This window comes from Pseudopodoces humilis, chromosome 2 (genome assembly GCF_049639895.1).
Source record: "Pseudopodoces humilis isolate 2021_Gansu_Grassland_sample_001 chromosome 2, ASM4963989v1, whole genome shotgun sequence".
NCBI lineage: Eukaryota > Metazoa > Chordata > Aves > Passeriformes > Paridae > Pseudopodoces > Pseudopodoces humilis.
In genome coordinates this window covers 56,413,068-56,557,246 of record NC_142201.1, presented here as the reverse complement: position 1 = coordinate 56,557,246, position 144,179 = coordinate 56,413,068, and the positions used below count along the sequence as shown (strand labels likewise).

Below are 144,179 nucleotides of genomic sequence, written 5' to 3'. Positions count from 1 at the left end.
TCTAATTACACTGTTGGCTCCTGAAACATCTTGCAGCAATGAGTTCCACAATTTAATTACAGGCATGATATGACAAAGTACTTCCTTTGTTTATTCCAAAACTGCTGTATGAAACTTGCATTGAAGGCTCTCTAGATTTTGCATTGTGAGAAATAATGAACAGATGAACAGTTTACCATACATCAGAGATAAAGACTAAATTATCATTCTTCAAACAACTTATCTGGTCTCTCATCAGGATCTCTAAGAGAATACTCTCAAAAATGTACTTAAACATATAGAAAATGTATTTGTGTGAAAATCACAGGATCTTGAAAGGAGAGAGGGAGAGAAATTATAGCAGCTATTTGTTCATGGGTTCATAGTTTGGGAGGTTTTTTTTGTTTTATATTGACTAAGGAAGCCTTGCTTCTAACCATTTGCACAGGCAAACTTTAAATTATTTAGTTGTGGGAATTTTCCAAGATGTACACATTTTTAAAGAGTATTCTGTTAATGTAAGAGTAAAATAATTCCTGAAAGTACAAAGTTCATAACATATATGATTACAAATCCCTTTTGCAATTTGCATAATGCCTTATTCACTCCTTGATATTTAAGGGCACTTATGGAGGGAATGTAAGTGTTATTACAGTGAGTGACATACCATATGGCAAGTAGGATCAGCTGCAGCTTTGTACACTGTTGTCATTTTTCCCCTTGTACTACAGTTTTGCATGGTGTAATGTTTTCCTGTTGTTGTTCAACAGTCTACCATTTAAGCTTGCCATATTATAAAATGCCATTTTAAGGAGTTGCAGCTGAACCTGCTCACCACAAGTCTGCATTTATTTCACAGCTGTCTATCACACTGTCATCCCACAGGTGTACTCCAACTTTACAATTTTCCTGAGCCTCATCTTGTGATGTAAGAAAAATGTATTATGCAAGATGAAGAAACGGCAGCCAAGAAAGTAAATGCTGTTAAATGTCATTTTACAATACAACTTGGGCATGCAAATGCAAGTAACCTTAGAGGATGATAATATTTGCACTCTCAGCTAAATATGATGCACAAATGATAGTGGAAAGGCCAGATCCTGAAAAGTAAAAGTCCTCCCCTGGGTACAAGTAAGAAATATAAATTAGGCCTTGGAGGAGGGAAGGGTAGGGGGGAGACTAAAGGCAGTGTCCATTAAAATAGGAGAAATTTGGGGGTTTTCTATGCTTATGATCAACTGTCATCAATGAAAATTTTGGAAAATGGAATTCATCTGGAGTTTATTTTCTGACTTAAGTGGAATTACAGCTCTTTAGGACTACAGGTGTAGTCCTGTTGCCCCATTCTCCAACAGTATCAGAAAAAGCAATGTAGAATATATAGTCGAAAAAAGGAAGAAAATATATTAAATTTTAATTTAAAATTTAAGTATAATGACACATTTAAAACACTTGAGTGTTTCTTCAAAGTTCAGGCAACTATGAAGAACATTCTCTCTTCATTTCACTATACTTCGTCTCACACTTCCTCTTTCCTCCTCAATATGCTATGCCTGTTTTTCTATCTGCAAGTCATCAGCAGTGTTGTGATCTAAGATTCCATTTCAAGGTCAAACACTGCTGTATGTCTACATGAAACATTCCTTTGATTCATTTAGGCTGATGACATATGCAGGTACACTGGGAGGAAGAAAATGAAAAAATAACTAAGGATTTTTTTTTTTTTTCCAGTGGGATGTGCCACTGGTGAAAAGAAAATATTTTCAAATCTCAGTATAAATTTTAGGTCTCCATTAGAAAATTAGTTTTATTTATGAACCAATCAGGGAAACTATAAATGTCAACAACTAACAAATGCTTCAAATAGAAAATGTTTAAAAAACACTCTTCTGAATTTGAACATTAGTGTAAATAGAAATATTTTCAGTGTGCAATCATATAGAATTACAACCCAGTTGCTTCTAAGTCAAGTAAGACTTCTTGGGTTTGACATTTTGAAAATGAAAGACTGGGTAAATGTGAAGATAACAGAAGTTGAACTCAAATTTAGAGGAAATGGTAAAATTAATATACAAATATGTTTTCAATTAAATAAATCACCATAACTTGTTAATCATTTTGGAATACATGTCATTATAGTTGAATACATTAAATCCCATATTCTCATTTCATATTACTTTTGGTGCCAGCACTTAATTACAATAAAATGAATGTCTTGTTTATTCTTAAGCTAATTGAGAGTAGATATGGCCAGTAATTTTGGTAAATTCTTTCCTGATTATTTATGAAACTGTAAGAGGAAAACATGGCTTTATAGAAAAAAATACTAGAAAATATTGAAATTTGTTTATAACTGCAATTGAAGTTACTCTTTCATATCAAGGCCCTTACTCCTTGCTTTACCTTACTTGTTTTTATCAACTGGAAGACAAAGTAGGTTAGTAACAAAAATGCCTGCAACAAGGAAAGATAAAAATCCTACTCCCTCATTAATATGTGTATTTCATGTCTTATTAAACCTACTTTAAGTACCGATTTACCAGATATTTTCTTTTGGTTAATAACTAGAAAAGACAACCAAAATAACTTAGAACATATCTTTATTTTTCTGTGTGAACAACAAATATGATTATTAGAATCTTTCTTGATAATATTGTGGTTTCTCTAATTAATTGCCCATAGTAAACTTCACTGATGTGAAACAAACACCTAAGGCTTATTCTTTTTTTTGACTTGGAAATCTGAAAGTCTCTTAAAGAAAAAGCTTCTTAAGGAAAACAGTGTTCAGTTAGAATTCTGTTAATTTTGTGCAGTTATGGCCACTTGCTTCTTTTATATGCTTTCATATTAATTTTCTATTGAAGGATTTGCATTTGAATAACAACAGCTGCAAGATTTGTGGCTTAAAATACTGGGAAAAATATAATAGGTACTGAAAAGTCTATTGCAATTGCACGATGCTGGCTTAAAACTGTACTTTCCTCTTAAAATTTTAACTCCACTGGTGAGCTTACTTGCTATTTATACAGGGAACAAAACCAGTTCCGCTTTACAAGCTTCACTTTCACATTTATAATACCAGCTGCAGATGCTGTCTAAGCTGAGAAAGAAGAGGGTAATTCTTTTGTTCACTCTGATTTTGTGATTTTGTTAAGTTTAGGTAAGTTGGCAAACAAGGAAAAAGATAGCTATAGAATAAAAAGTAAATGAGATTCTAAAGAAAACAGAGACTTAAAAAGAAAATTATGACAGAAGCTACTGAAAAAAAAATATAGTGTGATATCCCAGAAGCCTTTCTATTTTTCATTTTGTTTCAATTCTTTCAAAGCTAGTTTCTTCTTTTCCTAAATGATCATTAAAAAACAGGTCTCATAATGCTACCATTTCTATTGAAAATAAATTGTATCAAGAACATAACTTTTCTAGTAATTTTCTACCAGAGAGCAGTTTCTTAAAATTATTCTTGCTTTTCAACCTGCTTTTGAGAAATTTACTTTTATATAACATCCATATTTTCTTAGTATTCACTGAATTGCTGGAAATCCATGTATGGTCACTTAACAACAGTTATACATGTAAAATTACATTCCCCAATGTATAAGAAAGTTTAGCAAGTTTGGAATGAAAACTTTAATGGATATTATCTTCCAACAGTAACTACGGCAAACACAATAAATAGGAACACTTAAATGTAGACAAACGCTGCTGTTACTGGAAATGTAGTGTTGGATATTTTGATGAGCAGTGGAAAGAGTAAAATCAGGAGATAAATCAGTAAATATGAAGAGCTGATACAAAATAGAATGGGAGATGAACAAGTTAATTCAAACACTATCATGATGGATGTAGGAAAGACTTCATTACATAAAAAGTACTCCTAATTATTGCTAATACTAACTAGATTAAGTAGTTGAATACTCAAGGACATATATGACAGTCATATAGAATCATCTATGGAGTCACAGAAAATCATCCAGGGATAAGCTTCTATACAGCGGGTTGGTGTGCCTGGACAAAGGAAAGGAGAGGCTTCTAGTCATAGTTTTTAGCTACAGAAAATCTTCAATAACTTTTGGGGCTTGTAAAGAGATAAAATAATAAAAGGTACAAGAAAAAAAGTCAAATATTTATCACTGATATGACACAACTTTACAAAGAAGGCATCATATTCCAGACAATTTTTAAAGACTTGTATTAATTTAACATTAGTTAGAATTAAATGCTGTTCTAAATTAAGAATTCCTTATAAAAACAGAACAAAAGTTTTTATCATCTAGAATTCTTTTTCATAGCAGATCTAATAATAAATGGGAAAGACATTTAAGCAGGCTGATGAAATATTAAATTAATGGTAATTTTTTTGTTCTGTATCACAGAAGAAAAAAATTAAGCCCTCTTCTTTAAAGAATACTTTGTGTCATGTGTGTATTTTCTGTTTAGCAATAGTATTTGTCAGTGCACAATGCTTATGTGTAGAACTTCAAACATATTGCATAAATTCTCATGTTCAACTATCACGACTGATTTTAACATTACCTCCAGTTGTAGAAATGCCAATAATTTAAACTCAAGTTTTTGCTGCTAGTTTGCCTTTGAAAATATCAAGCTATTAAAATTCTTTCAAAAAAGAACTACTTTGCAGTGAAAAGATTAAGGAACCTGTTACTCCATCTGTAACAGTATTTAGATTCTACAGCAAAGAAATCTAACAAATCTGGGCAAACTGCTCAAACAGCTGATGGAGTGAACCATTGAAATGGCTCAGACTCCAGGGTTTGAAATTCTCCTTTGGCTGTACATTGTCTCAACATGTTATAGAGAAATGCAGAGCTCCTCTCTCTCAGGGCCTGAGTTGGGATAAGGAGTAAATAAATGTTCTTTAGAGCACTCTTCATCTCAGGAATTTTGTGCAACTCATAAGCAATTCAAAACAGATGTGCCAAAAAAACTGAATATTAGATTGAATATTTTATGACTTCATAAGACAGAAGTGAGAAAAATAGAGCATCATTCTCTAATAAGATTCTTTAATACACTTTGTGAAAAGATGTGTTCATTTTTCCAAATAATGCAGAGTAGAAAGTAATTTGGACCAGAGTATGTTTCTGTATCCAAATGTCTAGAATGTTCTGCTGTGGGGTAAGAAGTCCCAGATAATTCCAGACATGGTGTCTGCATGTAATATTCAGCACTAATTGTACACACCTGTATAAAGTGTCAATTTAGCCAGGTACTAGGGTATACTGTCTCTTCTTGACTATCTAAAAGATTTTGCATGAAAAATTTCTTACTTCTGATTGAAAACAACAATCACAAGGAAACTCAGCCCTGACCTCAGTGTCAATGTGCTCAGTGCTAGGTAGCCAGACTATGCACACCTTCACCTACTCAAAGAACCTGTGTAGCAGATTTGCTTTTGAATTTAAAGAATTGTGAATATGGACTAAGGCGCTTAGTGCCTTGCATCACTGGGTATATTTAAATTCTTCCCCCTTTTTGATATCTAATTTCTTCTTGCTTTCTCCAAGCAGATGCTTGTTTCAGACTGGTAATGTGTGAAAAAAAGATCTGGGCCAGAACTCTGTGAGGAAAACTAATAGAAAAATGCACAGCAAAAACAACAGACCATCAGCTTTAATTAGTTATCTTCTTATTGTAATGTAGTCTGATGACCAAAAAGTAACTGTAGAAGTATTACTTCTTTATGTATCTAAATAATAACATAAAAAATCATTAAAAAATCTATTAGTCTCATTCTATTATGTCTTATAATTGAAGTAGTTACTACTCTACAACACATCTACTGTGATAGTAGACATTAAGCAAACATTAGCAAAAACTTCATTGGACTGAAACTGCATTACACGCTATTTTTTTTTTGTTGTTTTTTTTTTTTTAATCTGCAGTGAATCTTTTAGCCTAATAACAGCAGTAACTAACTTTAAAATTCTTGCTGGCCCTAAAAACTGTCACAAGAACTTTCCAATGAAAATCTGCTACCACTTTATCCCCCAGCAGCAGAACCCAGCAGCCTTGTTCTCTATTTTGGTGACCTACTGCTGCATGAGAAAAACTCCAACAACCTTTCAAAAAAAAATCCCATGGCTGACCTTAGCTACAACTTTTCAGTACACCAGTTTCTGCTTAGGCATTTCATCCACCACAAGCAACTTTTCTCTGATGGAGCTTCTTTCCCAGCTTTCTTTTCTTACCCTCACAGGAACTTCTCTCTCTACTGGAATCTCCAGGTAGCCAGGGAATACACCAATATTGATAAAATGTTTTGGATGCACTGGTTGGTTCCATACGTGGCATTAGCTTCATCCCATCCCTGCTGGCATTCTTTACATATTATTTGAAGTTAAAAATGTAATGATAATTTTTTTCACTTCTTCCTCCCCAGTTTTCTACCGTATGATATTATTAAGTGTCCATTAGTGGTGCTGAAGTTACCTTTAGATAAAAAAGTGTCTTTTCTATTAAATAAGTTTCAGCTGCAGCACAGACCAAAGCATGTGTTCATCCATTGAAATGGACTCATTAGCTTCACAGGATTGTTTAAATGTGAAAATTTTATTAATTACTGCATAAAAACTTTTGGTCAGGTTGTACCTAAAAAGCATCAATCATAGAAATGTCAGTTGTGATTGTAAAATAATATATTCAGTTCAGGGGACTGTTTTAGTTCTACATTGTCTTTCTCGCTAACAAATACTGCTGTACTATTTTTAGATGTTTTGCTTACAGAAATATTTCAGAAATTTAGCATTAGCAGTTTCTTTAATTCTCTTGTCTCCCCTGAGAAAAAGTTCACAGAGAAGAGCAACTGGTAAAGAAGCACTTTCCATCATCTTTTCAGTGTGTTTTACACTAAGAAGAGAAAGGTTGGTGAAAACACTAACTGTTCTTTTGTCACTGAAAGCAAAGGGAAAAGATTTATTTTTTCTTCATTCTTTCAATGGTGTATGGAAGACCATTGAAATTTGAAGATTGGAGATGTGATGCTCTGCCCTCTAATATGAAGAAGGCAACAGAGGTCTGAAACCAGACTGAAATTCCCAAGTGCAGGCACATGAATAATTGAATAACAAGCTGTTTAGAGAATACTGAAGAAGAGACATTCAGGAAAAAGAAAAAAAAAAAAGAAATGAAGAAGAATAATTACAAAAAATAAAAAAGGAAAACTTAGATTTTATTTTTTATGACAACATTTAAAGGAAAATTTTCATACAATCACAGAAATCAGTTTAAATCCCCAAATGTGTTTTAAGACAAAAATATTGAATTTTATTGTGGGTTTACCTTGGTTGGATGACAGGTGCCCACACAACCACTTTCTGACTTCCTCTCCTCAGCAGGATGGGAGAGAAAATAAAATGAAAAATTCCATAGGTTGAGATGAAGACAAGATTATTCACCTATTACCTTCACAGCCAACACAGATTTTACTTGAGGAAGTTTAATTTATTGCCAATTAAAAATAGACTCAGTTACACAGAAACAAAAGGAAACCAATCCCCCTCCCTTCCACACCCCTTTATTCCCAGGTACAAACCTCCTCCTCATGCTGAGCAGTGCATGAGGGTGGTGAATGGAGGGATGAGGCCAGCCCATAGCACCTCCTGGGTGTCACTTCTTTCTCTTCCTGCTTTCCTCCTGCTCTAGTGTGGCCCTCCAGCAGTTTCAGCTTTCTCCACAACACATCCACCTGCTCGGGCATGGAGTCCTCCACTGGTTGTAATACAGATCTTCTTTCCCCTCTGGTCCTCCACAGGCCACACCATGGTCTTCACCAGGGGCTGCAGGGGAGTGAGTATCAGCTCCTTCTCCTCCTTATGCACTGAACTGGCTGTCTGCAGGTTTGTTCTTCTCATGTTCTCACTCCTCTCTCACACAGCTGCTGTGCAACAGTTTTTACCCTTTCTTAAACATGTCTTCCCCAAGGTGCCACAGACCCTTTGGCTGCCGGCCCAGCTGTTCCCTGTGTGGGTGGGTTGGAGCCACCTGGATCCAGCTGTGTCCTGCCTGGGGCAGCCCTGGGCACTCCTCACAGAGGTCCCTGAAGCCCCCACTGCCTGTGCCTGGACACCAAACACATTGATTCATATAGAAAGCAATTTGGCTTTAATTTGGTTTAGTTATAAAACAAAGCAAATAAATCTTAATACTTTTGCCTCCTGTATGTTGTGATCATGAAACTTAATCAATTTAACTAAAAGAGACATTTTCTCAGAAATTCTATTGATTTGGATGAACTCCCATTTCTCCATGAAACAATATTCTTATAAAAAGCAGCCAATTATTAGTAATGTATTATGCCACCCTCTGCAGGCTAATGAAGCTTCTTTAATGACAGAAGGGTTATAAAACAATCTGTTGCAAGAATTTTAAAACTGAAATCAATACCAGAATTTTCATGCTAATTTTCATATTTAAATGCAATTGAGAAAGACACTATGCTGGTTTTAGGTGGAGTAGTTAACTTCCTTACAGTGGCTGGTATGGGATTATGTTTGGATTTGTGCTGAGCATGGGGTTGATAAAACAGAGATATTTTTGTTATTGCTGAGCAGGGCTTGCACAGAGCCAGGACTTTTCTGCAGCTCGTACTGCCACCCTGGCAAGGGGGCTGGGTGTGTTTGGGAGGTTGGGAAGGGACACAGCCAGGACAGGTGACCCTAAATGACGAAGGGGACATTCCAGACCGTGTGACAGCATGCTCAGTATAGTGGTCCATAGTATAGTCAGTGATTATATCCTATCTAACACATAAAATTACTCATTAAACTAGACAAGAATCCTTTTTCCACTGTTCAGAGAGCTAGGTTGTCCATTTTGATGATATTGCTAAAGGAAGGCAAAAATGAGAAATGCCTTGGATTTGGAGTTCTGAATATAACTGGGTTTTGGGTGCAACAGTATTACCCACACTGCTCCCTGTCTCAGTAAATGACATCCTCATGTCATTTAGGCACAGGGAGAACAGGGTCCTGTGGCTCTCTCTAAGTGCATGACTTTAAGGAAGAGAGGATAAATGGCTCTTTGACTTTTAAAAAATAAGGATAAAATAACAACAGTGCATATTATAATTAATAATGATCACTTTCAGAATAGCTTACAGCTTCAAAGCACTATGAAACCATCAAGTAATTAATGTTTACTTAGTGCAATCAACATAATTCAATATGCAAAGATGCTGAAACAGAGGAGTTTTAAAACACACAAGCTAAATCCCTGAGGCCACCTGAGAAGCTCCTCAACTTTGTACTATCCTTGATGTGCTATATAAGCTGACTGTCCAACAGCAGTAGACTAGTGGAATAAATCATTTGGAAAAAAATACAGTCTCAAATGCAATCCAGGCTTTTAGATGGGTTGGTCTCCTCTCGAGAGGGTCAAAATTACACACCTTGATGTTCAAACTACTCATGCTACTAATAGATTAGAAAGAATTGACCAAATGGACATTGAGACTTTGTCTTTTTTTTCCTTCTAAGCAGCATTTTATTGCTAATTGATTCTTAACAGCTTATTCACAGTATGATTCTGCATTTTTATACACTTAGAAGTTCCACTGACTTAAACAGGAGTACTGAGTGCACAAGAAATGGAGAATAGGGCCTTTGAAGTTCAGTATCATTATTTAGATTTTAGGCATGCCTGGAGACAGCACTCTAGATTAATAAAATGCTTTGCTTCAATTAGATCTGTGTCTCCTGCATCCCTCCCCAATTCCCTCTGCCCTTGTTTAACATACTCCCTTATCCCTTCACATTATCCAGGCAGGTGCTCTCTGCTACCAAAGTGTTCCAAGTTTCACGGGAAAATTCAGCATGGGGAGGCATGGTATATATATTGATTTATTGGCTGTGATGTATGAAAGGAGAATGTACGAGTCTGTATATGTCTGTTTTGTTCTCCCTGAATATATTGTTTCAGAGATTCTTTAAAAATATTTCTGAAAACAAATAATCTTAAAAGATCTTTTAAACAGACATATTTACTTCTCTGTACTGCAAGCACATTTTCACAATCTAGCACAGAAAATGTAAATCAAAAGAGTTTTTCTTCTAGCTGATTAATTCTGGGGGAGAGGGAAGACAATATAAAGAAAAAATATATATTCTTTAGTGTCTATGAATTCAGATTTATGGCATGATTTTTTTCTCATTTTGCACTGTACTAAGTCCCCTCATTTCAGATTTCCTTGAAAGAGACTTAGGAGCACAATGGCCACTGAAAACTGACACATTCTGCAAAGTGGGGCCAGGAAATTATAAGTTTCACATTGAGTTCAATGGGGAAGTCATAAGGCCCTGATCATTCTCCCTTGGGGTATTTTCCTGTTTTATTGTCAGGACTATAATGGGCAATCAGTTCCTGAAATGGTGCCCTGCTGTCTAGATGAAGCATTTATAGGGTTTTTAAGCAGTCCATTTGAACACTGCAGAATAAAAAAAAGGCAGCCCTTGTAAGTTCAGATTTTAGGGCCCTGATCCTGCACTGAACCATCAGCAAACCTCCTGCCCACTTGGAATTCAGAGCAGGATAAGGGTCTTGATTTCCACATTTTCTGCTGCAATTCAGATCTTTATTTATCATAGCTGGAAACAACACTACAAATAAAAATGGTTCTAAAATCCAAGTGTCTGTGCCTTTTAAAAGTAAACTTCCTTAGATTTATGCAAACATATTTACATAGTAATCCTCTGAATGGAGAAACAGCTCCTAGTGAATTAGGGCATTGCTACAAATATATATATCACAGATGTTTTCCATGCAGAAACATTAAAAAAAAAAAAAAAATTCCAAACTCAAAGGAAAAAAGTCTTTTTAAGTACCTAACATCACAAGCCAGAACCAAGAAAGAGCTAGAACTTATGGGCCAGACACAATATAAGATTTTGGCCTAAAATGAGTGAATACAGGGATCACTTAAGGTTAGTCTAAATTAGGATTTAGAAGCCCAAACTTGACTACAGCCCAGATCATTATCTAGGTCATCTCTTTTCAGCACTTGTTAATCCTTACAATACCTAAATCTATAAAATGCCTTCCTGCGAGGCTTAAAGTTTACTACTGCTAAAAGTGGCTTGTTGAGGTCTGGCTACTGAAGATATATGCCCATTGCCCAGATAAAGTCCAGGCTTGATCAGTGGATAGTAAATGAATGAGCTATCTACTTCACCCGAAAAGTCTGAAAATACTGTTATGTTGTATTTTTTTTTGTTACGTCTGCTCAATGCTCAGAACTGTTCTTCACAGAAGCTGAAGGCCTGCTACCAGCCCTGAGCCACCATTAGCCATAAATTTTAGAGCAGCCACAGGAAAAAGGATGTTCCATCTGCCTGCAGATGTAGGACCTCCATGAAGCAAGAGGCAGGGTATTAGATAGAAACAGAACAGATAAAAAGTTTATGAGTAACTTCTAGTTTTTAGCTGGAAGTATTAAATATGATTTTTTTTCAGATCTTTATTCCTAGAATTATTGTCTTCACAACCAAATGGCACAGGAAATACATTTATATTCTGACACAGAGAAATAATATAATTTCTGTCTTACTCAAAGGACAGTCAGAGAACACTTTCTATGGTCTTTTCTAATTACAATGGCTTAATTTCAAGAGCCAAAGCAAACATTTTTCAGCAACTGTCCTCACCAAATTGTTGATGGTGTCTCAGGTTTAGCTCACTGTTGTAGGAGGAAGCATTAATTGCTTAAAGATTTAAAAATCTCCTTAATAGACCAATGGTCTGCCAGCCTACAGTTCAAAAGTCTTCCTGTGCAATTTATCACTTTTCAAAACCATTCCCTTTGGCGTCTATTCCCCCACGGTGTGCAGGCTCTCAAAATCAACATCTCACTTGTTACATCTGAATTCTTTAACACCTGAACAAGAATTTATTCATGGGAACTAGCTACTTACTCTCAGCTGAGCGACATGTATCTGAGTTCCCCATACCTTTTTCATTCTCAGCTCAATTAACCTTGTTTCATGTAAAATAAAGAAGGATGACAGCATGAGCAGAACAGAATTTTCTGTGAAGACTGGTTGAGTTTTTTTGTTTGTTTTTTTAAGATACATTGAAAGACTGAGGACATACCTCCATAGATAGATGTAAAGATGCACATGGCAACCTATCCCAATTTTTACCTGTCTGGCTACAAGCTGTCTCCAATTTCAAGGCTGTGTGGTAGTACTAACATGGCACCAAGACACAGTTAACCAGGAATCAGGAGACTCCTGAGAAAAAGAGTGTTGGCAACTTTGCAATTTTGAAAGGTTTGAGACTGTTTCAGTCACTCCCTCAGCCTCAATGAATAGTTCTATTCAGTAGCAGGTGATTATCCTTAAGAGCAGGACCTATATACACAGAGAGAGCTAGTAGAGACACCCTACTGTGAGTGGTTTTTTGGCAAGCCTCACCAGAGACTTTGGCAGCCTCTCTTCCTCTAAAGTGCTACTGTGCTTTTGCATGGTTGCATTCTTCATGCAAACAAATACCAATGCCAACTCTAAGAACATGAAGAACTGATAATAATTATTGTTTTCACTGCTGGATAGCAGAGAACAAATGCAACATTGAGAAATATCATGCTTTCTGAGCTTTTTTTTTAGAAAATATATATCTATTTCCTTAAGCTTAAGTAATAAAATCCAATTATCAAACAACGAATTTGAATTGTGTTTTCATTATATGCATGTACATTTTGAAATGGATTACGATTTTTAATTAAGGCCCCATGTGGTTATCCAAAAAGAGTAATTAGTAGCTTCCAATGAAAGTTTTATGTTAATGCTTTTGAAATAATATATTAGACAATTTTAGAACAAAATAAAATAAACTAAAATGTGGAATGTCTTAAGTATCACAACACTTGCATCCAAACAAAGTATTTCTTTTCTTCAACATTTTCTACTCTGTGCCATGTTTGACAAAGTATTGTCAGTACATCTACGTTCATATAATTTCAAAGCTGGAAAATATTTACTTACTTGGGTTGAAAATATTTCTTTACAGTATTTCTAGTACTCACTTATCCTGGCCTCCTCTAGACTTAGTGAAGTTTTAATTCTGGAAGGAGAAAATAAGTACCACAAACAATTGTAATAAAAAAAATACATGAAAAAGAAATGTAGACAGAGACATAAAAGGGCAACAGGTTTTACAAATTAATTAAGAGCAATACACCAGGTTGGATGGAGCTTTGAGCATCTGGTCTAGGGGAAGGTGTCCCTGCCCACGGCAGGGGAGTTGGAAGCAGATTAACTTTAGGGTCCCCTCTAATCCAAATGATTTTATGACTCCATGATCATCTATTCACAAGTTAGCAGTGAAAACTATTTCCAAGTTTTGTATCAATGCTCTATCATTTGCATGCAACATAATATGCAGTCTAAAAAATCACTTAGGGTGTCTTCCTGACTTCAACTAGTGTTAACAGTTGTTGAGGTGGGAATAAGCAGGGTTTTATTGTTTGTCCACTTGCCTACAGGCTGCAGCTCTTTGAATCATATTCGCTTTTTGAACCTTGTTGTTCCAAATCAGGGAACAATAAGATTTGTTCACAAGAGGAAAAGTCCCCTACCTCTAAAAAAGATAAAATGTTCATGGCAAGATGACTCCAAAGAATTTCTCTGAGACACTGACAGTTTGGGCTGGCCTGAAGGCTTTGCTCTGTTGAACAAACACAATTCATTCTGTCTTGCGAGGGATGCCACAGTGAGTACGTAGGGAGCAGTGAAGTTTCTGCTGGATAAGCCGAGAGATTTATCTCCTGGAGTTCTGGGTTGTGATACAGGAACAGTTAAGGCTGCCAAAAATATATGTGTTAATGACTAGTCTTACTTTCAAGATTTCAGCAGCAAATGACTCACCTCATGCATGACAGTAGTTCTTAACCTCTTGATACTGGCTTGATGTTAGACAGACTAGAGACCTATTGGAGAGAAATGTTATTGCAGAGCTCTGAATAATGCATATTCTAGATGCACCAAGGCTGACAAGGCTGTGTAGGTGGAAGATGTCACTCCCACTGGCTGTGTCTTCATTACTGAAATTCAAACATTAGCTCTTTTTGACTCCAAGTTTTTTTGTTTACAAATGAATAATGAGAGCTCTAATTCGATAATTAATTCTTACTCCAGGTATTTTTGACTGTCTTTTATTTACTTGTCGTTGGCATAGAGGGGTTTTCTGGTCCAAGGGAGAATACACAAACAACAACAGAAGACCTAACCACTACTTATTTTCATTTTTGGTGGTTTTCTCCTACATGGAGTCAGCACATATGTGTTTACTTTTTATTACAGTTTTAAATTATTTGGGCCAGCAGATGGAAAGCAAAGGAGGATAGTAATAATTTCTATCAGTGGTTCTCTTATCCCTTTGCCTCCAGCACATGTTCTGTGGTTTTTATTTGTCTTCAACAATCTACACATCAAATATTTATATTCCTAGTTCTTTTACCCTAATAGAGGAATCCAGTTGGTATTTCCATGGGAAATGCTCCTTCAGGAAAAGAAGAATCTCAAGACTCCAAGTCATCTGCTTCTCAGAAAAAAGAATCCTGCAAAATTTCTTAGAATGTAAGAATATTTTCAGCAGTTTGTAGGATTTTAAAAAAATAAAAAATAAAATTTCAAACCTAGGGGTCCTTGCATGGAGATGTTACTATTTCTTTAACTGAATTACTGAAGTAATTTTACCTGATACATAGTAGGGTTGTAATTGCTTCATGAGGGAGTGTTGTTCCCTGATAGACTATTACAGCTAGTTCTTGCTTCTTTTTTTTTCCTCTCGCATTTGAATTATCTGCCACTGTATTGCCCTCTAAGATAATGACGCTGCACTTGATACAACTATTTTTCATTCTCCTTCAACACTGTAGTTATCCATGATACTCTGTTTTTCTCAGATCACAATCTTCCATTGAACTGGTGATCCCTCACAATGCTGTTTATGATGTTTATATCAAGGTCCTCAGTGGAATACCAATAAATTTCCCATCAATTATGTTTCTAGATATTAATACTTTTCCTTCTAACATAAACTCTTTTTTCTAAAGCATGAATCCCCGTTGTTTTGATTCACAGAAGTATTTTCAGACAATTATCCAAACTGCAGAAGAGATTGTGTTGAGGAAAAAGCCCTCTTCAGGTGTGCAAACAAGTGACTCCTCTGATATACCACTGCCTGGATATCACTGAGATACTCTGTTTAGTTGTCCCAGACACAAATTTAGCAGCTTAGGAAAGGAAGAAAATATAACCTTTTTTATTTCTTATTTTTAAATTATTTACATTTTTTAATCTTATTTTAATTTTTTAAATAAAATTTAATTTTTAATAAAATATTATAAAATAATATTTTAAAATAAAATTTACAAACTGAGTAGCAGCTCATTAGCAATATTGGTAAATTTAATGACTTTATAATAGTTTGATGGAAGAATTAGGGATTAAAAGGAATGTCTACATTAGGAAGCAGTATAGTGCAATAGGGATCAATCTGTGGAGAGAAACCATCAACTCAAGCAATCTACAGTACAAACATTTTAGATGGGGTACTTTAGAAAAGCTGCAGACATGTCTTACTTGCATCCCCTGAAGTGCAAGGATGTGCTACTGTGGCACAATTCTTCACCTGTCTTCTATGTACCCCAGATAAGAGATTAAAATGCATTCTTAATCCATCCCTTTAATAGTTACAAAGACTGGCAAAAATATAGGGTGAAACATCTCTCTAGAGATAAAGTGATGTACTATGTAATGACTTTGACATGTAATGAGAGATTTCTAAGTAAATCTATGTCTAAGAGCTCTTTATTTTTACCAAAGATGTACCAGCATCTTTGTTACCAAATTTATTTTTTACCAAAGATGTAGCCACAACTCTTATGACATCCTGAAGAAGAACTGTCTTTGGATTTGTGTTACCTACTTATACAAGTTAGAAGCTCTAACATATCTCACAGAGTTTTATATAAATTTGAATTTCAAATGTTTTTTATTTGACATCTTTCATATAATTACTAACTTGTTTAAATATCACTGTGCTATTACCTGAGGTAAATGCAATAGAAAACCATTACGTTCAATGTTATTGTCTTACAGTTTCAATCCCTCTGTCAAACTGAAAACTTCTGTTAAATCTGCAGGGGAATTTTTATTTCATTTTCTTGTTCATTCCTAATGTGGGTGAATAAATTGCTGGCTATCTACTTACAGAGTATTTCCTGTGTCAGTTAGCCAAGCTTAAAATGGATCTGTGCACTTTTGTCATTGTCACAGAAAGGTTTTTTTCCCCACTGCACAATAATGGAATGTAGAAAAAATACACATTAACATTTTTCAAAAATTTATTTAAATGATTGATAGTCAAATCAACTGCTGTTCATTCTAAGGCAGGTATTCAAACTTAATACAAACTAACTTTAGGAATGAACAGAGCCCATACTTAAATCAGAAGTTTTCTTCAGGAGAGCTTGGAGTGAACTCAAAAGGTAGGTGCCAACCAAGAATTCTATACTTACATACAACAGCTGTGGAAGAATACAGCACAGTGCTTGAAGTGCTCAATAGCAGAGGGAACTAGGCACTGACTTCCCCACCCAATTTACATTAAGGTGCCATAAGATAAAAAAAATTATGGATGGCAAGAGTATACACCAGAATGCAAATCTGGCTCTTCTCTACTTGGTGCAATGCCTTACAGAATAGAAGAATTAGGTTTTATTCCAAACCTCCAGAGGTTGTGGCATTGCTCTAAACACTGCATTACTCATGTGAAAGGCAGACTGCTACGTGAGGTCCAGCCTCATGCAGGCAGGTAAGTGTGTCTCAGAGCTACCTTCTCAAATTGGAAGGGAAAGGGTGTTCAGAAATCTATTTTTATAATTTCAGACTTTAAAATTTCAAAATTTATGATTTTCAAACTGATCTTGAAATCTCTCTTTTTGATACTCCAATATCTATATAGTCAGTTCTGAGGTGTCTAATTCAGCAAAATTCAGTTCCTGGGTTACAGCAAATAACATATACTAGCACACATACAAGCTTTACTTTGGAGCTTATTCTTAGGGCACAACTACTGCTTTAGGTATCTATGTGGGAAGGTTTTGTACCAGTGACATTTGCAAATCTCTAATATCACTTAGGAGGTGACTAACATTTCCACTGGTAATATTCCCCTTATAACTAAGCTCTTGCTGGAGGCCATGTTATTAACACCAAACTTCTCACAGCATTAAACTGGTAGGTGTCTTGATAATTAGATTAAAATTTCATAAAACAGAGACTACTCAGTATGCTCCACAGCAAAGCCTGAAACACATTCTGAGTATTTCAGATATACTGGAATCTACAAGAACTTTGGTAGGACCCCAAATCAGACAAATCTTTAAGGAGAACCAGTCTAGATCTATCTGCTAGAGTGACCTCTCTGAAAGAAACTGAAAATACAGGCTTCATCAGTTCTTTCAACTAGGATAGCTACATTTTTGGGCAGAAAAACTCAAAATTACTAGGATGATAAAAAAATGTTAATGTAATAATTAACTTATGAACTAAACCATTTTTCCTCACTTTAGTTCCTCCATGATCTTAAAGGTAGGTCCTTGCTGCGACACTTTATTTTGGTCCTTCTGGAAGCTTCCCAGCTGGAGCAAATCCACAATCCTCTGCAGTTAGCAGGGACACTGCTTCTGTCATCCCTGAGTCCTCTAACAATGCTTTCAGTATTTTGACCTGCAGGATACCAATTCATTGCTGTACCTCTCACTGCCTCTTATTTCTCTCTCACCCTTGACAAACCCCTGCACTTCCTATCACTGTGCTTGCTCAGAATTCTCTCCAGAAAAAATTAAAAATCCCCTGCAGAGATCCACATGGCCCACTTATTTTGAAGGAACAGGAATGTAATTTTGAAAAGTAGATTAGTAGAAAACAAGGAGAAAAAAAGTAAAAGAAAATTCTTCTCTGAAGAATTTACAACTGTTAACCTTATTCTACAAAATTGATCTAAACTGAAGGCAAGTAAACATCTAGGTCATCCCATTTCTTCATGACCCTCTCACACAGCATCCCCTAGTTCAGTGTGATGGCAGTTTTGCATCTCAGGCCTATCACTCAATACACCCTTAGACTGCACAGCAAGAATAGCATTGAATGCTGCATCACTGCAAGGGCTGCAATATTCATTTGTAAAACTACTGTTCTCTTAAAAAGGGTGCCCAGAGTCCTAAAGTGGTGGAAAAAAAAATTGACTCCATGGCTACAGAAATTGTTTGACACAAATTCAACAAAGCTCAATATTTAACCTATATTCAAGCCAGGTGCTTTTTGTTTCTTTGTTTGCTAGCTTGTTTGTTTTTTCAAGTTTAGTTCTGCCAAAAGCAGTTACAGGATTGGTTTCATAAAGGGAGTTTGAAACCATTGATTTCATATAGGCATTATGTGATCCCATAGGAGCAATGAGGAAAAAAGATTCTATGCAGAAATGTTTATTCATTGGTATTCATCTCTTAAAGCTTTCTGTGCTCTGTGATAATATGACCTTTGTATTTTCTATTGACCACCAGACTTGTATTCAATATAATACTTTATTTAAATATTCATGTATTAAGGCATGTAAGTATACTGTATGTTAACTTTTGGTCCATTTGTTTCTTAAGTCATACTAAAGGGTTTAGATTTGGGGAAAAAAAAAATTAAATATGTCCTTGAAAACTTGTAACTAGATCTTTATAAATATTACAAAAACAATAATTTTGCATCAGTATGGTGAACAAGTAGCAAAGTGCCTGAAGAATATAAATTGAATGTTCTCTAGAAGAATTGGTAAAGGTTAAAATTCATCATTTTAACTGATAGGGCTTTCTTTGGGAAATAACTGATGCAATGAATACAAAATGTTATGATAATTTTGTGTTTTCCTCAGTGTTTTTTTTTCCCCTTGAAAAACAATATCTCTTCAATAATAAAGCACACATTTTTTTCATTCATTCTAGACCTAAAGTTTCCTACAGTGCTTGTCTTCATACACAACTGAGAGTTTTTTCACTTTAAATGGAATTTTTCATCTGAATGGGGTCAACATTTCTGTCCAGGAAAGGAGAGGTTTCACTCCTATAGGAAATATACAGTGATTCAGATCATTTCAGGAAAAGATTTAACCTAGACATGGTATGAGGAGTGGTTGCTAAATACCACATTTACTACCACAGTTTCCATAGTAATTTTCATACTGTAGCAGGCTGGAGGCTAAACTAGAAAAATAGGCATAAATACAGTTTATGCTACAAATAATGACAGTATTTAGGAGCATCTGTTTGTCCCAGACACTGCACCAATGCCAGTAACAGATAACTTTTGCTTTCAGAGTCCTACCATCTACTAAGTGAAGCAGAAAGGTACTGCCATCTTTATATAGCTAGAAAATTGAGTTAGAAAGAAATTGAAAGATGTTTCTTTGATAGCCATATAAGAAGACTGCCATAGAAATTAACTCTGGTATGTTGAGTTTCAGACCAGTTTATAAACTAGACTTCAATTTTCCATTGAGTATATTTTACCCCATTTAACTATTACTCAAAATGCAGATTAACCTCCTGCGCTGATGGCACAGGAGCAGACTTGCATGTAAATCTGGTATCAATTTGTTAGGATCAACTAGTTTAAGTAATATTATTTCTTTCTACCATGTCAACACTTCTGCCCACAAAAGAGTCTCAGTGCTTTTTAAATTTGGGGTCCGAAACATGCTTTTAATTGCTTTGCCAATTTAAAACTTGTAAGTATGATTAGACTGTGGCAAAATAGGGACACACAAGTCCAGATTTGTATTTGGCATTGCTGGCAATCACTGGTTCAAACATTTCCAGACTTTCTCCGTGAGATATTAATTTCCCACTCTGAGTTTCAGGCAAGCTGTCATCTCCAAGAACAAGTTCTGTGGCAGACAGACACTGTAGCTCAGCACTGAGTACCAATTGGTAGGCTAAGAACTACAGATACATGCACTCAAGCCCCATGTTCAGAAATTGCACTGTGCCAGTGCAGGTAAGGGGCTTTCTTAATTCACCTTCAGACATACAAATCTCTCTAAAAAAGTTCACCACAAAAGGCACAGTGACTCTGAGTATGTGTTTGTGTGAAGTTCACCCCTAATCTTTATATGAGCTAAGAATTATTCCTACTCCTTTTATATCTTTCTCTTTTCCCCCTTCTCTTTCTGCAGGCTGTTCAGATAAGGATTTTCATTGTCATTGTTCCCACTCTACTCTGAATAAGTGGAGTGTATGAAAAAGCCAAAATCACAAAAGGACTCACAAATACTGATGCCACCACTGGACTTGAATTTAAAGTTTTCTCACAAGGACACTGTTAACATTTATCCTCCTCTCTGCAGGCCAACAAATTAAAATATTACTTGAAGTCTCAGATCAGTTTCTGCAACAGCATTTCATTTTGATTGATATTCTCTATTAATATCAGTGATGCTAGTTAGCTTTAAGACACCCCAAAGGGTAGTCAGCTAGTTAAAACTCCACATGAACCTCATGCCAGCTGTTTAGCCCCTTGAAAGTTTTGCTGAGCATTGACAGAAGACCTTATCAATCATTACAATTAAGTGCCTTCACTGTCCCTTCTAAGGGAAGTCAGCTGAAGTACCATCTGTTATTTTGCTTTCAAAACTCATTGGTCTCCTCTAAGCCAGCCGTTTCACTTTTGAAATTACATTTCTTTTTCATGAGAGTGATGGGCTGATGCAGAAAACTTTTTGTTTTAATAATCAGCAGTTTCTATGATGTGACATAATTTTTGCAGTGCTCAGGGCCTTTTACAAATCAAAAGGAATCCAACTAAAACAGTAATTAATGTCAAACGACTAGTCACATACGTTTGTATTTAATTAAAAAAGTTCTAATCTTTGATTAAAACTCCTCACACGTTCTTGTGACTGCAAACTGTTGTCTAAAAAGAGAAAGTAATTGGGTACATAATCTATTGTGTCTTCTAACTGACACCTGCTAATTGTCTCAGCAGCAAATGGCAACGATTTAATTTAGGAAGTCAAAAAGTTTATCTTACATGTTCAACAGATGGTTTTTTTCTGTATTATATTCCTTTATCACACTAGAAAGATCTCTTCCTGAGTGATCTTTATCCCTCTAAGAATTTTATGCTCTCTAACAACATGATTTCGTATAGTAAATTCAAAAGATATTATTTACTGGACCATTCTTCTAATGTGCAGTTAATGTTTCATTAATGCTATTAATCTCTTGGAGTTTTTTTTCTAAACATTAACTTATCTGAACAATGGATGCTGCAAACAGGTTTCTATACTCATAGCTTACAGGGAGAAAATCAGGAGGAGTAAGCCACAGAAATTATCTCCACAGGAATTCTGGCATTCAGAATTTCAGCTGGTGAAAAGCTGGCAGCTATAGCCACATTCAGCACTATAGTGAAGACCTTGCCCCTTTTCCTCATCCTCTTGGGGTCTTAGCTTTTGTACCAGCAGTACAAAGAATATTGTTAAGGAAGAAGTGCCTCAGAGGAAAGAATATTCTTTACCAGCTTCTACCCTTTTTTGCTTTTACTCATCAGTGCAGAGTCTAACTGTGATTTAACAAAAATTATAGTCACTGTTATGTCTGTGTTTACTGCTGAGGTGCTCTTTCTTTCTAGGCTTATGGTTAATCTGCTAGCTATATTTTTTTCTTTCTGTCTTCTATGGCACGATCATTTGTTGTCTGTAGTTTTTCTGAACTAGAATTGTGACACTCCAAATATATTGGAGTGAAATTCTCAACAAGTATTTTGTCTGCTTTATGCCTTATTTTACCAATATATTAAAAAGCCCTTTGGCATATTGAATGAAGCGTTCTCAGGGAAGAATACCATCACTATATTTTGACAGTACATGTTTCAAAGCCACATGTAATCCACAGAGCCAACTGGTGAAGTTTGTCTTCAAATATATTTTGGTTCTGATGGCTTCAGACACCGGTGAGCTGTGACACCTCCAGTCAAAACTACCTACTTGGGCACAGTCATTTTCAACTTTCTTGTAACCCCAAACACATCTGGACCCACCCCAGTATCAGGCACTGGGATGCTGCCACTACAAAAGGACCACTGCTACCCAAGTGGTGCTTGTGAGGGTGCCCATGCGTAGCAGCCTTATGGCATCTTTTGAGTTGAGTTCTACAGAGAAGTCTATATCTGAACAGTATCTACCCTTTTTCATCTAGCAATTTACAGAGAAAGGAAAGAACTGCTTTCACTGCTGTGCAGAGAAACTGTAGCACAGCACCTATCCAAGATCACAGGTCTAATCAGTAGTAGAGTCAACAAAATAAACTTGTGTCACCTGATTTCCATATTCCTTCTATACAGTCAAAATATAAAAATAGCTGTCTATCAATACACATGAATGTATAGAGACAGATAACAATATGGATGATCTAGAAAGCTTTGTGACTTTTTCTACAGTTAGTTGGCTGCAGCATGTCAATAGAATAATAAATAAATACAGCAGAAACCTTGACTACTTCTTTTTTACATAATCAACTTTTAAGTATCTAAATTTGGGCTCCTTGTCCAGATAGTCTCTTCTGTTTTATCTCCAGTACCTACAGTTATTCATCTTCTGTTCCTGCCTGTTTCATGCCTTCATTATCTCTTACCTGCTGTGACCTCTTAGCCACTGTAACCTTCTTCCCTCTAATCTCCCTCCTCCAGTCCACTCCAAACACTGTGGCCAAGGTTATCTTTCTTGTTCACAACTCTGATCATGTCAAGTCCTCTCTCAGTGGACCTCGGGTGGTTTTCTGTCTCATTACTCGACAAGGTCAAATTTCTCCTCTGAAATTTTGAGGTTTTGCAAGAGTCTGCCTTAGTCTACCAGTGGACTGAGTCCTTACTCTTTCCTGGCTCTGATACAGTCCTACTTACTGTATCACTCACATATCTCATGAATGACATCCTTTTTCTATTCCCAAAACTACTCACTGTCTAAAATATCCTCTCTGTTCTAACCTGCCAACCAACTTAACACACCTCTTTTGTGTTTCTTTGTGCATTCTGTGTAAATTTGTTTATGAGTGCTTTGGAGCAAGAGGCTTGTTTTTGAAAATATGAGGTGTTTGTGAAGTTGCAGGTAAAACAATGGAGTTGATGAAATAATTATCAAATTTACTTCATCATCTTGCATCGCACTGTAAATAAATATAAAAAGTATAATTTAAATACATTCATACTAAGTAAACAAAAGAAATGCCTCCAATTCTCTTCTCCAAATTTATAGTGCAGCAAAGGAAAGGAATAGCAGTTACTATGTGTGAGTCAGATATAATTGACAAATTTCATTCCTTCACCAGATTGCCTCTCCTTTGAAGGCTGACCACAAACAGCTGATACGTATTTAAACCACAGCCTGGACTTTACGGGGGAGTAAAGTTTACTTTTGATTCTCACTAACATGTGACCCCTGAAAAAATTATATGAGCTCTGTGAGTTTCTCACAAGAGCCTTGAGCCACAGTTAATTTTGAAATAAATATGCTGCCTTTCAAAAAAACAGCTCCTACTGAAAAAAGACAGGTACACCTAAATCTGTAAAGCAGAAAAGAAAAAAAAGAAAAAAAAAAGAATAAAGTGGATCATGGAAAGAAATCATAGGCAAGGTATATAACAATTAAAAATGTTGGGCAACAGTTAATGGCAGCAATTTGATTTCTCTCATCCTTACAAAAAAAAACCAACAAAAAAAACAGACACAACAGAACCTTTTATTTCTAGGAGTTTCCTCAGGCAAGGGGCATTTCAGCTTGTTTATCATACAATATCCCCCATAATTCAGCTATTAAACAACAAGATTCTATAATCTATTGTCAGTTAAATTAATGTTTGTAAATATTTACTGCTGATGGTGGTATAATACCAGAAGCATCTAAGGGCAACTGCTATGAGTTTTATTGATAGAAGCAGTGGGAAATGGAAAGAAAAACTTGCAGCAGCAAATCAGTAACTCTTTCTGAAGCAAATGCAGTGTATGTAATATATTTCTTTTAGTTTAGCTATGAAATGAACTAACAAAAGAAATAACAAAACAAACTCTGGCCACACAAGATTTGCATCTTGATATGCCATTAACTTGATTAATTAGAAGTATCTTCTTGAACTGTAATATATAGACAAATTAAAAAAATAAAATCTGTATCTGATGCTACTGTAGGAAAACAATCCCCCTCTCCAATTCATCAAAGTAATTTGAACAGCAAAAGAGATAAAAATGTGTCATTATAAAGTGATAAAATGATTAATCTGATTTAGAGCTCAACATACAACCCTGATCACTAGCTGCTTTAACTCAGACATGCTTTCACATTTGTGACACTTCACACATCTGGAGACACATGCCAACTATTTATCTATCTGTTCTAAAAGTGTTAGTAGAAGTTTTTTTATTATTCTTTCTTTGAAATACACCAACAATGCTAGAAATATTGATGCCTATAATGAAAACATGTTGTTAAATTCAACCACACCTGTTAATGTCAGGTGTAATTGCACTGGTTTTAGTAAAAATGTACCAGAGACTCTACTCCCGCTTTGTGGTGCTACTGAGTTAGTGTTGATAATGACCAAATCTAAATATTTTGGTTGTAAGCACTGTATTTGAAAAATGAAATTAAAAATTCAAATTTCACTGAAACAAACTATCCTTTCTTTTTCAGTATATCTCTGAACCAAATTAAAGCAGAATTTCAGTGTGGCAGCCAAGTATATTTATATACTTCATTTTAAATAATTTTCATTACCTTTTAATAGGATAATTTTTTATTAGCTGGTATGGTAGAAATCTTCCAAATTATTAACCCCAAACAAAAATCATTATATATTTTATACATACATATATATACATATATATATATATACACACACATTATATATATACTATACTACAATTAAAAAATCACCCCTATTTTGAGTACCACAGTGTGTACTTTTGCTGCCTCCATAGTGAATGGCAAAATTCTATAGGAAGGCAGGAAGGAAGGAAGGAAGTTAGGAGTTTTGTTTATGATATGACAAGAGTCAAGCACTGTTGTTTAGCCCACAGGTCTCAGTTTCTCTGTTGCTGTGGAACACAGCAACTTTCCATTTAACATTCCAATTTTCTCTCTGTGTGATTTTCAGTGCTGTGACATTTAGAAGGGATGACAAAATCTCAATACTTGTTTATTCCATAGGTCAATATTCCAAATAGTTGTCTTGATACATTAGAAATGTTGGCTGCATTACTGTTAATATTGACACCTGATATTTACTCCACAGAAGGAAAAAAGGTCATGCTTTTATCATCTCTTTCTTCCTAATTAATTGCATAAATATGCTTAATACTGGAAAGGACCTGTTAAACCCAATGAGAATTTGTTCTGTTCAGAAGGGTAAGTGCTAGGCCTTGGTTATACTATAGCCAACTATTAAGTGAACTAATAATTTTAAATTCATGCCAGTTATGCACAACAGCAAATCCCCCAACATACTGGTATTTGCATAACTCTGTATATTAACCATCTTTGCTCCCTTTATGTGATAAGGTGTGAACACTAATTATTGTAATTTTTCTTTTTTGTTCCAGTGACTGGAAGGAAAACATGTATTAGAATCTACCAGAGAGCATCCACAGCTTCAACTCTAAATGAACATACTGAAAAAGAATAATGTCTCCAAACAGAATAAAGAGATTTAGTATTAATATTCCAATTTATTTTAGTTTCTTAGTAAAGGCCCTACACTTTGTGTATGCGGGGATTTAGTGATGTATTGTTTAGGTCTGCCAGGTGTAATTTTGTTTTGTATCTTATTTTGAAGTCTTTGAACTAGACAGCATAGACAATAATTTGATGTCTATGAGGACTTTCAAAATCCTCCTGTGAGTTTTTTACACATTTTTTTTTCATGCATTTACTCTATGATAAGTGGCTTTTCAGATGTTTGGGTCCAATTCCCAGGGTACTGTAGCCTGTTGTTTGAGAGAATGGCTGTTTACTACAAGACAATGAACAATGGCCCCTGTTTGTGAATGCTTTCTCATAAAGTCTGTAAACCAAAGAGTTTCCTACATGAAATGCTTTAGAAAAGTCACAAGCAAACTTTAGAATTCTCCTCACTCATTTGCTAAAAAAAAACCCAACCAAAAAAAAACCTAAAAGAAGTTGAGATTAAAAGTTCATGAATTAATTGTTTTTCTTTATAAATTCAATTGCACGGGGACTTCTGAGATTTTTGTGTCACATGGGCCAAACGATATCAGGATGATCATGTAGATGAAGGCTGAAATCTGGTTATGCTTTCATGAGCCTTTAGTAGGAAAATGCAACAAGCAACTATTTGGTCTGCAAGAGAGCAGGATCAGGACTACAGTCATAATACCATAGAGACAATTTATGTCTGCTGAAAAGATGAATGCTTATACTTACGTGACTACAGCCTTTAAAAATCAGAGACAATGATCAGGAAGAAAACAGCAAAGCAATTGAAAGTGCATTTCTTCAGCAGTTTTCTATACAATTATGTGCAGTAATAAGAGCTCAGTAAGTCTTAATTCAGACACTTTTGTGACCAAATATATTTCATACAGCTTGACACCTCATATTAGCAATTATTTTTTTCTTTCTTGTGGTTGTATGTGGTCTTCTCCAAAATGCAGGTTTTTTGATAGACATTCATCACTGTAGGATGAGAACATCTAATACTAGTGCACCAAGCGCTACAAATTAATCTACTTCAATTTTGTTCTGGCACCCTTGCTTGAAAGAGAAGTGTGTGACCTGCTTCATGTTCATAAATTAAAATTACCTACATACAAATTTTGCATATATTTTCATTAAAGCCAGCTAAGTAAAGAGAAAATCCTTGCAACTGAAGCAGAAACTTGCTGAGGTGTAAAATGGTCATTATTTCTTGTGGGATTTCATTCCACTGTATCAAGTCTATCCATCAAAGACGTCAGTCCTTCTCCAGATAAACTATATTTATGTCAGACTATTCTGAGACAAAACCCCAAAACCAGTCAACCAATTGTCACAAAGGACTCTGTCTTTTTGATATCCTGAGTCATTAAGCACCTTCAAATAAGGCTGAGATGTTGAACTTGACTGGTGAGCTCTGAGACAAGCTTTGTGCCCTCAGACGTCAGGTGGCAGCGAGCATTACGGAGGGTGTGCACTGCAGCACCCTGGCAGACAGTTTCCCAGGAAGGGAGGGTGTGTTTAGGGCATTACACAAACGATGTAAGTGATCCTGGATCATCATTCGCCATAACCAAATGGTGTGTTCTTGTACCTCAGAGATGCTTATATACCCTTAGTTTGTCTTTTCAAATAAGTTTTTAATTAAGAATGCAAATTTTACTTCTTTGGTAAAGATTTAAAGAACAATCTTCCAAAAAGCATTTCATTTAGGTTTGATACGAGTTATTGCATGCCAAACAGGAACCAGCTATTAAAAAATACAGAGTAAAAAAAGGATAAAAAAACTAATTATATAGTCCCTACATCTAAATAAATGTATTTAAAATAACTATGCTATTTTAGTAACATAACTGACTCATTAGCTCTAATTTAAATACCTGTAGTGTAAAACAAATTTCACCTTAAAATATTACCCCTCCCAATATAATAGACCCTCCTTTATGCACCACAGTGGACATACTTAGTGGAACAGGCACATGGTAGAAGTTAGCCCTTTAAATATTTAATACCTCTGCACATTAAATAAAACTGTCTGCAACATATATTTTGTAGTGATTTATTTGCAATTCAGATGTTATCTCTAGATGTATGTAAAACCGTTAAGTCTGCTAACAATTTTAGAAATTATAATAAAACAGAAAATTGTAGCAATTCATTTATGTTAATCTACTGACACTAAATTCCTCAGGGCAGCAACCATGAATACACTTTCTTATATAAAACTAAACCTGTTTTGGTACCTAACACATCAACATTATGGACAGAAATGCTGCCCAAGATTTATATCTGCATAGATTTCTTTGTTTGTTTATCTTACTTTATTTTTTTAATTTATTTTTTGCATAGTTTATCCAAAATATGCATTTAATTAAAGAGTAAATTTTTTTTTTATGTACTCATCGTTAAGATGGCTTAAAGGACCTAATTTCCAGGACACAGACACTTAACAATTTTAAAAAATCAAGCCTGTTTAATATGTCTTCCATAAAGATAGAAAAAGTCACTGTTTTTAGTGGTCTCAAGGAAACAGTATTTCATATTTTAATTTTAGGATCTGTTTTTGTTTTTGCAGCAGGTTATAGGATTTTTTAAATGTTAATTTTGCACCTTGGTTATTACATTCTGTTCTGCCTTTTTTATAGCACTGGCTTCTGACTAATCACTTATGACAAGACTGTAAGACAACAGTTTGCCTGCAGAAAGGGGGATGTATAGCAGCACCATCCCAGGAGCAAACAGAGAAGGGAATTATGACTTTTAGAAACATTATTTCCTCTCTTGCTTACCCCTGGCTCTAAGGGGGGCACAAACCCCTACTGCTCTGCGCTGGCAGCCAACTGTCAGTTCAGCTTATCTCAGATGGCCAATGTGTTGAGGGGATGAAGCCAAAGTCCTGCATGGCCTTGAGCACCAGCTGCCAATGCCCCATCAGGACAGGGACCAGCAGCCCCTCACAGGCTGCTGTCATCACTCTCCAGCTTTTGCTGTGACCTCAAGTCACACTAGCCCACGCCAGGAAACAAGCCCTCAAGTATCCCTTATTTTCCTGCATAGTGGGGATAAGAGTATTTGACAATCCTATTTGGTGATTATGCCACTGAAACCAGTATAGAGACCTCAATTTGGTAGTCAAACAAGGCAAAATAATCATCTCCAAACCCATTACCTGGTTGTTGATATACTGGACACATTGGGCAAGAACCTCATTTTGTAGTACCTGAGAGCAAATTCCTCATAGGCGGGTCCTTCTTCTGGATTCTCTCCTGCCATCAGGAGATGAAAGGGAGCTTCGTACAAATAAATGGCTTGTGTTGCACCTACAGTCGTGTCAAACTTTGAAAACCTCATGCTTTAGACAGCCTTGCCTTGCTGCTAATTGGTATGTTTTTCTTTAAAAAGTGAAGATTCTAACCTTTTACTTTGACAGATATGTGGGCAAAATGCCACACAACATTTTGAAAGCTTATCTATAGTCTGCTGTTTACAAGTCTTGTTTATGTTGGAGCTCACATAGGAGTATACAAATGAAAATGGTTAGCAGGAACAAGACTGGAGGGTTGGTTTCAAATAGATGCGTAAGCTGGCAAAGAAAGGTTATCAGCTACAAAATATCTAAAGATGTTGCTTCCTTGCAAAAGGCATACAAACATAACACTTGACTCAACAGATTTTTTTATTACCATAATTTATTCCTAGTTGTGTCCCTGAACTTTTGGGATGGAGAGCAAAGACAGTTTCATTACCTGTTTTGGGTTGGTTATTTTTGCTTTAGGTTTTGGTTTTTTCCTTCTAATCTTCTGAAATTGCAGCTAGGAGAGAGTAAATGGGATTCCATCTCTCTGAGAAATTTAACAACAGAATTGTTTACAGAGTTGCAATCAGTCGTGTTTAAAGTAGAGCTACTAACTGCATAACTAAATAAGGGAATACTTTAGAAACAAAAGGGTTGAATAACATGTAAACTTAGCTTGTAAAATCTTTAGTGTCCAATGTATAAGAAATTTCGCACACCGTTAGGAGAGTTTGAAATTTTCTCCGGGTGTGCAAAATGCTAGCTAAGAAAAACTAAAATGAAAAAAAAAAAATATGGAAATAATTATAATACATGATATCAATATTATATAGACACATACAATATTATACCATTATATCATTTTTATGATGTTATATTATTATATTATATTATTATATATAATATATTGATAACAGAAATCTGGCTTAATTCCTTTGCTGTTGTTGTTACTGGTTTTGTTTCCAGTATGAACTTTATCTCCTGCAAATTTATACACACAGATCACATGGCACTTACAGTTCAGGCTTACTCTCTTCAGGAAAGGGGAACTTGATTTCCAGCTGCACTTGGAATTCAAAAGTTTCAAAGATGATATCTTCATCCCACCTGGAGAGTAATTGTAAGAATAGTGGCAGAGGTGAATTTCTGTGGATCAGGATTACCTAGTACTTTACAGGTGAATTATTCTGGAGTCTTCCTCAATCTTTTGCTTTCTACCAATACTGGCAGGTGGCAGCTTCAGCTCTGGATACACTAGTCTTCCTTCACATGAAAATTCTGACACGTCTGACTGATGTAACAGTTTTCAATCTCTAAGTAGTGCTTTGTGAGGAGAAAGTGAGGCATTGAACTTTACCATATTTCCTTGTCTACAGACAGTAAACATTAGCTCCAAAGCAATTGTAACACTGAAATACTAGAAGAGAGAAGAGATTCACTGACATGCTGTACTGACATTTCAGTGAATTCCAATGTATTAATTACTATTAATAATAAAATTATATTCTTAGGGATCTTCCTACATACGAAGCATGAGAAATATCCAGTAACTTGCCTAGATGCTGTTGGGTCAGTAATTTTGTTTGATATATTGTTTGTTTTAATGAAGAAAATGAAAATATTTTTTCCATACCAAACCTCACTGAGAATAATCTTAAAGACTACTAGGTAGGGTCTTTTTCTTAGAGTTCTTCCAGCACATGATTTTGCCCTTAAACAGCTCTCATGAAATACATTTATCAAGACTTTTGTAAGGGCCTCCATTTTTATTTTATTTTCTTGATCTTTCGTATCATCAGATATGTCTAGAAATATTATTTTAACTACAAAAGCCTATAGTGACAGAACAAGGGGGAATGGCTTTAAAATGAAAGAGGGTAAATTTAGATTAGGTATTAGGGAAAAAATCTTTACTGCGAGGGTTACAGGACACTGGTACAGGTGGTCCGGAGAACTTGCTGATCTCCATTCCTGGAGGCAATCAAGGCCAGGCTGGATAGGATTTTGATCAACCTGATCTAGTGAAAGGTATCTGTGACCATGGCAGGGGTATTGGAACTACATAATTTTTAGGTCCGTTCCAGCCCAAATCACTCTGTGATTCTATGATTTTGGCTTCTCCAACTTTGTCCTGTATCAGTACTTCTATCTGCAAAATATAAATCATTTAGCCAGATCTTTGAGTTTGATCTGCCTTTACCTTTTCCTTATAGCTAGCACTATCTGCACTCCCAGAAAAATTTTAAATCTCAAAGATAAGATTCTACCCAAAACAAAGCTTGATAAAATATCCAAAGTTAGAATAGAAAATGTGCAGATGAACATCCATTGGCTGGATGTAAGACACCAGGTCTTCTTGTCTGTGCATGGTCCCAGTCTGGCTGCTCTGCCAGACCCAAACCCAAGAGAGTATCGTCTTTCCTTCCCCTCTGAGATTTACATAGTAGCTCTGTTCCCTGCTTTTCTCAGCATTTATTGGAGTTTCTGTTCACTCTTGATTTTTTCTTTCCCTTCTTCCTTCTTTCTCCTTTTTTATCCTGCATTTCCATAAATTTATTTATTTGACCATTCCCAAGGAAGTCATAATATTTCCAGAGTGCAAATGAAGCCAAAGGGGAACAGAACAACGAAAAACTGTCCTGTCCTGCCACATAATCTTTAAAAGACATAGGAGGCATTAACCATTAACAATAACTGCAATCAAATTAATTCTGTCTACAAAACCAAGCATTTAATAGAATTTAATTTTTTTTATAATTTCTAAACAAGTATTTAAATTATTATATTAGTGACAGGTCTATGTGCTCTAATCTCTAACAAATTGTCACAAACAATTCACAAAAGAGATTTTCATCAGTAAAGTACTTCATTATTCAGTGAAGCAAACCATATTGTTGATCTCTATATGGTTTGATCTAATTTACTGTGCAAACAAAAATTGTCAGGTTTAAGAAAAATCCATACAATATTTGCTTCAGAAAAGTTTTAAAATGCTTCAGAGAATATCCTTTAATTGAAAATGCAGGTATTTTCTTTTCTTTTTTTACAAGATCTAGTGTCTATATTTACAGTATATTCCTATCTCACTGATACTTGCAGTGGGTGCATTATGTTAACATGCCAAGTCATATGATCATATTACTATGCCATATCCTAAGTCCAGCACTGGCATCATGTTACAACCAAATGGATAAAGTGTTTTATTTTAAAATGGTTTATTTTTTTAAAGGAGGCTATGCAAGTAAACACACCAGCCCCTTGAGCATTATCTGAGTGTCTCTGTGTCGTCATCATTCTGCCCAGCAACTCTATGAGCACTGGACAATTTCAGTTAAATTTGCAAGTGGTTTAAAGGTGGTTTTAGTTTAAATTTCATTTCAGTGAGTGGTTATGTATGCAACATAAATTGATACCCTGAGAGATATAAAGGTAGCTGTTGTACTTTTCCAGGCAACTACTGCCTGGCCCAGCAGCAAGTGCCTCTCAGCCAGCCACTCGTAGCTGCAGGGCAACCATCAGACACAGGAGGAATCTGGTAGTAGTGGCAGAGGGAAAATTAAAATACACACCTGTAGGAAACCAGTTTTCAGCATTTCAATTGCTCTTAAAGAAATTATTTTTTAAAAAAAACTCATTAAGAAAACTTCTCAGTCTGTTTGAAACACGCTGGGTTTTATCTCAGTATGCCCTGTTTTCACTGCAATAAAAAAGTAAAAAATGTTTCTGTATATTGTACTAAATAATCCTTAAATAACGTGCCTGAAAAGAGGCATAAGAATGCAGATCCTAAGAACCTTACATCTGGCCTGAAACTCACCCTTTCTGTAAGCCCAATGAATGTTTGTGAGTGTTTGTGTTTCCAAAATGACACAGGTAAGACTATAACCATAATATTCCTAAATAGAAGCCACGGGTATCAACTCTTTCGGTGAGAATTTCAGACTTCCTTCCTACTCACTAATTCCATTTGCCTGAAGCCTTTTAAACAGTCCTGTGCCCTGCTTCAGCACCCTTTTCCTACTCCTCTCTCTTCTTGGGCCCTATCCTCCCATTAGCCCACTAACATCATTTGCAGACACCCTGTCTTGCCTTTACCTACTGCCCTGTTATTTTGTATTTTCTTTCTCAGCATTTCTCTCTTCTACATGTCCTGCTGGTGTGACCTCACAATTAAATTGACATAAAACTGCTTACATACAGAGCAACAAAAGGGGTTTCATCTGTTGCTCTGTTACAATTTCAAAACAATATTAACAAACAGAAAGAATGTCCTTTTGGTCTATGCAAGTTACACTACTTTGCTAATATGGGATGAATCAAATCTGTGGAATGGTTTCTATAGATTTCATTGAGCTTCTGGACAATACTTCTCTTACATTTCTCTAGATGCCATACAATTTCTAGTTTTAATTGTTATTTTAACCCATTTTATACTACTGCTATGAAAAATAAATCATGCCACACCAATTTGTTGATCACCCTTTTAGTCTTTTTAAAAGAGAAATGGATTTTGTACGTTTTAATCCTCAGACATAGTAACTGATCTTAATGACTGCATATTTTTAACAGTTCATTTACCTCATTTTTGTATTCTGTAAGAATGCTTAATGACTACCATTTAGTTAGGTGCTTTCAGCTCTTTAAGAATATCACCACTGACACCTTATACACACCCACATCTCTTCTTTGTTACTAAAAAACAGTTGACCATAGGAAATGTCTTCATTTTCTGTGAGTATTAGAGTGCAGAAATATAATTTCTCTCCAGTACTTTCTGGTTTATAGGTATGGCTAAATAATAGGCTGGACAGTTTTGTCATGGCTTCCTCACACAGGTAAAGCACAAGTTTGTTTATTAGTGGGTAATTAATTGTCTTATATATGGATTCTTTGTTCCTCAAATTTCCTCCTTGGCCTTTCTAATTTTACTTCTTTCTATTGTTCTCAAGCTAATTGGATTTGGGCTTTCCCAATGATACATTTTAGGCTCAAATAACTTAAATACTGAACCTTGACATTTAACTATATTGATCTTTTCCTTGCCTCCTTATTTTCTTTTAGTTGTTTAGGGATATTTGTTCTGAGACTTCTGTGCTATGCTTAAGCACCCTCCACACCAAGACAATAGATTTTCATCTCAACACTTCTGATTGAGGTTACTTCTTATTTATTTTCTTTTTTATTTTTTGAAAGAATAAAGGTTTATCTGTCTTTGCTAAAGATAGAGTAATAAAGTACTAGATTTCATCATGCACACAAAAAAAAATACTGAATACTGTTATGTTTTTAAAAAATCAATTTTAAAAATGTTTGGAGATGTGTCCTCTTACTACTTATTATTTTGGTTACCATCAAACTATGTCTCCCAATAAGCAAACACTTGAAGTATTGAAAAGTAGCATTCCAAAGCATAATTTAACTCCATACACAGTTAATTGTTAGGGCTGTTCTACTGGACTTTGCTCCTCTGTTAAGCTTCTCTTATACAGAGTATTTAATGTGCTTTTTTTGATTTGGCAGACAGTGCAAATCTTCTATATGTGTATTTCTATTATTAAGGATTTATGTTTTTCTATGTATTAGCCTCTCCACAGTCCAGCTTTCTCTCCAAGCTGTTAATAAGCACTTTTTTATTTTGTTTCTTTTTTGTTTGTTTTTTCAGCAATAAATACAAACTACATATTCAACATATAGTGACATGGTACAACATATAGGTATTATTTGCATTCCTTTGCATTACCATCATACATTTAATTTCCAACTCTTTTTTGTGAAAAATACAACAATTTCTGGTGAATAAATATGAAATCACGATGCCAGTCTAAGCTATCAAATATGTAATGTGTGCTAAAAAATTGACAAAAAAGTATTATAGATATATTGTAAAATCATCACACTAATAAAATATTCATTACTTGCACAGGTGGATTAAAATCAATAAATGCCATTTTGTTGTTATAAACTGTCTGATGCAACAAACATCAGCCTGACAGAGGCATATATTCATATGTGGGCACAATTTTTTAATGTGTATTTTTCCAGTTAGGCATCTAAGTCTCTACTGGGTTTAAGAGACACAATCTGTAAAGATGCCAAGATGGCATGATTTCCAAGAAATCATTAAAAATAATTTAAAATCAGCCATACCTGAGAATGAGTATTAAAATGCAGCCCTGCTGAACTTGACACCACAAAACCAAAGTGACTTGTAGAGCAAGGAGTTTCATTTATCATTATCTCCTGGCAGTCAGTCAGAGGTTTGAAGATCCAGTGCTAGTGTTTCAGATTTTATTTCTCTAAGTATTCCATGCATGTCGTTGGTATCAATGGATTGTTGTAAGCTGCAAGATGTTTGATAAAAAAAGAGATTTTACAAGCAAAGACTCCAGTTACTTGTATAAAGGGTTATATAGTTTTTCCCTTAATTCAGAGTCTTGAGTACCTGTTTTACAAACTGCAGAGTGCCCTCAAATGTATTGAATTCATTGTGGAGTCAGAGTATTTATTGTGTAATGCTGAGTCATATTAAAAAAAAAGAAGAAAAGTACTCACTAGGATGGAGAAATAAGTGATGAAGACACTAGCCTCCTCTTCCTCAAAAAAAAAAAAAAAAAAAAAGAAAAAAAGATTCATCCCGGGTTTTGAGGCTGTTTTTTAAAGTAAACATGAGAAACACTGTCAGAAATATATTGCATATTATATGCCACCGTAATACAAACCTTTTTTTTAATTTTTTTTTTTTATTTTTTTTACTCCTGCTGGTGTGCTTTTATGCCCTGAAAGGAAACTAGTGTTACCACATGTATACACACTTAGGCACCGTGTATAACCCGCAGTATGTGTGTATATACACACGTATACACACATGTCCCACAGGCTGCACACACACGAGTTATACCCCAAATGCAGCAGTATCTCTGGCACGCTAGAGGGAGCCATTACATAATTGCAATGACCCTTTTTTTCCCCCCCTCAATTAGCAGAACTGGCGTGGAAAAATCTCTGGATATTCTGAGACATCCTGGAGGTTTGGCATAAACTGCAGAAAAAGAAGAAAGCAGAGGACTCAAGTTGCAGTCAAACGAGGTCTCCTGATAGCTCAGGGGCTTACGCTGGTGTTTGTTCCACTTTTAATACTGTGCTGCTTTTATAGGGAACTTCTCCAAATACGTGACTTAGCCGAATACGCTAAATTCCCTCAGCCAATCTGAAGCCCTCATGCAGAAAGCAAAGCCCGTTTTGTAAACACATCCTTTATTTCATCTGTTCGTCGCTCTCACACAGAAAGTTGGCTCGGCTGAGAGTAGTGGTTTTCTGCTGCCACTAATGTATGTATAGTTTATTTATACACTGCATTTTAACACGGCATTAGTTCTATAACGGTTACCAGCAGACTCGCTCTGGATGGCAAACTATCCGTTTCACAGCTACAAAGAGGTCCTCAGGACGGGAAGATGGGTCTGGAAAGAACACTTATTTGAATTTATAAACCTGCAAGACTTTTTCCAAGTCAAATTATATTTATGGACATAATAACTCAGGGCTGAAGGTTATCCTATTGAGCAAGGCAAACGAACAGCTGCCTTAACTGACTCTTTTAAGAGACGCTCCTCAAATAATTCAGGAGCGCCTTATAAGTGCTCTAGACTTTATTTTCTTCTTTTTTTTTTTTTTCTTTCTCCTTTCCCCCTAAATGATTCTTGCTACTTACACGCTCGTCACAAATGGCAGCTTCATTTCCGTACGCACGGGTCGAGACCAGCCCTCCGGCAATCCGAGCACGCACCTTTCCAGCCTCAGTCCTCCCCCCGCCACCGCCGCCCCCGGCCGGGGGCCTCCCTTGCGCGCCGGGGGTGGGGGCGGCCGCTGCTGCGGCCCCCGGCCCCTCACGGCGCGGCCGCCACCGCCCCGCTCCCCGCGGGCAGGGCATGGGCTCCCGCCCTCGGGAACTGCCCCTCGAGGAGAGCGAGACCCGCTCGGGCGGCTCCCGCAGGGCCAGGGCGGAGGTGGCGGGGGGTGTCCCCCCCATCCACACCCCGCTTCTCTCGCCGCGCATCCCCGGGCCGGCCGTCACTAGGGGACCGTGCGACGGAGTCGAGTCCTCGCCCTCGCCGTGCTTCGGGCGAGTTCGGGGGCGTCGCGTCCGCCCCCCCGCTTCCCCACCCGTCAAGGCGGAGGACTTGTTAACACGTTTTACAAATAATAAATAATGGGGGCGGGGAGGCAGGGGGGAGGACGCGGCTGGGGCCGGGGGCGCGGCGCTGCGGCGCGCGGGCGGCCAGACACCGCAGCCCGCGCGAGCCGCCCGCGCGCCCCGCGTCCCCCTCCGGCCCGATCTAATCAATGACACCCAGCGCCCGCCGCGGCCCCGCCCCCCGCCCGCCCGTCCGCCCGCCTCCTCCCATTGGCCGGGCCGCGCCGGGGCCGGCCGGCGCCGCCGCCGCCGATTGGCTGGCGGGGAATCCGTATCAATGTTTAAGCCGCGGCGTGAGGTGAATAGAGGCAGTCGGCGAGCGGCGCTGGGCGAGCGCGGCGCGGCGCGGCGGCCCCGCGAGTGCTGCAGTGAGGGAGGCGAGGAGGGAGGGGGAGAGAGAGAGAGAGCGCGAGCGCGAGGCAGAGCGCGGCTCCAACTGTTGAATTTTCACTGAATTCTCCACTTACCTGCGGGCTGGCGAAATGGATCTGGTTTATCGGGGATCGGCGTTCGCTCCGCGTGCTGCCTGGCTAAGACTGGCGACCGTCTCTTTGCAAGGGGCCACCCATCAATGAGGCAGAGAAGAATATTTGTTTTTTCTTCTTTTGCATTTGAAAGCCTCCCTGCCACACGTTGCAGAATTAACTGTGTACTTTGGGTACGGACTCAAATAAAGGAGAAAAAAACAGTGCAGAACTGAGACTCGGAACTAGATCTGTGAGCTATGTGTTGGAAACCTATGTTTTTATTGCTTTTTTTTTTTCTTTTAATGTGAAAGATCTCTGCTTTATTTCACACATAACACTGAGGAAAGGTGGTTAAAAACACTCAGCAAAGCAGGAGACAGACGCGCCTCTGTGCCAGTGAGTGGATAACAGCCTTGTTTTCCTGATCCTCAGTCTCCCGGAGAAAGAGGTATAGTAAAAGTGTAGATGGATCCGACACCCCCACCTTCTCCTTTTTTTTTTTTTTTTTTTTTTTTTTCTCCTCTCTTTCCTCCTCCCTCTTCAAAATATAAATCTGATTAATTTTTTTTCCTGTCTATAGAGTGAGTCAGAGTAGCGTTAGGAAGAAGCTGCAACTAATGTCTGTGAAGGGAGGAACATGAGGCGATAGTGAATATGATTTGTTCCGCTGGATCTGACTCATCCAAGCAGATTGAAACACCTGCATTTCTGGACTTGCCATTCATTTATTTCAGGTTGTTAAAAGAACCTGAAATAAAATTTTGCTACCCTTTCCCAATATTTACCTATACACCGTATCACTAGGAAAGGTGTATATCAGAGAGGGGGAACGCATCTGGCATTGCTGCCGCTCTTCTCCCCTGTACCAAGATGCTCAGAGAGACTGAAAAGCTTTGAAAGGACTGCAAAAAAATGCATCACACTGATCGCGGAACTGCATAGGTTTTGATATAAGTGATTAATTAATCGATTAAAAAATCTCCCACTTTATTCATCGCCAGGATTGTTTTTCCTCTTCTTCTCCCCTCCCCTAAATGAAGAGGACTAGGCGGCAGTGTCATTGGAAGGAGACGCTGAATAGAAAGAAAAGAGAGGCACTTGATAGCGCAGCCCTGTGAATACAGAGACTGTTTCCCTTTTAGCGAGAGACTAAGAAAGAGAGAGTGTGTGTGTGTGGTGGCTTTTCTTTCTCCCCCCGCCCTCCCACCCCCTCTCTTGCTCTTTTTTTTTTTTTTTTTTTTTTTTTTTTTTAATCTATGCGTCCAGCCATGGGTTGCCTGTTGCTTTCCTCTCGGCTGGGGAGAAAAGCAAACTGGAATTAAACTGCATCGAGAAAAGTGCAGCTCCTCAGACACGCATACACACACATACGCATAGATACACGGAGAGAAAGGATGTGGTGGTGGCGGCGGCTACTGGCCTGTCTTAAAGAAACCCAAGGGTGCTGCTGATTGAGCACGGGCTGAGCTTTCTCTCAAAATATATATTTACTGCTAGTGATGAAGGTCAACTGGTGGGTTTCTTAATTTTTTCACCCCCAAAGGACTGGTGGGAGGCTGGTAGTAGAGGGAGAGAAAGGAAGCTATAAATCAGAACACTAGTTTTTGCTGGGGGGATGGTTTGGCTTTTGGGTTTTTTTTTTTAATGTGTTTTGTTTTCCCCTCTTGCCCTGCAATCCTCATTCCCTCTCCCTCTGGTTCGGGAAGGAAACAGTGATCCAGGGTGTACGAGACAGAGAGGGGGGAAATACCGACGGCAGCGAGATGCAGCTCTCCGCCGCAAGCAATGCAAGATTAGATCTCTAAATGCAGCAAAACACTCCCTGAAAACCAACAACCCCGCGGTGCAATCAGACATTTCACTGCCGCTCACTGCACACGAAGAGGGCTTCAACAACAAGCTGAGACTTTTTTTCCCTTCTCACTCCTACCCCTTCACTCCATCAGTCGCATCACAAGCGAGTAGCAAATAAGCTTTTTTTACCTCTGCTACTGACCTGTGACCACCCCCTTTTCCTATGTATATATAAATACACATATTTAAAAAGTATTTCTGATCGTTTTTAGAAAAACAACCACTGCCGCCGATTTTTTTATTATTGTTATTATTTTTATTGTTCTTTGTACATCTGCGGGGATTCAAGGATCGGGAGCACATCGCCTGCTTGGAGGAGAAGATCTTTTGCAAATTTTCTGATTTTTGAAACCCTCCCACTGCCGAAGTTGGACAGACGAAGTAACTGCGAGGCGACTGCAAGCAAGGCAAGCTCTTGCTGAAACGCTGCCGAAGCTGCTCCCTCCCTCCCCCCGACCATCCCCCCCCCGATTGCTCCCTCCCTCTGAGCTACATGGTCTATTTGCTGCCTCTCATCCTGTGTCTCTGCAGATGTTTTAGAGCAACAGGTTCGGGAACTTGAAATATAGGGGTGGGGAAAGAGAAGGAAAAAAAAAAAAATCGAAACCGAAAAGGAAGGAAAAAAAGAGCCGTCAGAGGAGGAAGAGCAACCCCGGCGCAGGAGGCAAAGAAGACGGGGACAGCCCTGGTCGTTGCTGCTGCTTCTGCCGCCCCCACCCCTGCTCGGGGATGTACCTTTCCATTTGTTGCTTCTTCTTCTGCTGGGCTCCCGCCCTCTCGCTAAAGAATCTGAATTACTCGGTGCCGGAGGAGCAGGGAGCGGGCACGGTCATCGGAAACATCGGGCGCGATGCGCGGCTGGCGGCAGGCACGGCGGGAGGCGGGATGCTGCCCGCGGAGCGTGGCGTTCCCGGTGGCGGCCCCGGCCGCGGCCCCAAGTCCACCTTCCGGGTGCTGGAGAATTCAGCCCCGCACCTCCTGGACGTGGACGGGGAGAGCGGGCTGCTGTACACCAAGCAGCGCATTGACCGTGAGGCGCTGTGCCGACGCAGCGCCAAGTGCCAGCTGTCCCTCGAGGTGTTTGCCAATGACCAGGAGATCTGCATGATCAAAGTGGAGATTCAGGACCTGAACGACAACGCACCATCATTCCCCTCTGACCAAGTGGACATGGACATCTCGGAAAATGCTGCACCAGGCACCCGCTTCCCCCTCACGAGCGCCCACGACCCAGACGCTGGGGACAATGGACTGCGGACCTATCTGCTCACTCGTGACGACTACGGCCTCTTCTCTCTTGATGTGAAGTCCCGTGGTGATGGCACAAAGTTTCCAGAGCTGGTCATCCAGAAGCCATTAGACCGTGAGGAGCAGAGTCACCACACCCTGGTGCTGACGGCATTGGATGGCGGTGACCCACCACGCTCGGGCACGGTGCAGATCAACGTGCGCCTCATTGACTCCAATGACAACAGCCCCATCTTTGAGGCAGCCTCCTACGTGGTAGAGCTGCCAGAGAACGCACCACTAGGCACGGCAGTCATCGACCTCAATGCCACTGATGCCGATGAGGGTACCAATGGAGAGGTGCTCTACTCCTTTAGTGGCTATGCACCTGAGCGTGTCCGCGACCTGTTTAGCATCGACCCGCAGAGTGGCCTCATCCGTGTCAAGGGCAACCTGGACTATGAGGAGAGTGGCCTCATTGAGATTGATGTCCAAGCTCGGGACCTGGGGCCCAATCCCATCCCTGCTCACTGCAAGGTCACTGTCCGCCTCATCGACCGCAATGACAATGCTCCCACCATTGGCTTTGTCTCCGTTCGCCAGGGAGCTCTGAGTGAGGCTGCCCCACCAGGAACTGTCATTGCCCTGGTGCGGGTCACCGACCGTGATTCAGGCAAGAATGGGCAGCTCCAGTGTCGGGTGCTGGGCGGTGGCGGCGGGCCCGGTGCCGTTCCTTTCACCCTGGAGGAGAACTATGACAACTTCTACACTGTGGTCACTGACCGACCCCTGGACCGTGAGGCACAGGACGAGTACAATGTGACCATCGTGGCACGTGATGGGGGCAATCCCCCACTTAACTCCACCAAGTCGTTTTCTGTCCGGATCCTTGATGAGAATGACAACCCACCCCGTTTCAGCAAGAATCTTTATGTGTTACAGGTGCCTGAGAACAACATCCCTGGAGAGTACCTGGGCTCAGTCTTGGCCCAGGATCCTGACTTGGGCCAAAATGGGACAGTGTCTTATTCCATTCTGCCTGGGCATGTGGGAGATGTCTCCATCTACACCTATGTCTCTGTCAACCCCACAAATGGTGCTATTTATGCCCTGAGGAGCTTCAATTATGAGCAGACAAAGCACTTTGAGTTCCGCGTGCTGGCCAAAGACTCGGGTTCACCCCACCGTGAAAGCAATGCCACAGTGCGTGTCACCGTGCTCGACGTCAACGATAATGCACCCCTCATCGTCCTGCCTGCCCTCATCAATGACACCGCTGAGCTGCAGGTGCCACGCAATGCTGGGGTGGGCTACCCTGTGGGCACCGTCCGTGCCCTGGACAGTGACTTTGGGGAGAGTGGGCGCCTCACATACGAGATTGTGGAAGGCAATGAGGAGCACCTCTTTGAGATGGACCCCACTAGCGGTGAGATACGCACCTTGCACCCTTACTGGGAGGAGCTCAGCCCTGTGGCTGAACTGGTGGTAAAAGTCAGTGACCATGGCAAGCCCAGCCTCTCCGCTGTGGCCAAGCTCATAGTCAGGGCCTTGGCAGGGCCCCTGCCCGAGGCTGGCGAGCCGCAGGTGAATGGCGAGCAGCATCGGCGGCCACACTGGGACTTGTCGCTGCCGCTGATTGTGACGCTGAGCACTGTCTCCATCATCTTGCTGGCTGCCATGATCACTATTGCTGTGAAGTGCAAGCGAGAGAACAAGGAGATCCGCACCTATAATTGTCGCATTGCCGAGTATAGCCACCCTCAGCTGGGAGGAGGGGGAGGCAGTGGCGGGGGAGGAGGAGGCAGTGGCAGTGGAGGGGGCAAGGGCAAGAAGAAGAAGATCAGCAAGAATGACATTATGCTGGTGCCCAGTGAGGGCGAGGACAGCCGGGGTCCCCTCAATGTCATGAACGTGGTGAGCAGCCCATCCCTGGCCACCTCACCCATGTACTTTGACTACCAGACCCGCCTGCCCCTCAGCTCTCCCAGGTCTGAGGTGATGTACCTGAAGCCCGCCTCCAACAACCTGACCGTACCCCAGGGACATGTGGGCTGCCACACCAGCTTCACAGGGCAAGGGACTAACGCCAGCGAGGCTCCCCCGAGCCGGATGTCCATAATTCAGGTAGGAGACTTTTAGAATACCCTGGACCTCACTTTAGACACTGGTTTAACTTTCCCTTTTGTCTGCAGTGCAATCTGCTGTAAGGCACCACTGGAGGGACCAACACAAGTCACTAAAGAGAGGTGGAGTTAATGAAAGTGGAACCAGACCACATCTGGTGGGTCTGGTTCTGCTGTCAAATTGATGTTTCCCATGTGATTCAAAAGAAAATGCCCACTATAACACAGAGTTATGGCAGTGGCAAAGAGGTGCATGTGAGAGCGTGGGTAGGCATTTAATTCATTAGAGGCATGCTGGGGTATTTTCCCAGGAGACAATCAGACAGAGGTGGGCACTTCCACAGGTTTCACTTCTCTTTGGTTTGGGGTGGAGAAGAGGGAGGGCATTTCTAAAGTTGCAATATCACCTGCAGTAACTAACAGGACAGGGAAGAAACTGCACACTGAGGACATCTATTGCAACAGTGCATTATAGCCCTCCAATCTTCTATGTAAATATGAGCCATTGTTACAAGATGTATGGTTTAAATTTTTTTAATTTCCTTCTTTAGAATATATATCCATAAATATATTTTTGACAGTATCATTGGGGCCCCATTGCCTCCTCCTCTCCCCATAAACAACTAAATTTTCAGTGCTGAAAATTCTGCTTAGTCAAATAGAAAGAAAATGTACGTGGTGACTCCCTCCTACCTCCAAATGTTAACAAAACTCACATCCTGTCATAAACCAGCAAAAGAACTAGTCAGATTTCCAGTAGCCTGAGTCAACATTGGTGATTGCTTTATAGGGAAATACTTACATGCTCTGTCTTCTACCAAAGCTCATTTAGAAATTATAGCTGGGCTGCATTCTGCTGCCAATTATATCCCCACTGTCCTCTACTGACTTTTGAGAATGTGAGAAATGGCAAAATTTGGACCATTGGATATAGGGTACTAATCAAAGAATGACTTAATTTTTAGCAGGTAGTTTAAAGTCCAAACTCAGAAGATTTATTTCAGAGCAGTGAACTTGCAGAGTGAAGGTGAGGGCAGAAATTGGCTCCAGTTGATTTAATTTAAAGTATTACTTCATGATTAATGCAGCTTAATGTTCAAACACTACAGGTATGTTCCAAAGTGATTTTTAACGTTCGGATTGAAAGCAGGCTCTGGATAATGACTATTAAATATATTTGAAATGTCATATCTGTTTTATCCTGTGGTTCTCCTGATATGCTGTTCTGAGTCATAGGGGAATGAGCTGAGTGTATCAGAAGTGACACAGACTCATTTTGTGTATGCAGCTAGTGGGAAAGAAGCTGCACTGTAGTCACCTGATGTACCTAAAGAAGATTCATAATACCTTGGAGTTACCATGCCCTGTGATCTGTGAACACCAAATGTTCTACTTGCCAGCTGTATCTAATATTTTAAACTGAATAGAAATGGCCAAAGGTAATTGGCAGTTTAAAGAACCAAAATTCAAGTAACCGATGACCTGGAAATGGAACATTTATAACTGGGGGAAAAAAAAAAAAATAAAAGAAAAAGAAGGCTGCCTGTACAAGGTCACTGTAAACTAATCCTCAAACGACTATTGAGTTGTGTCACAGAAACAATTTCATTTTATGCCTATCATGAATTTGTGTTGCTATCAATTAGGTGAGTGGAGCAATACTTAAAATCTGAAATTGATTTTAACAAAAAGTGACACTTTAGGAAAGAGTTTAGGTTAGGGCACATCCAGAGATAATTTGATTTATTATTCATGCTTTAAAAACAAATAACTTTCCATGACACTTGTTTAAGTAATGTCAACTTTTTTTTTACTGTAAAATGGAGTTGTCAGAAAGCTAAAAAGAAAAACACTCCACATTTTTTTCCTACTGACAAGTGTAATAGTTACTAAAAGACAGATAATTATACTTTCCTACAACCATGTAATGTCTATATAAAGCAATTAATTAATGTATTGATGCTACTGAATAGTAAAGTTTCAATTGTAGTGTAAAATCCCTATGGAAAATATGATTCCTTCTTTTTTACAGTGTTCACTGTATAAGATCAATCATGATTTTTTTTTCCCTGAAATCTATATAAAGCTAAAAGAGGAATTTCCTCCCTTAAAAAGTGTGTTGTGGTTTCTATAAGAGTTTTCATTATGACGACTATGGAAAATGTTAACTGGAACTGCTCACAACATATACTGGTATATCTAATGCTGGTCTTGTTTTTCCTCATTATCTACACAGAGTGTTTTGGAGGTTTGCGTGGTCCAGTCAGTAGATTAGGAAACATTCCGTTTTACCTAGTGTACAACCTGTTCAAACATACTTATTGATACTATATTTTGTAGCTGTATTGGCAAAACAGACACAGTAGGAAACAGTGTAGTCAGTTTCTCTTTAGAAAAAGCTCAGATTTAAAGTAGCTGGAGGGGAAAATTGATCCTCTTCCCTGTACTTTTGCATTACTAAAATACATTTTGTATTCTCCATCTCCACATCCCTGGAGTAAATTTTATATAAAATTTGCATTTAGAATGTAGGCACTGCTTTATGTCTGGTCCTGTACTTCTGCCTCATGTAAAATTTAAACTGCAGACTTAAGGAGAAATAGTAAAGAATCAGCCCTCTCGTTGGATCTGCTATATCTTTAATCACTCCAAGAAACCTGTGTCTGCATATGTAAATTACACAGTTAGGAATCAAGGGTGTAGGCAGTGGAAAAAAAAAAAAAAAGATGAAACAAAATCCAGCTGCTTTATCCTCTCATTTAGTTAATCAATCCAGTAAAGTAATTTTCTTCAGTACCTCAGTAAGGGGAAGGTAAACAATTGTGTAAGGGGTCTGTAACAAATGTTCCCATTAGTTTTTACAGATATATTTTTGAAACATGATAGTCCCATACTATGTAATTCATACAATGGAACTGCATTTCTTCATTCTCATTTTCCCGGCAACTCTTTAATTCTCTTTAAAACTTTATATATGTACTATGTATCTATGGAGATGTATATACATGCTAAATATTATATTATTACTTAGCACATCCAATTGATTCTATAAATATTTAATAGCAAATAAATAATTTCTTTCTCAGTAAGATCCAAATTTTCTCACTCTTATTAGGAGTGCATAATATTTTTTTTCCTTTTGCTTACTAGTAAGACCTAGAGAAGTCAGCGGGCCTTATGGTTCCCTTGTTTCTCATGGATAGTATTTTACTCTACTGATAGCCCAATTTATATCAACAAATACCTGTGGAGTAAAGTGTTACTTAGTGACTAGGGGTTTCAGACTGACCCAAAAGGACCAGCTATTGAATGAAATACTTCCTGATATGGGTAAGAGTGGTGCAAACTTGCTTCTCTTTAAGTGACTTCTGTTACACACAAATCACACAATTTGACAGCTTTTGTGTTTGCTCACTACTTTGTAGCATCCACCTATGTACCATGGTTGCATGTGTTACTTATATATGAATCAATGAGCTTCTTCAGTACCATAAAAATGAAATAATTTTAACATGCTTATGTACATATACGTATAAAATGTTGGATGTACAGATGAGGATGCTGTATATATTCAGCTTTTACTGGTGCAAGAGATTTGCAAGTTCTTAGGCACTCTGAAAATTGACCATTTGTGAATTGATGTGCACCCAAGGTTGATGTCTAAATTAAGAACAATGTTTATTAACATACTGGGAAGTTACACATCTACACTTTAGCATGTTTCATTGTTCTTAACTTCAGCAATCATTTTCTAAAGATACTTTAAAAACAGTGCTTTCAAACAAAAGTCTGTTAAAAATATTTAAATATGGAGCAGCACTGTATAATTCTTGTTGCCAGGGTCAAAATTCCATGTGACCTTTGAAGCACTAAAGATCCAAACTATTAATTTTTATTGGGGAGAAGGAAAGCAGGAGAAAATGGAAATTCAGCATGGCTGAAGGAAGATTTCTGTTCACTGTAGCCCTTAAAGGCTATTGGGAAAATTTGGTTAATCTCATTCTGATGACCTACTCACCTGACTAAAAGAAACAGAATTTTGCTTTATTTTTTAAAAGTGCAGATATCAGGGAAAAAAAAGTACAAGCATACACATATGTGTGTCTCTCCTACCAAAATTCTGAGTTAGTCAGTTTGCCTGTCCCTGTCACACCTACTTCTTGCAGATTTCCAGTAGGTAAGAGTGGATGGATAAAGGAAAACTAATAGTTTCTTTACACAAGTGGATTCCAGAAATAGGTTTCTCAAAGTGATATATCTGTAGTGTAGAAAACTATCTGCAATATGCAAGTAGTGTTGATCATCCTAGAGATTATTTCTTGCTATACTTATGGTGCAACTGGGGAGTTTTGCAAATGTATCAGGAATAAGGTGGGTGTGAATAAAAAAAGAGGTGGTCACAGCTTTTGTTAAAAAACAGCTGAAAATGAATGACTGCTGAAAGAAGCTTTTGAGCTGGGAATCGCTGTATCTGCTGTACCAGGCACTCCCACAGCATTTCAAGATAAGGTACAGATCATTCTTAATACTTCAGGCACCTGCTGTTTATGATGTGTCAATAGATTAATGTCAAGTCCCAGTGCAGCTTCATCACCAGGTGTCTAGTAGTACCTTAGAGAGAGTCTTCAGGGAATTAAAAAAAAATGTGAACCATATTAGTGCTGTTGTTCTGTCTTTAAATATACTATTTCATACTTTGAGAAACTTCTTCTCAGAAATTTCAAGATTACAAAAAGAAATCTGCAGCTGCTGCATATAAGGAGAAGCAGCTTTCATCACAGAAGTTGCACTCATCCTCATTGATTTAAATTCCTATCTGAAAACAGGCATATATTTTTTTTATTTTTCATATCTCCTACTTCAACTGAGGAGTATTATTCTCTGTTCTCACTAGAACTTGTACAAGGTAACATTTTGCTTGAAGAGGATACTAGAGCAGTTCTAAACATTTGCAAGTTCTATATATTCCAAAGATTCACAGTTGCATATTCTAGGGCTGTATCTAAAGACACTAAGCTGTGAGATGCAACTCTTAAGCTACCTGCCTAGGTATCATTATTGTAGCTTTAACAGTGCTTTGCAAGGCTAGATGTCTTGCAAAATAACTTCTCTGAATGCTTGCATTGTATAAATACAGTCTGCAATTTTGTGTACAGTCAGGTTTTGTGTTACATTGTTCTGCAGCTTTAGTTTCATTCACTGGATGAAATCCATCCTAGAATTGACTATGTAAGAATTTCAGGATGAAAACCTTTCCCATGCTTCCATGAAGCTTATTTTTTTTTTTTTTTTTTTTTGGTCAAGATGCACTGCATAGTATAGTGACACAAAAAGTATACATTTTAGGACAAGATCTGGCAGCACACCATTCACTGTGGCATCTGCACTGGCTGCTGAGATAGACAGAGGAAGCAGAATTGAACTCCTTTTTTTCTGTTACATCTATTCTGGTCTTGATCTTGAGTTCCCTGATGGTGATATTTATAGCACTATTATTTTAAAAGGATCATTCTTGATATACAGGTCTATTTGAAATTTAAAGAACTTTCCAAGATGAAGAGCTGTAGTAAAGAACAATAAAAATAATAGAGAAAAACAATTTAAGAGTCTAAAGTAGAAATATATATTATGAAAAAGAAAAGTCTTTCCAGAACAGAAGTTCTTGTTAACAAAAAATTAAGAATAATAGTGTCTCTGTAGAGCTTGATGTTTTATAAAAGACGCAAAACAAGTTATGCAAGATTGATTGTCACAGCTCTCAACTGCTCTTAAAGTTGTCTGAGCTTTCTACATCTTTGTGTTCACTGTCACTATCTAAACTTAGATGGAAAGATACCTACAAATCTGTGGTTAACAGTGCAATTTCAATGACTGATCAATCCTTTGAAGAGTTATCTTTACCAACATATTTTCTCAAGTTCCTATTATCCTTCCCCATGTTGATAAGAAGGCCTGTTCTTATTCATAACTCAGTCAATAGCATAATTTTGACTTCATACATGATTTTAGGGGTTCAAGAGTGAATTGTGACTAAGACCTCTATGGAATGCAGCCAAGAATAGTACGATTGGGCCCTTCATTTTGAGCTTTGAGGTTTTTTTCTTACAGCATCTTTAGAAACAATAAAGGGGACTGGAATTGAGATGTTTTTGTAGCTATAATGTGAATCATAACATAAAATCATAGAATGGTTTAGGTTGGGCAATACTATTAGGATGATCAAGTCCGATGGTTAAACCCAGCATAACAGGTATAGTGGAAAAGAAATTAAATATTCTGTTGAACATACTGCTGAGCTTATGTTACCACACATTTTCATATCTTTTTGAAACTGTGAATAATACAGAATTATTGTTAAAACTCAGCAAATATTTTTACATGGAAAATTAGCAATAGGTAGTTGTGAAATATTCACAAATGTTACTCAGTATTTAGAAAGCACAGATACAGTGTAGTTTCTCTAATAAGACAAAAGTGTAATTAAAAAAATTCCTCCCAAGTCACAACATCTGGATGTAAACCAGCTGGGATTTTATTAAAAAAAAGAAAAAAAAAGTATTTCTTTTGTCTTTTTTCCCTGCATTTTTTCTTTCTGTTCATTACCTTCCTCCCCAGGAAGCATTAACATACCAGCTCATATTTGCATATATATTTCTAAATATCATGCCAAATTTTTCTTTCCTTTGTTGTTTCTACAAAAGTGAAAAATGTCAGGTTAAATTAGTTTTAGGTTTTGCCATGCAAGGCATTCCTTCTACATACAAAGAGTGGATGTATGTGGGTCTTTTTTTGGATTTGGTTTGGGGTTTTTTTTTCTGAAGAAAACTTATATGTTGCATGGCAGAATTCTTCAGATACTTCTTCAAGCCTGGGGAGTGCATGTATGAAGAAAAGACATTTTGACACTAGTATTAATGTTTTCCAATAGGTAAAAAAATTCAGTGATGAGAACTTAAACAAGGATTTGTTGACCAGAGCAGAAACACAGCTCTGTTTTTATCTTTAAAATATAGAAGCAATCCTCTGATGCCAAAAGGTCAGCGTAGAGCAGTTGGGAAAAATTTTTTTGAGAAGATAGCCTGAAAGCTTTATGCTTTCAATTGTATGGCTACTTCAGCTGTAAGAGAAGTGGTGAAATTAATGCTAAAGGGTTCAAAAATACAGGAAACAAGTAAAACTCTCAGGGGACTTCAGACTCTTGCCTTAATAGAAAAAAGAGGAAAAAGAAAAGACATAGAAAAAAGGTACTAGGAAGACAGTGGCAAAATGACTGGGGAAAAAGTTCCTTGAGTCTAAGTGTTTTATTTGTAAAGTTTTTAAGGGGACATCAAGGATATTAACTAGTCACTGCTTTTGTTGATTAGATGAAACAGTAATATGCAGCTGCCATAATTCTTAGCCAGGGTGCATTCTAAGCCCCACTAATCTATTTGTCATAGTGCAACCTTTGTTTTCAGTCTACTGTAGAGTTTTTTTGTTTTTAACAGAAGATGATTCTGGATTAATTACTGTAAATCCTATGAGAAAGAAAAAAAGTAAATTATTAAGCATTTTAGATAAAATACTCAGTATTAAGTACTACATTCAAGAACAAGTAAATTCTTATGAATGTCCCTGTTAATTAGGATATTAGACAGTGCTTTAAATAACCTTCTTGAGCAGTCATATATTTTCTAGCTAAATCCCAAAGGCTGCTGATACATTTCCTTCTTAATAAGGTCACACAAGAACCATCTCTTTATCCTACTCGTTTACTTCCACTAGGTAGTTGTATTACCTGTACAGAAAGGATAACAGATCAATTCATCCACTTCTTGACATGAGATCTCTTTTTTTTTTTGTCCTCAAAACTGAGGAGTCCCTCTACATATGAAGAAAAATTTGTATGGTTTCAGCCAATTATTAATGTTATTTTTACAGAGGAACAGCATAAAGATAAATTTTTATCTCATTTTGATTCACTGAGGGTATGTCTCATTTTCCAAGCCTTAAGACAATCAGTCCCACAGTGGTCTTTTTTCAATATAATAAGGTATAAGCAATCTAGGCATGCTAAGTCCTTCAAATTAAGATATTTGATTTTAGTCATGGACTTTTGTACTGGCTTTGTAGCATATGTATCAGATCAGAATTTCTCACATTCATAAAATACTTTAACCCATAACAGAAAAGTTCCTAATCTCATCCTGTTCCCTGCTGGGTGGCTTTGTGTTGCAGTCTCTGTGGCCTGCCAAAGGAGAGCTCCAAAGGGGAAAGAAAAAGTCTTGTCATGAGATGCAAATGCATCATTTCAGCCGTGTGGGCGAGACCTCTAATCGATGCACTGTAGGTTCCTGCAGTGATAGTCATGCAGAGTTATTTTCAGAGAGCGCTTCAGACCATCTACTGATCTGTGTACGACATATGTGTATTGCCTGTACTAGTTCTAGTGACACTGTGATTACTCGTATTTCCAGTCCTTGCCCTGGAACACATCCAGGCAGTTTTATTGTATCGAAATGGCTCTTAGAGTTCATTGAGCATCCAGCAGAATACTGTTGAATATCATTTGTACATGTGCATATATTTATTAAAAAAATAAAAAAAATAAAAAAACCAGGCAGTTAAACCGCATAATTGTGGGAAAACGAATCATAACAATAAAAGACCATTTAAGTTAACAAGCCTTGTGATCAAAGAATAAATACAGGTTAGATAAATGAGACTCTAGATGTAACTAATCTACATAAATAAGCTTTGGTCTGATTAGAGGATAGGAATATATTAAAATAATCTTAAAATATTTTAAAAGTATTTTACTTTAGTACTTTTATCATTTCTAGTTTAATTTCATCATATTTTTAACATTTCACTCTATAAAAAGAGTTAAGTGATAAACTACTATTACGTGCTTTTATTTTTTGATCAAAAATGTTTACAGTGCAAGAAAAAGTCTAAACTAATACAAGTAAACAAAAGTAACATCATAAGTTTTCATTCTGGTTTGACTGTGTTGTGTGTCAAAAACATAAAGCATTTTTTAATGTCTTAATTTTATTTTTTTTATGTGGCAATGTTTTTTGATTGATTTTTAATTAAAGAAAAACATTAAAGGGAACATTTAAAGGACAATTTCTTGTTTACTGTCTTTATCAGCAGAGAGCAGCCTTTGTAGTGTTTGAAAGCTGGTGCATTAAAAATCAATTTCAAGTCTTCAAAGCTGTAAACTCTTGCTTCCTTTGTAGATATATACTGTTTTTAAAATCATTGGAAGCACAGTTGACAATTGAATTAAAACAAAAGGTAAATAATGGTTTCATGAACATTTGAAGGATTTTAATGTATTTTTAATAATAGCTACAGGATTTTTTTTTTATACTGACAGACGTGTGAATAACAATTTGTAGCTTTTAAATGCATAATTTGTTCCTAAAGACAGTTTTTGTTTTCTTTTATTAAGAGAATTTTGTTTTAAACTTCTCTTGGTGTTATTCTGTTGTATTTACTGAGTACCATGATTCAAACACAGAACATGTCAGTCAGTTTCTTTACTTACTATATTTCTGTCTCGCTCTTTGCTGATTGCTAAGCAACCACTTATGATTGTTTAGCTACGAGTCAGTTTAAAAAAAAAGGTAAGCTGAAGTGGGCTAAACAAATGTTCATTAATTCTTAATGAAAATATTTAAATTTTATAAAATTTTAAAAGTAACAAAGAAAAGAACATTGTTTTAACAATGTACCTCAGATTCAGCACTTGAGTGACTACAAGCAAAGTCAAAAAAGCTCTTTTTGTGCAAACCTAGAAAAAAGCATGTCCTTAATCAGTTTTTAAGTAATTTTGAGGCCTGTGGAAATGTACATATATATGTATAATTAAATTAATATTATTTCTTTCAGGATCCTTAAAACACTTAATTGGTGATCACTTTAATTAAGGTCAATAGAACCATAAAATTAAATAGATAATTTACAGGTGTGGGGTTGCTGATGTGCATAAGCATGTGCAGAATTCAGCCCAGAATCTGTTAGTCTGTGTTACCTGAACTGCTTCCTGTTGCTTCTCTCCTCTGCTTTAAGAACACTGCAAAGCTCCAAAAGCTGTTAGTTTCACTTAGCCTCCAACTACATTTTCTCATATTCTGTTGAGATAGTCCTGATGTCTTGCTTTCTTGCAGAGACTTGAGTAATTTGATATGCAGATTTGAAGATCATAAAAACAATCCAGCTTTGATGATCATGAGCCAGATTATCCAGCCCCAGCTGTAAAGTACCAAGTGTGTTCTTTTGTGATCTCTTCATCATTTCAGTGGATCAAATGACAAAAAGAATATAGTGGAATTTAGAGTGCTTGGGAAATAATGAAATTAAAAGCCTTTTTAAAATGACAACCACGAAGCCTTAGAAACTATTCTATTTCTAGGCTATGGGCCAGATAATGTAACTGTGTGTACACATGCATATGTGCATATACACAGAAAAGAGAGCAGAATGGAATCAAAAGAAAAATCTAGATGGATAAAAGGCATTATTAATGAGCAATGTGCATCTAATTTTTAATTTTCTTTTTATATTGTGTATGATCTGTACAGAGCTGTGCAGCAGTGTTTTGGAAGATGCTGTCAACCTGCACCTTTTGCTGCAAACTAGAAAGCATCAAGTTTAGAGACAAATGATGCTGTCATTTTTTTCCTGAGGCAAGAGTATTAGTAAGGAAGGACCTCATTTTCCACTTCATGATAGAACCTTGCTATCAAACTTCAGGATTGACAGTGATGATTAAAACAAAGTAAAATTCATGCAACATGTGAAAAGAAAGAACACTTAACTGATTCCATGGACTGCGTTAGTTATTAAAAAGCATATGATACTTTGCATCTCATAGCTCCGAGGCAAGAAAAATATCAGTCATCTTTGTAGTTGTTGGGTGAAAAGGAGGTGAAAACAAGATGTTGTCTGTTATTTCTTTCAATATACATGCTTCATTTTGTCTAAATCTGTGCATGTATTTTGTCTATTTAAACCACATGTAGCTTCTTTTCAGATGTAACAGGTGATAGTATTGCAAGGGGCAGAAGCAACAGGATGAATTCATTTTATTATTTATTCCTCGGCCACCTCATACATCTTTCCCAAAAGTATACCTCTCACACATCACAATGATGTGATGTAACAAAATAATAATTCCTTCAAGCATGAAATAACTCATTTTAAGTACTTTCTTGAGCTCATTTATTTCAAACAGCCTTCCAGAATTTTGAAGAGAATTTTATTTTCAGTTCATTTAATATATGCATAGACAACAAATAGTCTTTCCATCATCCCCTGATATTGGCAGAAGAAACCTAAGAATAAGTATCTGGATTTCCAGATTTTGACCTACTTGTAAAGCAAGAAGAAACTGTTTCTATTATACAAATGTAAGCTTAAGGAATTTTAGTTAGCAATGGCAAAAATATTTATATAAATTACTTTCAGTCATACTGGTCTTGCTGATACCTGTGAATGAAGAGATAGGCACGCATGCTGAATAGCCATGGGAGGAGAAGACATTTTAAGGGAAAGATTTTATTCCGATTTAAGTTTTGGGTTTTCTATAGTGTTCTGTAATAAAGACAATTACATAGTAATTTGGGTTAGAATGCATGCCCAGTTCCCATCTCCAAACCCAATTTGTTACTACCTGTGGCTATTTCTATTAAAAAAGAAGCATAATTACTATGAGTCTCAGCAGTCTAAGAGTAAATTTTTGCAATTACAATACTTCCCTTGGGCAGATATGTGAAAATGGCAGATTAATTCCTGCCAGTCTATTCTTCGCACATTCTTAAGGTTACTGGTAGCTTGGACTGTCATTATATTGGTGCTGTTTATTATCCTGTGGCTAAGGTTAAAGAAGGAATGATGGTATAAACCTTTAGGACTAGGATGCTATACCACTGCCTTTCAAAGTCTCTGTGCTTGAAGTGTGATCCACAGCATCCTAGGAGCACAATACTAATTCTGTTTTCATGGAAAGTGAATTATTTTGCTGTTGATTTTAGCATAGTTTAGAAGGATCTTTTGTATTTTATTGCTTTATGCCTCAAAAGATTTAAATAAAAACACCAAACAAACTCGAGTTTAATAATTCTTAGAAATTTATCAAGACATTAACAAAGCTGCATGTGAACTGAAAAATATGGTAGTTCCTTAATATTTTATAACTCTTGTTTTATTCCAAATAGCACAATGTGATGAAACACCACTAAACTAAGATGGCCCTGAAATTATGTAAATGAACAAAATCCCATGTAAATAATTAATCTTCTAGTGGGATTTTCCTCCTGAAAACAAATTTTGAGGGCATATAAGTAAATTAATTGCATTCAAAGGCTGTGCTCCTGGAGATCACTCTCTGTAGCTAAGAACCTAACTCCATGTTGAATTCCAGTGAAGTTGGAAGTTGGCGTGGCGTCATGTGGGCTCATGATCCACCTGCAGGGAGCAGCATTAGCCTGTGTTACATATGATCTGGTTTGACTATCCAGGAAGAGCAGTATTAACAATCCCAAGTTGGTTTTTTTTTCTCATTCTGCACGAACTTTTGTTCAAAATTTCTTGCGCTGCACCTGTAGTCTTTTCTTTTCCCACTTTGAAAGAGGTCTCCACATACACACAGTTCTGAATGTCATCTTGGGGACTTCTGGACATTATTTAGAGAAGGTTTCATTAACTATTTTCTTTGAGAGGTGATAAATAAAATTTTAAAAAGTAAAATATATGTAAATCCTTGGTGTTCAATGCATTCCACTTTGGAAAAAAAACTGCTCATCTACTGAGTGAGCATCCTGATAATTAGATAGAGAGGAAGTCCATAATTAAATCCCTGTGTTCTAACAAACCCCTCAGTCAAATATTAGCATTCATGTTCAGTCACTCTATCCCTGGTGAAACCTGCAGCAGTGTCCTAGATATTGGCAAACCAACAGTGCTTTGGAACAGAAAGATGACTTTATCTAATCCTGGAATCTTTGCAGAGACCATATCTTATGTGGATCTTCTTAATTTTACAGAAAGATCTGATTTCACAGTCTTGATGTGTCAAGCCATAATGAGAAGGGCAATCCAGAACATTTTTTCCCAGTCTTTTAAGAATTTACAGGTCAAAGTCAGCTTTTAAATACCTGTGCAGTTAGAGATTACCCATGGCAGTCTTTAGTTGAGTGCATGTTGTGTCCTATACGAGGTGATCCTATAAAGATGGGCAGTTATTTTTTTTTTTTTGCTTGTTTTGAATCAATTTAATATAGAGTCCTATCAGAAGATGTAGCAGTAGGTTAACATTGAAGTGACTGAGTTGTGGATGCATGCACACAGCCCTATATCAGAATAGCCTTATTTTTTTTTTTCTGTCCAAGTCTACTTGACCACTACTACTATACTCATAGTGTAATGGTGTATTCAATCACACTTCCCATTTTATGAGGTACCGTATGATAGACACATGACTGTTATGACTTTAAAATATATTTAGGGACAGAACCTCTTGCTAAATTTGTGCAAGCCTAAATTATTTATCTTATGTCACAAATAATAAATCAACTCATTACCATTTTACAGTTGAAATTCTTGCATGGCCGTGTGAGTCTGTAAAGCTTGATAATCTACTATTCTGTCATAAATTCAGCCATTATTTTGGTAGCATATTTAGTGCTTTCCTAGTGCTTAGAGAAAATAATTATTCAAACAGTATTTGTCTGAAAGTAGGACTTTGTACCTTGTCGCAAAATATTTAGAGAATACCTTGCTGAGTATTTTTAACAAAAAAGTTGAAATAAAGAGTTGCATGACCTAAATAAGAAATTAGATGGAAACTTATAATGTAAGTTTTAACGTCTGTAATTTTCTTCTGAATTCCTAGGGAATTTAAGGTAATCATTGATTTTCTGGTGCAGGATTTTAGAAAGAGGAACGGGATAAGGCGGCAGCTTTAAAGAAAAGGAGGTGGTCTAGATTTACCCCTTTTTTCTGACCACCACCTAGGAAGAAAGCTTCAGTGTTCCTCTTTGTGTGTGTTTTCTGTGCAGGCAGTGTGGCTTCAGAACCATATCCTGCTCCATCTTTGTTGCTAATTTCTTTCACTCTGTAGGGAAGAAACACAGAGCTGGAATTTCGTGCCATGTACAGCATTTGCTGCCTACCTAATCACCTTTCCCCATCATTGCTGTTGCAGATCTGTTCAAATACAACTTTTTTCAGCATACAACATATGTATCTGTGGGAATGGAGCACGCTATGTAGAGGCTCGCTTAGCCAGTAATTAAAGTAAGCAGACTGATCCAAGGGCTATTGAAACCAGTTTGAAAACACCCATTGATTTCACTGGACCTCAGGTCATGGCTTGTGGGAGTTTTATTGTTGCCTTTAGTGAGAGTATGGGTTGGATAGAAAAAGGTAAACATACTGGATAGATGTTAACACAAAGTTAACAGATTTTAAATATCCAGTGTCTCTGTTTTCTCCTTACTAAATATGATAAGTACAAAACAGATTAACAGTGTTAAAAGGCTATAATTTGATTTCCTTCCCTACCATTCAGTACTGCAGTGTTTACAAGCTTTTATCTGTTCAGAAAAAATTTGGGTTGTGTTGCTCTTAGAAACAGGAAATAAGCAGTGGTAAGAATAGGACAAATTTCACCCTACTTACTGGCTTCACTGGGAATTCCTGCTAAGTAACAGCTTTCAGATATGTCTAAAAATTAAAAAAAATAAAAGTTCCAGGAGATCAAATTGCACTGTAGAATGACAGAAAGAGAAGAAAGAGAAGAAAGAGAAGAAAGAAAGAAAGAAAGAAAGAAAGAAAGAAAGAGAAGAAAGAAAGAAAGAAAGAAAGAAAGAAAGAAAGAAAGAAAGAAAGAAAGAAAGAAAGAAAGAAAGAAAGAAAGAAAGAAAGAAAGAAAGAAAGAAAGAAAGAAAGAAAGAAAGAAAGAAAGAAAGAAAGAAAGAAAGAAAGAAAAGAAAGAAAGAAAGAAGGGAAGAAAGAAGGAAAGGAAGGAAGGAAGGAAGAAGGAAGGAAGGAAGGAAGGAAGGAAGGAAGGAAGGAAGGAAGGAAGGAAGGAAGGAAGGAAGGAAGGAAGGAAGGAAGGAAGGAAGGAAGGAAGGAAGGAAGGAAGGAAGGAAGGAAGGAAGGAAGGAAGGAAGGAAGGAAGGAAGAAAGGAAGAAAGAAAGGAAGGAAGAAAGGAAGGAAGAAAGGAAGGAAGGAAGAAAGGAAGGAAGAAAGGAAGGAAGAAAGGAAGGAAGAAAGAAAGGAAGAAAGAAAGAAAGAAAGAAAGAAAGAAAGAAAGAAAGAAAGAAAGAAAGAAAGAAAGAAAGAAAGAAAGAAAGAAAGAAAGAAAGAAAGAAAGAAAGAAAGAAAGAAAGAAAGAAAGAAAGAAAGAAAGAAAGAAAGAAAGAAAGGAAGAAAGAAAGAAAGGAAGAAAGGAAGAAAGGAAGAAAGAAAGAAAGAAAGAAAGAAAGAAAGAAAGAAAGGAAAGAAAAGAAAAGAAACTGTTGTTCCTATGCAGACAAAAAGGGTTCTAAACATTTTTAAATTCTAAGCAAATACTTTGATCATATCCTTACATTTCAAGGAATTATTTTCAAATTTTTTCCTTTAATTTTAAGTTTTTCCCTAATTTCTAAACTTCATCTTTAACATGAAAAATCAAAAAAAAACCTCAACCTACAAGTGCTATCAAAGACACACTCCTACATGTATTGTCATTTGAGTTCATGGTATGATATTCTTAGAATAAGCTGGATATTGCGATAAGTGCAGATTTCATTCTAGTTAGCTAATTGTAATTGAGTCTGTTATGCAGTAAACATAGTATCTGTTATGAATACTAAGGTAGACTCAACATGGTTGGAGCCATAGATAAAAGGAGCATTAAAGCGTTTCAAATTCAATCATTAGGTTTCATTGCACCCATCTGCTACCAGAAAATATAATGGGCAGCTTGATTCATTGACCCTTAGCTGTCATTTTTGAACCATGTTTTTTTAAATCCATATTTTCAAGTCAGACCTAGAGAGGTAATTTGATAAGAGAATACCCAGTATATTTTAATGCAATTACTTTTTTTCATTTTATTTTTTTTAAATATAATCAGTTTTAACGGTCTGTTGTATATTCTGCTAATCCAGCAAAAGTAGTTATTTCATATTGAATGTGGTTAAAAGGAACTAATGTTCAACTTCATTAAGACTTCTATTAAATAGAAGGTTTGCTGAATTTCTGCTATTTTTTAATACATGAACTAATACCTCTTATTAATTATTTCCAGGGGTTTCTGTTACACTAGAATTATACTTACATGTTTCATTTCCACAAAGATTGTACAGCACAGCACAAGGGCTAAAACCAGACTGAAACTGTGGAGCACTTTTTATTTTGTTTTCAAAATGTTTTATCTCTTCCCTTTTATGTTCTGAAGCAGATATTTTGGTGGAGGGGAGTGGGTAAAGGGCGTACATCTCTTAGCAGTTCTATATGTGTGGCACACAAGTAGACTGTCTCATAAAATAGCAGTTTTACTTAGTGAAAGCAGGAAACAATGTGATAAATGAGGATAATTTAATGTTTTCTCAGCAATGGCAAACTATTACACTATTCTGTCATCTGAAGTTTTTATAATGGAAAAAAGTGGTTACATATATTTCTTTACACAACGGAATACAATTCCTGAAATATTTATGTAATATAGAGACAGATGTATGTAACCGAACCTTATAATCCCATTTCACAGCTTTCCCAAATACTGGGAAGCTCAATAAATGGGAAGCCGATTATATTGGTACTGTAACTCTATTAATAGGATTCGGATTTGCCTTATTGACAAGCCAGTACTGTTAATATGACCCAGTATATTAAATTGACAGGAAAACTGGAGCGATAGAATGTATCTACATCCTAATTGACAGGGAAGCTCTTTCAAAAGGTTCTTAATGTGGTTTTTATTGACAGAGTAGCTTCAGTAAGTACATATCATTGGTGAGCAGTGTAAATATATTGGATGCAACTGTACTAGCAGATTCAGGTGTAGTTATTGTGTTGTCTTCCCATACTTCCATCTTTACTTTGCTCTATGTTGTATGAAGCTCTCTTGTAAGACCTTTACAAATGCCTCCTACAGCACCAGTCTAACTGCACCACTCACAGGCATTTGACAAGTTGTGAATTATTTTAAATGTGTTCATCATTTTTAAATGAATAGTGGCAGTACAGAGCAATGCAATAATGTGTCATGAATTTCATTATGTTTATTTATTGACGCTGTGATAGCGTTATTGTACTTTCAGCTTGAGCTCTTTATGTCGTGTGATGTTTGGCTCATCTTTCTGCATTCTTATCTCGCATCCTTTCCAAAAAGTAGTTCAACTTCAGAGCTCATATTACAATTCCTTTCTCCTAGTCACATCTGACAACTTTCCGCTTTCTCTTCTGAGATCATGCTAATTTTATTACATTTCATGTTTCTCTGGTGCAAAATAAAATAAGGCTCAGAAACCTGAAATCATTGTAAAAAAAACAGTAATTTGAGTTTGGTCTGGAAAATCTTGATTCCCTTTTCAGTAGGAGAAAGTTTTGGGTTCAACTTCTACAGTTTTTCTTTGTCAGACTTTTCTTATAGAGAGGAATCTGACCTTAAACACACATCCTGCACTGGTAGAGGAGCTGAAGGCTTCTGTCGAGCTGACTTCTCTGCCGATGAAGAGACAAGCTTGTTCCTGAAATGCTTAAATCTTTTATTTCCTATCTAAAAATCTGATCAGAGTCTGGTCTCAGCTCACCTTTTGAATGTCACTCAGATCTACTATTTTTACAAGGATCACTTAAAATTATGTCATTCTGTAGTGACCTTTTTAGCTTCTTCACAAAGGTCTTGCTCCTTCAAGTCCTCCTACTTGGTGCAGTCATCAGTGAGATGAGAAGAACTTTCAGGGCCTTGTGATTCCTAATTCTTGCACTGTGTTATATTCCCACAGTCCAGGCTTTTGCCATCTTTAGTGTCTTGTACATTGCAGAATAAACTCTTGCAAAAATTTAACAAATAGTTGGTTTCATTAAAGCAGTAGTACAAACAACTGAAATAATCTACAATGCCTTAGTATGACACCTTAACCAATAAATCAACAATAAGTTGGTTTTTTTTGGTGACAAATATGGTATTTGCTAAGAGAAAACAGTGTATGGATTAGGCATTCATAAAGGAGATCTGCATTCCTTTGCTTATGGGAAAGGATGGTAGTGTCTGTCCTCAGAGCTTCACTTCTCAGAAGTCACTGTGCTGAGCTCAGGACCTGTTCCTCTCACAGTTTTACTTTTCTCATTCAGTAGGAAGAGAAAACACGAGCCACCAACCAACACTTTAATAAAGAGTGCAGAAGCCTCATGAATGGTATTGCCTTGTGCATTTGACTGTTTTTACTGCCCTGTGTTTTCAATGTGCTTTTGAAGAATGCTATGTATGTCAGAAATTCACATAAACACACTGTAGGACTTTTAACACCAGAATACACATCTTGCAGCAAGTGTGAAATTTCCTAAATATGTCCATGTCATATAAATTATATCTCAGAAGCATTTTCAAAGGGATGAGAATGGAGAGCACATAGTAGGATATTATTTTTAAAAATAGCCTATTTAATTTTGACCCTGAAAAAGGTAGAATAACTTATGAGAGGTTTATGGGCAGTTTTTGGATTAGTTGTTTTTTTGTTTTTGCTGTTGGGACAATGGATTTTCTTAATGAAGTAAATCTTGTGGAACCAAAAACTACTATTTCTGGCTAAGTATACACATTCACTGGCAGTCTTATACTGAGAAGTCTTTGTGAAAAATTGTACTATGTTGAACCCACACTGCTCCTAACAAAATGAAGACAATTGTCTGCTCTTTCAAAACTCAATTTGGCAGAATACAATTCTTTTGCCTCCAGAAGAGATTGCCATTATATAAGATCTTTGTTTCATGGGGGAAGGATGAATACTTGGAATTCAGCTTTTCAAGAAAAGGCACAGAAGATGCTTGAATTAGATATTAAGTGGCAGTCTAATAAAGGTGAGAGATGTTTCATTTCATTTTTGCATTTAATGTTTAATTAAAAAGAAGTTAGAGTCAGCAAAGACATTTTGCTTTATTATAGTTCCAGGTATGAACATCTACATAAAATGGAGCTGCATTAAATCATTTCAGAAAATGTGATATTTCTTCTTGTAATTCTGAGAAAAAATTATGAATATTCTAGTTGTCTAATATTCATAAATCTGATTAATTCCTAAGTTCTTTTTTTCATATTTTAGAGTACATCTTTCCCTTATATGACAATTATTTCTAGGCATAATTTGTCAAGAATACTTAAATATTGAATTTCTCTCTCTGTCCCTGTCTCTTTCTTTCTCACTTCCTTTTTCTTTGTAGGCGCTGATTTTTTTTATTATTATTTTTTTTTTATTAGACAAACCTGTTGAATTGCACACTCTTTTTTTAAAAAAAAAATCAATAATTTTATTCAAACGGTATGGAATACACCAAGTATTGCTAGAAATCTTCAAAATTGTGACACAAAAAATGTTTTTATTAAAAAGTAAAGAGACAAAAATAGTGAGTAGCTTCTAATTTTAAAGACACAGTCTCCTTTTTGCAGGAATTCTTGAATGTTCTCCTACTGAGCAATAGCAGAATTTTTGAAATTTGATTGATTACTATGGTGCTGTAATTCTAATCCTCAATTTTTTTAAAAAAATGGTGTGTGCAGAGCCACTGTAGAATTCCTTTGTGTTTATAAAACAGCTTAATATTTCAACAGAAGTAAACACATATACCTTGTGAACATGAACTTATTAAAAGAAAAAAAGGGATCAGAGATGAATATAGCCCATTGCTAAAAATATTCCCCATAATTCATTGTGTAATGCTTGGCCCAGGCTGGTTCAAACTGTTTCCAGTGATGAGGTTTTTCACTTTTTTTTTTTTTTCTTATAAGTTTATTTAAGGTTAATGGATTCTATGAAGAATTTGTTTCTCATACTCTGTTCTTGGCTATAATTTTTCATTTTCCTTTCTCTAAATTAAACTTTTGGAAGCCATAGCCATTCCAGAATTAATTAGTAGAAACTTGACAGTTGACTTTCAAACTTTTGAATGGTTTTATTTCTGAGTCTATAAAATTTAATATTCCAAATACACCATGTGAGAGCTATACTTGGCAACAATTTTAGTTTATCTAGGTCCTTTTTGTAGTCATAACATACAAGTCTTGACAGGTGCAATAAACGGAATAGTTCTGTAGACAGTTGATAGCTCTTGGAAAGATATTCTATGTGTTCTTCATGCAAACACTGGCCGTTTAATGATTTTCAAAGTCCCGTTATTGGACTTTAGCAATTATATTGTCTCATTTGAAATTCCATACCAGTAAATCCAACCAGCTCAGTTTGTCCAGAGAAGTTGTGGGTGCCCCACCCCTGGAGATGCTCAACACCAAGCTGGATGGGTCTTGGAGCATTTGGAAGGTATCCTTACCCATGACTGGGAGAGAATGTCTGGAACTAGATGATATTTAAGGTCTCATCCAACCCAAACCGTTCTATGATTCTATGAAAAGTATATTTTGCACAGGTTTAATTTGCCTCATCTTTTATTTTCCTTCTTCTCAATTCATTGAAGTAAAAGAAAACAAAATCAAACTGTACGATATTTTCTGAAAGTAAGCAAACCCTTGTTTTATAAATTTTTACAGCTTTTGAAAGGCTCCTATGCATTCTGACTTCTTTTTAAATGGCTTTTTTAAATGCACTTCAGTTTCTGAGAAAGCTGTATCAAATGTGCATGCAGAAATCCTCAGACATTTTTTCTGCAACATTACACTAATGACAGTGTTCCTAAAATTTCATATTTGATCTAGAGTCACATATTATGACATATAGGTAGAAGAGAGTGTTTGTAAGGGTCTGTTGTAGCAACTGTCAAAAAAAGAGTATATGTTGAATGGTTTAACAACATACTCTCTTTGGAAATGAGCTGGTTCCACTAATCTGTGAAAATGGGCCATAATAGCAGGACCACTTCTCTAAGGTGGCTTTGGACAGCTAGGTTCACACCACAGACTTTAATTTTCTGGTGGCAGTGTATGTTTCTGCTTTTGTTTTAATTTTAGGTAACATTTGTCCTGCTACTGGAGAACCTGTGCTCCGGTAGCTGTTGGTGACCTAATTGATACTTCAGCCCTCAGTCTTGAATCACAGAGATAGAAAACTTTTCTTTACTGTTTAACTTTGGTGACTTTTAGAGACAGATTGTTCCTGGAGATTTTTTTGGAGGGAGGGTGAGAACAAGGGTGAAGTTTGTTTTCTTTTGTTCTTCAGGAGGTTAATGATGCTGGCATTTGAATAATTTTTGGTTATTTATCAGGAGACTGCAATTCCAGGCAATTCGCTTCTGACATGATGCATTTTACTTAGCTGTAACTATTGCACTGGACATCTTGCTGGTTGTCAAGATTCCCCTATGCCAATAATACTCCACAGAGTGTTAGGTACCTAATGCTAGATGACCAAATGGGATATTTTGTATTTCTCAAAGGCACTTTGAGGGATCTTGGCTGATTAGCTAGTGTAGCTGACTAGATTTTAGGTGGTTTTCTGCAGGTAAGCTGCAACCTAAACTGGAAGTCCAGCATTTTGGTGATTTTGTTGTCCTAGAAAGGGCTGTATATCCAGAGAAGGACAAGAGGTTTTTTTAGATTTTTAAAGCAGTGTTCATTTCTTAGAGTTACAGCTATGCAATGTAAAGGGGTATGATTAATGCATGAGTTGGAATGTATAATATCACTTCCATAAATGTTAAAGTGTAAAAATTTTAAGTATATGACCTCTCACTTCAACTGGGATTTAAAAAAAAAAAATTTTAAGGGAGTTAGACATGTTAGACATTGGTCTTTCTCTCATCCACTGTGAAGCAGATGTTTACATTTATAAGATTCTTCCAAACTGCCAAGGCTAAAATTAAATACTTTTTTAGTTATCACAATCTCTAATAGATATTTACATACATGAAACAATTCTCCCTCTGCTGCCTGTATCTCAGAGTGCTGTCACAGCTCAACACAAGCATCATATCTTCATAATTCATAGAAGAAGGACTAATGCTTTTAGAGCAGAAAGAACAGTATTCAACTCTGAGCTCTGTGTCTGTATATGGTCATCAAGTACTTACATTTGTTCTTTTGTAGTAATAACTTTTTTGTAATAATGAACTTGCTGTAACATGGCACACAATTCATCGTATTGCGGCAAAATGCAGTATGACAGTAATTAGTCAAATTCGAATCCAGTTAAAGGTCTTTAATGATTACCATAAATGCAGAATTTCTCAGCAGTTAAGATGGGGTCATTCTATTTTAAAATATGTGTATTGTCTCATCCAGGATGTGTGAAATGCTTTTTTGCTATGAAAAAGCAGAGACAAAAAATATGAGCGGTTCTTACTGGTCCAGTTTACATTTAAGTTTTTAGCACCATCAAAAAGGAGGAGTTATAATTAATTCCAGGGCAAAAGTCTGAGTTTTAATAGCAGAGAATTGATGAAAAGACAGTTTATATCAGGCATTTTGACTGCCAATGTCATGAAAAATGGAAATGTTGATTCTGGTAGCAGCTGTGTTTAGGAGGAGACAGATGTCTTACGTAAGTAAAAGCATAAGGTCGGTTTTCCTGGATATCTCTATTTGAGATATTAGGCATAGAAAAGAGACATAAGTCCTAAAGTTTTGAAGATTTATTCAGGTTGATAAGTACTGGGTTCTGTAAGTGCCATAATGATTGTATGTGAGTGTATATATATCAGGTAGGTTTGCTGCACAAAAACTTGTGAGAAGAAAAAAACCAAGCAGAATTGCTGAATTACAGCTGCTCCCAAAATGTGATGTGCTGCATTTGAGAGATACACATAAGAATGCTGAAATACACCTCCTTTTTTTGTTGTTTTCAATGTTTGTTTTTCTAACTTAATACATACTAAATGTGAGGATGAACTTTAATTCTAATTGCATATACTAAACCTATGATGGATGTGAACATAATATGTGTTACAAGCTTTTTTTTTTTTTTTGAACTAAAGGATTTAGAAACTAGAAGAAAATGCATTGACATACATGCTGAATGGAAGATGGTTCTGTATTTTCCATCACTTCTCTAAAACATAAAAGACACCCATGGTATACAAGCTCATCTATTTCACAAGTCCCTTGAAAGTAACGGATGTCTGCCCAATTTCTGTTACAAACAGCAGTGACTTAAATTTAGGATAAAATTTTTGCCTCTTTTCCAAGCTCAAATATTCTAATCATACAAGAAGGAGCAAATATTTCTAATTACCTCCTACTGATAAAACAAAAAGATAGAAAAGTGGTGTGGGGACTGGCAGAGAAACTCAAATCTCTAAGATCCCAGTCACTTCTGTAAGCACTTGCTGCATGACATTAAACCTTGAGCCCTCAGCTTCATTATTTGAGTTTTGCCCGTGTTACGGATGCTGATCCGCTGGATGCTGCTGCGAAAGCCGGAGCTGCTGCGAAGCAGAGTGGTGTGATGTGAAGTGATGCAGAAAACAGTAGAAGCTCTGTCGCTAGGTCAGCTGCAAGAAGAAGTGACGTGCGTGAATGTACAGTATGCGGAGTTTTCTGAATGATGCAGTCTCTCTTTCTCCCAAAGAACTTCAGCTAATGATACAAGGGGAATTCAGTTCCCTTTGGCAGGACTCCATGTTGGTCTGAATCCTTTTAATACTTCTGCTTCTACAGTTACTTGGCTCGTGCTGCTAAAAATATACACGACAGATTTAATGAAAGTATCTTCTTTTAAAAACTACTTGTCAACAGTGATCATTTAAAGTTCTTGTTTGCATGTGTGGTTCTCATTATTCTGACATAGCTATTAATACTGATGAAAATTAAAGAGAGAAAATCCAAATATTTTCATACTTGCATTTTTCCAGTAGCATCTGAGAAACCCCACAGCTAATCAACCATAAATTTTCTTGATTTTTTGTTTATTCTTTCAATTCAAGTGTAATGTAGCAGTATACAAAACTGTATTACAGCAGTAAGAACCTCAGAGTCCCAATAGATGATGTAATTATGATTAAAAATTAGTATTGTTGAATAATTCACTTTTTTTAATATGCAAGAGTAATTTTTTCTCTCATTTTCAATAACCATCAGTCTTAATATCTATCTAATGAAAAAACATAAACAGTGTCATCTGTCAGGTTACTAACAGAGAATGCCACTTATTGGAGCCTCATTGTTTACTTTAGCAGGTAATTTGTGGACCGGAATCATTTAATTGTTCTGAGCACATAATTACATGCCAGCATTTTCCAATTTAATTAAAATGTACAAATCTGAAGATTAAGGGAATTTTTGAATTATTAATCATTTCTCCTCTAGGAAATCTTGTTGCTCTGCAGGAGATTTGTCCAGTGTACAACTATACGTATTTTTTTCCTTCTCTTTCACAGACAGACAATTTTCCCGCAGAGCCCAATTACATGGGCAGCAGGCAGCAGTTTGTTCAAAGGTAAGGCCTATTAAATAACTTTCTTGGCTTCCCCATTTGCATTCTTGTCAAAATTGCTTTGCCAGAGAGTACAATTCAACTTAGAACAAGTAAATACAACACTCTCTCTCTCTCTCCTTTTTTTTTTTTTTTTTTTTTTTTTTTTTTTTTTTTTTTTCATATGTATTTCAGTAGCTCCACGTTCAAGGATCCAGAAAGAGCCAGCTTGAGGGACAGCGGGCATGGGGACAGTGATCAGGCTGACAGTGACCAAGACACTAACAAAGGCTCCTGCTGTGACATGTCTGTTAGGGAGGCACTCAAGATGAAAACTACTTCAACTAAAAGCCAGCCACTTGAACAAGGTGAGTGAAGCCAACAATGCCTACAAAAGTGTAAAGTAAAAACGTCATTATTAACCTATTAGTATTGCAGTTGTGGGTTATCAGGGAGGAATAGCCTATAATAATATTATCAGAGAAAACAGTAAATCTTCTCACTAGCCCAGAGCAAAGGAACCAGTTTCTTTCAGATTGAACATGAAATGAAACCACAAGTGTCCAAAGCAGATTTAAAAAAAAAAATAAAAAAAATAATACTTTTGAAAATGATTAGAATATACTCTATTTCCACTGACATTGTCTGTGATATATTATATACAATCCTTCTGTCAAAGCGTGATTTGAAAATTCAAATTAGACATGACTGCAACAGATAAAAGAGCACCAGTCATTTACATTCGTCGTGTAGTTTGGAGAAGAGGAAAAGAAAATACTCTGTATAAAAGACAAGAGTAAAAATGAATCAGAAGACGTTTTCATTTCATGGATGCATTTTCCTGTTTGTAATGTTGATTTCACAATTAAAAGTAGTGTGAGAAATATCAAATACTGATACACTCTTATTTTCAGTATACTTTCGTTCACATACCGTAACGGTAGCAAAGATTAAGAGTGTCTGTGAAACAGCTAAAATGACGTAGATCAGGACAATGACAATGTTCTCTACCAACATTCATTCTGACAAACAAGCATATTTATTTCCCCAAACTGTGTCCAATTCATATTTATTCTAGATATGCTTTATCTAATTTGGAGGTCTTTTATTTCAAAAGGTACACCTCTGTTTTTTTTAGAGAATCAGACAGACAAAGCACTCCAGCATTCTCTGCCTTTCTGTTTTGCTTCTATACTGTAAGCAATAAAGTGCATCACTGAATGATTTTTAAATTTTTGTATGTTTCCCATTATTTTACTTTGTTGTAGGGAGGGTGGTTCAGTGTTAAAGACAGGAAATTATTAAATCAGCCAGGCCTTAATAAGTAGCTGTATTTCTAATTAAGCAGAAATATAAGCTTTTTGTAGTTGTTGATTAATTGGACCTGGGTTTTTCACCTTTTACCTTAGTCTCATCTGTAGTACAGACATCAGGAAGTACATGTTCAACTTCATTTTTCTGATTATGTTGAGATTACAGTATAATTTTTGCAGTGCAGAATATTTAGAATGCTGCAGTATAATTTTTTCTGTATACATTTGGAGGTTGACCTCATATCTGACCTTATTTTCCAAGTAATAAATGCCGGAAAGATTATTTTTTCCTGACCTTTTGCCACAGCAACTCTCTGCTTATAATTGGACATTGATCTGTATAAAGATGCCATGCAGGATTTTTTTTTTTAAAGAAGCTATTTGAGTGTGTGTCTTATTCTCTCAGTTTTGTATGACACAAAGACAAAAATTCTGGATTTCCATCTATCAAGTACAGTCGTGAAAAAGCCTTAAAATTTTTAAAGTTTCACTAGGAAACTATCTAGTACTCAGATTAAAAATGTGTGTTTTCTTAGAAAAAGACTATATGGCCAGTGTTCATAATACTGCAGTTTGTCGAGCAGCATCAAACCCAAATCTGGCCAAAATATATGCAATCTAGTAAGCACATTAGCCAACCATTCCCATGCTTATTTTCGTTGTAATGCGAAGAGTTATATGCAGGTTTACCTTTGTCATTATAGCTATGTGAGCTGCCCTAGTCAACAAGAAAATTTATTCTAATCACTCAGATGAATTCCTTATGTTCTTATTAAACATATATTGAATTGTGGGCATTAAGTATTGTCAGCTTGTCAGCCACTGAACTACAGCAGTGGCTGTTTATGTGAATTTCTTTACTGAAGAAAATAAAATAATGGGGGTAGAGAGACAAAGTAATTTTTCCCCCCTTTTTTTAAATTTTTTTTTTATTCTTCCCAAATATAATTAAAAATAGTAATGGTACAAATTTGTTTGCTTGAATGAACTCTTCCTTCTCTAGTGTGCTATAATAAAATCATTGTCATATTATGAAAACAGAACCTCCATCCAGCACCTTATGGGATTTCAGGTCACTGCAGTAACAAATGTGGTGCTATGTGGTGTTCCCAATGAAATCGATGATTACTTGTCATTGAGCTTAGTATGATTAGGGTTCTCAGCCAAATGTAATATTTCTCTTTTGAAAGAAGATAAATAAAATTGTGTTCTCTAGTCATAAGCCAATTGAAGGAGGGTAAGAAATATGATATATGTGATTAGGATAGGAAAATAATTTCATTTTATTTCAGAGAAAAATTGTTTTCTGGGAAAAGGAGATGGAAAGCTTGCTAGAAACAATTGTCTCCAGCAATGCCTGAATCAATATTAGAAGTTGTGGTTCTGTCATCATTCTGGGTTATATACAAGGATGGGAATTCACTATTTTGTAACCAAGTTCTATGCTTGATTATTGTTTTTTAAAGATATTTAAAATACTTTAGCTTCTGCTATTAGAACAACACCAATAATTAAATCCTATGAAATTATTGAAAAATTGTTTGGTTTAACAGTGAAGTCAGGATCTTGACATGAGAATCCTAATTTAAAAATGATTTAAGTTTGGCATATTCATGTAATTCCAAACATTACTGTCATGTGTCCAATTCTGCCCATGGCAGTAATAAGAATTCTAGTTGTACCAGTATTTAGACTACAGTTTTGATCAACTCTAGCCCAGATAGTTGAAAATTAAAAGGCCAAACTGAGATAAAAAGGGTCTTGGTAGCACTACAGTAGTTGTGCTTCTCTCAGTAACAGGGAAGTAGGAAATTTTACAAAAAAAATTTTTGTAGACAAGATGTCTTCTAATTTCAGCATGAGATGGGAAGCAGTCAAGCTTACCTTATGACTTCCATTAAATTAATGAAACAGTGAATGATAGAGCCTGTCAGTTTACTATTGAAATAGTTGATTTCAAGGAAAAGATATCCAGATACAAACTTTTGTCTGGTAGTGATTTTAAACATTTTCCACAAATGAGAAAGACAATGCAAATTAGATGTAATTAATTTCATAATTAATGAAATGCTTATGGAATGGCCTGAATGGAAGGAAAGCAGAAAAAAAACCCCAAACTGTAAAAATTATCATGATAGTAAGTCTTGTGTTACAGTAAGCACGTCCCACTTTAGTTATCTCAGCCTTATCCTCTCTTGCTGTGGTATACAAGCCACTTTCTGCATAAGAATATCTAGCTGTCTCTTAAGCTTACTTATGCTATCTTAATCAGCTGTCTTACTAAACAGCTTGTTCCACATGCCTGCTACTCTTTTTGTAGAATGGTTTTGGATAAGTTTGTTTTGTTTACCTGTCTTTTTTTCCACCTCTGTTGCTGACACTTTAAACCCTATCACTAGTTTGGACAGTTTGACATCACCCTACTTAGAAGTCTTACAAGAATTAATAATTTTGAACATATCTGTTAAATTGCCTGTTTATTTCACTCAAAGTTGTGGCATGTAATATTCACTTTTTGCATTTAAATAACAGAGTAATTGTTTCGTTTGACATGGTTTAAGAATAACAGCAACAATCTGTATTTCTTTAAAAGGTATCCAAAGCTGAAAATTATATTATAACCCATAAAACATAAACAATAATATCTACAAGGGAGCAATAAAACAGCAAGATGTTAATTTTATATTTTTCTTAGTAAATCCTGCATAAGCTTACATTATAATCAGGAAGAAATACCAAGTTATGGACTTTTCTGTAGTTACTCATAAATTATTATCTTAGATTTTCCCAGGAATCTTTAGTTTCTTTTTCTTTTGTTCTGCTTTTGTTTTGCTTTTCTGTCTGTGTTTTCTTGTTTTAGTGCAAATGTCTTTGTCAAAAAAACTTCAAGGGATTAAATATCTCCCAATTCAGTCGCTTTGTTGAGGTTTTGCTTTATCACTGTGCATTGCCTCTTTCTTTCAATATAGTTTCTTGCCATTCACACCTGCATCCCATAGAAGAGCCACTCCTGCATATGCTGTTGCCTCATTGGCAATAGTGTGGATTCTGAGAATAAAGAAAAAGATGGAGGCAACTGCTTGGAGGAAGGGTAAAATGGAACTCTTCAGCGTAGTTGTCAGAGTCTCCTCTAGGACCAAGGCTGCTCATCAGGCTTCTCTGTAAAACAGCACCGTTTTTAGTCTAGGGTATTGTTAGTAGTATAAAAGGAATTTAATGTATCTGCATGAAAAAAGTGATACTAAGTATAATTTGAAAATATAATAGCTCTTTCTTCATCACAACAAAAATACATTTGCATCACAGCTGATGCAGTTTTGCATGTAAATCTTAGGAATAAAAATATCATTTCTAGAGACTCTATAAACACTGTTTGTTACCAGTTGTGTTTACCCACTGAATGTGTTCACATAACAAGTCTGTAGCATCTTGTTAATTTATAATCTCAATTTCTAAACATGACATCCTAGAACCCGAGTATCCTGCATTATCCATCCGCAGCAGAGCAGAAATTACAAAAAATTTTTACCAAGATTTTTCTGGACTATCTATTAATTTTCTTGGCATAATCTTGCTAGAGTCTGTTAGATAATTAAAATCCATTCTGTTTTACTGAGTTAGAATCAGTCTAGACTGATAAGTGCAGAAAGTTCATCAAGCACATTTCTTCTGTCTGACATCATCACCAATGCTTTCCATGCCATTGAGGATGATGAGCTCTTTTATGAATACAACAGCTTAATGAGATAATAGATAAAGAAGACTGTGAAGAAATATTTCATTTCAAAGTTTCTGAAACTGGCAATGGCCTCTTCTGAGAAACTGATGGAGGCTAGGAATCTCCAGAAACTGGCACAACCTGTGAAATCTTTTGTTCAACAATGCTTCCTCCCATAGGTATTTTCCCCTGGACAGAACATCTATCACATTCTTTCTATGCTCAGAATAGATTTCAGACTGCCCTTCTTGCTCTGACACCACTTAAGAGTCTTTATGTCCAGCACTATCATCCTTTCTAACTTGCTTACTTCCAACATGGTCAGGTAAGATGCTAACTTGCTGTTTACTTGCACATAGTATCCGGTTTTCAATTTCATCTGATGACTTGTTTTCCAGGGAAGCTATAAGAATAACTTGATTGTATTGAGGGTCTCTTTCCTTTTCTGGATATGTCTCAATAGTAGAATCTATTTCTGGAACTGGAAATTCTGGAAATTGTGAGGTGAAGCCCACACAAAATGAAGTTTTGAGCCTCGAGTTTTCTGCTTCTGTTTGTTCTTTTCTATATATTTTTATCTCTTTTTTTTTGTGTTTTTTTGTTTGTTTGTTTTGGTTTTGTGTTTTATGCAAGCACATGTATGATTCTAGATGAGGACTAGCATAGGTCAAAGAAAACTTATCTATTCTCTAACTGTTTCTGGTTGACTGAATTTCTAATCAACAAGCTGGAAATATTTGATTTTGGCCTTATTCTAATCATGAGATTTTAAGATTAAAAATGTAGGTAGAGTGCAGAGTTTTATGAAGAATAATACCATTATTTTATATCTACTCCAGTGTGTGTATAGCAAGTTCAATATGACATTGGAGCCACTGACATTACTTCTTTCCTTTTTTTCTGCTGTGAGTACTTTATTCAGTGAAACAGTACTTCTAAATGAATGAGAATTATCAGCATTATTATTGGTCTCATACTCCTTATAAGTGCTTGTGAATGATGATATTGAAACTTCAATTTGGAGTATATTTCCCTTTTAGTCAGAGGAAACAAATAAAAGTTTCAAGTGTTCTGTCTTGCCTTAAGCATTTAAAGATGATCTAGGTAACACTTTTGCAAGATTTTGTTACCTGGGCTGAGCTAGACTGTGCAAAGGTTCAATAGTTCCCTTTTTTTGAGAAATCAGAATTATGTTCTGCCTTCTAACCAAAGATAATGAACTAGAGAGAAAAATACAGGTCAGTTTCCTTTGCTCTACCGATAATTGTCAGCTCTTCTCATATTAATACCTAGTAATCTATGACATATCTTTTGCTGTATAATGTCTATAGCAAATTATATGATGGATTTAGACAAAATAAATAGAAAACTCTCATATCTGCCAATTTTTGTTCACTCAGAGTATTATCGTGAATATCTCTCGTGGTTTAGATTCTACTTTCAGACAATCTCCTAGTCTACCAGTCAATTTAAGTTCATCTTTTAGATTTCAGCTATTTTTATACCAAATCCAGATTTGTGATTAAAGCTGTGTGACTGCTTCAAAGCAGAGTCCAGTTTGTTCGGTGCTCCCTCATTATAGATGGGAGGGCTCCCAGGCACAGCATCACCACAGTGTGCTCTTCTCAGAAATACACAAGCATCTTTGGTTTTCAAGCAGCACAGGTAAGGAAGGAGAAGTCTGAGGAAGCAGATGCTTGTCCTAAACAAACAGAAAAGTCAGAAAAGGAAGTAAAGTGGCATTTTAATGGAGAAGGGATAGAATCACTTTATGCCTCATGACTTCTCTGCCTCTGTTGATACAAAATAGAAAAGTGGTGCAAACATTCTGGCAACTGAAGTGACAGTGAATACAGTTTGCATCAGATTGTCTTAGCCTATTATTGCTGTCTGTTATTGCCCATTATCCTGCATTTCAACTGGCGCTGTGTTCTGCCAAACTGGGTTTTTAATCAGGTGCACATTTCAGCACCTGGCAGATTATTGCCATCATATATATCTGGTAGCTGTGAAGTTTTGTGAACAGCATATCCCACAATTAGTGTATTTAGCCAATATTTAGAGGAGAAAATTTCTATAACTGACTTTAAAAACATACAGAAGGAGCTTTCTCCATCGGTACACACAAACATATCACTGTGACTCAAAGGGATTACAGCCATTCAGCACAACTTCATCTATGCACCATTTGGTGTGCCATGCTGCATTTTAGGTAATTTCATTTCCCCTCCACATAATTCCTACTTATTTTATAATTAAAAATTACTTCAGTGGCTGATAGTTATATGTATTTTTGACATGTTTTATTTTCATTGGACATTTCGCTATTGAATCAATTTAGATAGGCCCTTACTAACATCTGAAAAGTTCATGACTGCAACAATAAAAGTATTCATAAATTTCAGAAGAGTTTTCTTTGCTGATCTTATTTGCAAATTAATTCATACCATGCACTTCAAGATCACAAGTCTATTACCATAAGTCTCGTATCTGAGATTCTAATATTTGGGCGCTGTAGCTGTTGGTGCTCATCTCTTTCTGCTTTACTTCAGAGGCAACAAAACAGAATATCCCTCCCCTGTCACTAGTGTAAATCTCATTACATCCTATCTATACTTTCTGTTTTGACACTGCCTTTCCTGGGTCTAGGCGCAGTTATTGTACTGCAGTTTGTTCTTGGAAGGCTTAGAATCCATAAGTTATCTTTTCACTTTATTCCCACCAGAAGAGCAAGAGAAGGATTTGCCATTCTCAGTAAGATGAGGTCCTTCTATGTCAAAATCATTATCTTCAGCTAACATTCCTTCTTTTCAGATTATTTTTTATAAATTGAAAGAAAAGTGGGGGCACAGAAAGATCAACAACTTTTGAAACAAGGAAATCAGAAAATAGAGAGTTTTTATAGTATCAGGCTTTATGCATTTCCCTGGGTGATAAATGGATCTTCTCTACTTGTGCTTACTTTTGTTAATGAATATTTTAGGGCATATATTCATATATTGGATGAATACTTAATATCAAGGAAAGTATTGTAACAGGACTAGAGAGTCTATTCCTGACTCTTGCTCTGTGTCTGAAAATGTCCTTGAATGGTGTATTTACAGGTTTCTTTTTATTAAGCTTACACAGAATTAGAGTTTAAAATAAACATATATATGAGGGTATGTGTGTTTATTTAGTTATATAGGGAAGACAATTAAAATAAATACATCTTCTCTCTTCCTCATTTTAAATCATTTTATGATTTATTTATCTTCGCTTATTAAGTCAGCAGAAAATACTGATATGACAAACAGCAATAGTGAACAAGATTTAACAAAATCCCATTGCATATTGCAGCCACAATCTTTTTATCAAAAAGAAGCAGTGTTCTGCAGATGGAGTTACCGTAAAGCTGATACATATTAGTTGGAAATCTGAATTATTGTATTTATCAATAGTTCTATGTCCAGCTGGGAAAGACAAAAGAGAAGTGTCTTAAATAAGAGGCAGGACTTAACTATTCCATTCAGCAATGCTTTAGCTGGAATACTACTGATTGTATTTTGTTCTTCTGGAACAAAGAGTATCTCCTAACGTCTGTGAACTCTAATAGAGACTGTCCTTTTCATGGCCCTTTTTCTGTTTACATACTACTTTTCTCCTATGCCGTGGTTTCCAGGGGGAGAAACGTGGTTTAATTTAATTTGGGCCAACATTGCAGCATGCACTAATTAGTGATACATCCACTGTACACAGTTTGTGGGCATATTTTGGAGATAGATCTGGAAGAATTCAAAATCAAAAATGAGGCATATTAACAGCAGAAAATAGAAGTTTGTGAAACATCGCCTGTAGGTGAAGTTTGAAAGAAATGTTTGTTTAGAATCTGTGCGTGTTTAACTGAACAAGGACTGGGCTAAAGCATAATAAAGGTCTTTGTGTATATAGAGTTGTTATAAATAGGATGGTCCTTGCTTTTTCTTTTCTTTTTGTTTAATTTTCTGGGAGAAGTATTTAAGTTATATTTGAGAGAGAACTTTACTATAAAGGTGCGTAGGCACTGAAGCAGGCTTCTGTAAGTTACAGAATAGCCTTTCCTGGAAATTTTCAAAACAGGTTAAATACACATTTGTCACTGATAATCTAGATTTATTTTAAACCATCCAGGGCCAGAGGATTCACTCTCATCCTGCTTTTTATGGTGCCAAAATTAAATATGGGGATGTATTGCACTGCCTAATCCTGAGTAAAACATACTGAAAGAGAATATTTGCTCTGATCCTTTACTTAGCCTCTTCTCTGTGAGCATTTTCTTCATCTTGAAGAACTCACCATGGTAGAGGATTTCAGGGAATATGGATTATGTTGTGCTTCCCAACAATAATACCCAGCATTTAACATGGCCGTGGCTCAGAGACAGAGCTGCAGAACAAGTAACGTAATTTAGTGAAACTTTCTCTAGCCTCTGTACTTCAGTGATGCACAATGCCATGTATCAGCCTCTGTGCACCTACTGTCCAATCTGATCTCCAGAATGGCAGAACAGCTGGTTTCCATTTCCCGCTGATGCTTTCTCCTATTCCAGCTGCTGCACTCAAATAACCTCCTTTCCCCAAGTGGGCTTCATGTGGTTTGAAAGGGACTTAATGTACCTCAGTGCATAGGGAACTTTTGATGCATATTTCATCACGTTTCAGTTCTTTCTACAGGGAACACTGCATATATAACAGATGTTCCCTGACTACTACCCTTTCCTGAAGGTGACATGCCCTTTTTTTGTGTTTCATCTCTAACGTATAGAGGTGGTAATGCCTGCGTGGTACTGAAAAATAGTGCTCCATGGCTGCCCCTGTGCTGCATGCCAAGCTATGTTTAATTCCATCTGCTCCCCTCTGCAGCATGAAATGGAGAAAGCATATGCCCAGTATAACCAAGTCACACTGTGGGACAGATAATACCCCTTTATCTAAGACAAGTGTAGGTATTTTTAAAATTTAGGACCCTATTCTTCCAGATTTTTTTAATACATAAATTGTTTCATACATAAATGTTACATACATACATGTTACATAAAATTTTAATACATAAATTAATTAGTGGGGATATTTGTATAGTTACATATCAAAAGTGCATAGTCTTTTATTGTATTTTTTATCATTAATGCAACATTATTAATATTGTATATGTAGTGTGCATGTCTACATATGTCCACATACATACTCATAAATACAAAAAGACAGAATTAACTTATATCCCTGAAAATTTTGTAATCTATATAAATCTATGCTTTAACATTATAGAAAATGTAATGTTTTAGAACATTTTATGCTTGCTTGTTTTAAAACTACAATGAGAACAATTCACAAATCTGTTTACACAAAACTCTCAATTTTCACCATAAAAGTTGTTGTGGAAAGAATAATAACTCTGAGGCAAAATCTGTCAGATTAAAATTGAGTATATAATTGAAAAGCAGTACTTTACAAATAAAGTTTTTAAATATCTATTTAATAATGTATAGCACTATCTGACCCAATTTTTATTTGAACAAATTAATACAGTTCTTATATAAAAGTGCAGTTTAGGTTGAGCATTGACAAGATCTCTAGGCAGCTACAGAGCCCAAACAACCTTTCAAGGTCCAAATCAAACATAAAAAGCGAACAGAAACAGAACTGTGTCTGTTCTGACCCTGTGGAGAGACTTTTGCAGATAATCTTCATGGCCCTGGGAAGTGTATATTGGATCTGTGTCTGCTGCTGAATATGAATATTCCTACAGTCTGTGGAGTATTTCTACACTTTATGGAATATTCCTGATTTTCGTGTCTCTGATTAGTTTTAGCAAGTCATATTTATTTTCAACATTGCTAATTTGACTTGAAGCAAGGATTCTCTCCCTTATCCTTATGGTATTTTGTTGTTGTAAAAAAATTTCACACAAATTACTTCTCTTTGAGTGGAAGCACATTGAGTGGAGCAGGATGGAGGAAAAAAGCTATGCTGAACGCTGAAGCTGCTGCTGTGTGGAAAGCTTTAAACGCAGCTTAACTTGCTAGTGTTCTGCGGCTGCTTTTTTGCTTCTCAGAAGTACCAGAGTACATAAATAACCAGGGCACATTGCTGAACTGGACTATAAAAATTATTTAAAAAAAATGAAAAACAAAACAAACAAAAAACAAAACCCAACCAAACAGAAACCAAACAACAATAACAAAAAAAATAAAACCAACCAAGAACCAAAAAAACTCCAACAACAACCAAAAAACCCAAAACACCAAAACAAAACAAGTTTCTTTTGGCATTCATGTTTGCAATAAGCAAATAAGTAGTTTTGACTTACATAATAAAACTTCTCTCAAAATGTTCTTTCTTCATTATATCAATTGTTAAAATAAAATCCCACAAGGTGTTTAAGCCTATCACATATAAAATTGTGAATTTTTCTTATGAATTTTTTTTAAATACAAAAGCATCGATGATATCTATATTTTTGTTACATTTGGAGTCTGTTTATTCATTCTTTATTATTAATGCATATTTTCATTCCTTTATTTCCATTTCTATATGTTTTATTTCCTGTGCATTCACATTTTTTTCCTTATTATATGGGAAATAGCAGAAATATGTTGCTAAAATTTTGGCACAAGAAAAGAGCCTCCCAAGCACAGGCTAGGCAGTTACTGATTAGTGTGAACTCACTGTCATTTTGTTACTTGGAAATCTTACTCCAATCATTAATTCACCATTATTTTACATTGATTTCAGGAGATGTGTAACCTTCTTAAGTATGGCAAAATAAGCCAGTATTTAAAGCCTCAAAATAAGCCAGTATTTAAAGCCTGAGAACTTCATTGCTACTTAGAACCTAAACATTACTTTAAATTCTTTAAAGACATAGATTCAGATGTCAGTAGAAGCTCAGATTTATTGTAAACTTATTAAACATCTTTTTCTGATATGCAGAAGTGTGGAAAGACAGAGTGAGAGTCAGAAGAAAAAGAAAAAAATATTAACTTAGAAGTTAAGGGTGTGGGAACATAACACAGAGGAGAAAAGAAAACCAAACAAGCAATCAAAACACATTCCTAGAATTCCTAGGAAATAAGAAAGTGTTAGAGGTAGTGTTCTTTTGTTACATTTAATTCTCTGCCAAAAGTGATAAAAATTTATAATTTTCCTAGAGAAAAACTGCATTTAAATATTTCTAAACTGGAAATATTTAATATAAGATAGGTGCTTGCTTTTTTGCAGAAGTTCATCATGGTCAGCAGACCTGTACCACCTTGCCCATATTGAATCAACACAGTATGCTATTGTTTTGTTTTGTTTTGGTATAAATCTGCAAAATATAACTTGTAAAAAATATAAAATTTGATGTCAGGGTTATAAATGCATAAGCCTTTGCATTAAAAAAACAAAAAAGTTTTTACAAAACTTAGATGAAATTTTTCCTTTAGATGTGTGAACATAATACTCTGGAAAGTAGAAAAAAATTAAGAAAATTATAAGTTTAACACTGCTAAAAGTACTTTTCAAAATCTTAATGAAATCCAGGATACTCTAGTTAATGGCATCTTCATTTAGACTGAATTTTACATTTCCAAAATAGATTTGAAACTAAGGCACAGGTTTTCTTCTAGATATTTAGTCCTCTATAAATACAAGCTGGAAAGACCTGAAGATTTTGTTAGTTAAAAAAAAAAAAAGGAAAAGAAAGCTTTCCAAACCCCTACATTTTCAACCTTGTTGAAGGAAAAACAGCCACATGTCCTCAGGAACCTTGTCACTGTCATTTCACCTACTATCTCACCTACATCTGAGTTAGCTGCACTAATTCTTTATTGTTAATTAATTGATTAGCTCTCTAGAATTACTGAGGAGAGTGAGGTACTTCTAGAGTATGATTCTTTTTGATCTGTTTAAGATGAATCACATCCTCTTTACTCTCAGTAAAAGATGACTAACTGATATAAATAACTGTATATATCTAAACCTGTGAAAGAAGGATTTCTTCTCAGGTTTTGAGGGAATGAGCTTTTTGTTGACTGACTATTGTTCATTACCAGTTTCAGGCTTCTGTGTTTCTTATTTATGTTATAGGTGTTAATTGTTCCAGCCCAAGTTTATTCTGGAGACACCATCATGAATTTATTTATCAAATATTTCCCATTTCATCTGTCATGCTGTAGAGGTGTTCAGTCTCTCTTCCATGTCAGAAATACGATTTCTGCTTGCATGGCTATTGTTCCCTCTTCCACGTATTTGCAGATGGGAACTGGTTTTTTCCCTCACAAATTGGGCAGCTGAATAATGTGCATTATTTTTTATGCTTTGCCTAAATATTTATCTACTTGGCTTTTGCTTTGGATTCCTATGGCCAAATTGGTAGTGCCAGAAGGAATGGAGTATAGTGTGTTGGAGGTTTAAAATTAGAATCTGAGATCAACCTTCTAAAAAGCCTTATGTGCTGAAGTGGTTTACTGAAATGACTCACAAGAAAAGAAAGGCATGGTCTTGGATTATATGGACTTCTTAAAATCAAAATAAATCAACCTATTTATCTAACTGCTGGAGCTATTTTAATTTAAGTTAATTAAATATCAAGGGATGAATAAATATATTAATTTAAGGATTAATCTCTGTGTAAAATATCTGTACCTTACATAATGTTAATCTTCAGTAAATTTTTGTCATTTGGTGAATGGAAGTAATTCATGAACTTGTTAAGCCTAGCTCCTTATAACATCTAAGGCAGTTCTTGTATGTTCATTAAATAGCAATGGATTCTGGAATAGCTGTTAATCCCCAGCAAATACATTTAAGAATCAACTGGCATTTTATAAACATACAGTAGCAATCCTATTAAATCAAAGTAAATATTTGTTTAAATTACTTCAAGTCTGTCCTGTTTTATCACACCCACTGTAGGGTGTGCCACTATGGTGGCAAGATGAGGTTTATCTGCATGAGTACACCTGCCACTCTCCTCTCAACTCCATCACCAGAGCCAGCTGCTGGAGGTGTTGCACATGCTGGCACAAAGAGGTCTCCTTCTAACCTTTCACCAGGGCACTGTGTCCCTGAAAGAGATAAACTAAACTAAATATATATTCATATAACAACATAAATGTCAGAGTTTTCTGCCAAATTGCTGTGAGAAACGGGGTTGTCATATTTTTTCACACTTCCAGATGACATATCTTTGCCTGCAATGCTTCACAATATAGATCTGGTCTCACAAGTTGCTATTCAGCATCAGTGTTATTGATGGAGAACATAGTCTGCTTTCTTGTAAGGCTCACACAGAGAAAGACTGAACTGCATTTTTGGCAAATTGAACGCTGTTGTCAGGAATATGTTACACCCCTTCTCATGTACAGATTAACCCTAATAACAACTATTTAACTCTGTAAGTGCCTCTCAGAACTATCTCAGAAAGTAAATCTTCTATATTGTACAGCACACAAATACTTATGACTGTCTTCTGCTTTTCTGTTTGCTCTTTCAGTTTTGTTAACATGAAAACAAGTAGCAGAGTAACCATCCTATCTGGGTTATTTCTCTCTCTCTCTCGGTGCTTTGGAAAATTTGAGTACTTTCTTCTGATGGTTCAGTTTACTATTTTTTTTACCCAGAACAAAATATTTGGTTGGTTTCTTCAATATTTAACTACTTTTATAAGGGATGAGAAAATGGAGAAGTAGTTTATAAAAAAAACCAAACAAATCCCCCCCATTTAAAGACTAAAAAAATAATGATTTCTTGTGAAAATATTAATTAGACAGTTTTAAATTGCTACAGATTGAAATTTCAGAAATTATGGGAAATGTAATTTAGATTAATATATATAATAATATAATAATCCTATATAATAATTTAAGCTTTCCTATTTACAGCTAAATTTGTAGTCCACAAAATATTCTAAGTTTATCTATTTTGCAGAACTGGAAAATAAAAGTGTTTATTACTGAAAGTAGTGCAAAAATTTCTTCAATTTACATCTTTACACAGCTTTTAATATCTCTATACCTTACCTTGTATAAATAGAGCTAATATGGGCCAATTTATTCCCTTAATATTCTTTCTGATTAGGGCTTTAGATCCCTCAGTTTTTTGAAAGCTAACTAAGGTTTTTTATTTACTACCATCAGAAAATTTCACTCTGAGAAAGATAAGAATTCAATATTATGATTATTCTATTCCTGGAAAAAAATAGAAGAGATTTTGAAAAGGAAGGACTTTAACCTTAAAGCAGTAATTTAGTAATAATATTGGACATATAAAAAAAACTGGTAACAAAAGGTAGGTAAATTTTCTATTGGACATATGAAATTTTTAACTGTATACTTTCTGTAACTTCTCATAATTCAGGTCTCATCTTTCTTTTTCTATCTCACCATTCCAGTGTAGATTGTAAAATGTAGCTTGTCTAGAGCAGTCACGCTGGTAGCTACATATGCATTTGATTTTATGAAAATAAATTCTTAATAAGAAATTCTTTTAATTTTTTGGTACCGATAATTTAATATCTTTTATTAAACTGAACTAAGCTAGTGCTTAAAAATAGCTCCCTGACATTCAGAATAATGGATATGAAAGCAAGAGTAATAAAAATTGCTGGGAAGGTGCAGTGCAAGCACTGATTCAGCAACTACCACACTGATTTAAACATTTTCTTTGGTACATAAGATATTAATCTGTAGGGGTTTAAAAGCATATGAAAACAACGCTGCCTAAAAAGGGAAGTTACACATGGAGTAACAGACTCCAACTCATTGTGCAGTCTAGGGCAACTGTATTATATGTATGCCCTTCACTTACAGCAGCTGAAGGTAATTCAATCATCCACCCAAATGCCACATCTGAGTCACCTTGTGGAATTTCCTGTTACTCCAGAGTTTGCACAAAGACTTCAGGACAATTACAACCCTGTGCAATTAAAGGTCTAAAGAGAAGAATGCAAGAAAATAAAAGACAACATTTTTTGTCAAACCTGTGGGGTTTTCTGTTCTGTGATTTTGTGTAACGCTGTTACAGACCCTTGTCTTGTCCTGCACACCAATCTCTACAACTTTGGTGAGTGTACAAACACACTGCTTTTGATTGAAACCTGCCACCTGATAGTTTCACTGGCAGTGCCTAGTTGTTGCTTTAGGAGAAAGAGTAAATAATTGTTTCCTATTAGTCTTCTCAGTGACAATCACGATTCAAAAATCTTTTCATATTTTCTCTTTGTTGTGTCTTCTTCAAGCTGAAAAATCTTAGTCTATTTATCTCTTCTCTTATGAAAGCCTTTTCATAACTTTGATCATCTTTGCTGCTCTTTTTTGTCTTTTCAGTTCTATTATATTCTTTTGAACATGGCATGAGCAGATCTGAGTACAGAAGTCTAGACACAGCAGCTATGGATTAAAAGAGTAATGTTTTGTGGTTTAATCTCTATTCTTTTCCAAAATACCTTCTTATTCTAACTGCTCTCTTGATGAATTATGAGCTGACATCTTCATTTAACTGTCCAGACTAATACAGAGATCAGTTTTAGAGTCCCTTGCTTGTGTAGAGTTGCTACTCTTTTCCATCATGCATATTACCTGCATTTGTTGACACTGAATCTTATGTGCCATTTTACTGTAGTCATTCAATTAATTGCATGACATCTATCTGCAGCTCTTCAGAGTCTCAGATTTTACTACTCACTTTTGTTTGGTACCAAAGCTAATTTAAGTGATAGTGTTACAATTCTCCAATTTCATATTTGGATTCCATATGGTCTGCTGGTTTGTTAGTAGTCATTTTACCCTATTAATCTTTTAGTTCCATGCAGTTTTAATGACTCATTTCTATCCCCAAAATATCTGCAAAGTAGGAATCACTTTCGATTCCTTCATTAAAATAAAATTAAATATATATATAATTTTTTTTATTATTTATCATTTTTTTTAGGAGTGAATACTTGTGACCTCTTCTTTCAGCACTTTGTATATGCAGTTAGCCTCACCAATCCTCTGGCAGACTTCCATTTTTTCTGGTTTTTTTTGATAAAAATTTCCATTAATTTCTGTGTCATGAACAAATAGTCTTCAAAACCTTCATCATACTTCCCTAAAACACTGTAACATTTTATGTGTTGGACTTCATGCATTTTTCTCAGCCTTATTTGCTCTCAATTTTGACATTTTTTTAAGAGTATCTTTTTACTCTTAATGGCCTTATTTAGTCTGCTGTTTCACCATGCTGGCTATATTTTTGTCCTTTAAAAGTGTTTTTGATAAGTGGTATACAGTTTCTCTGAACTCCTAATATAGTATCTTTAGGCAGTCTGTCATACTATCTGCAAGGATTTAGTCTTTTAATTGTCCTCTTCAATTTCCTTTCAAAAAGCTTTGTCGTGTTCAAGTATTTTTTTTTAGTTATTTTTTTTTTAGTTAAATGATTTTGTAGCCTTTTTTTTTTCCTTTCCTTTTTCTCTTTTCTGTAGACATTCTGTAGACATCTGAGAGCTTAGTGGCCAGCATTACAGTGTAACTTATAGTTACTTTTTTCCACATAGCCTGATGAATGCTAAAAAGTAAATCAAGTGCTGTTTATCCTCTCCTGAGCTCCTTGACTAGTTGTTGAAAGTGCAATGTACTTCATCATTCCTATATAATTTTTATTTTGGAATTATAATTATGCTGGGTTACACTGGCTATTTTCTGTCTATTACATTTGTGAGGTATCTTTTACATCACATTCCTCTCTTAGAACCAGCTGCTGGAGTTCTTATCTTTTAGACTTCACAAAAAGTGTAGAATCAAGTAGATATTTGATTTTGGTCTGGCTACCAATTTTTATGTTCCCTGTTCAATTAGGATTTTATTTGCTGAAGTGCATCTTTGCTATTCCCTCTCTGAATACCATCAACTTTTACTCTGCCCTATTTTTTTTTTCCTTTTTCACTCTGCTGTTTGTGATTTAACTCTAGTTGACAAGTTACCTGAGATAACATGCTTTTCTATACCTGTTACTTGTCTTCAATCTAAAAAAACATTATCATAGGCAATTCAGACGTCACCAGCCTTTTTCTTCTGCTGGTTTACATAATGCCTCGTCTACTTGAATATATTCCATTCATTGCTAACATTTCCTTGGTTGCTATTAAAATATACCCTTCTCTCTTCAATTTTCAACCCAAAAGAGAATATGAGCTTTAACATCTAAAATTCAGAAAGTAGAAACAGCACCCTACAGAAATGTGGAAATGCTGCAGAAATGTGATGCCATTTTCAGTTCTTTCTTAGGCCATTACAGTAAGACAGAAAAGAAAAAAAGAAGACACAGTTATTCCAAATCAATTATAGAGAGATCCTTAGCTGTCTCTTTTTCATCTAGAATTTTATCTTTTGCTTGTGATTCAGTTGACTCAAGTCTGCCTCTTCATAATGAATTTTTATGAGTGAGAGACTTGATAGTTATACCTGTAACTAATGTTCAAGTAAAATTCAATGCTGCGCTTCCTTTTTACTGGAAAAAACACCCACACCTTTTATTGGTTGTCTCTGATGACTGCCACAAATTTCCTATTTTCAGCTCCTGGTTTTTATTCTCACACTTCCTGGGAGTTTTGGGAACTAAGAATAACCTTTTTAAGTACATGTACAGACATTGTCCATTTTCCTTGGTATACTAGTAATATCACATATCAAAGGCAACAATGATATTTTTATTGTTCCCTTGTTACACAATTTTCCACATGCCTATTTTAGTCTTGTACCTTACCCTTTTGTCATTTTGACTTTTCTCACCCTTGGAAAAATACTTTTAGAGATCTTTCACACCCTATTGTTGCAGGATTCCACTTAGGAATACAAACATACATTATTATTACCATTTTCCCTCAATCTAGCACAAATCTTATTTTTTTTTCTATTTTTCTACAGTGAGGTAGCTGTGAAAACTTGTCCAAATTAACATTACAAGTGGATTAGTCAAATCATTTTAGAGCTATTTATTTTTATCTTTATTTAGCCTTAAAGTACAGTCTGTCACTTTGCCTGAACTTAAATCCAAGGTGCCAAAGTGAGTAAGAGAAAAGAGAATCAGGACATTTTAGATCTGAAAAAGAATTAGGGAGAAAAAGTAACGAAAAGAGTAAGAGTATAACAAGAAGAGTATAAGAATATCTACTTAGTGGTTTGATGCAATTGAGGAAATCTTCTTTGTCTGTTTAACTGATAAGGATTAATTTTTCAGAGTGGTTTAATGTAGTCTCAGACAGAAGTAGGTGTGCTTTTACATGCTCTGCTCTTCACTATGGAGGTCTTTCATCAAAGCAATGCCTTAAGATGCTTTTCCACCTGATGTCCAAACCTCTTTTATGGACTTCAGTGTCCAGGATCTGTTTGGGTCGCTGTAGCTCCTGACTAGGCTGCCACAGGTTTGTGGGGAATGCTTCAGCTTCTCGGTTGAGTCTGACAAACACAAGGTCATCATACACGAAAGAAGTGTGTTGGTAATGCATCCTCATTCACCCAGTGCTCAGATCTTATCAGGTAACACCCTCACACTCCTACTTTGTGCAAACAAACCATGGCACCCCAATATCAGGGGTTCTCTGACCCTGAAACTGAGCTCAACAACAGCCTGGCGACTTTTATATTTTTTTTACCCTGCAATGCAGAAAAATCACCTCATTGTGTAATCACCAAGGGTCCATTTCACAGAGTTTCTGTAAAGGTTCAAGGTAAAATCCAAGAAGATCATTATGCTAAGAAGAAGGATCACACAGCCATGAATCCTGGCTATGCTGACTTCTGAATCATGTCTGCAACATGAGAGCTGGATCAGGCCAAAGGTGTCCTCAGCATGACTCCAGCCGCATGGAAATTATAGGTAGGGCTGTTAAACTAAATAGACAGTTTTCTGCTGTGGCAGTTTTGCACTTATTAAGCCAGATTCAGCCAAAGAATCCATAGAAAAGGAGTCAACATTTTGAGCCCATAGAGTGTCACTCATGTTCTCAGACAAGAATAGGAGTCTTGCAGTTTATCTAAGGGGCTTAACATTTTTTTCTCCGATTCTCATTCAATTACAATATATATTTATTTAAAATTCCTTCATCTGGAACCTTAGGAAAAGATAACTTCTTTCCATTTCAGTTTAACAAAGAGGTTACAGTAACAGCTGAAAGTTGTGGAATATTTGACCCAGACGTGTCCTGTTAATGGCTTGCTTGCTGATTCAAACGAGCGATGCCATCAATGCTGTATTCAGGATTTCCTTACTGAAAAGAACAAAACAGGTCTGAATGTAAAGTTATAGAACACTGCTCTGTCAGGCTGAACAGCTCAAAGGTAGACAAGGATACCTGCAAGTCTGTTCAGCTGCGCTTGAATTCCACCCTGATGCATGCTGAGAGTTAGCATTATAGGCTTTACTCTCAGCGGTGACTGCAAGCCGTGTAACTCTTCAAGCATATCCTGCCATTTGTTCTATCCAGCAGAAATGGGTTCCATTCCAAAGGAGCTCTTCCAAATACTTCAAGGAATAGTGCACAAGGAGGGTGAGTTGGGGCAAATAATTAAAAAAAAAAGAAAGACAGTAGTGTTATATGAAGGGAAACAAAATCCATCTTGTTTACTTGGGAAAAGTGCTAGGATGTAAAAAAAAGGAAAAAATTAAAGTCATATTTCTTGTGAAAAGGTAAAGAAAGGTACAGGACATTAATTTTGTTAAGTACAGTATGCCAAAGTCCATAGGATTCAGGTCTTATCTAACCCTTCAGCACAATTCCAGCTGCCTCTTCTTGTAGCCTGTGACAGCCAGCTACCTCAATCATTTAGATATTGATGTGAAACTTGCTTGTGCTCAACTGTTTACTGGGACAAGTGTCCTGAATGGGACCCCACAACTCTGTTGGAATAATTTTTCTTTAATTGCACCCTGATTTGCATTAGAACAGTAGGAATTAGGTATGTGGATAGGGAGCAGGAGGAATGGTGTATCTCAGCAGATCCACAATATGCAAGTTTGCTGTAGCCATGGAGGTGTTAATGAGAGGCTTGACTTTCCAACCTGTAGCTAACAGATGTGGCTGCTTTTATTTACTGCATTTAAACTACTGGTTTTGTTTACTTTAGTTATTATTCTTTGCTTCCTCATTGTAGGAGAATCTGACTGGAGCCCCTGTTTATTTCTTGTGATGTGTCTTTTCCATCAAATGACAGACATCAACTGAAAATGTTTTATTTCTAGTCTTGAGAGCTTCACACTCATGAGAGTGGCCTAGAGGGACACAGCTGTCTCATTGTGCAGTGAACAGAGAATTATTCTTGGATGCATCCTGCTCAGCAAAGTCTTAAATATTATGGCCAGGTTCTTGAACTGGCATTGAAAATAAATGGAGAACCAATGGAAAATATGAATTTTTGATAGGACAAGTTGAGGTGGCTTGTCCTCTTAAACAATTTTTTTTGTTCTGTGGATATTATGCTTATGTCCCTGCCTGTTTTCTGCATAATGCTAAGTACAACAGTATGAGCGAGACAAGATTATCACATTGATGATTGCTATCCAATCCAATATTAAAAAAAAAAAGATAATGCTTATTGAGGTAAAAACAAAGGAATTTCAGTTCCTTTCTCTGTGTATCTGATGAGATCTTGAGACATTGTACTACTTGAGTAAGCATAGGGTGTATAATTTCAGGAAACATAAAATATTCCTATCATACAGGTATTCAGAATGTTCATTTTTCCTCCATACAGCATCCCATCCTTCTTCAGCTGGCTGACCTTGAATCTGTTGTTCTTTACCTTTTAGATTTAGTGAGTTTTGTGACAACACTACTTCAGGAGATGTAAGGCTGGAGTCCTTGAGTTTGTGGCCCATAGCAGCCCCACTTACACAGTGTTTGTAATGCATGTAGCAAGCTTGCAGCTTGTGGTCCCAGGAAGGATCATTCCTAGGAAGGCATTAATGTGTTCAAAAGAAGAAGGAAATTTTTAACATTAAATGGAGCAATAAAAATACAAATGACTGTCCGTAAGTATTAGCTCCTGATGAGTAAGAATGGGATCTCTCATAGTGTCTCCAACATTAGAATGTTACTTTCACAATTTTATCTGGTTCAAATCAGTTATCCTGTTCCATACAGTACATTCTCCATTGTCTAGATGAGAATTTTAAAGAACAGGGGACTTGTGATCCTTCAGCAAGTTGGTTCAGGAAGGTGGACTGATTTTTTTTATATGTTCTTTTAGACACTTGAATCTACTTGAATCTACTCACAGTAAAATTGAAACAGGGTAGAAGCAAAGAGTAGATTGCAGGCAGGAATGATCTGGCTTAGTTTTAAATACTGTGGAACCACAGCCTAAAGAAAGGAGAAGCCTGCTTCAGTTGGAAGGTAGGTCTTCACTAGGGATGTTCCCTAGCCCAAAAAATTACGAATCCACACCAGAAAACTGCTTAAAATAAAACAAAAAGATAGCAAATGCCATGGGGTTTTTTTCCATATCTAAGTAAAAATATTACTTTTGAGCAAATGAAGAAGTGGGCATTTCATCAGAAGTTTTCTGAAACTAAGCACTTCTTGACACAGAGATTTTTATGTGTTTTTCCACTGATGCTGCAACAGGAAAAAAAAAAAGATAAATGTCTTCCTATGTCTTCTAAAATAATCACACCTTTTGAATAATAATTTCTGCTACATGTAGGCAAGATGTTGAAAGATTGTCTCCAACTAATTACATTATCTGCAGTTTTGTTTTTTTTATCTGTTTCATGTAAGCTACTTGTTTGGCACACAGAATAAATGTTCATTCTGCATGTGCAAAAAGCATAGGCCTTAAAGTTTAAGCAGTAGATTACATTTTCAAGTTACCAAGCCAGATACGCAGCAAGATGGAAACTGTCATTGTGTAAAGGATGAGATATAAAACTCTTAATATGAATGTGTATGTATTACTTTGTATTTAAAAGTACATGTTTAATTTATAAAACTTATTTACAGATAAGATCTTAGAAATTCCAGTCTTATTCATTATATAGAGATTTATGTTTGTTTTGCAGACCTAACCAGATTACAAGTTCCATTTTGCTAGTAAATACCCAATACTTCATCATTTTGGGCTGAGAAAATAGTGCAGATTTCTGCTCAGTTTTTACTTTTTTAGAGTAGTGACTTTCTATTCTATCATTTCAAATTATTAGAAGGGTATAAAAAAAAAAATAACACATTTTTCTTGCAAACTGTAAATGGCTACTGTGAAATAACTAATTTCTCAGGAGAAAATTCAGACTTGTATTACACACAAACAAATTAAAAAGAATTTTAAAGATTCCTAAATCTATAAAAGTCATATTTTACAAATTAAATAAACACATGCTATTACAATGTGCCTAGTCATGCGTCTTAAAAATTCCAAGTTCATAATAACAAAATTCTTTTTATTTTATTACCCCAGATAAAGTAAGTAGGCATTCCTAAGGCATGAAGTTTCTAAACATCTATAGTATTAGAAGAGATACATTATGAAAGAATTACAAATGCAAATCTACTTTAGGAGGAATTTCTAGTTCCAATAGGGTGCAAGATGGAAATTTTCTTCTTAGTAAAACAGAAAAAAAAAAAAATCAGGCATGAGGACTGCCAGTACTTGTGTTTAAATTCTTGCCACATCTCCAGTTGATTGACATCTTCAATAAGCTGTTAATGACCCACTCCATTTGCTTTAAATGAGCCTTAGATTTTTAGATCTGGTAAGTTTTGTAGAATGTTGAATTAAGTAGATTTAATTGCCTTTTTTCTCGGTTTTTGTTTTCGTTTTAGTAATTCATCATTCAAAGGAATAGTACGCTTTGCCATCATAATAAAGTTTCTCAGTAACCTTTACTTTGATTGAGTTCTAGATGCAAAACTGAGTACTAGCCATAATGAAACAGTATTCTTTCCTGAGCTAGGCTGTGTGTATTAGGTAGCAGTTATTCATAAAATAAGAGCCTTTTTCCTGCTGGCTTTCAGTGTTTTAAAGTAGTAATTTAGCATCTGTCTTGGAAAGAGCTGTGAGCATGTTGGAAATCAAAGATGACTCTAGTTCTGTTCAAGAGATGGGTTGGTACTGCATTTTTTTAGCATATTTTCTTTCCCTCTACTTTGGTACTTTCAGTCCTTGGGGCACAGAGCTGAGAAATATAGATTGTAGCTATCATGCCAGATAAGGAAAACAACGTAAGTGATGATGCAAAATGTATTTTCTCTGACAGTGAACAAGCAGAGACTGGCTTGTGTAAAACAAATTTTTACCATCTGACTGCGATGGGCTATTCTCACCGCAGTGATACCTGCTGTGGAGCAGTGTTATATTTAGTTGCATTGTAATAACATTTCTTTCAACAAGTGAATTACATATCGTAGAGACGTGGTGGCACAGGCAACCATAGCTATTAGTACACAATCAGCATTTTCTATTCAGACATGAAAATCTGTATTGGTGTCAGACACTATGTAACCTGTGCTTGTGACAGAGGAAATTATTGACAAGAGGGCTGTGAAATGGGGAGCTGGATATCAAACTGCCTGTGAATGTAAGACTTTGTTGCAGCAAAACAAATAGAACCCTAACTCTGTCCAGCAAGAATGAATAAAAACTTAGAAGACATGATAATTAGTGAGCTCTCCTACTTCCATTCATGTTGGATGTTCATATCGGCAGAACTTCACTATACAAAATCTGAACTCAGTCCTCTGATGCAGACTTGCACGCTACTCAGCTTTCCACAAATGCTTAGCTCGCTCACATCTGCATAAGGTGGAGTGTGTACAACTGCAGTTCTTACATATACATCATGGAGGGTGGAAGTCCATGTGAACTTGAGCAGAGTACACTTCCTGTGCCTCTCTGGATAAATTCTGCAGTCTGTACTTCCCTTCAGAAGGAGGATAGCCAAGGGACTGTGCTTATCTGGTAGCCACTGCACTTTTGAGAGAAGGGAGTATGCCATTAGCTGAGTTAAAATGAAATACAATATCCAGTTTAAAGTAGTCACCAGGCTCTCTGTGACCTCATCCCTGCAAAACAGCAGCTAATCAGTGTTATCTGGCAGGGCTGTATTATGTCCCCCCTCATACAATTCCTATCTGCTCAACAAATGACATATGATCTTCCATCCATCTTTGTGTCTCCAATCAGCATAAAATCTGTTGGGGGAGTGAGGAAGGGGCAGAAGGAGAAGCAGACTAACCTCTGCAGCTCGATTACAGAGAGAACAATTTGTTTTTGTAATTAGAGCTCAGCAGAGATCTCTGTTTCACTGATACTCAGCTCGGTGTAAACAGAACTCAATTTTGACAACTGTTTAGCTCACGGCACAGTTTTAAAGTATTAAAGGATAATGGAAGACTTATTAGATTAGCTTTTGCCATGATCTTCTAGTGTCCCAGATAATTATTATTTGTGATAAAGCTGAATGGTTTAGTCTTGTGTTATTATTATGCATGCATTTCTGCATAATACTTTATCTGCTATTGATGGGCACTAAAATACGTATTAGGAAGTATACATTTATTCAAATTGCACAGATATTAGTGGTATTTCCAAGTGGATCAAATTGTTCTTTTTGTGATTTTTATTTTGTTTCCATCATAACAGTTCTTAGTTCCTAACTTATATTTTTTTAAAAAAATCTGTAGTTATCTTCATCATTATTCTTATTCACATTTATGATGTGACTTTTACCACAATTCTTTGATCCAATCATGACATTACATTTCTCCCCCAGCATTTTAACATTCCCTCTGTTTCACGTGTTTCACTGTTGCATAACTTTTTCTTACAGTATTACCTTTTCTATCTTTCTTATTCAGTATTTTAAATCATTCCTGATAGTCACATGCAGTTTTTCACCTTGTTATTTGACTTTTCCTCTAATTACCTTTTAATTACAGTATGTTGTTTCTACATCTGATCTTATAATTAGCATTTTTCCTTTTGATCACCTTTTGTCTCACTTTGCATAAGGTATGTATTTTTAATCTTTTCACCACTTTTCCCTACACAGTTTTACCTTTCTTATTTATTTTTTTTTTCTGGCTAACCTCATTCCATTAGTTTGACGCCTTATCCTGGTTTTGGCTTGGAAAGAGTTCATTATCTTCCTAACAGCTGGTGCAGTGCTGTGTTTTGTTTTTAGTATGAGAACAATGTTTGATAACACACTGATGTTTTCAGTTTTTGCTAAGTTGTGCTTACCCAAAATCAAGGACTTTTCAGGTTCTCACGAAGGAGAAGGCAGGAGGGATACAAGAAGCTGGGCAGGGGCGCAGCGAGGACAAGTGAACCTAACTGGCCATAGGGACATTCCATATTGTATGACACAATGCTCAGCATATAAACTGTGGGGAAAGCTGACCAGGGGCTGCTGCTCGGGAGCTGGCTGGGCACTGGTCATTGAGTGGTGAGAAGTTGCATTATGCATCAATTTATTTTCATTTTCTGACCCATTAAACTGCTTTTATCTCAACCCACATGTTTTTCCCCTTTTTTTTTTTTTTCCCAGTTCTCTCCATCATCCTGCTGCAGTGGGGAGTGAGTGAGCAAAGCTGAGTGGTGCTTAGTTGCCATGCAGGGTTAAACCATGACACTCCCCTCTGATCAGAGACATTACTTCTAATAATTTTTTTTTTAATTTCCAGTTAATATTTTGCATACTGTATTGTCCTTGTTTACAGCAATGTAATTTTCGTTTTTAAGATGTCTGAGTTTGCAACTTCTTGGCAGTTCAGTGTAGATTAGGGCAATACACTTGAAGGTGATTACATGATCAACCTTGGACACAGCCTAAATTGCTGGAAGACATGAGTTAAAAAAAAAATAAATTCTGTAGTATTTTCAATTTGAATAATTGCACTCTCTTAAGGCTCATCAGGAAAGCAATGTCAAAGTGCATTTAACAAAACATGAGTAGTCCATGAGTGAAATGTGGTTGTACTTTCATCTGTCTCCAAATGAACACTGGTGTCTAACGTTATGAAAGCACAAGGACTTCTTAGGGCAAAGACAGATCCGTCAAGGTTAATGGCCCCAAATCCTTCCTGTCCTAACCCTCTTTTAATGTTTTGGGTTTTTTTTCTTTGCAGATTACTTCTTAAATTTACTCTTCAAAACAAGAGTCCAGCAAGAAAAAAGTGTAACAATAACTGCACTCTGTGATCCACCTCACTCTATCTTTTATATAATAATTTCATGCTGTGCTCATTCTAGTGTGCTGCCATCTAGCAGGATGGTCTGTTGCTAGTTTTGTTCATGTTACCCATTTCATGCTCATGATTAGTATTCTTGTTTGTTCTTGCAAAATGTGGTAACTCAAAAGCATCCAGGCTTTTCAGCCATATTTTCAATTTGGAAGTGAAAGGCATGCATCTATTTCTGAAGAAATCATGCTTGTGAAATGGGCATAGAGCAAAAGAGGAGATTGCTATAATCACTCTGTAGTAGGAAAAAAAGGATTATACACACACATACACACACATGTGTGTATATATATATATACACTTCTTGCACATATACTGCCAAGTTATCATGAAAAGAGCAGGTAGTTTCCTGAAAGTCAACCTTTTCCTACACAGCTTTTATTGTGTATTAGGTATTTCTGTTCATTCTGTTGATACTCAACTCAACACAGCAGTCTCTGAGTACCTTCCAGCAGTGTAATAAGCTCTTGACTTAAGTTCTCTCATTTTTTCTCTAGAAGGAGAAAACAGCTGAGTGCGCCATTAAATTAATGCATTTTTGGTAGCCTGTGTCCCAAAAGACTCCAATTCTAGTTAAAATTTGTAATTCTGGTTGAACTATGGCATGTCATACAGAGAATTGAATACTGGAGCAAGGGTTTACTACTTTCTCCTTTGCTGAGACAGTTTTGTAGCCAAGGCTGTATAGGCTGTTGTTTGTGATAACTTCATGCTAATAAGGAACATAAAAGTTAAGTGACATATGTATTGAGAGAATCATAGAATGGTGTGGGTAGGAAGGGAGGTTTATAGATCCTCCAGTCTAACCTCTCTAACAAAAGCAGGACTCAACACCCTCATTGTGAAAAAATTCTTCCTTACATCGAATCTGAACATATATTTCAGTTTAAAACCATTGGACTGTGGTTCTGACACCACAGGCCTTGGTAAAAAGTCTTTCTCCATCTCTCTTATAAACCCCATATGAATACTGATAGGTTGCTGTAAGGTGTCACCAGAGCCTTCTGTTCTCCAGGCTGAATAGACCCAACTCTCTCAGCCTGTCCTTACAGAAGAGGAGCTCTAGCTCCCTGACTATTTTTTTGGATCACCTCTAAACCCTCTGTAACACATCTTTCTTGTGCTGAGAATAACAGAGCTGGACACAGCACTCCAGGTGGGGGTCTCATGTGAGTGGGATAGTGGGACAGAATCCTCTCCTTTGTCCTGCTGGCAGCAGGCTACCAGGATGCAGCCCAGGATACCTTTGGCTTTCTGGGCTATGAGTGCACATTGCTGGATCATATCCATTTCTTCATCCACCAGAAACTCTGACTCCTTCTCAGCAGGGCTGCTCTCAATCCATGTATCTCCCAGTATTGATGTATTTCATTTCGCTTTTTTGAAGTTTATGAGGTTAAAGGTTCTTGTTCCTAAGTTTTGGTAGCCAAAGGGGAAAAATAAAAAATAAAAAATAATAAAAAAAAAGCTTACTAAAATAGCATTTGAATCTCTATATTAAGAATTTAAACTGAAATTCTCTCTGATAGAGCCTCTCTTTTTCCACACACTACGTAGGGAGCATAAAAAGGCCAACTTCTCAATTTACATATCTAAGCAATGTAGCCCTCCCAGAACACAGATTATTTTATTCTTTATACTGGTAGAATTTCAGCCCAGGAGACTAGAATATAGTTGTGAGAGTTTCACAATACCTTTGTGAGTCTTTTAGGACCATTTGCTCTGCTGAACTAGTAAATATGCCTTCATAAGCTGGTGCTTTCCAAGTACGTCCCTGGTGAAGGCAGCATCATTTTCCTGAGATAAAGAGAGAAAAAGCTGTTGGCTAATGTTCACTTTTCGGTCCATATCATGTGAATTATATCAGGTAATATACATGACAATGATTTAATGCTGATATTTAGGTAAGACCTGAAGGTACACTGATAATTATACTGTTCACTGCAAGTGTGGGTCTTAGGTACCACTGTTGATCATTTCTGACATAAAGGTATAGCACATTCTCTCTAGATCAAAGAAGCTAGACAGATCTCGTGGTTTAACAACACAAAAGTAGAGAAGTATAAGAATAATTAATGTTTTATCTTTCTCTTTAGATCAATACCCAGTCTACTGCCAAGTCTAGTCCATGACCAAGTCCAGACTGAGTTTTCAAGAATATTAAACTTGTGTAGATATTTTTTTAATTAATTAACATCTTCCTGAGATTACTCAGGATTTAGATGACTGGATAGAGAATGTCAGTTTTATTACAGTTGGTGATTCTCAGCATTTTTTGAATACTCATTTTGCAAAGAAAAGAGAGCTTACTTATTTGAATGTCTATTCCTGTTAGGATTGGAACCAGCCACCTTCCAGACACTGTTTGTCTTCCTGAGCTGCAAAGGGCATAATTCAGATTTTTTTTGAATTAACATTTTCTTAGGGATAAATTTCTTTATTTTTTTTTGTGAATAGCTATATTGAAGTTTGAGGCCTTTGGTAGACACATACCTTGCACGACTCAATTATAAACAATGTATCAATTAATTATTTTTCTATTATTTATTAAAAGATCTATAAATAGGCACTAATATTTAAATTACCATACCAGAACAGCTTGTTCTGTATAAAAATACATATTTTATAATATTAACATTGTAAAAGCAGCTTTGTGAAGAATGTTATATTTACAAGACTAGAGATTCAAGCAGCAGATACCAGATAAAACTTTTTTCTTGGGAACTTTGACAACAATGTCAGAAAACTTTAAAGTGGTGAAATCTGGAGGTAAGAAAAAAAATCAGGTCTCATGAGGAGGAAGACAATTATCAGAATACATAGAAGAACACAAATATTGAAACAATTTAAATGAAGTATCAGCAAACCCTAACTGAGGCTTTTCAACTTTGTAAAAAGCATATTTTAAAGTCAGGAAAAATTCTCTCCACAAAGACAGGAAGACATTATTCTGAGAGCTAGCACATCTTGGTAGAACCTTGCAGTGATCTTGTGTATATGTATTAACTATATTTTTAGAGTTGTACATGAAACATTACTTAACAGCAATTACAAAATCTGTTGTTGGTGAATACTAGGAAAAAAGATCTTGAATTCTGTGTATTGAAAGAGAAGGGAAAGAAAAGAACAGACAAATTAAACCTGTATAAAATATACTTTTCATAATATCATAGAATGATTTAGGAAGGTTTAGGATGGCTCTTGAAAATTATAAAACTTTCAACTTCTCTGCCATGGGCAGCAACATCTGCCACTAAACTAAACTAGTTTGCTCAGAGCCCCATCCAGCCTGTCCTTGAGCACTTCCAGAGTTGGGGTATCCACAGCTTCTCTGGGTAACCTGTGCCACTACCTCACCACCCTCACAGTGAACATTTCCTTCCTAATATCTAATCTACAGCTACTCTCTTTCAATTTGAAGAAATTCCTCCTTGTCCTGTTATTACATGCTTTTGTAGTGTCTCCATTTTCTTGTAGGCTCCCTTCAGGTATGGTGTGCAGAAAAACTCTACCATAAACCATAGCATAGCCTGTTCAATCCCATATAAAAGAGCTCTTTGTGTTTGTATTGAAGATGCTGTTAAGTGTTTGGTTGGTTTTTTTTTTATTTTCTCTTTCTCACTTTTCTTCTCTCCCCTCCCTCCAATTAATCTAATAAACTTCATTAAATTGCAGTCTGGATGGATTAATTCCAGGAATTCTAATTTTCTAGGCATGCAGGAGGGCACTGTAAGTTACAACACACTCCACGGCAGGTAGTTCTAAGCAGATTTTGAGGGTAATTTCAGGATATACCGGATGCAGGATGTCTTTCAGTTTCTTCCCACATACTTCTGCTTCCAGTCTTCCTCTTCTGCTTTGATTCCTTTTCTGGGGGCAGGTAAGGACGATGTGGAACAACAAGAGTTTTCTGCAACTTCGATAATTTAAAAGTGCAACTATCAAGATAGGCCTTTCAAGTATACCGAAGAACTCCTTCATGAAAATAATATTTTTTCGCAAAGTAATATTTTGCATTACAAAAGATTTTTTCTGTTTTGTATGCACATATTTATGGCTAACTTGACTGGGCACATTACAAAAGCTATCCATGTAATCTTTCATTATTAAAGCAGCTTCTAGCATTAGATAGCTGTTAAAAAATATCAAATGCTTTTCCTTACCTTTTGAAAAAGGGGCATTTGAAATTGGAGCTTGGCTTTGGTTGTGGGTTTTTTTTTTCTGGGTTTGGTCTTTTGTTCTTTAGTGTTTCTTTTTAAGTTGAAAATGATTGTTAACTTTCTGCCTTGGAGATAAACTAACCATCTTCCAGAGAAACTAAAGAAAAATAAATAATTTCATAATCCATAACTTTCCTAAATGTAATTTTGCCCCTCAAAAAAGATACTAATGTTTCAGATTTATTTAAAATGCATATTTAGTTAAGAAACATGCTTTTATTCATCTTTCTCAAACTTTCTTTACTAGACATGTCATTATTCAGTGGCAGAATTTCTCTTTTACTTTAAAACAAAAAGTTTAGAAGCAGCAGATTTGTGACCCTCTTAAAGAAAAAATGTTTCATAGCTAAACTAGGAGTTTACATGTGTCTTCTGTGCTAATTTTTAACCATTCATCATGTCTTGTGAGAAAAATGAAAGAAAATATTTTTCTTTCAGCAGCAGACATCAGATTATGTGGTGTCTCAGTAACAAAGGGTAGTATCTCATCCATGTTGTATATAATGCATTAAATATGGAGTGCAAATAAATGTAAAAAATTCATGCAGCAGATAGGCTGAAAAATGTTAAAATCAACATTTTTGCACAAGCACCCAGAATATATGGAAAATATACAATAGTTTTCTGCCATACCAAGAATATAGAACTAAATCAGTGACAATGTGAATAAAACCCCCAAGTTTTCCAGTCCTCAGTCTTCAAACAGGAGCAGTTACAGATTATTAAACCCATATGGAAAACTTTTACCCTTACCAGGTTTGCTAAGATTCATCTCATATAAACTCATTCAGCATTGAAGGAGAAATTCCAATTACAGTATTTATGTGAATCTGAAGACAGAATCCTCTAATTACAATAGGTTGTACATTCAAATACATTCACTGTGGTTTTTTTACATGTACCACATAAAATGAAATCCATTATATTTCTGCATAGTATTTTGTAATTTGTTTCTTCTTTTTTTTTACTTTGTATGAACTGAATATTTCCTAGAATTTTAGTACTTTTTCCAAAGTTACCCTCACTGCAATAACTCTTTTTTTACGGGTTACGGGACATGTCAACCCTCAATTTATTTGAATATTTTTATTCCAGATGAATTAGAATCCTTTATTTATCATAATAAGAATATCCTTTGGAAATTAAGGGGAAAACCAGTATCTTGTACCTGTTCCTCTGTAAGAAGGAACCGTTATATTTTAGTGGATGTTTTGAATATCTGGCAGTGTAGGATTTTTTCATCTCTTTTAGTTTAAATGTCAAGTTCTAATTACTGAAATGAAGTGTTTGTAAAATGAGGAATATTTATTATGGAGCCATGACTACTTTTGAGATAAGTTTATGTCAAATGAAAAGCAAAGTGAACATATCTTGGAAAAAAAATACATATACATAGACATGTACATAGAAAGACTACAAATCTTCATACAGAATATCTTTAAAAGGTCTGGAAGTCTTTCTTTTGTGGCAGACTACAGATCTCAGTCAAATTCCTTCAACTTCATCTAGACAAACTCTGCTTTCCTGCTAAATGTGCTACATATCCAGTTAGAGCCTTATAAACATGTGCATTTTCCAGACTTACTTTCAGGTGCTTCCATATGTTATGAGAGCATATTCAAGATCATGATAGAAATGTATACAAATTAGATGAGAAGCCAAAGGAAAAAAAAAAAAAAAAAGAAACATCTGCAGTGCATCAATGGGAATAAAAAAATGTTTAAGCTGCCTGTTATTAACTGCTCAACCTGTTTTATGCTGGATTTCTGCATAATTATGTTACAGGGGAGGAGAGAAAACAGATGTTGAATAAAGATTGAAAATAAGAAAATGAGACTGCTAGAAAAAAAATAGTTGTGGTTGCTCACAGCTAGACATTTTTTGGCAAGACTTTTAGACAGCAATCTATTTCTCAAATTCATTGCCCATTTCTGCAAGATTAATGTAAAACAAAATGTTTCTTTTTAAGTCTGATCAGTTGAACAATTATACAGCTCCAATAATCCCCAAGTCAGTCTTTCAAGAAAGCAGCTGAATGTTTCCTCAAGCAGTTTCATAAATTAGATTAAATGAATATCATATCAGGTCAGAAACCCTATAAGCTCTTTTCATGGGAAGTTGTTGATAGCTTATGTAATTAGCTGCTTTTTTTATCCTTTGCAAATATCCAGATAATCCATACAAGATACATTTTTTCACAATCTTTACAGAATAAATGCCATCAAACTGTACTTCTGTGATTTCTATGTTTCTCACACTTGTGTCATGCTTTAAAGCCAACAAAACTATAATATTTTAAGAATGTCTCAATTTTTTTTTTTCTCTACTTAGTTGATATTTTCCAGCACTGGGTCTGAATGCATTAAGAAGTTTCTAGATAGAGCTATCTAAAAAAGGGGGCTGAAACTACATGTAGGCGCTACACTAAATCATTTGCATCACTGCTACACTGTATTGTCTGTTCTACCCTGATTATTTACCTGAGTGAGAGTTATTTGTGAATACACTCTGTAGTGGCCCTTGACTAAAGGGATCGTGTGCTTTATTGCAACTGCTACCACACGTTTTCAGACATGGCTATTCACAGGATTAAGACAAAATCAGAAACCATTTTGGAAGAGGGATTCAGATGTGAAATGAATCCTTTCTCCAAAGCTTAATTTTCTTCTTGTTAACTAAAAATATTTTATTTTTCAAGCATTCCCGACTTTGCTTTCCTTTGCTATCCTCACCCTACATACCATCACAAGTAGACTTCAGTCTGTTGATCTGCTTCTTTCAGGTGAGCAAATACTTCATCTGTTAGCTGTCTTCTCTTGTGATCCAAAGTATACATGTGAGATTATAAAGATGTGTAGGGTTTGTTTTTTAAAAAGTTGGAGCTTAAAAAAAATCACATATCAGAGCTTTATAGACAGTTATTTTTTTGAAGACCTTGCAAATAATTTGATGAAGAAACTGCATATTTGTATTATTTTTTGCATTTAAAGGATTTGGACATAAAAAACCTGTTCAAAATGATATCACTGTCTTTGTTTTGGTCCTGATAGAAAAAGAAAAAGAAAGCATGCTATTTGAAAGAAGTAAAGATGTGTAAAAAAAGACTGTGTGAATCCATGTTACTTTGGGTGTGCTGTGTGCATGTACCTTCTCTAAATAGATTCTTATTACAGATTGCAAGTAAATAGCAGTAGTTTGATGTTACATTATGTTTAAAATCCCAGCTACACCATTAGCACCAATCTCTGCAGGAATGCATGGTTCACAGCTACTGACTGGTAGGTTGATGGATCTGTCTGTAGAATCAGAACAAATCAGCTATGATTCATTTTTTGCCACAGATAAGCCATAAAAAAAAGACAGCAGATTGATGGAGGTTTAGTTTTTCTGCTCTTGTTTTAAATAGTGGATGTAGAACAGGTTCTTCTATTTTATAGCCTGAAGCTGAACTGTCAACATAAAAGATGTACGGACTTAATACCTGAGAGCAGGGCAGAAGAATGACTTCCCACTTTTTTTAAAGAGCAGATTAAACCCTGAACAATATAGCTCATTACTACCTAGTCTAAATTTATTGTAAAGGCAGTTTTTGCTAAAGCATGAAATATTTTGTCTTATTACCTACTTTACAGAAAGACACAAATTTCAGCTGAGAATGAGAAAGTTTTTCATTTACAACCTGCCAGTTTGTGCTGGGAGAAATTCTGTACCTGACCAAAACCATAAAGCTTGAAAAGGCATTACTGCTTTTTCCTTACGTGAGTGAATGTGACTGACTCTCATTTGGTGTCATGTAGCTGCAGTCAGTATGCAATTACGAGTTTATTAAATCTGTACTTGTTGAGGGAAACACCCAGAATTCATTAAAACACTCAAACGAAACCAAAGGTGATAACCATTCAGGTTTTTGTTCAGATCTGGAGACTAATTCTATGGTTTATTTTTAGTTCTGGATATTTTTTTTCAATTAAAAAATAAAATTGTGGTGACTTCAGAAAACCATATGCCAGCTCTCTAAATAGCATTGATAGAACATTACACATTTTGCAGATGGAACAGAATAAGAGAAACCTTGGCAGAAAAAAACAGAAGATCAAGTGAGAAACAAAAGACTGAAGAATAAAATATAAATAAATAAAAGTAGTTATTAATGATATATTTCTTTTACATATTTGGCAATAGCTTATATTTCATTAAAGCAAACATACTTTTCAGAAAGTATTTCTCCTGTTCATCATCACAGATATGCAAATTTATCCCCAAAAGGAGATCCTCTATATGTGCATAGGATAAAAAGTCCTGCTGCATTCATGTCAGCTCACCTCCTTTTGACTAAAATTCTGGATGTGTGGAACAACTGCAGTTAGACCTTAGCTAGAGTCCACTTCTGGACATCTCTTAAAATTCACTACTTTTTTTTCCCACCAAGAAGAATTAATTCTTTACTTGAGATTGTAGAAGCAATTACAGACATGTAATTTTGCTATTTATGACAACCAATGTTGGTAAAACAATTTCCAAGTTAAAATGTGCTGAAATGCAGTCTTGTGTAGAGCTTATTAGACAAATAACATTTTATTTTCTAGTTTTGTTTAATATCAGTTGGGGAGAAAAATCCAAAACAATCAAACAAAACATACATAACACAGCTGAGCTTAACCAGCACCATTTAAATAAACTAAAAGTTTAGTTTAAAATGTTTTATGAAGCAGATGATATAATTTTTATGATCACAAATCTCCTTTTTGATTTTATTTTGGTTTTAATAGGATGTTTCCTTTAGTCAAAGCAGGTATATACCCCACATTCCCTTTGCTGCATGCTTGCCAACACATATTATGTACATACTTGTAAATTTTTGCTTGTGCTTTGAACTCTTTCTATTTCTCCATTGACAAATTCTCCATTTTAAAAGATTCTTTTCTACTCATGTAGAAAATTACATGCTTAAGCTTGCTAGGTTTAAAGATTGTTGGCCTGATAATTTATATTAATAAATTTGCCTTCCTTATGTGATCTTGGATGCTATTTGATTAAAATTGTATCCAATAAGTGATATTTATTATGTCTTGGAGGTCTATAATATAGTTCATGCTGGATGGATGCTTCTTAGTAGAAGTATTTCTTCAGCTGTTGTTTTTTATTTCTCCCTAATATTTATGTTTTGCTCTAATAGAAATATGTTGGCCTCTTGTGGTTATTTTTTGTCCTGTTATCCCTTGAAACTTCTTTTATGTCCTTTGCTTCAAGTGTGAGTACAGAAGCTAATCTGCTTGATTTTTTAAAGTAGCACTAGGTGATATTTTTTTCTTATGGAAGGGATAGAAATTTTTAAGTGAATTAAATTAGTCCTTTCCTGACTAGTGTAGGATGACATGGTTTTCATTAATTGTGTGTGTTCTATGTGATGTGACACAGCTGGGCACAGCATGCTGGAGCGTGTCTTCCAAGAAATTTCAAGACAACTTTCTTGAAAACTGCTGTGAAAAAATAGCACATTTTTATAGCAAGAGTGATTAATCAAAATAGGACTTTCCCTAACACAGAAACAAAAAGAAACCAATTGGATGCCACTTCTGCAGCTCTACTCATAATCACTGACAAAATTATTTGCTGTGTCTTGTTACAGAAGACTTTATTTAGGGTAGGGAACCAAGTGTTTTCAAGTATTTCTGCCAAAAGATGGTAACCTAAATCTACATTTAGATATTTGGAGTGCCAATTTGATCCATATTCATACACCTAATTAGGGATTTAGATCAACTGTAAATATCCACATTAGCATGCACATGATGTTGATTCTCTTAAGTAGCACTCCATATGTTAGAGTGGGAAGTTGGTCACCTGTCTCACACATGGACACCTTCCTTGGAGGCATGCAAGGATCAGAATCTGGTGCCTATGTCCCTCTGACATTCCTTGTAAAGGTGTAAATGTGTGTACCTGTGAACAGCACAGAGCAGTACTGAACATCAAATGGAAGTGTCTGAGTCAATTCAGTGTCAGAGTCAACCTCTCAACTTTAGGGAATTTTTTCAGGATAGTCTGATAACTAGTGAGTTTCTTCAGGATAATCAGGATAATCTGCTTCTCCATGAGCTGTCATTAAACATATTTTACACTGATTTGCTTAGAAAGCCATATTTGAAAAACTTGGCCAGTAAGTGGTTTATGGTACCATTAATGATCTCCTAAGTCTGTTTCAGATATTCAAGGGAAAAAAAAAATCCTATGTAGGAAAATCAGTCTTTCAACAACAGTTATGAAAAGAATAACTTGATTTTTTCTAGATATATTTTCAGAGGTTTTTAGTAATAAATCTATGAAATTACATTCCATGTCTGCACATTTCCCTGATTACCCATAACTTCTGATCCAGTATCTATCCCAGGATGCAGGACTCAAAAGTAAGTTTCCACAAATTTTGTGGATATAGACAGCTGTAATGGACTATGTAAGTGTTCAGTATCAGTGGAAAACTGATGTCACAGATTATTAGGTGCTGAAGACTTGACTGAAGAGAGTCATTAACAATGCCTCAGTTGCTTAGAAAGCTTCAAGCAGACTGTGGCTTCCGAGACATGTTAGTCAATACAAAAATTTTCAGAAAAGAAGCTTTAATTAGTTCCACTGCTCATGGCACTATGTGTTATTGTAACCATGTTATCTTTGTAGACAGTGCAGCAGAAACCAGTCTAGTCAGCAGAACCAAGCACAGGAAGACAAACAGCCCCTTGGAGCATCTCAAGGCAGACAGAATGCAGAATAGGAATAGGAATATTAGTGGGACAAAGATTATAGAATCAGGGAATCATAGAACAGCTTGTGCTGGAAGAGACCTTAAAGATCCATCTGCTTTCAACATCCCTGCCATAGACAGAGAAAACTTCCACTAGGCCAGGTTGCTCAAAGCCCCATCTAGCCTTGCAAAAAATATTCAAAATTTTGAAAAAGTTTAATTTTCCTTTGGTGACACATGGAAAGTGAAAAGATGTGGGCCACTAAGATTTGCTCAGTTGGTCAGAGCATGGTGCTAATAATGCAAAGATTTTGGATTCAATCAATGTACAGGCCATTCACTTAAGAGCTGAAGATCCTTGTGGGCTCCTTCCTACTTAGAATATTCTGTGAAATCTGTAATTGGCAGTGAAATGGCTCTCCAAAAATAAGGGACAAGCAAACTTACTTCTGAGGCTCCTGGAAGGCTGAAAAAACATTTGATTTGCATATATTGAAAGAATATACATTAACTGAATGCAGGGGCTGTTGTCTCTCTCTTTCCCTTCTCATAAAAACAGAACATTTCTATTTAGAGGAATAAATAAGGGATACTTAATAGCACTTCAGCTTCTCCTGATCTGGTCCCAGGCCCACTTTACTGAATGATGGATTCTGCACTCCTTTAGGAGGTCTCCATAAGAGGGAGATAAATAAAAGGGTCTCCATTAAAAGGAGATAAATACAAAGGGAGATAAATAAAAAATAAATAAAGGTCTCCATAAAAGGGGCAATGATAACAACACAGCATGTGTTGAGACTGCTACAGATATTTTGCTTTGTGCATAAGAGATAAGCTGTTGGTTCTTCATATAATTACTAATTATTCACAATTATCACCAGTTGTATTCATGGGACAGAATACACTTTTTTCATAGAATAAGATTTCAGTATATGTTCTTTCTGATGCCTTATAGAATCTTATTACCTTATTCTCTTTCTGTGATTCTTTGCCTGCTTTTTCTCAAATATCTCTAAAGCTGCTGGTAAGAGAAAGCATTTTAACAGATATCCTTGCACTCTGAAATGAATTTATTATGGATATAGAATTGTATTCACACTTCTTACAATCACCTCTTTTCACCTCTTCATGCAGTGATTTCCTCCAGGTTGTTGTAACTGCACTTGATTGCAGCATAGGAGGTTAACAGGTGCAAAATTAGTCTTACATCTTTTGTTCAGCCATGCAAGCCTTGAAAGCTTTACTCATACTTTCAATTTTAACCTGGCTTTTTTTCTACCTTTATAAGTATTTTTATAATTGTCAGTAGGGTAATTAAATACTTTTCATATATTCCTCGACAAGCATATGACAATGTAGATATTGTAGAAGAAGTTTTGCCCTTGTGATAAGAATCCAACAACATCCTTGTGAACATTACTGTTTATTTATATGAAAGTGATCTCTTGCAAAATGTCAGTGGCATATAAAAAATTGCCTTTGGTCCTTAACCCTTTCAGACTCAGACACTCCCAATCCACTAGTCTTTTTTGCCAGGATCTATTCCGCAATTCCACACCAATACATATATGAAAGTGACAAATTAGAAAACAAAAATAAATTTTCAGATAATTATCTTGCAAAATTTTAGGCAAAGTTGAACTTTCACAGATGAAATTATTGTCTAGGCTATTAGCAGCTTTTCCCTCACTATTATATGCCCTAGTTCATGCAGATGATGCATTCATCTTTGATTTTAGTCAGGTGTGGTCTCACTGAAAATGAGGGAAATTGTATATTCTTTCAGAAAGCCTTTAAAAATGGAAAGATTAAAATTTATGCTGTAAATATAAGTTTTATGAGCAACAAATTTGATGGAATTTACCCTGGTTCCTAGGGTAACAAATTTAATGGAGCTTACTGTGACCACCAAGCACGCCTGAATGTTTTAGATGTTTTAAAATAATTTTGTCTTTTTTCCTGTCACAGACACTTGACTTTTCCCATAATTTCAGTGAGTAGAGAAAGGCTTTAGACAGGCAAAAGAAATCTTAAATTCAGGTGTGTTTTAGCACCCAGGCTGTTTCTACATTTTAAGATAATCACAAGGCATGAGTTAAGGATTTTATCTATATTACAAATCTGTTCTCAGAAGGCTTTACATTCCCCATTGCAGCCTTTGATAATTCAATTAGTCTCTCAAAAAGTTGGGAGTAGCTGATAAATTCACTTTAATGTTAAATCAAGTACCCCAGCAGGTTTCTCTTAATATCCTTGCTTCTCAGGGAGCTTAACTCTAGACCTCCCAAACGCAACTTTCTGCAAGGAATATGAGGTCCTTTTGGAGAAGATTAAAAGAGCTGTCTCTACCAACATAGCTTCTCACCATTAATGAAGTTGCTTCAGATCATGGCAGAGATCTCATTCACTCAGATGGCTGTCCATTTAGTTTAATTTATTTTGATTGGCAGCTTTAGGTCCCTCCATGGAACAGATTCCTTGAATATGATGACTTATCCTACGAACAGGGAATGGCATTACACAAGCTGAGTTTAACCCTCCCCTTTAAACATTGTCTTTTGGGATTTCCAAATCCTATTGGCAGAAACTGATTGCTGAACAATAAGTAGGAGGGGATTAGCTAGATCTGCATTGGCTGTGTCTTTAGAGACTGCTAACAAAAAAAGAAAAATGCCAGTTCTGTTTGTCTACTTCTAGTAAATGAATAAAGAATATGTTATATGCAAAAGGTAACAACAGGATTTAGTGTGGTAAATAGATGCATGTCCCTGCAGAAATCAGATAGCAGAGCAGAGAGAAAAATCCTAACAAGAAAATGCTGCTTTACTACTCACAAGCACTTGGCCCTAAAAGGCAGATTGTCATTGACCTTCTGTACCGGATTGCAGTTTTGCTAGAAGGAAGACTTGAATTTTAGATGTATTCATCCATGTCATCAAAAATGCATGTTGTCATCACAGTTAGAGCAGGCTAACTGGGACACTGAAAGCTTAGAGAAAATGCTTTACTTTCCTCTCCAAAATCAGAAAATAAAAAGTGACTGAAATATACATATGCCTCTCTGTGTGAAATGTTTTATCCTGTATTTTTACCCCTCTTTGATTTCCTCTTTGAAATCTAATAGGCAATTACATTCCAGAACAACATTTGCTGATTGTTTTATGAAACTCATTTCCACAGTAAGCAAAATAAACATAGTACTTTAGATATGATTTTTTCAAAGAAAGATTTCAAACAAATTAATTTCTAATGAATTAGTCATAGGAAACTTTAGGGAAGATGGTTTACATAAACATTTAAATTTAATATATTATTTTTTATCTTTTGTTTTTTTGTCTTGAAAATCAGACTTACATAAGACCTTCTTTTTATTAAGAGTGTTTAGCCTAACAAAGAATTGCCCTTTATTTTCCCATACTAGTTTTACTTTTATTTTTTTTTTAATATAAGTATTTTCTTTTTAATAGCCCTTAGCTACCAAAAAAAAAATATGGTCTAAACCTGAAAATATCTAGCCTGGCATATTCTGTCCCAATGTATCTTGTGAATATGAACCTTACTTCTCTGTCCACTAAAGGGCCCTGAAAAACCTCTTGGAGTGCAGGTGCAATGAACTGCAAATGAACTCGTTCAAGACAGTTTGTAACACCAAGCTGGAATTGAATTTATTTGTATATCAAGAAGACCAATAGACTGCAGTCCCTAAATCTAGCTGTGGTAAAAATTCACGAGATCATTTGATAATATAGATCCACTTACAGGATTGCCATAATTGGTTTTCTACTTGATTATGTTTAAATAAAAATTAACTGCTAAATAAGTGTATCAGCTTTTCAGAGGGCTGTGACTGGTATTTTATGAACAAAGTTGATAGTTGTTTATCATCATAGTCTGGCTCTGAGAAACACCAACTTAATGTTGTTGAATCAAAAAGCACATGCCAAATTTTAACTGAGAATTTATTTAAAGAAGGAATAGTTTGGCTGATTTTGAAAGCAACAGATTTAATGAATGAAAGGGCTCAGTCCTGCTCAGCCGTAAAAATAAAAATCTTGAGATCAGATATCTGAGAATGGAATCAGTGTCTGGTGGGAATTCCAAATAAGCTGCTCTATATCAATAGATTTTCAAGGTGTCCAGTACTCTGCTGTGTTTAGGTTTCAGCTAGATCTGTGAGCCAGCAGAGCCTGGGCTGCAAAAAGCAAGGTATGTCTGGACAGAATATTTGGCTTTACCCCCAGGTTCCTTCAGGAGACAGGATGATGTTCTGGTTAAGTTGGCAACATGCTGGCTTGCTCTATTTGTCTGGAGACGAAGTAGAGTTGATCATCTGATCTGGATTTCTCTTGCTAAATTTCTGTAATAAAAATAAAATAAAAAGGCACTTCATGCCACATCAAATGTCTTGTTTTTGTAATTGTGGAAGAATCTATACATCAGCAAAGTCACTCCCTGCTATGCTTCTGATATGAACTTGGAATCAGTGCTGCAGCTGCAAGAGGGGTCTGGATCAGCTACAATTTTCCTCAATGAAGAACATCAGATCCCAAAGTGTTCCTTCAGGCATTCAAAGAGCAGCAATTTGTCACAAGTCTTAATTCTGTAAAAAAATAGTAGTAGCTTGTAATAAGCATGCTAGCACAGTATAAGGGAAGAAGGAAATTTGTTTCCTTTTTCCTGAAAATAGCTCAGTGGGAAAATACTATGAAACATGAGCTGATTAATATTCTGTGGATTTCCCAGAAGTTTTATGTGCATGATATCACTTAGTTATCACTTAGTATTAGTTTACAATGGTAGGACAATGTGCATAAAGAGCACATTGTGGAAAAGGGTACTCATGTTACTTAGTTACACACCTCAATCCCATCTAGTTTAGGAAATATTGGGCTCTTAGACTCAAAACACACAGTTTTCTGAGTGCTGGAAATCTTAACTCAGCTTATAGGAAAAAGCAGACCAATTGATATGTATCCCTAACTTGTAGACATAGACAACTTCAGGACATCAACTCCATGCATATGAAGATAGGTAACTACCTATGAAGTGTCCTAGGTCTGGAGCTTTTCAGTGGCTTTCTAAATGGCTCTGAGTCCATCCCTCTCCATTGTCTCCAGAGAGGACATAAGAATTCTAGCCTAATTTCAATTGTCACAGATTACGTGACTTTCTCTGTTTCTTGAATGAAATTAATGTTTTATAGCTGCCACTATGTCAGTGATGAAACTAATATTCATCATCTGAATCTACATCCTGTGGGTTTTTATTCAGTCCCTTGGCTGACAAGAACTCTCCCTCAAATAGGAGTTTAAATGGAAGCTCTCTCTGATTGGCTTCCCTGTTGCATGATAATAAATCTTTAACAGGAGCAGTGAAAAACCTATGGCCTGTCTTCCTACTCCCTAAGGTTTAATCCACATGGTAGGAGGAAATCAGACCCTTCAGAAGATCTCAGCTGTAGGAATAGATTTACTCTGAGTTGTAAATAGGCTTGGGAAGATACAGTTGCATTAGGAAAGTCTATGCTTTATAGTCTTAAAGAATTTTTTTTAATTTATTATTTATTATAGTCTCAAAGAAATAAATCTTAGTTGAAGAAGCACCTTGAGGATATTTCATCTTTGTTTCCATGACTGATTTCAGATGTCAAACCAGCAACTTTTTTTGTTTGTTTGTTTTTTCCCCTCTTATTCTGCAGGAAGGACTCATGTCTGTGTGTGTTCTCAATTAAAAACATTTTCTTTTACTTTGGTGGGGTATTTTGAGATGAACATTGACACACAGGTTAAAGTGACTTCAAAAGGCCTTCAATTTAGTATTAGTTCTATGCAGCTACCTCCATCTTTCAGAGTATTACTGTTCTGCATGGTCTGTCTAACCAAAGAACAAGATTTTCCATGCACTTTGATCTTTTAAAAATATATTGAAATCTGAAAACAAGTGCTTTGCCTGAGTCTTGGCTCTGCTGGCAACAGTGCTCTGAACATGTAGAGTTCCCCTAGTCACACCTAAAATAAAAAGAAATGACATATCTTCAGAATGAGTCCAGCTATGTCTAGCAAATGACTAAATTCTCTAAAGTCTGATGTGGATAGAAGAGTGATAATAAACAACCAATAAAGGAAAAAAAATAAAAGAAGAATAAATAGGAAAAAAAAAAGAGTTTGAGCTAAAACAACCCCATTTGATTAAAAAACTGTACAAAGTGCAAATGTCATGCTAAGACAAGAACATAATCTCTACGTAAAGTTACACAGAAGGCACAGCTAAAATATTTTTATTATCACCGTAGTACAGAGTTCATTGCATATATTGCCAATAATGCAAAAACAATGCCACAAAAAAATTCGTATCAATCCTTTCATTTATTTCTTTCACATTACCCATCTAGGTTAGAGGGTTTCTGCAGAGTAATACTGTGGACAATTAAGTCTGTTTAACACAGAGACAGATGCCAGATGTATGCATGTAACAGTTACAGAGGAAGCATATGCATAGTATCAGCTCTACAAATAGTCAGGCTCCCTAGGCACTCGACAGTTTTGAAGCTAAGGGAGGGAGTGTTTTTATGTTATAACATTTTCCCTTGGTGGTAGCAAATTAGCTGCCTTGTATCCATCTTCAGCTGGAACTGCAGAGAGTCGCTTGAGAGCTTACAAATAAGTTTAGAGCCCTGCTAGACTGTTTCTTAGGTACCTGAGAAGTGGTATACATACCATGCATGAGCACAGGCACCTGTGTAACAGGTATACAAAAACCAACAATGAAAAGTTTGATTATTTTTTTCCCATAGGCCAAATTTTTCTTACCTTAATTCCTTACAGAATTTTTTCAAGGTCAGGCTGAGCCTTACTTTTAGATATGGTGCTTTATTTTTGTCTCCTTGGGAATTAAAGCAATTCCTCTTCTTAAAGAAAAACAAAGCAAAGCTCTATTTTTATTAGGAAACCCAGAGGCTGTTTTTGAAGAACCAAGCAGTAGATATTTGGGCTCAGATTTCTCTGCTTTCCATTATCTGTGATATCCAGAATTCAAGCTAATAAGAGCTGTACAGGTCTCTTGCCTTTTTTTTCCAATACAAAAAAAAAAAAAAAAAAAAGCCTGCAAGGAGGGGTACCCATTTACCCATTAAAATCAAGTCATGTTGTAAAGCATATATGGAACCATAAATCAAGTAAATATTATAGTGATAAGTTCCAGTAAATTAAAAGATTGCTTTAAATACCCTGAGAAAGTTGACAATGATCCATATCTAGGATAGGTTTTACTTCATTTTATACCATGTCTTCCCCATTTCTAGGGGTGTAGTATCTTCATCATCTCTACAGAGTAAAGATTTTCTTAAAGGATGTCAATAGATTGATGCTAACTGGCTTATTCTGAATCCTTCCACAGCTTTAAATTTAGCAGCTGCATCTTTTACTTGCTTTAACAGAGCAGTGTTTAACTTATCTAATGTCTCACTGCTGATTTCCTTTGTAGGGTGTTCAGATAAGTAAGCTGAGGGCACAGCTAACAGAAATTACCCTGACTGCATCTTACTTGGCGGTGATATTTTTAATTAGCTTTTAAGTCTATCTCCAAGAATAAAATACATGTTTTATAAGAACATGGCTCAGATTAGAGGTTGCTAGACACCAGAAAAATAGCTTCCAATAGTTACCGGGCTTAAAAAGTGAAGATATTAGTGAAAACAAAGAACACATAATGTCAACATCTTTGGAAATAGATCCCCAAATGGACAATTTTTCTTAAAGCTATCTTTTTTCACATAAAAGTATTCTGACATCAATTCAGAAATTGAAGCTGTAACAAATGAAAAGCTGACAAGTAAAAAGGTGAGTCTCAGTTGAGCAGCTGAACTGCTGCACATAAAAGTAACTAGTAGGAGAGATTTTTCTGTATTAATGGTATTAATATCTATAATCTTCTCAATTCTTGAAATATAAGAAGGTGATCTGTAACTTAGAGTTCTTGATGAAGGATCTGGGAAAAGGAAGATATGAATATTCTGAAGGTATCTTCAGTAAGTGTCTTTCAGAAACTAATCCACTGTTCATGGAGAATCTGAAAATGTAGTATTGAATCTGTTTACATGTATAATTCTCTTTGCCAAACTGGTTATATTTAGAGAATCAGATTTGAAGAAGACATCCTTAATTATCCTTTCTGATTGATCTAATTGGAGCACTATCCAGGCAGAAAGTTAAGTAGGATAGCAGTATGAAACTTAAATTGCTAAGAGAATGTGGATTCCTCACTTTAGTGATACAAGGGTAATCCCATTCTGCAAATCTCTTTCAAAGGTGGTAGCAACACACCAGCAATTTCCTAAATAATAATCTAAAGGACCCTCTAATCATATGATAATGAATATGTTACTTAGCATGGAGAAGACTCTATATGCTACTCTTAAAAATTTCATTCTTTCATAAGAACATATTTCTACATCTCTGTGTCCAAGGGAGAGCTCCTTAAGATGTCTAGAGAACCTAAAGATTTTTCTGAGAGCAGCATCAGGAAAAGTGTTCTTCCTCCTTTACTGTCAGATGTGCGGTAAACCTAAACCTTCCATGAAAGCAAAGTATATGACCAGCTTATGGCATCAGCCTTTTGAAGCAGAGGGTGATACCCATTTGGGTTTTCCATCTCTCAGTATAAGATCCACATGGTCTCATTATGGCTGTTAAAGGAGATTTTTAATGTAAATCCAGGCATACTGGCAGGAAGGTGGAGGAAAATACTCTCACCAAAGTGTCCAGATTTTGAATGATGCAGCATCCATGCTGCCTTTGTAATTATTTTTATAAGACTTTGCAAAGGAAAACAGGTAGCATTTGAAGAGTGTTAATGCATTGAATTCTTTTGGCCAAAACCAGGCTCCTACACAGAGGCTGGCAGACTTCCATTCAACAGTCTACCTACAGTCAGGATGTAAACAGAGCCATCAAAAGGACATGGAATTTTCTTCAGAAACCTGTCATGTCTCTCTCCTCAGTGGCACCCTCCTCAGTCAATATCTGTGACAAGTTAACATATCCAAATTTGAGGCAAGCTTGCAAAGTGAAAAGCTTGGTACCTTCTAATTAAAGATTTGTACAGTGAGATAACTGGCAACCGGCAAGGAAGGTTCAGTGGTGTAACATACAGCTCAACGCTGGTGGCTTGATGGTCTGACAGATGGAGATAGCTCCTTTAAATGATGGCGATTTTATATTGGTAATTTTAGGAAATGTCAACAGCATGATTATATTTTCATTAATGTTGTCTTTTCTTCCCATTCATTGCTTTTGTTTGTCATAATCACTTGTTGCCTTTTGTCTCTAACTATACAATCTGTTAATATTTGTCTAGGTGGGCTCACAATGGTCCCGGTTAATGACTAGATTATAAGCATTGCCACACTACAATATACAGCATTCACTAAATGCTGCAAATTAGATACAGAAATCATTAATACTATAATTATGACTAGCTCACAATAAAGTTAGTAAAAAGAATTTGAATATCATGCAAATTGTGCAAATGATTACACAAATTCTGTTAGGTTTCAGATTTAAGAGTCATTGCTTTGTGGAAGCTAGTGCTGAAACAATTCCACTGTAATATCTTTGGCACTGCCTTGATCAAGAGTGAAAATTGCTATATTAAAAATGTGCTTTCTCAAAGATCCACAAGGCTGTTCTCTTCTGTTAATTACTGCAGTTTAGTTTTCCTTCTTTCTTAGGAAACAGCTTGGGGCTTTGCAACAAAGATTTACAGTTTAAGACTATCAATGTGTCATATTGCTAGTTTCCCAGTAGCTTCTCAGCTGAGAGCGTGGCTGGCACAGCTAGCCTTTGTGTATTTGCTACCTGCAGCCCTGGGCTAGGAAAGCTTTCTTATGTGGGATGGGGAAGAGAGCAAAATGACAGTTTCATGACTGCTGTATGGTCTTTTCACTGCAAATTAAGACCAGGGCCAGTCAAATTATAGGCAAGCACTGGAAATCAAGTTTCTTGATTCTTCACTGGAAATCCATTTTCTTCTTTCTCCTCTATTAGGAGGAAATGAGACATACTTTTTACTAGTTAGACATTTTCAGTTCACTGCCAACTATAAAATTGTGTGTTTGTACCATTGAGAAAAATAGTGAAAAATTTCAAGGACTGTGAGCTGTGTCTGGGCCACAGGTAGAAGCTGTTTTTCTGCTGCAGAAGTTTTGACATTGTTGTGAATTTTGGAAGCAGAGCCTATCCCTGTCTGTGACTCACAGGTCTGATTTGCCTCCAGAACAGCAAGGCAGAGGCCAAAGACCCATTGTTGGGATCTGTGGACCAGCCCGCTGTGAGGATGGAAAATTTTCAGGTAACACAAATATTTTCTTTCTCTTATATTGTTTTGAAATAAAAGTATGTACTTTTCATTAAGTTGTAATCATTTAATTAAAGCGTACTTCTGTAAGAAATGTTTTAAATTTTCCATTGTGCTCCTTGTAATCCTGAAATATTCCTTCAATATTTATTGTGTGGGACAAATGTGGACTAGAATTAAATCCATAGACCATCACAGTTTTATGGTTTTTGAAGCATTTTATGTCACAACAATGTAAAATATATATTATCTTTGTCCTGTATCCAGAAAACAAGCAAACAAAACAAAATCCCAACACCACCTGTGGGAAACTGTGTAAGGATTATAGACCTCAAAAACTTGTATTTATAATATCAGGAGAAAAACATGAGATCCAAGAGGTTTAAAAATATGGCAGTCCACTCTCATTTTACTGCCAGTCATTTTGCTAATCTGAGCTGCATAATTGCTTTGCCTGACTGAAAGGAGCCTTTAAAAAGACAAGCCAATATAAATACTCAGATAGGAGACAGCTCTGTTTAATAACAGCAAGAGAAGTATAGAAGTATTTGTTTATCTCCGCTCATTTATGTCAAAATCAATTGTAATTAAACAGAAATCCAACCACAGAGGTAGTGCTTTAGCTGATTGTTCTCAATAGAAATGTCATATAGACCCGGTGTTTAGGACATGCCAAAACACACATTATTTGTCTCCTGTCATAAATATCTACTTATAGCCTTTCCAGTTCTTTATTAAAGGCAATTGCCTGTCTCAAATAAAAAAAAATAAAAAAATAATAAAAAAAATAAAAATATTAGAAAAAAAAGCTCCACCATTTAATGTAAATTCTGTGACGTTTTTCTGGTCATATTTTAGGAATTGCTGAAGTTCTGAAAAGCAGAGTTAATTACATTCTCTATTAGATATTACGTGGCATTTATTGTCCATCTGCTTACACATATGTACAGAAAATACAGATCTTTCACATCTATTTAAGGTATTAAAAATATGAAGCCTAACATTATTTTATTAGTCTAAAACAAGTACTGCTGTTGGTGGAGATTTTTTGAATAAAATCATAGAATGGTTTGAGTTGGAAGGAGTCTTAAAGATCATCTAGTTCCTACTGTCTTGTCACGAGCAGGGACACCTTCCACTAAACCAGGTTGCTCAAAGCCCCATCCAGCCTGGCCTTGGACACCTCCAGGAATGGGATAACCTGTTCCAGTGCCTCACTACCTTTGGAGTAAATACTGTGTTTGTAGTTAGACCAGCTGCAGAGACTTTTACACTTTTTTTCATAACTGAGTAAATTCTAGATGGAAATATTTTCAGTAATGAACACAAATACATAATATCAAGCCTTAATAGATTCGCTCTCCTACACAAGTCAGTGTGAACTCTGTGTATGCCTTCATAGACAGATCCTTCTCATGTGAAAAAAAGGGTTGTCAAAGAGATGCTTTACCATTCTCTGTAACACAATGAAGAATAGAGCATATCAAGAGTGAAGGTACTATGAAATGCATGTTTTCAAAAAGAAGGTAGCATATATTTTGTAATGGGTCCTCTGTTTCTTTTTTATTTGGATCTGTTGATAGTCATTCCAGTCAATGTGATCAACCTACGTAGTATCCTTGACAATTAACACTTATTTTTAGCTTCCACATTTATAGAAAGGAATTTTAAAAATAGTTAGAAGAAGGTGTTTATGCAATAGTAAAAATTAGACATCCTCCATTGGAAGAGAAAAAAGGATATCTGAAAGATAACCTTTCCTAGGACAATTAAAAATAACAAAAGCTACTGTTATTTTAAAATATTAGTGTTGTTATTCATGTACTTATGTAGCCATATTTTTATTTAGTCTTTATCAATGAACAAATGACAATAAAAAGCAACATTTTTAAAAATTTTGTGAGAAAGAATTTCTCAGGAAAGAATGCACTTGAATTAATATTAGTTCAAATCTTATAAATTATAGTGATATGAACTTTGCCTTGTTTAACTCCAAGTAAAATTTGATAAAATAATTTACAGGTTTTGTGAGGAATAGGATGGCATAGATCTAGCTGTGGGTCTAAGCCTATGACTATTTATATATCAGGCCTGTGTATAGGGATAATAATCATTTTAATAACTTTAATAACTTTAAATACATATAGATGAATTTATTTATGTAAATATATTTATAAGCATATTTGTATATGTGTATGTACATATATTTATAGTCTGATTTCCCATATATGGGAATCTTGACATTTAGTATTAAATTGTATGGAGTACTTCAATGCAGACTATAGTGTTCTTCATCCTATAAGTGTAGTACATAAAATATTTCTTGGAAATGTTTGCATGCTGCTTTTACCTTACACTTGTTTTTCTGCTTTGTATGTATGTGTAATTTAAATAATTAGGGATAAGTTAAATTTCAGAAAACATTGTATTTATTGACTTGATTTTTCTACTGAGTCACTGTTTAAAAAAAATTATAAGTCTTGAGCTTCTTCTTTGTTATCATTATGCAAATTCCATATAATTAATGAGTCAAAATAAGATATCTGTTTTAGCCATTGGAAGAAGCCAGCTATCTGAAGTATTAATTAATTAACTTCATAGAGCAATATATTTGGGGTGAAATCAGTACCCGTAATTAATTCTGTTCACAATATTTATAAAGAAGTGTAGGAAATTGTAGATACCACAATAAAATAATCTTTTTCTTTTAGTCTGCTGTGGAAGGCAGACGTTAAATCCTCTGGTAATAGAATAAAATATGTAAGATATGTCTTCTGCTGTGCCAAAATACATACCTTGCATTACAGTTTATATGTTGCCAATATAACTTTCACCCTAAACCATCTTTAAATTTCCATCCAGAGTAGGTTTCCTATCTAGGCGACTGTTGTTTACAGTTATCTTGTTTCCTTTTCTTTCTACGGCTGATAATTTAGCAGTTCTATTTTAGTGTATGTTCTCCCCTAAGTGCATAAAGCACTTCTGACTGTTTACCCTTAAAGCTCCAGAGAGTTAGGAAAACCTCTAGACTGCTTCTGTTTATTGTACACACAAGCACTGTTAAGGGTTTATTTTCAACTGGAGGGAGACAAGCACAGAGATTAAGACCGATGGTGCATATCACTCTACCAGCACATCTTGCTGTACAGCACAGCATATAAACTATTTTACATATTTATATATATATATATTTACCTTTAAGGTGATTCTATTTTCTAATATGTACTAATTTGGCCCTTGGTGGTGATAGTTCACTTCATGTTTGTAGTTTCTAGTACAAAAATCCCTGTTCGATTTTCTTCACTGGGTGATAGCTGTAGCAGTCAAAATTACAGGCTAATGGTGAGACAAGCAGCTTATAATGTATGATAATCAATACTCAAAATCCATTCTCTATGATGTGACATAAAAGAGTGAAATGAAAAGACAGAGATTTTCAGGGCTAGAGCACCAAAGCTCATGTAATGCAGGTGGGTTTCAATTCAAGGTTATTCCATGTTTTTTTGTTCTTTTTTGGCTTCATATTTAATTCAGTCACTGCTATCATGTCCAGGGAGCAGAAATGGAAAGTTAGTCAATACAGTGAGTAGGAATACAAGTATAAAAATTGCTTTAACAAATGCAGGAAATTAGAAGGGGAAAGAAGATAGAGCATGCAATATATACATAACATATATATGCTATATGATATATATCTCTTTAGTTTAGAGATTGCCAGCAAACTTTGTATTTTTGTTTGCTATAATGAATAATCTAAACGCTGTGTAAGGCCCCTACTTATAGCAATGTATGTGTATGCATGTGTGTGAGGGCTAAAAATATAAATCTTCAAACATAACTTGGTTGCAATAAATTAACCTAATGAGTGTTGAAAATCTCAAAGCACAGTTTTTGGCACAGTATTGAATACCTACTGAATAAGTTTACAGTACTAATTTCCAGTGACTGAGAACTTCTCTGATCTTTACCTTTCATCTGAGTTTGTTCATTTCAATTTTAGTTCAAGGAATATTTATTTTTTTAAAAGAAATACATTTCAGCCGAGTTTTAGAAAAACAGTCAGTGTCAAAATAGAATTTCCTAGTTCCATATTTCATATATATGTATTTATGTATATATATATTTGTGTGTGTTTTCAATGTACAAAGATAGATAAAAGATAGAAAATAATTTTATTTATTTATTTAATTAATTAATTAATGTATGTTACGATAATATGACATAGAACTAGTACCTGAAACACAGAGAGTTTTCCCTCTAGAGATGGCCTTTTTGCGGTATAATGAAGTAGACTGTGATGTTTGGTTTGGTTTCATGTGAGAAAGGAAGGAGCAAAGAGGGATTTTGCTTTGATAGAGTAATTGAAAATAGAGGAGCAGAGAAAAGTACTGGTCCATTGATTGTGCAATTCTGCGCATTTTATGGTAGCTAACATGCAGCAGGATTTTATTTTTGTCTTTTGTTATAAAGCAACAAAATTGTTTACAGATATCTATACAAAGGATAGTTAAGCTTACAACATAAAAGTTGGAAAAAAAAAAGCTGGAAAGCTGATTAGTTGTTTAAGTAAACTTGTAAAAGTGCCAGAAAGCTTTTACTCAGAATTGTCATGAATTCCATATAAGAGAAAAATAACTAGGTATTGTTAGGGAAAATCCTGAAGAAAGCACCTATTTCTCCTATTTCTGTAAGTCCACTTTTAAAGCTAGAGGCTGAGCTTGCCACAAATCTACTCTGAAGGATCAAGAAGATGAGGACGTTTTTAAAAATATATTGATTTGGTTTGTTTTGTGGAGTTTTATGTTTCTGGGTGGATTTTTTTTTTTTTTAGGAGGTGGTTTGGTTGTTTGGGGATTTTTTTTTTAGATAGAGAGAGAGAGTAGCAGTTTTTCTTGGCTGTTTCAAAGCAGCAGCTGTTTGGTGCTGTAGAAGCTCCGGAAAACTAGATACGGATAACTTTAGTGGAGGTGAACTAATGGGTGGAATGAGGTGTATAGCTATGTCCTTCATTTGTATGGCTCCCATTTCATTAAGCAATTGCCACACATATGTTGTCTCTGCGGTTATGCATACCAATGCCATCTCATTTGAGTGAAGTAAAATCAAAGACAACAAACTTAAATTCCTTCCTTAAAATCTTTTCAGTTCTGCCACTTTGTTTCAGTCCCAAGGTTGGGGTTATTTTACTCCTGTTTTTCATCATGATAATTTTAGTTTTTATTGGATACTAAAACCAGCATGTGGATTAGTTTTCCTTGGAGATCATAGAATCATTAAAAGGTTTGGGTCAGAAAGGATCTAGAAATATCTACCATAAGCAGGAATGTCCATCACTGGATCAGGTTGCTCAAGGTCCTGTCCAACCTTACTTTGAAACATTCCAGTGATGGGACATCCACCATTTCTCTGGAAATCTGTTCCAGTGTCTCACTACTCCCATATCAAACAGCTTCTACCTCATGCACATCTAAATGTGCTTTCTTTAAGTTTATGCAGCCCAGGACACAATCGGCTGTCTGGGCTGTGAGCGCACACTGCTGGCTCATGTCCCCAACTTTTCATTCCCCAGTATCCCAAATCATTCTCAACAGGTCTACTCTCAATCTGCCCATCCCCCAGTCTGTATTGATACTTATGACTTCTCCAACCTAGGTGCAGGACCTTACACTTGGACTTGTTGAACTTCATGGTGGCCCCCACCTCTCAAGCCTGTCACAATCCCTCTGGATGGCATCCCTTCCCTCCAGCGAACCAGATGCACCACTCAGCTTGTTGTGATCCTAGGGTGCTCTCAGTTCCACTGTCTATCTCATTAATGCAGATAATAGATAATGTTGGTCCCAATGTGGACCCTGGAGGGCCACCTCTCATTATGGACACCTCTCACTTGGACATTGAGCCATTGACTGCAACTGTTTCCATGTGATCATCCAGCCACTGCCTTATTGATCTGACAGTCCATCATCAATACATCAATCTCCAATGCAGCGCAAAGAATGCTGTGGCCATACCAATATTTGATCATATCAAAGGCCTAACAAAAGACTTTGCCTTGTCCACTGATGCATTCGCTACGTAGCAGAAAGCCACCAGATTAGTCAGACACAATCTGCCTTCAATGAAGCCTTGTTAGTCTGTGTGTAATCACCTCCCCATCTTCCATATGTTTTGATACATCTTCCAGGAAGATCTGTTGCATGATTTTACCAGGTACATAGCTGAGGCTGACTCACCTCTATGAATTTTATGTTTAAAGCCTTTATGTGACATCCTTTTCCTCAATAAGCATTTTCTTCTGCTGCCCCTGTACCTGATTCTCTCCTTCTTTTGGTATTTTTTCAGGGTTCGCACCAGACTTAAATTTTAAATTCTTCAAGGAAGGGAGCATATATAAAGAATGACACTTTCACACAACTGTATCATTAACAAATATCAGTTCTAAGCAAATTATCCCATTTTAATATCACTGTGATACAATACAATTTTAGTTTAATTTAAATCCTGTTTATAATATTTTTTTTAGAAATGTGAAAAACTTTTTACACTCTTGGATTCCCACAGATCACCTTTGATGTTTCTTTTCTCATGTTTCTGCAGTGCAATCATCCATTAATCCTGGTATATCTTCTGGTTATAAGATTACTAGGAATTTATTTTCTAATTTAGAAAGATGATGATTGCTTAAATTCTTCCCATCTTTGGGTTAACATGTTTACTTTGTATGTCTCTGCATGTGTGTTTCATCCTTATATTTAAAGGTATATAAACAGTTTTTTGTCTAACTGGAATTACATGCATTTTTTAAATACTAAATTCCTCAAAATATGAGTATTGAACCCATCTGCCCATTTTGTGAAAGAAAAATTATTAATAGCTAAAGATCCATGTATAGCTCACTGAAACCTAGACATGATAGAAGGATTTATTCAATTTATTATTTTCCTTATTCCTGATACTTGGTTAGAGTTGTGAGTACAAATATAAGACAGTAAATATTGGTCCAAATGTAACCTATTTAATGTAAATGACACACAAGCCAAGGTTTTCAAAACAGAAAGCTCTCTTTGAATTGTAGAACAAGAAGTACGAAACTTATGTTCTAAAAGTGTAGCAAAGGAATCTCATTTAACTATATTCTCTGAAAGAAATAAGGATATAGAAATCCTATCTGAAAACATCATCAGTTCAAATAGTGTGTCATCATTTGTCATTCTTCCAAATTGTATGTATTGAGCAAATCCATTTTCACTTAGTTGCACCAAAACAAAAAAGGGGAAAACTGATTACATGATCCATACTCATGTCTAATAAAATTGCAATATGCACTTTTTGACAAGCTTATATTTAATGCATACTGATGGAAGATTCTAGTTCTCTGTTCTCAGCAGGAAAAATAGGCTTTTTAAGAAAACCTTTTTATTTTGTGACTGTCACACAACATAACAATTACAAATGAAATGGAGGTGACAAAAAAAGAAAAAACAGCTTGCTGGTTTTTATGAAGTGTTTGTATTACCAGAAAGGCAGTCACTGCTCAGTTATTTGATTTGAAAAATTAATCCTTATAATTCCTTTTGAGTTCCCTAAGTACTGTTCACTCTTTTCTAGTATGAGTTTTACAGAACAAAGACTAAAAGATTTCTACAGCAGATTAGTTTACAGATGAAGCTCAATTCCACTGAGAATGAGTCTCTAATGACCCCTTTATACTTCCATTGGGCTGTGTGAATGCTTTAATATGTGGAGAACAGAGTTAAATAAATCTATTGTCTCAACTAACAGGTTTATGCAAACCTTCTGAAATATTTTAATTATAGCTTCTTCTTTTTCTCCATAATTAAGTAACCAGATGTCAAGTAAGCCCATCACGTGATGATCATAGCGTATCCATTAGCCTAAATAAATCCACTTATAATTGGAGTTTTTTCTCTTTCTCCTTTGTTTTGCAGAACAAGAAGAATGTGTTAACTGCACAGATGAATGCAGAGTGCTTGGTCATTCTGACAGGTGTTGGATGCCACAGTTCCCTGCAGCCAGTCAGGCTGAGAATGCAGATTATCGCACAAATCTCTTTGTACCCACAGTTGAAGCTAATGTTGAGACTGAGACATATGAAACTGTGAATCCCACTGGGAAAAAGACTTTTTGTACATTTGGGAAAGACAAGAGAGAGCACACTATTCTCATTGCCAATGTTAAACCTTACTTAAAAGCCAAACGTGCCCTGAGTCCTCTGCTTCAGGAGGTTCCCTCAGCATCGAGCAGCCCAACCAAGACATGCATTGAGCCTTGCACCTCAACAAAAGGACCACTGGATGGTTGTGAAGTGAAATCAGGAGCCTTGGCTGAACCAAGCAGCCAGTACTTGTCAGCTGACAGTCAGTATCTATCGCCCAGTAAACAGTCAAAGGACGCTTCCTTCATTGCATCAGATCAGATGGCTAGGGCCTTTGCAGACGTGCATTCCCGAGTGAGCCGAGACTCGAGTGAGATGGACTCTGTTCTGGAGCAGTTAGACCGCTCAGCCCGGGATCTAGGCAGGGAGTCGGTGGATGCCGAGGAAGTTGTGAGAGAAATAGACAAGCTCTTGCAGGACTGTCGGGGAAGCGACCCTGTGGCCATCAGAAAGTGAGGGGGAAAATAAGGACAGGCTGGCAGTTGCATTCCTCTTCTGCTGAGTGAAAGTAAATAAATAAATAAATTCCCTGGTTGTAACAGAATTACAGGAATGAAGGAAGACCAATGCTGCTTTAAGGCTTTTAGTGAACATCTGAAGTGCCCACAAGTATGTTCTTTTCACTGCTCTTTCTTTTTGACAGATAACACTGGTTTAATTTTGACCAAACTTTCATTAGGACAGAGTCAAGTACATCAAGAACAAAGCGAAAGAATGAAAGACAGTGCCATTTTGACAATCTGATAGGAAGGTGTGAGAAAGATGGAATGGAAATACGTCTGATACTTTAAGACTGTCCTCAATAGCTGATGCTGACTTTACTGTTTACGTATAAACCCCAAGAAAAACAGGGTTGAATAATGCTGATCTGTGGTGAATTTCCAGCAGCCACCACAGGCTTCTACTGAAAGTCCTATAAAGAGTTCTTGTAGTAGTCCAAGTGACACCAAACATTAACATTCATTTGTGGTAAACCTTTATGTACAAAGTTATCTGCCACAAATATGAAAAAAATAAAAAATAAAAAAAAAAAAAGAACAATAAAACAAAAAGAACCATTCCAGTTCATTATTCAAGAAAACATATCCTCATCATTAATGAAACACCACATATCATATTAAGGTTAAATGTAAAATGATATAGTCCATCTTGTCCTGCACACACATAAGCTAATTCACTTGATAAAATGAAAAAAAAAAAAAAAAAGATTTTAATATCTATTTAGCATTTTAGTGTCCAACAAAGCTCTAAATAGTTAGTGATAAGTTAAAAAAAAAAAAAAAAGAAAAGAAAGTGAAATAAAGTTTGGGAAAAAAAGTTACCTTAAGGGTAATACAGAAAAGAAATTAACATTATTAACACTTTTTTATTCATTTGTGGACACTAAAATAGCTCAGGAAAGTGAAAATGTCAGACATCCACAAAAATCACATGGTCATTTAAATGTGCAAATGTAAGAAGATTCAGTGTGTTTACATCAAATGACATATTTTTATTGATTTATTGCAGATTCAGTGCATATGAGCCAAATTGTTGAGTGTATAAGAGCTATATTGTGTATTTTATTAAATTAATATATAGTTGTGTTGCAAAAATATTTGGGCTTATATTGTAAATGGCAAGTGTTGCCTCAGTAGCTGTCGAACTCTATGAGTTTTGTTTTTTCCTGCTTCCTTTTCCCCATGGAATATGGGAAGCAGCGCCTCAGAGCAAAGTCTCTTGTTTAATGTATGGTCTACGAAGTACTGCAGTACATAATCTGTTCAAAATATGTTTGAGTGAGCTGATGGAGCTAACTGAACAGCCTACAAATACATCCATCAGTCATGGTTATGTGCAAGTCCTTGTAGAAGCTTCTATTGCAAACCCACATTTAATAACAAAAATTACACTCAAACCAACATCTGGAACCTCCTTGGGTTTTTTTTTTCCCCAACACATGCAGCCAGCCTGTTCAGTGTAGGATATTTGATTGAATTCTTCAGAGATGTCACCGTTTTCAAAGTTTTGGTATTAAGTTTATAGAGCTGAAAAATATGTCAGTGCCAATGTGGCATGAGCAGTATTTTATCTGATTCTTTAGAATGTGCAATAGCTTACTGCAGTTCTAGATAAATACTGCTTATTCTGGGGGGGTGTTTTTAGTCAGGTTTTCACTTGATCTGAATAATATTTGCAGGATAACTTAGAATAACTTGGGATATAGTTTTTACTTTTTATTATTGCTTCTTAAGAGTGTTTTTATTGCATTTGAAAAATTCAAAATTACCTTCAGATGAAACTTGGAAAAGAATAAATGAACTTCCACAGTACAAGAAGTAGCAGAAGAATAATAGCTCAGGATTTGTTCCTTATATACTTCAGATACTCTGCTGGAAATACCACTATGGCACATTGTTTAAAAACTATGTATTTGGTTTCTCAAATTTAATCTGTACTATAAAAACATTTTTAAAAGGGGTTGGCAATCTGAAATACCACAAGCCATAGTTTTTCATCAGTTCAAGAAAAAGGTTGACCCCTCAGCCTATTTTGGTTTTGGGATTGCATTTAAATTGTGATTTTAGCTAGTCAGTCCTACAATTAATTAACTTTGGGAGACACTGATTCTGACAGTTTGCTTTTAGCTCCTGTTAAAAAATGTCTACAATTATATGTGAAAGAAAGGATCTTGTACATGTGTTATCAAGCTACTCTCCATGTTTTGGACAATTTATGTATCTAAAACGTGGTGTTGTCTGTGTTATATAATTTTTTTTTTTTTTGGCCAGGAGACCCGAGATTGGTTTTGCTTGATAGCTTGATAGCTTGAAATTCCATAGTGGAGAGGATTCTTATTGTTTAATCAGTCTTTTCTACGTATTTCCGTGGTGCCCACCACTTCAGTGTCTGTGCACCAAGTCTTTAGCTCTGCCAGTGAGATCCATTATTCAGCAAAATCCAAGCCAGTATGTAAATGCAGTCAAGTGATGGAGATTTGTGTATTTTATAAATTATTTTAACACTGAGTAACCAATTGTACAATTCATTGTATGTTTCTAAAGACATAAAACCACAACATCCCAAGAAAGGGCTGTGCCAATGTAAGAGGAATTTACCTTAAGGCTCTCTGTCACTAGTGATTTACTAGCTTTAGCTGTTTAACACATTATCTGTATTTAGTAGTGATTATTTATTTACCACTCTGAGGTAATTCAGAATTCATGACTCACAGCTTTATAGAAGAGTTTAGGAAATCTTGCTTTTATTTAATTTGTCTTTCAACTGCCTTGTTTTGTAGAACTCTGGCATACTGCTTCCCAGTAAAGGATTAGCCCAGGTTAAAAAATTTATTTCACAATTTAGAATGGATACATAATGAACCAATAAACCAGCAGAGCTTATACAATGTGAGTTTTGCTGGTTCAGTCAAAATTAACATGATTGTGTGTGAAGGACGTACTGCACACAAAAGAATTTTAAGTGTTTTTTCTCCATGGTATCTCTACTGTCACTATCAGAGAAAGAGGCAGCAATGAAAGATAAAGTTTATGAGTTATTTCTCTCATTTTTTACGCACATGCTTTGTAAGACTGAAAGAAAATGTCTGTCACAAGTTTATAAAAGGAAAGTTGGAGTTAAGGGAGGCAAGTAAAGCAACTAATAAATTTGTACTGTACACTGTGAATAGTGAATAAGGCATTCTGTATCTTTTTTTAATTTAAAAAAGCCAGCAACTGGGAGTTCCTTATACAATTGGCCAATCAGAACTCAAAATCAGAGCTTTCTTTTTCCCCCGCCCTTTTTTTTTTTTTAATTGGCTTCTTTATGAGGAAACAGATTCTTCAGAACTGTGATTTGGCACTTAATAGGCGTTTCCCAATCCGAGTTACCCCTGGAAGTCAAACTTTGATCACAGTGGAGCAAGATTCACCATTCAAACAAGCTTTCATGTTGCTTGCTGTCAAATGGAAGGGAAATTGCTGAGGTCAAGGAGGAGCCTGAAGCCTAGCATAACATACACCCACTCATTATTGTTTAATTGATTTCTTTTGACATCAGGCAGCAGTTATTATTGCATTAATTTAAATGGGAGTTTTGGCTATCAAGATTTGTTGACTTGAAGTGTAATTGAATGAAATCTGATTAAGGTTTTGACTTCTCTGGCCCAATTGTGATACAGGTTGGCATTCTCATTTATCAGCCCCTGTCTCCCCATATGGCTCAAAGTTGCACCAATGACTGGTGAATGACACAAAAAAACCAAACAAAAGCAGCATACATTGTATGGATTTTCTCAACCGCTATTGTTTAATGGCTGTGTTTAATGTGACCTATCTGGAAAATGAGGACTACGAATAAAAAGCGATTACTAATAGTGGTGTTGCCTGCTTTTGCATTCATTAACACAGAAGAAATGTGTTAAACACTGCATACCACAGGGAGCCTGATGGTAATTACTTTGGAAAAGCAACTTGTGGCAATGCGGCTGTTACAGCTAGTTATCAGTTTGCCAAAAAAATGACAGTTCCTGCTTCATTTATTAGAAATGTGTAACCGTTTCCTCTCAACAGGAAAGTGGAGAAGAGTTTTCATCAAGCTGGGTAGGTTTATCTTTTAAGCAGCTGATGCACTGAATCCCTACAGGCTATTATTTGCTCATAGAAACATGAAGCTGAATAAAGGATATTTTGGTTTAGTACACTGGTGTGAGTTCACCAGAAACATTACAAGTGGGGTGGGGCTGTAAGTTCTTAAAGACTGTCAGCCTAGCAGGAGAGATCAGAGCACTGCTTGAGTATACAGGTGGAGGACAACCTGAAGAATGCAAAGAATTGATTTTTGCTTTTTAACTTTTTTTATTGTGTCTTTCTTAAGAGTGTGAGTAATTTTCTTCATGTTGCTGTAAACAATGTGACAAATTTCTGGGAAAAATGTTACCAAGTCCTATGTCTGGTTTTTTGAGTTTGTTGTTATAATTTAACACTTTCATTAACCTCTTTCGTTTGGTTGGGTTTTGATGTATTTGAGGATTATGAGATATTGAGAATGTCTGCTCCTGTGTAATTGTAGCAATGGCATACCAAATAGCGTAAAGCCTGTAAAACAGATTTTTTTAGGTTTTTTGTTTTGTGGTTTTCTTAGGTTTTTTTTTTAAGTGGGGAATTTTTTGACTTATGGTTGGTTGTTTGTTTTGTTTTTTGTTTTTTTTTAAGTAATTAAGTTTATAGGCATTGCTATTGACAGCTAAATAGGATTTCAATTTATTCAGAATACTACCGGTATTATAAAGGCATGTGCTATCCCTGCAGACAGAATTACCTTTTACCCATTGCATTTTTTCTGCAAGACTCCTTGCCAGAAACAAAACCATCCTGCATCTAGTTAGCTGGCCACCTTAAGGCTGAAACCCAACAATGTTATCTCCCCTTTTCCCCACTACATATATCTGTCTTTCCACAGGCAAATCTCCAAAATCTAGCAAGCCATTGTCTGTGCAAGTCCTGACAGAATGTACCTTATGCTGCTGATGACCTCACTGGACATGGGATGTTACTTTTACTGTCTTCAACTGTGTGTGATTCAGAGCTTGGCTGGATCCACAGTATATGTAGAACAAGTCATAAACCATCCTGGCTTTTCTTTACCCAGAATACAGAGTCATTGATTTCTCATTTGGAAAGTGGCCAGTCTGTCAAACAGAGATTCTCAGATCTCCTTTAAGCCAACCACGTCTTACTGCTTCAGGGTGTTCACTCATGGGATAAATACCCTATCCTTATCCTTTATTGAGTCTGAGATATGAAAGCAGCTGAAAGCTTATTTCTTCAGTTAGTAATGTTTCCCTAAAAATGAAATTCCTCCAGTAGAAAGGACAACTGTCTGATGTACGCATAGTTTGATTTGTGAAAGGTCACCTTAGTTTCAGTAGTGCATGAAGAAATGGATCAGGGAATTAATGAGCCACCGAAGAATTTTCTGAGATGTATATTCCATAATGCATATGTTATGATTCAGGGAAATGAGCACAGCATCTTGGTTTATTTATTGTTGATGGTTCCCAATAATGCCTGGCTTACAAAAACATTTAGTTCAGATTTTGGGGAAACATTTTTCTCTGTCTGGGAGATGTATTATTTTTAATATTTTTAGGAAGATTTTTTTCTTCCTAAATACATACTAGTCAAATGTTGGGCTCTTTGTTACTTTGTGAAAATGGTGTTCTGACACAGTTTCCCCCTTTAGGTTCTTTACATTAGAGATAATACCTTCCATATGGGCAAGACTCCAAAATGTCTGTAAACATTCTGAAACTAATCTCAGTAAGAGTTAATAGTGTAGGACTAGCTTGAAACATAGATGATTGGACACCAGATGCAGATGTTGACCTATGGAGGAAAGGAGTAATGAAAATTCCATTTCTGTAAACATATTTTATTTGAACACTAACTTTATGGAAATTTTATTATAGTGCACCTACTGAACTGCTACCAGGGGAACTAGGGGAACAGTTTGCCAGTAATCCTCAATGTTTTCCAAATTAAAAGCAACACTGAAATTGTGTCTGGAAATCAGTTGATTGCTGTGGCAGTGTAGAAATGTCTGCAACAAGAAATAGTCCTTTACAAATTTGCAATACCTGTACATTTTCCATCTTTTTAAGCGCAATCCCTCACTAAAGTCTTTTCGATAGCTTGATTTGAGAGTGATAAAAATGGATCACTAGGCTGGCACCAGCATTGAAATAAAAACACCATATGTGTCTGACCATCAGGAAATGACATCTATTTCTGTTATTACTGTCTATAGGAAAATGTCCCATGCATATATTTTTTAAGCCTTGTACAACAAGCATCAATTATGATGCTGCATGCTGTAATGATTTCTACAAGTGACCCTATTAGTCACCACTCCTTTCTTTTTATATGCCATTTTAAAATTCTTTACACTGAAAATTTACCTAATGTAGAGAATTTGGAGTAGATTTCTTATTCATCTTCACACTTCTTACCATACATTAAAAAATATTCATCATAATATTTTTAGGTAAGACCTCAATATATTTCTTGAAATTATTTGGTTTAAAATTTGATTAAAGCTTCTGAACTATATTAAAAGTATTAAAAATAAAAATATTTTTATTTTCCGATTTAAATACTTATATTTTATGATCAAATTCTTCATTCACTATTGTGAATTCAATGGGGAATCTTATTAGGAGTATTGCAATAAACTAGCCAGCTCTACATAAGAATCTTTTCTTGATAACTAAAGATATAGCCATTTCATCTTTAGTGAAAATTATTTATTTTGGATTTTTTTACTGAAATTATGAGAAAAAATAATCTGATATGTGTATTCTGGATAACTAATACATTTAACATCCTCTAACTATAATGCAGTTTAAAGTAGTGGTATTTCATTATGAGTGTATGTTTAGAGACTGTCTCAGACCAGATGAGAAATTGTATTTACTCTGAATACCCTCTGTGTCACTATGCTTGAAGATGCACTGGCTATATGAATGATTCTGTATTCCCTTGTGCCTCATTTTAAATTGAGAGCAAAAGTAATATAAACACTCCTATATCATTTAATAAGGATTTGTAGAATACCATGTGAATATAGTAAATACAGCAGAGTACATGTGAAACTACTTTAGCAATATTATAGTACCATTATAAGAGATTTAAAAGAGAGATACTGTTAATAAGCTTTTATCTTTGACCACAAGATAAACGTCTTGAAAGCGCTGTGACTTTGCCACGTTTAAGGGTTGTAGTAGTACTGGAGAGCACCAGAGTAAGGATCCTGTTCAGACTCTAGGTTTCTTTTGTGCTGTCTTCTTCTGGAAGAGACTCCAGAGGCTGGTAATGATGCTTCCACAATAATTTCTGCACCTCCACTGGCCACACAAGTGTAAGTGAACCTTGCTCCGGGGTACACAGCAGCTCACTGCCACACTGCCACTCAGTGCTCTGATGTTACCTCAGCAGAGTGTGTTTAGGTGACTCATTTAGAGATCCAATATGGACAGAAGGCCGCTTTTGTTAGTACATCTTTTTGGACATGTCAAAGTAAAACACAGCAATCCTTCTAAAGGAAAAGAACACCCACTTTTTGAAAAAAGTAACAGTTTTTGAGAAGTACACTCCAGAACTACCCCATTCCCCACCATCCCACCACAAAAAAAAATTTAAAAAAATTACCCAGGAAAAATAGTAAATATAGCCTATAGCTTTGCTTGTAGACACTTTTCCCTCCACAATGCAGTCAAGTAACACTGTTCATGAGTCTAAATTCACCACCAACCTTTCTAAACATATCTGTTCCAGTGAACTAAAACAGTAGAGGATAATGGAAGTTTTAGAAACCCAGGTAAAGCCTGTATTATGATAGCAACACCGTCATTTCTTTAATTTCCAAATTATTCATCTTTTTTAAAAGATTCCAACTTCTGCACTTATTAATAATATTCTGTGCACTCCTAAATTGTAAAACTATTGCAGCTGCAGTATTAATGTGGCTGGCAGTAGAAATCAAGATAGAGAAGGAAAAGAAGTACTATGCTTTAGGCAGACTTCCAGCTCCTATTACATCTTATCCCTTTAGCAGAGGTGAAATGTCAGGGGCCTGTCATATTATGGCAACAGTAGGAGAAGTACAAACAATTGGAGGACATCTAATTCAAGCACTCTTGTTCAAAAAGCTTTCATGGAGATTTGCCAAGCTTACTGTGGGATCAAGAATGTAAACCTGAGACAGCTCTGCTGATAACCAGTAATTCCTGTAGTCTAAGGTGATGTTCACATCACCTCCTGCCTGGAAAAATTTCAAGCTTCTATGGGCAATGACAACACGCAACTGCAAGGAGCCACCAGGTGCAGCTGCCAAATCTTGAATCCCATAGCTTCTTGTAAGTGCATGCCAGCTCCCCTCATTCACTTTATTTCCTTCATCCTGAGTGTTTATAAGGCATACTAGCAAATGTTAGTTGACACTTCCAAGCCTTGAAGGGTGGTCTGGAGAAAGACCAATCCTGGTTCAATGTCTGTGTTTGTTAGCACAGAATGCCTCCTTGCAGACAGATAGAAATCAGAACTCTATTTGAAGAACCACCTGTTTGCCCAGTTTGGGAATTTCTTTAGTTATTATTTTTGTTGCATTTTATAAATAATCCAGAAAATCTTCAGCGTCAGTGAAGCTAAAAGCATGCTCATTTTTAACAGCAGCATAAATATTAATCACAATCACCAGTCAAGACTGAGGATTTTATTTGGCATAACATGTATAACCATGCAACAATTATGTAAAAATGGAAGTTATTATGAGCTGTAATTAATATACTGTGTTACCAGCTGACTCAAAGCATTTTGCTCAGCATCCTTGGTTTAAAAGACTGCATCTGAGTGGTGGTAAAATGTATGCTAAATTCAGTAAAGCACATCAACAGCCCTAGGCTTTCTCCTCTAGTGGTGACTACCACTGCATTTTATTTCTGCTGGAATCTTGCTATTAAAAAAAAAAAAGCAGTATAATTGCTGATTTACCACCACTGCTTAATCTAATTCAGTTCTTATTGGTCCATTAGCATAATGGAATTTGCATTTTATTTCACAGAAAATGTTATGACTCCACCTGCCTTAGCTCAGAAAACATATCAGAAACAGGAAAAAATGGTACAAGCAAAGAAATGACAAACCACTTACATTTACTAAAGCAACTTAAATATAAAAGGGGATGGAGTAGTGGAGAATATACCATCTTTGCAAGTGAACGAAAAGTGTCCCAACCCCCCTCACATCCTTCAGTTCCATCACTCGGTTTCCATTTTATTGGATTTCCAAGACTCAGAAGTAATTTTCAAATGTGCTGCTATTACATGCCACTATCCTTGTAAAATTTTATTCATTGTGAAGACTGTGACAGAAAATGTGCAAAGACATATGCAGGGATATAGTGCTTTATCAAACTGTAACATTGCTAAACATAACTGTCTTCCCATTGACTTGGATCTAATCCAAACACTAGAGATCATAGAAAAATTATAAGGTATCACACCTTGTCCAGAGTGAGGTGATCAAAATAATAACAAATTAAGGATATTTTGATTGACAGTTTAAATATATTTCGTTATATTTTTGCACTTCCTTTGAGGTTCAAATCCTAAGGTGACAGCTGTCATTTTAAAGGTGACTCATTACATTCCTTTACAGAGTCCCCCAACAGATGGAAAGGTCTTTGTTTCCCAGGGAACACTGACAGGTTATGATTTCCAGAGTTTTTAATCATTTTAACAACACTTATACACATCTGTCAATTACTCTATTCAGTGATGTTAATAATACAGCAATCTGAGAGTGACAAAGAATACTCTTTTTGAAAACACAACTTTTCCATCAAGACTGGAAACACAGAACAAAAACACTTTTGAAGAGCTCTCTTCTCCCAGACAAATCAGTGCAAGTGCCAGGGTATTTGGCCTGCCTGAGACAAGTTCATTTCCCCAGAGCAGCCCTCACAGTGCTGTGCTCTGCACTGGTACCTGGAAAGGTGCTGGTAACATACTGTGTTTTGGCTCCTGCTGAGCAGGGCTGGCACAGCTGTACCCTGGGGGTGGGAAAGACCTTGGCACAGGACACAGCCAGGACAGATGACCAAAGGGGTTGTCTGTATGGTATCTTCTCAGATATGAAAGCTAAGAGAAAGGAGGAGGAGGGAGGGATTCATTATTTATGACATTTGTCTTCTGGAGCAACTGCTACATGTACTGAAGTCCTACTTCCCAGAAAAGGACTGGACATCACCTGCTGATGGGAAGGAGAATATAAACCTTTTGTTTTCCCTTGTTAATGCACATGGTCCTGCTTTTGCTGTATCAAACTGCCCTTATCTTTTCCCATGAGAGCTTTTTTTTATTTTCTCTGTCTCCTGTCCTCCTTAGGAGGGGACTGTTAGGGCAGTTTGGTGGGCACTTGGAATCCAGACAAGGTCAACCCACCACATCCAGCATTTATAGTAGCAGTAAAATTTTATTTTCATAATACATGTCCACAGAGCTTTTCTTCTCCTCTCCTGAGCTACAGTGAAGCTATAAATCATTAAAACATACAACCGATAAAACATGACAAGCTGGCATCACACAAATAATTAAAATCAAAGTCACTGTGCAGAAGTGATAATTTTGGTCAGGTACAGAGTAATGGCCTTCACTGTGATGCTTTTTCTGGTCGTGATAGCGAGCACTTGAAGCTCCCAAGGCTTCAGAATAGAGGCAGCAGATGTGTGTGTACCAGTAGATGTGGTAACTACCTCATGACTAATATGCAGCTCATTCATTCATTCATTATAGAACTGAGGCTGCAGTCCCCTTATGTAAACCAGGTATGTTTTTTCAGTGATGTTACAAGGTATCCATATAGAAGTTACACAGCTTTTACAGAACAGTGACATTGGGATGTTTTGGAGGGTTTTTTTTGACATCTATATTATGTTCAGTGTGAGCAGAAACCTGAACGCCTGAACATTTATATCTTTTTATAGATATTAAACTTTTTATAATAATATAGAAAACTTTTCCAGAAAAAAAAAAATGTACAGATTCTTATACTCTTTCTTTTTTTTTTTTTAATTAGAGGAAATTTTATTCTGATACTTGCTACAAAAAGTAAATATAGCCCTAGTGTTCTGCAATGTAACAACTTAACTGTACCTTAGTAACAGAACCCTTTCAGCTTTCAAACTATATTTTTAAGAAGTCTCAGTTGAAGATTTTTGTGTCATCAGGCAGTTCTTGGTATTATTTAATATCATTATAATAGCATTTGAAAACCCTAGAGAAGGAGTCACAGCTTCTTTTTAAGCACTACTGATAAGCAGTGAAATGTTTCATATTGAAAAAGTATTACAGAAGCAAAACAAAGAAAACCAAAACAATATTTCAGATAGAGAAAATCTTATTATCTCCAGACCAGTCACAACTGGAGTAATGTGACAGAATTTATAGGTTATGGTCTGCACAGGCAATGTGTATTGGAGCCAGAAATTTAACTTACATTTCCCTATTATTCTAATCCAGACCTTGAACTATTGCAACTATCTTCTTCAGGAAGATCAGATAGATTATGGATTAGAAAGGCAGTTCCTAGAACATAAAACCTGTTCCACAACAGTTTAACCCCAGCCTTTAACCTCTTCTCTGTACACACTGTATAAACTCTGCCATTCTTCCAGCAACAAAATTGTCAGGAAGGGTGTTTCCCAGCATTTTCTTAGGGGCCTTAGACCCCTAGGGTGCCTGACATCTCTGTATATATTCTCTTGAAAAAAGTATGGACTATTCAAATGCTCTTCTGTAAAGTAAAATAAGTGGCAGCTGGCACCATACAGTTCTGTTATAATGAAAACATGAGGTGGTTGCCATTACACAGTCCTGCACTAATGAGAACAGTAGGAGTCTAGCATTACAATGGTCTAATGAAAACAGGAAATGGCTGGCATTAGATTGGTATAATGAAAACAGGAGGTGGCTGGCATTATGCTTATACAATAAATAAATTAAGATTTCTGGCACTACCAATCTCATCTACATTATATATGATTCCAGTGTGCAAGAAAGAAGCTTATGCAAAATCAGGGACAGCGACAGTAAAGATCATTCTTTGTTACATCACTTCAGAAGTAGAGTTGTATCCTTTTCCTTTCAACTGTTTAATTCTTTTTTGGTGGTTATACATGAGCAAAATAGGCACATGGTTATAAAAACTGGCATGTAACCTATACAGACTCTTTTATTTTAAAATAGGCAAAAGTAGCATGCTTTCTGGTTTCTGTCATGCTTTAATGTGAAAGGTTAAAAATAGCTTATCCAAAAGTGAAAATTGGTATGACTGGACTTTTTTAAAATGAGTCTCACACTTGGCTGTCCAAATCTGGGCTAAGTATGCAATTGATAATACTTTGGGGTGTTTAATGCAATACAGAGTATGAGATCAATACTTGCTGAGAAATAAAGAAAAAAAAAAAAAAAGAACAAAAAATTTAAGCACAAAATCAATCATTTAGCTAATGTGTTCTCTTCTAAGAACAGAAGGGTCAGGTGATTTTGTTCCCTGTTTTTCAAACTAACCTTTCTAGTTGAGTCTTTTTAATTATTATTATGCAAGAGGGTCTTCCATGTAGGTCTTAGACAATGAATGGACCACCATTTTCTCTTTTACTGCAACTTTTAGAGCCATCTGAAACTGATTGATTCTCACTCTCCTTAATCTGGCTGAATTCACCATGAAGTTTGTACAGTTCAAGGCCAGTACATTAAGGCACTGCATCAATCCACTCATACGGTACCTTTCAGCCACTCAGTCTCCCATTTCTCATCTTCAAGCTCAACTGCATTGTTTCTGGACATTTTCCACTGAAACCAAGAGACTAAATGAAGCAAGAAAATGTTTGGAGTATGATTTTCAAAGCAGCAATTAGTGTGCTGGAATGTTCCAGCATAAAACACTGTGCTTCCTGCAGCCTGTTATTCTGCTGATAGCTTTGGTTTCCAAACTCAGATTGCAGGAAAATATTCCAGTCAGGTAACTTGGAGTGAAACAGCAGTGTGATGCAAATAAGGAACAGATAATCAAATCAAACTTTCTAATCGAGTTTTGCTATGCTGACTCTCTTATTTCTCTCTAGCCTGCAGTTTGCATGTTTTACAACACTGCAGAATTAGCTTAAAGAGTAAATACTTGTGAGTTTATCGAATCCTGTCATGTCTCACATATACCAAACAACAAATGAAGGAAAATAATCTTCCTGAGCTGCTTCTATTATTACTTTAATTTCTTTGCATCTTTAGTGTGATTCTGATTGAATCCTTTTGAAGGAGGGGAACAGAAGATGAAGAAGCCAGAGGGGGTAAAACAGGGTGAGTGCTGTTAATAAATTCTTGCTTTCTTTTTCTGTGTTTTTATTTCTTCATCAAACAACTGAAGGAAAAAAAACAAAACAACAAAATACTCATACCTTATGGACCAGATTTTAAACTAAAACGTATGGCACTGGAAGCAGCATATGCCTTGGAAAATCTGCTGTTATGCACTGTGTGTGCAAGCCTCAGACGTGGCTTAATCGAGATAGGAGGCGACACGTGCCGTGCATCTGAGATTAGTGTCTGGACCTCAGCCATTAATGCTGGCATCCCAGGAACTGACTCATTCCTCTGCCAAACTTCTGCTGGGATTTGGGTTCACTGAATCCGACTCAGAGCCTTTAATCCCCCCAAGCAGTATCTCTTTGAATTGTGGAGCTTGCAAAACATCCAGGTGGTGGTCCAGCCACGACAGCGTCTGCATAAGCTCAAGAAACAGCCTGCTCTCTTTAAGAGTTCTACTATTCAGAAAGTTTCTAGCCCTCTACCATGCAAGTCTGAATGTCAAAGCTCCTTTTTCTTTGGTTCATTATACTGAGTAGACAATAGTCATATTGCCCTTCCAATCTCTTTGAAATATTTGAGATCTTACAAACGTCGTATGCTATAAATCTACTTGATGGGTTTCATCATTCTGTAAGCAATATTTTTCATTAGCTTTGCAATAAAATGGCATTTTGCCCTATTTTCAAACTAACAAATTTTGTCAGGGTTGGCATCTCTATTACATTACCAAATATATCAGTCAATACCACCTGGTGTAATTGAGTCTTGTTATACGATTCAGATAGTTGCTTAAACTATGGATTTTTCAAAGTCAAATTCTCTGGCAGGAAGAATATTGTTTTAATAAAATTTTAGGTAAATAGGTAGTATATCACTGTAACTACTAGTCTTGATTTAAGATAATTAATTGACCTCCATGTCCAATAGTCAAGATAATTTATTTTTTTTTTGCACAAAAAAAAAAGTCTGCATAAAACCATTTGATTTCGCTTTATTTCTATCTCAAGCTGCATACCAAAACTGGCACCTGACACTCACAGTAGAACATGAATGAGTGTGACAGTAAAATCCCTATAGGAGCCAAGGCTTTTGTTTTTAAAAATATTAGGAAATATGTTCTCTTCTGGCTTTCTAAGTAACTAAAGAAACTGGCATTATGAAAAAGGTCTCTATCTTTTAATGGAATGTGAAAATTAAAATTTAAAATCTAGCAACGCACGCACACTCAAGAAGAAACACATGAAGGTAAAAGATTTAAAACTGAGTTGCACAGATTCAGCTAAACTACAGTCAGAGCCAAACTTTTTTCATAGATGCATTCACCTATAACAAAGGACAAATTCTATACTATGACATGGTTTGCTAATCAAAAGTTTGTCATTCTCATCTGCGCATCTTTAATCACATTTTGGAGCATCCATTAAATTACAAATATTGAAATGGCATCTAGACATTATTTATTTCCCTATGAATGTTTTTTGTTTGTATTTTCATATTGAAGAAACATTTTTGAAATCTAGATAAATATTTAAAATGCCCTTATCGTAACACAATAAAAAGTCTGGATTATAATCAGCATTTCAGCATAACAGAGCTATTTGTTTCTGTCCACATTACTAATCCAAATTAATTTTTAAATTTTTTCCCACACATTATATTTTTATTGTTTCATTAAGTCACTGCAATTTTTTTGATGACAAACACTGGGATTTTTTTTAAAGTATATACAACTATGAGAGATTTACATCTTAGCTACACTCTGAATTTTCGGTGTACACAAAAAATATTTTATTACATGCTATAGCTGTGCCAGATCCAATCAACTAATCCCAATTCTTGGGACATGTCCAAGGAAAACAGAGAGCTTTACTAAGTAAACTAGACTGTTTACCGGTGATACTGTCCTTTTCTTCCATGTCAACATTGAACTAATCAATATTAGTCAAAACTATTCCACTCATTAAGTTCCCTGCCTTTTCAGAGCTTACAGTGGAAGCCCTCATTCTCCTCCTTCTTATACAAAGATGAACTGAAAATTATCCTCTAAGTTTATATGGACTCTGTCCAAATTTTCTGTCAACTGTGGTATGCCACAGCCTTGAGCATCTATTACATGACTGCCAGAAGTAGAAGAAACTGTTACTGCTGCTCCAAGTGGGTTCATCCAAAGCCACATTTCTACTGCCATCCTGGTTGGGGGAAGAATGGAGAGTTTGTCTTGCCTTGAGCTGCTTCTTTTTGGATTGGAAGTAAAACAACATGTCATTGATTATTAATGGCTCAAAGTCAGTTTTTGTAGATAAACTATATTTGCTTCTGTGGATTTTTGGACCAGATTTCAATTTGAATTATTATATAAGCCAAAAAAGATTTCCTGTCTTCAGGAATAAGTTAAAGCTCTTCAGGAAAATTACTGTTTCTGCTCATGAAGATAGTTTTTTTTATAACAAGTGTTTGTACAGTTACTATGTGAATGAAAATTATTTACAGAATATTAAAAAGCAAATACACAAAAAAGCTGTAATGCACATATTGCCCTGTGTGACCAAACTGCCCTGTGTGAGATGTAATCGGTAAAATTGGTACTAAAAAAAAAAAAATTGGTAAAAAAACCTTCCTTGTATTTGGCCATGAAATGTATCTCTTGGAACTCTGGTAATAGAGAATAACAGTAGTTTATAACCATGTAAAATTTTGTCTCTCATTAACCATGCATTCTTATTACATGCAATGTAATTATACTAGCCAGGGAAAGATTTCATATCCTCAGGGAAAAGTTAAAGCTCTCCAGGAATGGAGTAATTATACTTCTAGCATATCTCCTAATGCAAGTGTTGGCTGGGATGACCAGGGATAGTGCTCTACTCACAAAGAGGAAAGACCTGCTGGCAGTCTTAATTGTGGCTTGAATTGTAGTGTCTCCAAAATGATTAAGTTAAGGACCTGGAGGTGAAATGAGAAGGCAAGCAGCATATTTTGGATTCTGAAATTTACAACTGCATATTTCTTCTAATTCAGGATGTTGCTTGGAACTCTTTGGGTCACTGCCATGAAGGAGAAAGATGTCAAGGAAAGCTAGGTGATTTTTTAGGAGAGTCTAAAGACAGCTTGGGAGTTCTAGAATTGGAGAAACTGGCTGGTCTCAGTCCCTGGGAAGAACAAGAAACACATGCTCTTGGAATTCATATCCACATGCAAGGAAGTGGAGGACAAGAAGAGCAATCAGAAATACTCAACATGGAATTTTCAAGAGCAAAGTGTGCATAAAAAATCTTTTGTTGGCATGCAATTTAATGACTGGGTATACTACAAGGCAAAGTGGCATATGAAATTTTCCTTGACTTTAGTGGGTTTTTTTGGCATTCTCCACAGGTGAGTAAGAATGTGCTGAAAAAATAGTTAGGTGGGTTTGTTTTGAGGTTTGAATATTAGCTGGACCAGCCACAGCAATTACCAATGGTTAAATGTCTTCCTGGAGATCAGAGAGATGTTCAGGACCATAGAAGTCCACAGCTGGACCTAAGGTCAACGTTTTCAGTGGCCTTGATAGCAGCATAAATTGAACTTAGAACACAAACTGCATTTAGAACATTTGCAGACAGAATAAACTGGGGCTAGGAAAAATTTCGTAACTCTGCCCAAAGAGATTGCAATGAACTTCAACAACAGAGAAAAAGAAAGCTCTTGAGGTTCCATAAAAGCATGTGAAATTATCTGAACCGAGGGAGAAATGATACCACACATTAACAGAGGTTAGGAAGGGACTAGGAGAGTTAAAGCCCTTCTGAAGAGATGTGCGCATGGTGCGCATGGTGCGCATGATGTTGGAGACAATTCCACAGTGCTTTCTTTCTGAATAAGACAAACTACATACTAAGTATGCAACTGTATGCAACTATATATACTGATAACAAACTGGCCACAAGATCAAGAGAAGGTATTCTTCCCTTCTAATTAGCCCCAGTGAGCTTGCATATAAAATGCTACATCCAGTTTAGGACTACTCTGTTTAATAGAGATAAAAATGGAATTGGAGATCTAATGGAGGGGTGAGCTATAGCTCATGGGAATAATTCCCATTGGAGAAGTTTGTGGAGGACTGGCTCCCATGGGAGGAATGCTACACTTGAGAAGGGGGAAAGACTCTTCTCCTTGAGAACAAAGCAGCAGCAGAAACAGAAGGTGATGAACCGATTGCAATCCCCACTGCCCCTCTCACTGCCCTCAGAGGGGCACTCACTGAAGGGAACTCAGGGGAAAGAGACAGAGTCAGGAAGAAGCCTATGTCTGGGAAGATGCTTTTAAGTCCCATTTTACTTCTCATTATCATACACTGATGTTGATTAGTAAAAAATTCAATTAATTTCTCTAAGTTGGGTCTGTTTTGACCCTGATGGTAATTGTGAGTGATCTTTCCCTGTTCTTATCTTGACACAGAAGCCCGTCATTTTTTTCTCTCCCCTGTCCAGTTGAGGAGTGGTAGAAGAGCTTTCTTGGGCACCTGGCATTTAGCCAGATCAAACCACCACAATAGCATTTAAGTCTCATTGTCAACAAGGAAAGAGAGAGAATAACTGATAGCAGAAACTTCCTGATATTTGTAATTCCTCACCAAAATCAAACTCAGACAAAAATTAGAGAAAAGATTTATTCTAAACCTGAAATGACTAAACAATCTCTTTCTGTTTTACATTCAGTCATTGCTTTCAAGGATTTATTCATTAGACCAAGTATGTGCTTAGCATGTCTGAATTTAATTTTTTTCTCACTTAGCTGTATTTTTCAGGAAATCAAAGGTACTTTGTTAAGTCAGAACTCTGAGCATACACTCCAGTTTCTGCTAATAGGTCTCACTGGATACAGTTAACATCTAGAAACCTGCAATTTAATTAAATATGCATGGGTATCCAGAACTCAGATGCCCTGAACCATCATCTCATGGTTAACATTTTCTCTGTCAGTTTTTCTCACATCTCACATCTCACATGATGTCACATGTGAGACATCATCTCACATGTCATTTCTGATGACATGCTATTCATCAGTTTTTTTTAAGACAAGAGAAAGAATAATGGGAATTTCCAGGGAGAGACAATACCAGATTTCCTTACCCAAAACCATGTTGTGGTAATATTTCTGCCTGATATTTTGTTTCAATAGTTTCAGAATTCAGCCAACTTAATAATTTACCAAACCATGTCAGCTACAAAGAGAAGAAACAAGATATGTGGGAGGCCTTGGATTTTTATCTTTATAGGATAGACCCTTTCAAAAATTCCTCTAAAGCCGTTTGTCTTCTTTGCTGAGAGAATAAAAGGGGAAGCAATTTCCACTCAGAATATCTCAAAGTGGATCTCTGTGTCTATTATGCTTTCTCAAGGTTTATCTAAGTCACCTGATAATATATGACCACACTCAAGAATGACCTGTGCGTCTTAGAAATGCAATTTGGATTCAGTGTAGCATACACATTTTTAAAATACCATTTTATTCTAATGCTTCCTGTATAACATCTTCAATAATTATTACTATCTGCTTCTTAGCCCACTCAGCTGGAGCAACTTACAGCAGTACAGTAAGAGAGAAGAACCACCAGAAGACCAAAAAAAAAAAAAACCACCCCAAAACTTTCTATAAGAACAAGGGTTTTTAGAAACACGATATATCCTTTATATTCATTCTTAATGTTCCATGGGCAATAAAGAAGGAACTGTACACTCTTCATGGCCTCCAGGGTCTGGAAGGAGGATGAAAGGTGGTAACAATCTTTTACCCCTCTCACTCCCAGACTGACCTAGACCCCCATGTGCCCAGAGTATCCTTGAGGATGACAAGCTGCTGCGAGCCGTGCTGCCCGAGGCACCGGATTTGGCCAAACCCACGGGAAGTGGATGAAGGGGCAAGGGTGGGAAAGCAAATATGAGCCTTTGTTATGTCCTGGGTCTCCTGTCATCAACTCCTGGCAGGAGTGATCAAGTCCTTCCCATCTTGGTTACTACACAGGTAAGATGCACCTTTGATCCCTTGGGATTTGCTGGCCAAAATCATCTGATTCTAGGCATAGTGGAA

The 144,179-nt window shown here is 36.1% G+C and overlaps 1 protein-coding gene across 2 annotated transcripts; it reads left to right on the top strand.

Moving 5' to 3' along the window:
• The first annotated feature begins 37,650 nt into the window (after positions 1–37,650).
• PCDH17 (protocadherin 17) lies at positions 37,651–128,561 on the top strand. 2 transcript variants are annotated; one of them, XM_088052193.1, is made up of 6 exons: positions 37,651–38,153; positions 39,849–42,910; positions 67,436–67,494; positions 67,669–67,838; positions 115,948–116,022; positions 123,978–128,561. In XM_088052193.1, the coding sequence occupies exons 2-6, from the start codon at positions 40,289–40,291 to the stop codon at positions 124,658–124,660; spliced, it is 3,609 nt and encodes a 1,202-aa protein (XP_087908319.1). In that variant the 5' UTR covers positions 37,651–38,153; positions 39,849–40,288; the 3' UTR covers positions 124,661–128,561. The 2 variants fall into 2 exon arrangements, with proteins under 2 accessions (XP_087908319.1, XP_014118852.1); XM_014263377.2 differs by having other exon boundaries at positions 67,666–67,838.
• Positions 128,562–144,179: the final 15,618 nt, after the last annotated feature.

What these genes read in the sequence shown, in the direction of transcription:
- PCDH17 (XM_014263377.2), top strand. Translation starts at nt 40,289, where the DNA reads ATGTACCTTTCCATTTGTTGCTTCTTCTTCTGCTGGGCTCCCGCCCTC. An exon ending in AGGCAGCAGTTTGTTCAAAG is followed by an intron (nt 67,495 to 67,665) that starts GTAAGGCCTATT and finishes TATGTATTTCAG; the next exon opens with TAGCTCCACGTTCAAGGATC. An exon ending in AAGCCAGCCACTTGAACAAG is followed by an intron (nt 67,839 to 115,947) that starts GTGAGTGAAGCC and finishes ATTTGCCTCCAG; the next exon opens with AACAGCAAGGCAGAGGCCAA.